The sequence below is a fragment of the Amphiura filiformis genome, chromosome 17 (assembly GCF_039555335.1).
Source record: "Amphiura filiformis chromosome 17, Afil_fr2py, whole genome shotgun sequence".
Lineage (NCBI taxonomy): Eukaryota > Metazoa > Echinodermata > Ophiuroidea > Amphilepidida > Amphiuridae > Amphiura > Amphiura filiformis.
This window is the reverse complement of record NC_092644.1, coordinates 33,913,455-34,057,633: the sequence shown is the minus strand read 5'-3', so window position 1 is coordinate 34,057,633 and position 144,179 is coordinate 33,913,455. Positions and strand designations below refer to the sequence as shown.

Sequence of the window (144,179 nt, the reverse complement as noted above, 5' to 3'; positions counted from 1 at the left end):
TTGTACATAAACATTATGTAGCCAGAGGTTTCCAGTGATATAAAAAACTCAACTTTTTTGAGAAAAGTGGGGGGGATGAGGCTGTGGATCACGAAATGCCCCTTTAATCTAGCTTTCAAAACAGCAGGAACTAGTTGGTGGACTATCTCTCGGAGTACCATGTCATGTCTCCGGCCTGGTCTAAGAGAGTACTGGCAGCAGTTAAATATGTGCAGCATTGTGCAGCAATTGTAGCCACAGAGAGTGCACTGACCTAGTGGGTGTTTGTTTCAAGTTGTCAGGTGAGGGTAGTGTGTCTTGGATTGAGTTGAGGTAAAATTTCAGCATCTCAGGTGCCCAGGAGTAGCGGAGACTATTCCATCTTGTGTCCATGTGCATGGCTATTTCCCATCCGAGGAAGCAACCTTGTTTTACCATTCCATATAAGGAGACAAGTAGGTGCTCTTCTGAGACATCTTTGGTAATGGATGATAGCGTGCTCCTATGCTCTTGCTTAGGCATCTGCTCTTGGCATTTCTGACCCTTGATAAAACTCAGGCCCTGCCGACCATGTTGCCCTCTGCATAGCTCGTTGACAAAAGATGTCTTTCTCTTTCATGCAGCTATTTCACACCATTCCACCGTTTCTTTCCTCTCTGCTCTATGTGAATATAGATTAACTGTGTATCCTCACCCACAGAGTATTTCATGATGCGGTACTTCACCAACTACATACATTTGAAATGCGTTGTTAAAGCTTTCAGTTGGAGGCCCTTGTTATCTCTCTTTCTATAGAGAATAGAGGTGTTGGCGCATTTCGGCAGGTCTGCCATCTCTTGAGGTAGCGTGTAGCCACAGCTTGAAGATTTTGGGCGAATGAAACTGGGAAGCAGTAGATGATGAATTCCCAAGATATCCTGCTCACAATGTGTTTTTCATATATCCACATCTTAGCGATGCTGTTGACTTGGTCATTGTTTACTCTCTCTCTAGGAGAGTCTTCAGTTTGGACTCAACACCATATCGGACTTCATTGTCGTTCAGATCCTTGAATATCTCTTGACCGAGAAATCGCATGGATAATTGGTGGATAAACGGGATGTCCTTCCCACTGATGTGAAGTTGTGGGTCATATGGTGCATAGGTTGTTGATGTCCTTCCATTTGTCCTGACAATGTTTGACTTCTTCATGGCCAGACTTCTCCATTTAGTCGGTTTAGCTTCCATCGTTCTGGTCCACTTCAGGAAGGTTTCGACCAGGGTGAGAAGTTCTCTACATCCATCGACACTTCCTGCTATAATTGTCAGGTCATCTGCATAATGCTTTCTGGGATTGTTTGAAGTCTGTGTTCTTCAACTGGTATCCTTGATCTTGCTTGGTCTTCATTAAGTCCCATAGGAGGTTGAATACCATCAGGAAGAGCACCACGGAGAGTAGACATCCTTGGAATAAGCCAATTTGGTACATAAACCAATCTGAGGTCCATTTCCGGGTTCTCACTCTTAATATAAACAGCTCGTCATAGTAGATGGAACGTTATACCATTCCAGTGCAAATTGGATCAGGTTATGAGCAACCGACCCATATGCATTAGCCAGGTCCAGCCATGCTCATGTCAGTCAAGTACTTCGGCAGGATAATAGGAAACCACGTGACCAAAACAAACCAAAACTAAAACTCAATATTTGAAATGACCGATTGTGTAAGAAATGATCGACGATTGTGTGCTCTCAAGTGGTGTTTATTAGCGACCTGGCTTACATTTCGCCGAATTTCATATTCTTAAATATATTGAGCATGTATACTACTCACCAAAAGTATCCGTCCTCATAAAACGAAAGCAATATCTCAAAGACACTAAACCTAAATTACCCAATAAAGTTGTTAATGTCATTTCGTTATCACGTATTCAACTTACCTAATACACATTTGTATTGAAAGACAAAGGTACAATCTTGCATACTTAACATAAGTAACAGCTAAGTCATGCGCCGAACTTAGTGAGCGGAGATACATAATAGTTGCGGAACTTGACTGTAAACGACAACTAGCATATCTAGAAAGTTCAGGTTCATCAAATTTAAAAGAACTCAACAAGCCTGAATTAACATGATTATTAACATGATTAAGGTTATTCAATCCATGGGTTTTCACGCGATTAACTCTGAATTTCAATCGGTACTGCATTTGGTTCTGATAAAGGCGACATTCTTTGATCGGTTTGTAGTACAATATAAACAAGGACTCAAGCAATCATTCGGCGTGTTTTTTTAGGGAACATATATACAATTGGGAAAAAGAGCATGGGATAGGCATATTTTGAACCGTTTTTAATATACTTAGGCTAAATTTAGAATTGATATAAAAAGGATTTTTTTATGGATCACAAAATATTTTTTCCATTGTTTAAAATTACGTCAGTCATTCATTACACTACTAAGTGAGAATATCAAATCATTCGTGCTCACTGCACTGAAGTATTCTTATAGTCCAGTAAAAGTGGGTTTTGACTCACCACTAATTGCAACAGATTTTTTTTCACTGCTATGAATGTTAGAGATGTCCCCTGAACAGCATACAAAAAGTATACTAAAATATACTTGGTGGAAATGTAGTTTTTGGCGGGAAAAGGTCATATAGGGGTCAAAATCGCTCCAATCATTTTAAAAACTATACCAAATTATTCCTCTGGTCATAAGGATTCAGAAAAAATATAGTTTGTCATATCTGTGATGTACGGTTCTTGAGTTATAATCGAAAAGGTCAAAGGTCAAATATTGGGTTCAACAGAGGTTAAAAACTAAAACTTGTCTGATTTTAACCAAAATGGTCTCAAATTGTTCGGCTTGCAAACATAATTCATTTAAAGAATATTTGCACTGTTTAGGTTGTTTAATTACATGTGTAACATCGAAAACTAGGTCGGTGTCAATAGAGTTCAATGGTCAATGACCTCTTTTACCCTGCTACCTAGCTAACGAAACATCCAACATATGACAAACTATTCTTATTTTGGAGTGTTTTTAAAGGACGAACACATTGAGACCATTTTTAAGGAGATCGGAGCATTTTTTCGAAGTTGACCCACGTGGAGCCCAAAATTTGCCCTTTGACCTTTTTGCTTATAACTTGAGAATGGTACATCACAGATATGACAAACTATACTTTTTCTGAATCCTTAAGACTAGAGGAATGCTTTGGTATAGTTTTTAAAAAGCTTAAAGCAATTTTGAAATTTGACCCCTGTATGACCTTTTCCCGCCAAAAAATATCTTTCCACCAAGTATATTTTAGTATGTTTTTGGTATGATGTTCAAGGGACATCTCTAAAATGTATAAAAGTGACACCATTTATTTGTTTAGATTGACTGGACTATTAAGTTCATACAAAACTATCATTAAAAAAAACTTTTGATAAAAGTCATTCAAGAGTGTTTCTTAGATTACGCTTTTATTTTGTGTTGGTCACGAAAGTCAAGGTATAGGCTGAATTGTGTGTTGAAAGCGGTCAAATTATAATTTTTTCTGTTAACGCTGTAAATCAAGTTGTAAATATTTAATGCAACTATTGCTTGTTTTATTAACTTATTCATGTAAGTTAATAGCGGCGGCTACAATAATAATAATAATAATAATAATAATAATAATAATAATAATAATAAAAATAATAATAATAATCCGGCCCCCTTAGCTATCAACAGAAATATATTACAACGTCCGTTTTAAAGATACGTGTCCTCCTCTGTCGCCTTACTGCTCGTACGTAGGCCTACCCTAACAAAGTATTTCCATCTGATGATCATTTTGCAAACAATTTTGTAGCCATCTCTAAAGTCTTCGTTGAAAGCATATATCAAAAAATTTACAGAGCTGTTGGAAAGACACATGTGACCACCAATGAAATGTATCCAGTATGGTACTGGTATCGCATACAGTCCATATAATACTATAAATGGTGTCCACATTATGATAAATACCACGAAAATGATACCAATGACTTTTAGAAGGCGTTTGTCTGCTGGGTTGACTGAAGCGTTTCCAGTGAAGGATTGCTGACGAACAAACCGATAAATACGCACATAGCAAATGCATATAATGGGGGATGCAAGTCCGGCAACTGCACACACTACCAAAATATATCTGATATCAGCATCTCTGTAAGAAAGGGTACATGCAAGTATTTCAGTATTAAACTTGTGTTGCGACCAACCGATAACATGGATAAAATTCACTGAATCCACTAAAAACCCTACCACCCATATAAACACTACCATCAATGGAATGGTAATTCTGTTGTACATCTTCACATGCTTAGTTTGGTGACATATAAATACGTATCGTTCTATAGCTATAAACGCGATTGAGTAAATAGAAGCTAGGCAACAGGAGACAGCCACTAATCCAAGAATTTCGCACAAGGAATCGTGTTGCTGGAGAAAGGAGCCCTTATCTAATGCCCCGACCACAGCGAATGGAATTACGACTGAAGTGACGAACAGGTCAGCTATCGCCAGGTTTACAACAAAGACGTTGTGAACACTACGTAACTTCTTATGCGTAGCAACAGCGGCGATAACGAGGGTGTTCCCCAGGGTTCCAATATGGCCACCAATGGCATGATAACAGCAACAGCTATCACCAAAGGTTCTGGTATATTATCTTGATCATGTTTAGTCGCTGGCGTGGAATTACTCCTCTGTGTATGATCCATTTCTCAGTTTGATAGTTGGGTGCTGTAAATTCATACGAGAAAGCAATACGTATAATTGTTGTTAGAATCGTAGACGAGAGTTGAGCAATAATCTGAAGTCTAGGATGTTTTAATATTTGCCCAAATTAACAAACTTTTTTGGCGTACCCTCTACAGCGGGTCGACCAATTTTAGTTTCATTTTGACCATTTATGACCTCTAGTGTTGGATAAAATTCTCGTAGTCTGAAACAACGCAAGTGATATTATATGATACATTTATCTTACTATTAATCACTGTTGATATTAATGACCCATTACACACACGCGTAGACACGGTGATCTTCTCATAGAAGCTCATAGATGTAATAATTATTGTAACTATTAGAATCACTTTGGAAATTGCAACGAAATATTATTGACAGAAGCTGCTGTAATATTTGCACAGTACCAGTTACCAGTTTGTCGTCCACATTTTGTCCCATTAAAGGTCTATTATAATGGTCCTTTGTTATTTTGTTGCGCATGAGTGGGTGCCCATAGGTAATATGCACAATTAAAACTAAGACAACAAATGAATCACTGTATACACAGTTTCAGTTCCCCAGTGTGAGACCAGGATTCTTTCTGAGAGGCGAATACAATTATGGTTTTTCAATAGCTGGAATGCTTTCGTTGTGGATGTGTGTTAACGTGCTTTATGTTGGTTTTGTTGAGATGAACTGTATTCAGAATGAGTTACATTGCCACTTATGCATTACAAACAAAACAGTGATAAAAATTGCATTGATGATATTGAATAAATTGTGACGTGGTCCCGGGACGTGGTATATCAATAAGAGACGCTTTTGGGCAGGTTATCAATTTTGAGTGTTTTACATATCTTAAATATACAGATATTTTGCTCCATAACGCCGTTTTCTGCAATGAAATCGGACTTTCTTAGGCGAAGATATTGAGTTCGTAAGTTATGATATTATAAAATTGGAAACTGAGATATCGGCCTTTAAAAATATTATTGACAATGTTGAGAGTACAGGGTGAGTCAATTTTAATGTTTGTCCAAGAGACATCTAAAATTTGAATGTCAGTCCACGCTGTGTAAGGTAGATTTGGAACAACTACCATTTTCTTAACCTCATTGACACTGAAATAAAATGGAGCACTCAAAATGTTATTGCCCTTGGTCTTGTTTAAGGAGAAGAAACATTATTTGTTATTATTTTCATTTTACCTTCAAAGATTTTTATTCTCTATCAAAAACATGCAAATTTGTAGGCGAGTTTTTCAAATGTCGAAATGAAATGCGCGCAAATTCAATTGGAGTGAATTACAAAATATCCAGTAAGTTGGACATTGGGATTCAAGTGAGGTATGAAGTACTTAAATTAATGTTAGGAAGTTTGTTTGAACAGATAAAAGAAAATAAAATAACGCAACAATCAACCTTATTTAAGTTAAAGTCAGTTTCTGAGCTGGTGCCTTTGTCGTGCATTGTGTGCTTTCATTCAAAATACATGGTACCTCGTGGACAAATAATGAAATTGGGTGTTGTAGCAAAAGGACTCATAAAAAATAAACGGTACTTGCGATTCACTTCATTTTTTCACAGAAGGTGACTATTGAGTGTGGCATTTATCGAAACTTTCAACAATGTAAAGTTCAACTTTGTTCTTACATAAATATCGATTCTTTGCTCTATTGCACTATTTTTTACTCACCCTGTAGGAATGACCTTGAAAAAAATACAAGATGCCAGTTATATTCCGGTCTGAAACTATCAGGCAATATATTAAACATTATTAACATCACAAATTTGCAAACAAACCCAAATTGTGAAAAAAACCTTTCGATATACCACGTCACAATTTACTCTTTAGCTGGTCCATCTGGCTATAATGATAATGTATAGCTCACTATGCAATTTTGTTGGGGCAAACTAACTCTTCTTAGGGATTTCTTGAGTTTATTAATTAGCTGGTCTATTTGAGATCCCCTCCACATATGTTTGTAAATTGTACCTTTTATATCCTTTTGTGTGCAGTGGTGAATGGTAAATATTTGAGTACATAGGCCCCAAGTTGCCGGGATAAGTTGTTGGGTTTATTTTATTGCTGGAACAAAATGTCAAAACAAACATATTCATATAAGTGGTATGATTTATCGTGGGCATATTGTTAAACTCCAGGGAAGTGATGAATTGAAACTATGCAATAATTGATGGGGCTCATTGAAAGTAAATATTGAAAAGCATAGCATATCCAATTAGGAGGTTCGGTTTCGTATTAAAGTTTGACCTCTTTTGTTAACTTTTATTAAACAGAAACAGGCTACATTAAAAGGTCCACTCAGTGGCCATATTTATAGACGAATCTCATTTCACGCATTCCTACAGTCCCCGTAGTCTATATCCCACCTAAAATATGAAATGATGCGTCCTTGGCGGGGATTTTAAACTGCATTTCATCACACGTGTTACACGTAGACAATAGAATGATGAAAGTTAACAACACAACACAACATAGCATCGATTTTTAAGCGGCTTTGCACCCAATTGGGCAGTCACAACACCAGTTTGGTGCACCGGGGAACCAGTCATGGCCGACTAAATTCTGACCATCACCTGGCTCGTGAGATTCTTCTATAGACGAATCCAAATACACGCATTCCTACACCTGACTAGCAGGCTTTAGTTGGGTCCCCGTCGGCTACAATGCATCCAAAATGTGAAATGATTCGGCCTTGGCGGAAATTTTAAACTGCATTCCATCACCCGTTTTACACCTTCCGCGAAAACACAGGTAGACAAAAGAATGAAGTTTACAACACAATACAGTTCCGACAGTTGTGCAAATAAAGCCGCCTTACACCTAGAGAAGGTCGAGGAGGTTAATAGAATAATACAATAGAGATAATTCCGCAGGTAATCCCGTCGCATCTATTCATTCCCGTCGCATCTGAACAAAAGGACTATGTATGAATAGATGCGACAGGATTACCTCTATTGTATATATTATTCTATTAATCCTCCTCGTATTTGCATCTTCTCTAGGTGTTAGGCGGCTTTTATTTGCACAATCGGGCGCTCAAAACACCAGGTTGGTGCTAGCGGGAAACCAAAGATGGCCGACCAAATCCTGACCATGACTTGGCTCGTTGGATTCGTTTATATGCACAACGTGTGTGGGCGTGTGTGTTGGGGGGGGGGGTACTCACTGAAAATGAATGGGTGATGGGAATGCGGGTGGTAATGTGGGGTCATATTTACCCCTATTTTTCAACTCCCTTTAACTCAGTGGCACCTTTTCTTTTTTGCTGTCACACAATGGCCCCTTTTGAAATAGTTTTGAACATATTTTATATAAGTTCTCACCAAATGATCCTATCTTTAAACAGAATTTTGTCATGTTTCCAAACATTTACTAAATTTTGACTCAGTTTGACCCACTTTTGGCATCAAATCTCTCACCGAAAGACCCATATCCGCACAGTCCACCCCCCCCCCCCCATTCTTTATTGAGACATATAATGCTCAAATATATATGAATTATGTGAAATGAATTTACATTTTGTAAAAAAATAAATACAAATGTGACAAAATAAAAGCTGACATAAAAAAAGTTTGAAAGTGTCTCTTATTATTTCTAACCCCAAACATAACTGTCATAGTTATATGGGTTGTTTAGATTACCCAAAGACTAAGCCTTGCTTTATAAAATGCAGAATTATTTTCAAAAAAATTAACTTTGCAAGATATGGTGCATATCTTCGCTACATGTGCATACTCGAATTTGGGGATTACGATCAGCCAATTTCGAAATATCAATTTTTTTAGACGGTATGGTCAACACTTTTTAAGCTTTTACACAATTCAGAGATACGGTCAACCGCGTAACATTTCTTTCAATTCTATCATACTTATTTGACGAAGTGTCAAACGAAATTCGCCCTCATAAGCCACGACAAGGCCCGGTTGCTTGTGTACTTTGCTACTCACAATCTACATCTACATCTACTAGGATACTCAGTAAAGTTGCCAAGGCAATATCTGACTGAGAAAACAATACTGACGCCGGTCATCAGACACGGATCAAAAATTGACAAATAATACAATTACACTTAAAGCTACTTAAACTTACAAAAACAACTGCACTACTTAATTAACACTTTTGTTTTTAAGACCAGATGTAAATGATTCCAGTTTGTTACAATCGAGTAATGATGAGGGTAATGAATTCCAGTCCAGTATGGTGCGCGGGAAGAAGCTGAACTTATATACGTTTGTTTTGGGAGCCATGACACGGAATTTAAGAGGATGATATTGGCGAGTATGTGATGCCCTTGGTGTTTGTATATAATCCGGTATGGGGACGGCAATGTTTTGAGTTTGAATTTTGAACATGGTGATTAAACGTGATGTTTCCCTTCGTTGTTGGAGTGATGTCCAGTTTAACTGCTCTAACAAGTTGGTAACTGTGCCCTCTGTTCTATTGTAGTTATTATTTACAAATCGCGCTGCCCTTCTTTGCACCATCTCTATTTTATTAATATCCGCTGCAGTGTGAGGATCCCAAACTACACTCGCGTACTCGAGAATTGGTCTTACTAGTGCAAAGTACATCTGCTGTTTAATTGATGGTGGGCATCTAAATAAATTGCGACGAATAAACCAGAGGGCTTTGTTAGCTTTCAGAGTTATGTTGTTAATATGTTCAGACCATTTGAGGTTGTGGGTTAATTCAATACCAAGGTATGGATGATGTCTGACGCTGTCCAGAAAGTCATTTTCCATTTTGTAGTCATGAATGATTGGGTTCCTTTTTGTTTTGACGCGGAGAATGTTGCATTTAGCCGTGTTGAAAGACATTTGCCAAGCGGCAGCCCAGTCAGTGAGAGACTTAAGATCTTTTTGCAGATGTTCTGTGTCGATGTTTGATTTTATGACTCGATAGAGTACACAGTCATCTGCGAAAAGTCTGATGTTTGTTTGGGTGCTAACATTATCGGAGATATCATTGATATAAACGAGGAACATAAGGGGTCCTAAGACTGTCCCTTGAGGAACGCCCGATTTTACATGGACAGGTTTGGATATTTCCCCATCAACAACAACACGCTGTGTCCTTGATGTTAACCACTGCGTTATCCAGTCCAAGATCTTACCACGGACACCATAGAAATGCAGTTTTTGTATTAATCGTTGATGGGGCACCTTGTCGAAGGCTTTCTGGAAGTCTAGAATAAGAACGTCAGTCTGTAAGCCATGGTCGAGATTTCTGGCGAGGTCTTCTACTGTAATTAGGAGTTGTGAATCACATGAGTGATTGGATCGAAATCCGTGCTGAAAAGAAGATAAGATTTCATATTTTTCAAGGTGGTTCATTATATGTTTGTATATTACATGCTCTAATAACTTACACGATACAGATGTCAGTGACACTGGTCTATAATTAGCTGGATCACTCTTTCTACCCTTTTTGAATATAGCAGTGATGTTGGCCGTGAGCCAATCAGTGGGAAGTTGACCTGAATTTAAGGATTGTGCAAATAATTTGGTTACGACCGGTGCCAGTTCTTCACTTAGGTCTCTTAAAATTTGAGATGGTATTCCATCTGGACCATTGGCTTTTTTAATATTGATATTTTTCAGCAACTTTTCTACACCATCTACATCAATACTAAGTTCGTCAATTGTTGGGTACTGAATTCTGAGCATTGATGGAATATTTGAAACATCTTCAATCGTAAAAACACTACAGTACTGATCGCTTAATGCTCCAGCTTTACCCTTAGCATTTGATATTTCTTTGTTATTCACCATAAGTGAACTTACACCAGAACCATTTGTTTTCATTGATTTGATGTAACTCCAGAACTTCTTTGTGACGCAAACATTGCCATCATTGACGGGCGTTGTTTTGCCGTCACATTTACCAGATTGGTCTGGTCTTGATAGGAGACTCATTAAGTAGTCATTTTGGCGCTCTGCATTTTCTTTGCACAAGTTTGCGAAGATTTTTGAATTTGGTTTGGTTTTCATTGGTGTTGTATTTCTTAGTTATATTATAAACACGGTGTTTCTTTCGAATTAACTTCTTTATACCCGGAGTCATCCATGGAACGTCCCATTTGTCTTTGATCGTTTTTGCTGGGACGTTGTCGGTTATCATTTCTGTGACATTTGTTTTAAAGGTTTCCCAATTCACGTCGATGTGATTTACGTCTACACTCTGACTAAGATATTGATCTTTGAAAGCCACTGCGTCCAATTTCATTTGGGTAACATTCATCTTTCTAAACAAGAAGACCTTACGGGGAGGTTTTTTGTTCGGTCTAGGATTAACATTAACCTCTGCCGTAACAACAGAATGGTCACTCATTCCTGAGGACACCTGCACGTTTTCTATAAGGTCTGGGTAGGTTGTAAGGAGAAGATCAAGAATGTTGTCCAAACGTGTTGGTTCGTGAACATTTTGTTGTAACCCATGCTCTTCTGCTATATCGAGAAATAACCGGTTTACTCTATGGCCATACTGGGGATTTGGTTTCACAGTATAGTTATCCCAATCTATATCAGGAAGATTTATATCTCCACCAAGAATCACATTGGGGAGTGCTCCATTATTTGGAAGTAACCTGAGAGATTGATTGAGAGCCATTAAAGCATCAGTAGATTCATTTGTTGGTCTATAGAAAGATGCTATAAACAACGGTTTTGATCCAACAATGCTAATTTTACACCAGACAATTTCGCAATCAGTATCAAGGAAATATTCAGTGCTTGCAACATGTTTGTCAGATATTGCAACGAACACACCCCCACCATTGATGTTTCTATCTTTACGGGATACATTGTATCCAGGGGGAAAAATCTCACCATTGGTAAATGAATTGTCTATATGAGATTCTTGGCCACATATAACATCGGGCTTATGTGTTTCAATAAGCTCTTGAAAATCGTGCCGCTTTCTTTCACTTTTCAGACTGCGACAGTTAACAAGCATGATCTTGATTGATTGAGGTTTCTTACCAATCTTTGGTTTGCCATGTTTACCATCTAATTTGACAGGTTTGGGACTTGATGATGTAAATTCACTGGGTATGAAGACATCATCATCTGAATCTAAGATTGAAAAACTGTTTGATACATTCAGGTCTGAGAGTGAGAAAAATGAACTGGAAACGTTTGGTAACATACACTGAGGACATTCCCAGTATACAAATTTGGCATTTGTAACTTTGTCATTGAGAGGCCCGCCATCCCCTTCACAATTTGTATGTGCCCATTTACCACATTCTTGACATTGTAAGGTTTGGTGATGATCTTGAATATAATTTTCACAGACCATACATTTGGGTATATTTGGCCCAGGGTTACAATGGATATCACCTGATAGCATTAAGAATATGATGATACAAACCCGTTTGACTGGGCTTTTTACAGAGGTTGTACACCAATTGATATAATCATCTTTAGGTATTCCAAATGGCACTGATAGAATTGAAATGTACAGTGTAGGCTGCTCTGTGGCCCACATGAGATTTGCGAATTGCCATTGATCAAATTGAATTGAGTGGTACATGTAGGATGCACACATTTCATTTGTATGGCATCCATATGTATAACATGTTTGACATGATAGGCCTATATCTTTAGAGTTAATATCTGGGTTCGTAGACAATTCAGAGACATCAGTAAAGTTATAATTCAGTTCACCAATTGTTTCGTTTAGATTAACAAAAGTGTTTAAGCATAGTGAAATCGTTGTGATGCAACAGTTCGATTCATTCTCAATCATCCATCCCATTAGAGTAAGTACGATGATCACCGAGCTGAAATAGCGGATCGATCTTCTTTTATTCTCCATCGTCAAACTAAATGGTTAATGGTTGCTATTGAGTGTACTGTATACTGGGTATGACAAAAAGATACGGCCCATATCTGATTTTCAGTTGAAAAGCTTGGTTTTCGGAGAATCTGTTCTTCATTAGAATTTCCTCTCTTGCCCATGCATCCAAAAGAAAAATTAGAACAAGCCTACCTCTATTTTCTGATGAATTTCGTGCTTTGTATTGACATCACTAGTCAATGATGGTGGTGATGCCAGTATGATGGATTGATGTATCATGCCGTAAGACTCCCGTACAAACTGCCCGCCATTAGCTGTGTAGCCCGGGTTTGAGTAGATGATTTTCAGATTTGAAAATAACTCCACAAAACGGCAAAAAACTAGATCTTGTTATGATGTATAATGATCCTTGGTAGTATAACGAGGGTTGGTTATTGCAGATAATACTATAGAAAGATTCCGATTGATGCAAATAACATTCAAATTATGAAATGATCGGAGAGTGATTTTGATACGTGTTGTCCGATCGGTGTCAGTATTGTGTCAATCAAATGACTGCAACTGGTTAAATTCCTGATTTTCCTGGCAAGAAGACACGGAGAAATTTATATTTCACGCCAGCCCATGTGTTTACGTTTCATGAGGTCATGGGTCAATCCGGCAAATCGAGATGTACACACTTGGAGAAGACTGCCACGGTTGTATATCCCGTTTGGAACATGATTGACCAACGATGTTATGAATGTTAGAAGCTGTGGTCAGAACAGGGCCCATTGGGCCAGTGTTTCATATTTCTAGTCAGAACAAACCAAGGGCAAAATTAACAATTTTAGAACAAGAATGGATATCGTCAGCCTACTACGATAATTGCCTTACTTTTTTTGTAATTTTGAGAACAAAAGTACAAAATATGGTTTAACGATGAAATTGTAAATCATATGATTCACCAATCTTTGCTCAAGAACAAAATAATAATTAGGCCTGGCGGGGGGGGGGCGCTATCATTTTTCTTCGGAAGGGGGTCCCAAATATACAGAAGGGTTCAAAAATTTTAAGGATAAAAAATATGGGGGGGGTCATAACATTTTCGATGACCAAAATGTAGGGAGTCACAAGATGACAGACAGTGTGGTTATTTCATTCAAAAGACTGATTTGAATGATTTCAATACAATTTTAGCCTGTTTATGGGGTAGGCCTAAGGGGCTGTGCAATTTACCCCGGGGGTAAAACTTCAAATGACTCGCCAAAAATCGCTCCCCCGTCGGCCCGCCAAAATTCTTTGCCCCCTCAGCGCTCCGAGCAATAAAATTTAAGCGTTTCCGTACTGTTTTCCCAAGCCATTTTAGAGTGTTTTATTAAAAAAGGCGCCCCATGAATGCGTGCCAAAAATCGCTTGGGGGGAATTGCTTGCCCCCCTTTCGGCTCGCCAATAGTATTTCTTGCCCCCCCCCCGCCAATTTTACCCTCCCCCAGGGGTCATAATTATTGCACAGCCCCTAAGGTGTAGGCCAATCAGCGGAGGGGGTCATAATTTTTTTGTTGCCGAAAAAAGGGGGTCGTAATTTCATTGCCGCCGACTTTTTTTAAATTTCTGACCACCCTCCTTCCAAAAGCAGTAAAAACCTTTGTGTTGGATCTAATACAAAATTTGTATTTTATGAATCGACATATTGTCATGGGAAGTTACAAGTTATCTTCTAGTATTTTTTTGCTTATAATGCTGTCGCCAAAAGGTGCTGGATTCACCGTATAGGCCTACTTGTCAAAGTCCCCAAATGTCAAAAAGAAATCTACACCACTGCGCGCTATCCCTTTGCCGCCTCTGCTGCCCTTCTTTTTTGCCACTGAAGCCCCTCCCCCCGTAGGCCTACGCGTATGACGGGTATGGTCGTTAGGCGTAGGCCTATATAATTATGGTTTAGGCGAAGTGACACCTAAAAACCGGCCCTAGGCATGCGGGGGGGGGACAAGTTGATATTTTTTAGACGGGGGTGGAGGCTCCAGACTTGAAACCCGTAGGCCTACCCATTGCCATTTGACCGTGGACAGGTAGGGAGGGGCCTACCCATTTCTAAGGATTTTCTCAAAAATATAGACCCATGTCTAAAGTTTTCTTTCCTATAGGCCTAGACCAATTTTCCCCGAAAAGATCGAGATTCACGGTATGGGGGTTTAACGGACCAATAAGGATTTTCAGCAAAAATAAGGACCCATGTCTGTAAGGATTGCTTGCAAAAGCGCAATCCCCGTAGGCCCCTATGCATTTGGCAGTATGGGATTACCCCCCCCCCCCTCCCCCTTGCCGGAGGCAATAGGCATGTCCATTGTCAATAGACCTTCAACAATATTTGGTTGATCATTTATAATAATAATTTTTGTGAGCCCCGGGTTTCAGTAAATCTAATATCTTCCATATAAATATGTTTTCACAGCACTTCTTGCATGCCCGGGCTGTAGTGCAAAACAAAACACTACTGCAAGTTACCGGGCGCGGGCCCTGCTGGGCGCACGGTTTCAAGCACAGCGATATCCCGATTCCCGTCCGTACATCCCGTTTTGATATTATATGCCCAATTTGACGAGCTTGCCGGACTGACGTTCTAATCGGAAACGCTTCAACTTGAGAGTTAGTCTCCTTCACAATCGGTTTATGCTGTGGTTTACGTCGTTCTAAACACACGTCGTTCGTCCTTACAATATGCAGTCTGGACTCGAAACTAAGAGAGTATTGGTGCATTCCATGGAGCTTTTAATAAATAGACCGCACGCAATACAATCGGAGTTTGTTTTCATTAGCAACGGGAGACAAAATAGGGGGAAATTACACATTGGCACTTTTTTTCAGGATTCATGTTATTTTATATGAAGGGTATGTATGTCTTCTTGTCAAAAATAAAATAAAAAAATTTCCCTATGTCAAGGTCATGACCCAAGAGCATGTACCCTTAAAGGGGCTCTAACAGATTTCGCAAAAAATCAAATAAGAGCACATTGCCTTATAGATTGAATACATAAATACCGAGCAGTAATTTATTTCCAGGGTTGAGAGCCAGACAGCCTTAACTCATAACGACCTGATCCTACAAAATGAGCATTAAGTCGCCAGGGCACTATAAAAAAAATACAGTCCGTTAAAAGGGCATTTCGTGATCCACAGCCTCATCCCCCCACTTTTTTCAAACAAAAGTTGATATTTTTAGGCCTATACCACTGGAAACTTGTGGCTACATAATGTTTATGTACCAACAATTTCTTGCAGATTAATTTGTTTAGCAAAAATATCGTCAAACTTGAATTTCGTTCTGGTATATATACCAGAACGAAATTACAACAATGTCCTATGGAGCAACGCAATACACATAATCATGCATAACTCGCAAAAACAAAATCGGAATCAACTGAAATTTTGTGAATAAGCTTTTTTCGTGGACATATACTGAAAAATGTTATAAAAAGAGGATGCTATGATCACAAAATCCTCCTTTAAACATGACAAAATTCAATAAAAAATAAAAGAAAGTCAGGAGGAAATATTGATTTTTGAAGACCAAAGTAAGGAGCCATCCTAACATTATATAAAATAAGGATTGCAAATTTGGAATATCTCTGAAAGTTGTCAACTTTATGCTCATTTTGGGAGAGCAGTACATTGTGAGTTAATGCTTTCTGGTTCTGGACCCTCGATATATTGCACGAGACCATATAAGTGGCTTCTTTATCTTATTTATACTTACGATTAAGTCAAGTTGAATAAAGCAGATATCACGTAAAGACACAATACACACCAGTTCTGGGAAGCGTATTCCAGCTGATATTTGATGATGAGTAACCTGCTGGAAATAAGTATTGGAATGCCGGATGCTAGGACCATATGTCACTTCTTCTTCTTGCGTATGTACAACATACACCAAAGTGCAGTTGTACTGAGTTACAGAATTGTACAGATAAAAAGAATCTGCCACGGATCGCTACATGGACGCTTCTGCAATAACCCATGAGGTACATGTGCATCTAACCATAGTGGGCTGGCTAATGACGTAAGGCCGTATAAAATTAATATTTTGGTTCTCGTCCCCCACCCTCCTCAATTTCTGGGATTGTCAATTTTATAGATTTTCCAATTTAAAATGATTTACGAAAACTTCATACATATAAATAAGTTTATTAGAGAACAAGGATCACTTCCAAGTCTTTTTGTGGTACTCTAGGGGGTTTATCCCTCAGAATCACACATTTGAAAAAAGGTGGCCTCATCCTTTCCTCGAGCACTGTTCCAAAAGACCGAAAACTACTGACATTTTACATTGAAAAAACCCTCCCTCTCTCATTAATTCATGGAATTTCTCTGGACGAGAACCAAAACTTTAATTTTATACGGCCTAAATATACCGGTGCTTGGTAATAAAATAGTCGTGTTTAGCATTGAAAGTTCAGGTTCATTGAGTTTGACAGAAGTTCCTGAACATTATAAACTTAATGACGACTCGTTGTCTACTATAGTAGAGAGGCCACTTTGTGACTACAATGGTCCCGTGCAACAATTTTGGACAAAGGTGACAGCCAGGTTAGAATTAATCGTTAGAGTCTCCTCTATTTGTATAACCCGGCTGAATAACTGAGATATTTTTGAAAAATGTGTTTTTTGTTTGAGAAAAGTTTACGTTTCTTAATATCTGGGGTTAAGGCGCCTTATCTGGGGTTTAGATGCCTTATCTGGGGTTTACGACCCTTATCTGATGTTTACGACCCTTTTCTAGAGTTAAGGCACCTTACGTGGGGTTTAGATGCCGTATCTGTGGTTTATGTTCCTTATTTAAGGTTAAGGCGCCTTATTTGGTATTAGGACTGCTTTATCTGGGGTCTACGTCCCTTAACCTGGGGTTACGGCACCTGGGGTTTAGATACCTTATCTGGGGTTTAGACTGCGTTATGCTAAGGTTAAAACATCTTAGCCCAAAGTCAAAACCGTAAACCCTAAATAAAACCGTCTAAACCACAGATAAGATAAGATATAAGCAAAATTCTGAATTTTAGTGGTAGTTATGTTTAAATTTTGGCGGCCATCTTGGGATTTTAAGGTCCTGTGCTTTTCTAGATTATTCCAATGGATTTCTAGACCCTGTAAATGTGGGTATAGACCCGGGTATAGACATCATACTTCCGGGACTTTCTGCACCCGAGATATAGCCAAATTAATTTTCACTGGATGCTATTTTGAAATTCTGGCAGCCATCTTGGAATGAGAGGTCCTAGGTTGTTGTAAATGACTTTTGGATTCCTTGACCCTGAAAACATGAGTATAGACATCAGAAACATGCTGCTGGCTGCTTCTCTGACCAGTTAATGGTGATTTTAAGGGATTTTGGCGGCCATTTTGAAAAACGCCCTCTAGCGAGAGTTCCCCATATTTTTCGCTGGGTCAGACCCCTCTCATTTTATTCCGCGTCCTCAAATCTATTTAAAAGATACCTTCAAAACTTCTTGTACTTAAACCGAGAACGGCGCGGGACTTCCATTCTGGACCTTACTAATATGAGCTGCCTTATGAATTGGCGTAATATCGCCCGTGTTATATGAGACGATGCACGACAGCGGCTAAAACACAATACTTTATTCTCTAACTCAAAATTGGAGATATTCAACATGATCCCATATCTTTAATTAAAGATTTGATATTTGGAATTATGTAACGATACCTCAATATTTGGCTCGTTATTTACTACACTGCTGTAAATCAGGCAGTGTCTATATCAGGGCTCCGCAAATAGCGGCGCGCGCGCCACATGTGGCGCGCCGTGGCTTCCCGAGTGGCGCGCGGCGCCGTTTAGATATAAAAAAATAAAATAAACAATGCGATTCCCATGTTATCCTTGTAAAGACAGGCTAAAATAGTACAAAATGTTGCACCAAATGACGTCATTTGCACCTCAAATTTAAAAAAAAATCGATAGCTTCAGAGGGGGGAAACCCCCCTCTGACTCCCCCCGCGAATTCGCAGCCATTGAGTGGCGCTTTGCAGTTTTTTAAATTTCATGTGGCGCTTCAACAAATCTATTTGAGGAAGCCTGGTCTATATGATCACAGAGTGGAAGACATAATATCTGCATATTTTACCAAATACACGAAGTCACAACAGGATGAAATTATTATACTCAGTTATCTGGGTAGATAGGATGAACACGTGTTATTTAATGTACTCAATGCTGGTTTTAATGCAATGGCAACCTTTCGTTTTAAACTTAAATTTCCTACGCCAGGTACACTGAACAATTTCATCTGCAGGATTGGTTTGGTTATAAAATCCAGAATTTTTCCTTTAAACTTTCACCATCGTGAGATCGTGAATGCTTGATTTCTGAAAAGTAATTTAGTTCATTCACTTCCTCATCCGCGGAAACCGGTTGTTGCCTCATTCCCAATGCATGGTAAGCAGAGAATCACAAACTATATACCAATACCGTATACGATCTAGAGAAAACCTGGCACTGTCCCCAGGCCCTGGATGTCCCGGTTCATGGTGTTAGTCACCCTTCTTTATATAGAGCCTCCCTCGACTTTTCTCGTGAACTGATTAACATGCAAGAATAATGGCACCTCCCTGAACCGCCCTCCCAGTCTATGATTAGGGTTCTCAATAAGCCTTTTTGAAGAATAGTGAGAACAATATAGGGGGACGATGTTAGGTTTTGGTGTTTCCTGCATCAAGAATTAATTTAGAGACTATATGGAATAAAGCTTATAATTCTTCAATGATGTTTTCACATAAGATTAGTTATGATGATTATTTTCTTACATGAAAGATGTACTTCCATTTAGGTTTATCGAAACTGAACATCGCCCTCCTATTCTACGATATCAATAATTTGAAAGAGGCACCACACCATAGCTAACTTGATTAACCCTGTAGTGGAGGATTCCCTGTAGTGGAGCACGGTGGCCTAGCGGAACGGGCATTGACTCATAATCGGAAGGTTGCGGATTCGAGCCCCGGCGACGCCATCGTGTTGTGCCCTTGAGTAAGGCATTTTATCTCGATTACTCCTCGCCACCCAGGTGTTTAAATGGGTACCGGCATTCTTAAATGCTGGGAAGGTAACAGACTCGCTGTAGAGGAGGTGTAGCGATCCCCCTATAGCAACATTACATGAAGGAGTCTGGCCCAATCGCCAATGAAAGAGAGATTGGCACTCCGATCACTGTTTATACAGGATCGTCTCCTTTACCTTTACCTTCCTACTGATACCTGCGCAAGAAATCCACTTCTTACATTACATTACGTATAACCCTACTAACTCAACAAACACAAAACGTTTTCGAAAAGGTTAGAAAAGGTTGTCATAAAACGTTTAAATGCGCGTTAAATAATAAATAAGCAATTCAATGCAAATATTCTAACATGACAAAATATTTTCAAAATATGTTTGCAAATATATTCTACAATAACAACATTTGACAATATTCTAAAATCTTGTATTCATGACCTTTAAATAACCCGACATTTAATGTTATTGAAATTAACTTTTTGCCAAAACCAAAACCCACTATGTAACGTTTTGTGTTTGCTAGTAAGCTACGAGCTTATGATGCCAAAAGATGGCAAAAGTTATTTAATTTCTGGATTTACCTAAATTACCAAATATTTTTATGTCTTTTAATAATATTATTTCCAGTGCTTTGCATGTTTTTATATCGTATTTGACTGCAACATTAAATTCTTTCAAATTGGACTTTATTTTATCCACTATATATTTCAAACTTCAAATAATTTTACTTTGTGTAGCAAATATGATTTTGAATTTCCAATTCATTATCCAAATAAATACAATGTTTTAGGACAGACTTGTTGCAGTCTAAAAAGTTTTTTTTATTGAATTATCAGTATTGTAACATGGTAGACTTGGAACAAATCTTAATTAATTTTTATTAAATTGAGCAGAAATTTGCATAATTTTGGCTAAATTTGGATTGGTAATGATTAGTAATATTAAATCCTACAATTGTATCACAGATGGCAGATATCAAAATTTGTTTAAATGATTTTAATTAGCATTTTTATATAGAAAAACTGGCATCATTTTCAGTGATGTGCGCCCTTATAATAATTTGCTCATGCGATATCTGGCGATTTGCACGATGGTCGAACTTGAAAATCACTGTACTGTGAAAGCCGAATAGATTTCATGATGGAATTTGAATGTCTGTGATACTAGTGATGTGAGGAATTATGATTGTGTGTGTGTGTGTGGGGGGATATAGACCTGTATGTTCCGTAAGCTTATAGATTTCATGCACGTGAAAATGCAATGCTGTTGATAATGCACTTGTCAATAGAAACCCTGACCCTGTGATACTAGTGATGTGAGTAATTATGATTGTGTGTGTGTGCTGGGGGGGGGTACATAGGCCTGTATATTCAGTATTTAAGCTTATAGATTTCATGCACGTTAAAATGCAAGGCTGTTGATAATGCACTTGTCAATTGAAACCCTGACCCTGTGATACTAGTGATGTGAGTAATTATGATTGTGGGGGGTGCATAGGCCTGTATGTTCAGTAGTTAAGCTTATAGATTTCATGTACGTGAAAATGAAGACTGTTGACAATGCACTTGTCAATTGAAACCCTGAGTCCCTGACCCACTCCAACCCCTGCCTGCAGTGCAGATCAGTACCCGGAACAAATAGCCGGGCAGTTTATTATAACAGACGGGCATTGACACAAAATTTGTCCCTGTAGGGCCGGCCATGTGTTGTTTCCCGTCGGTCCGGGACTTGGCGGGGAGTTTTAACATTTTTGAAATTTAGCCCTGGTATAAGTCCCAGCCACCCATCCCCTGGTACCCTGGCCATAAGGGGTGGGGGGGGTGGGCTGGAAATTCACTCTGCATATAGCCATATCTTTGACAACATGGACAAGTATAGTGATGATGTACATAATACAAATGATGAGATATCCTCTAAATAGGCACAATTTCACGGCTTTACCAGACGCGTAATGTTGCGAGTAAATTAAACGCCATTTTGTGCGTATGAAGTTACAATTAAAAAAGCTGCGATAATTTAAAATGACTGCAATTTGCAATGAAAAGCAAACCACCAAAAATTTCTCATTTGTAGATGTACACACATTGGTATGCATATAGCCTCTGGCATTGGCCAATTTGTCCTTGTACTATAAAAGACCATGCACATTCTTCATATGAATCACAGGCCTATATTCACATAGCCATACATGTACAGTACAGATGTACACACACCACACACAAACAACTGTATTTTATCCAAGGTAATTGCAGACCCCTCCTACATACGGTACCCTATAACCCTAAACCCTAAACATGGGCCATAACACTAACCGTAATTCTAATCCTAACCCTAATCCTAACCCTAATCCTAATCCTAACCCTAACCTAACCATAATCCCAACCTTAACCCTAACATACCCTTAACAGGCAAACCCTAATCCTATATCAACTTCCTAACCTTTGTCCAAATCCTAATCATATAGCCTTGGAAGGGGGGGTGCTCCTTTTGGAATGGATAATAAATTGGACATTCAAAATCATACTTGTTACACAAAGTGAATTTAATTTCAAGTTTAAAATATATCTGGACTTAGTAAAGTCCAAAATGAAAATCATCTCTGTTATTTGTATATGAGCCTCATAAGTCAAATATTATGAGGCCCCAAGTCCCCAAATGTTAAAAAAGGGGCGACTGTTTCTTATCAAATAAAGCAGCTTCAGGGCTCAAAGTTTTTACACAGATTGCATCTAAAAATTATATTGTTACTAAAACCCAGCCAACCCCACCGAACCCCATACACGAAGGACTAACCAGCAGATCCACAGAGAATAGCGTAATTATAATATAGATGACATCAACGTTAATGCTGTTCCAGTTAAATTACATATCCATTGGCTGTTCCATTTGATTTACATACTCCCTCTGAAATGGCCACAAAATAGGCTGTTCCATTTACTTTACATACTCCTTCCGAAATTGCTGCTGTTCCCCTAATCAAATTGCATATTGTGAATTTCAATCTATCACATTGCATAGCTTCATTGTGAATGAGACTGACAACAGTAACCTATGGAGGGTAAAGCTGAATTTATATAGCACTTGTTCAGTGCCTGTATGGGACCATGACAACCCCTCTCTGACATTACAAAATCCACCAGTCCCCCTCGTTGGCTACTTCGCGGCCATGCTCGCTTCACGCGCACCCCCCTCGAGGAACTAGAACTAGTTCTAAATTTATACTCAATTTATACTCAAGTGATTGCGATGCACCGCTTTTGGAAAGCGCGGACGAATGTCTCACGGTGATTGCAGACGACAATTATAATATTCTAAATGCCACAAAATACATATTATGGGCCCAGTTTCACTATTTCAGTGGTACGAGAGTGTAACCTACATTAAAATAAACCTTGTGAATTGGACTTTGAGTTTTCCATATTTTCGCCCAATTAGGCGACCTTTTACCAATTCTTTATTTTAAGTGCTACGAGGTGCAACCTACATTAAATTAAAGCTTGTGACTTGGGCTTTCACTTTTTACACATTATCCGACCAATTGGGCAACTTTTTAAAATTCTTTATTTTAAAAAAAAAAAAAAAAAGGACTATAAGTTTATGTACACCGATAACATGCGGGTATAGCCGTATTTGTGTATAAATATAAGGCCCTCTAGTCCTGTGGTTTCTTCTCCTTTTCCTCCTTCTCCGTCTATCAAACACATCATTCTGTCAAGGCTAGCGCTAAAACTACAAAGGCCCCAGGGCCCATGTTTGGTACACTTATGGGCCCTACCCCGTAGATTTATCCTTTGCCCATCTTGGCCCCAGAGGTCAAAGGTTACGGGCCCCAGAGGCCCAAATGTAAAAATACAAAGCATGCCGTTTCTCATCAAATGAAGCAGCCTCAGGGCCTTGAGTTGGTACACCGATAGCTAGCCCCAGGGGTACTCTATAATGTCATATATGTTTTAAAGATACAATACAAAACAATGTCTAAAATTTATTAAAAAACCGGAAACGTTGTGATAGGATTTTAGCTTAAACTCTATGTAAAAGTAAGTGTCCGATTCAAATAGTCTTTGAGTTGTGAATTATACGGTGTGAAAAAGTTTGTCATTTGTTGCAGTAGGTTTTGGTCCACACTTGGGTGTGGTCTCCCCTTGCTCCCAGCGTCCTTACTGCTTGACATGCAATGAACATCAGGTCTATCTGTCACGTTTGCACAATAGAATTCCTTAGTGGAACTGAAATAAAACTGCTCTTCCTTAAAGAAAGCTGAGAGACCAAGAAACCGTTCCACTTCTTTCAAAGCAAAATGAGGATTTTGTTTAAACTCTTCTCCGTCAATTACAAGAATTCGTTTTCTATCGAAATTGTGGAATAGCGTTTGAATGGCTTTGATGTAGATTCCATACTGGATGAACGCATGTGATGTATTTAGGTTGCCACGGTTATCGGTGATTGTTTCCTCAAATGTGCTACCAAACAGCTCATATCCTTGGAACAAAGTAATGTTTTTTGCCCTATCTTCGTCGTATCTATAGGTAGGTTTTCTTCGATTTTCTGGTAGTCTGCTTAAACTGATTATAGTGTGTACATAATCAGATATAGCTCGCTTTACTGGATCGCAAAGTATCAAAAGGAATTTTAAATCAGGAAATGCAGAATCCATTTCATGTTGCACGGTTTCGTTAAAAATAAAACCAGGAATGTCCACTATAGTCATTTGGTCTGATGTACTCAAAGGCAGTTGAGTCATCCAGTGTCCAATATCGTTAGTGTTGAACGGGAAAACAGCGATAACGTTAACAACAGTCTCTAGATGAGGATGAAGATCGAGAAAACGTTGGAGAGTCCGGTTGCACATTTCTTTACACCGATGATAAGCGCTTTTGGTTGTCGACGAGTGCAGCCCAGTTTACCAAGTGTTTGATTTGGTTTCAGTTTCTTTACACCATGCTCGCTATAACGGTAGATGTAGCAGCTAGTTTCAGGTTTGAACGATATCATGTCTTGTTGGGATACCAAGCTACTACGGAGATTCCCACCGTTGATTCCAATGGGCGTTGATTTTTGTTCCAAAGTTTGTTGTGTTTTCTTTACTATAGAAATGTGTGCTGAACCGCCTGGTCTTTGCATTATCTCATTATCTCCAACTCTACTCGTATTCATAATGTTAGTTGAGACATTCATCGTTAGCAGCACTGAGACTAGGAAGAGAATTCCGGAGAGAAGTACAACTACAGGCTTGGTACAACCACTTCGAGCTGACTTCAGAGACGTCATTTTTGATCTGCTTACACTATAATATTATACATGTAGGACGCATCTGCACGTAAAAGCCAGAGCAAGTGAAAATCATGAGAGCGTGATCATGAGATGCTATTTTCTATTCAGTACGACGGCAACTTTGTGGCCTCTTTTGTTCACAGAAAATTATTACGGGTTGGTGAGCACGGGTTACGCAACACAATGTTGAAAATTTAGCTGACAAATACAGCAAGATAATGTAATATATAATTATAGTATAATCAGGGCTACGACACTCAGCTCATTTGCATGGCAAAATTACCCGTCTCCTCCGCAGCCAATTTGGTTTCGCTCCATCGAAATCAAGCTGGCCACGGAGGAGACTACCCTCCTTTGTGTTTGTTCATTTTTGTGTATGGAGAGCCATTATTGGAGTCTATAATGACTTAGGCTACGCTCTCAGCTAGAGTCCGACGCTGCATTGTACTAGAAATACCTTTTCTGTGAAATCGCTATAGAGCCAACCGGGAACACGTATTCGTTTTGAAAATATAGCATTAAAATTAGTATCACCCTTGTGGCCCCCGTGCAGTGGAAAACCTTAATTCTTTCATCAAAAAGAAATGAAAATTAAAAACAACACGGATCTACCTGTGCACCTATAAAATGGGCACAGCAATTTGTCTCAAATATGAGTGAATTTTAAGAAACATACGGGATATGATGAACATTGACCTGACGCCATGATAGCAGGATCTATTAGTCGTTTTATATACAATGTATATACCGTATTGTCATAATACCAATATTTGTCATAATATATAATGAGCAATATTTAGCAACGTAAACGTGCAGTTCATATGCACAAACGAATACTGATGTTTATGATATTCAGATTTTTGTACATCACATATAACATGTCACATAGGAGGTCATACGTGTTGACATTCATCTATTGTATTTGTTCAACTGTGTATGGAGAGGATTAACGCCATAGCAACAAATAACGTGTAAAAGTTGAATTATATGGGAAATAACGAAGCTTGAACATGCCCAAAGTAGCAGGAAAAATGAGAAGAAATATTTTTGTATCATCAAGGAAGAAAAAGCGCGGATATCAATGTTAGATAATAACTAAAGTTAGCTTGTCTGAAAAATTCATGAAATTTGGTGGCTGTATATGCCTTGTCGTATATTCGATCCGCCGTAGAAGTGACATAGATAAGAGGATTAACTACCATAGCAATAGATGAATACAATTTTGAATAGATCGCCCTGCACTACATTCACGCGGTACCTATGCATTGAACCATAGATATCAAAGAAATGCTGATTACTCGCACCTGTAACATTAGTACTCGTATCTTTTAAAAGAGCGGTATTGTATCATATTGTATTCAATCTATAAATTCTTTCGATGCAGCCATACACTCCTGGTTCGAACCCAGGTAGGGCAGTTCTAGTTTACTTTTGATTTGATTTTAACTCGGTTTTATTTTTTTTCTTAATCCTAGGGTTTATATTTTTGTTAAAGCCTAAGGTCCGTTCATACTACCACCGCATTTGCGATGCGTTGCTTTGCGATGCGGTGCGTTGCCGCACTGCATCGTACTGCAAACTACTGCATTGCGATATCGCAATGAAGTTAAATACATTTTAACTTGGAAATGCGACGAGTTGCGTTGAGTTGCGGTAAAAAGTAATCGATATATCGGCATCGCAAAGCAACGCATCGCAAATGCGGTGGTAGTATGAACGGACCTTTAGTATACGATTTCGGTCAAATTTAAATGTAGTTATTCTTTGCCAAAAATTATGAAAATATTTATAAAACTAGAAAACAACTGCCACATGATGAAGTTTTTCTGGTCATTTGAAGCAGATATAATGAGGTAAAATGAAAGAAAAAGAAAACACCAATTATGCTGACCACTGCAGCTGTTCTACGGGGAATATTATGTCTTAAGTCTCTCAAATTTGGCTAATTCAAGAAATGACAAATTAATATGTCATAAAATCAGATTTGAAAGGAAAAATCATTCGTGCATTTGTGGCTGAATCTATCTCATGATTTGATAAACACACAGAACATTAAATTCTTTCAAATTGGACTTTATTTTATCCACTATATATTTCAAACTTCAAATAATTTTACTTTGTGTAGCAAATATGATTTTGAATTTCCAATTCATTATCCAAATAAATACAATGGTTTATTGAATTATCAGTATTGTAACATGGTAGACTTGGAACAAATCTTAATTAATTTTAAAAAAAAAAAAAAAACATAGATAGCATTAAAATGAGCAGAAATTTGCATAATTTTGGCTAAATTTGGATTAGTAATGATTAGTAATATTAAATCCTACAATTGTATCACAGATGGCAGATATCAAAATTTGTTTAAATGATTTTAATTAGCATTTTTATAGAGAAAAACTGGCATCATTTTCAGTGATGTGCGCCCTTATAATAATTTGCTCATGCGATATCTGGCGATTTGCACGATGGTCGAATTCAGCACCTTTGAAGAGCTAGCGTTTGAACTTGAAAATCACTGTACTGTGAAAGCCGAATAGATTTCATGATGGAATTTGAATGTCTGTGATACTAGTGATGTGAGTAATTATGATTGTGTGTGTGTGGGGGGGACATAGACCTGTATGTTCCGTAAGCTTATAGATTTCATGCACGTGAAAATGCAATGCTGTTGATAATGCACTTGTCAATAGAAACCCTGACCCTGTGATACTAGTGATGTGAGTAATTATGATTGTGTGTGTGTGCTGGGGGGTACATAGGCCTGTATATTCAGTATTTAAGCTTATAGATTTCATGCACGTTAAAATGCAAGGCTGTTGATAATGCACTTGTCAATTGAAACCCTGACCCTGTGATACTAGTGATGTGAGTAATTATGATTGTGGGGGTGCATAGGCCTGTATGTTCAGTAGTTAAGCTTATAGATTTCATGTACGTGAAAATGAAGACTGTTGACAATGCACTTGTCAATTGAAACCCTGAGTCCCTGACCCTCCAACCCCTGCCTGCAGTGCAGATCAGTACCCGGAACAAATAGCCGGGCAGTTTATTATAACAGACGGGCATTGACACAAAATTTGTCCCTGTAGGGCCGGCCATGTGTTGTTTCCCGTCGGTCCGGGACTTGGCGGGGAGTTTTAACATTTTTGAAATTTAGCCCTGGTATAAGTCCCAGCCACCCATCCACCTGGTACCCTGGCCATAAGGGGGGTGGTGGGCTGGAAATTCACTCTGCATATAGCCATATCTTTGACAACATGGACAAGTATAGTGATGATGTACATAATACAAATGATGAGATATCCTCTAAATAGGCACAATTTCACGGCTTTACCAGACGCGTAATGTTGCGAGTAAATTAAACGCCATTTTGTGCGTAGGAAGTTGCAATTAAAAAGCTGCGATAATTTAAAATGACTGCAATTTGCAATGAAAAGCAAACCACCAAAAATTTCTCATTTGTAGATGTACACACATTGGTATGCATATAGCCTCTGGCATTGGCCAATTTGTCCTTGTACTATAAAAAGACCATGCACATTCTTCATATGAATCACAAGCCTATATTCACATAGCCATACATGTACAGTACAGATGTACACACACCCACACAAACAACTGTATTTTATCCAAGGTAATTGCAGACCCCTCCTACATACGGTACCCTATAACCCTAAACCCTAAACATGGGCCATAACACTAACCGTAATTCTAATCCTAACCCTAATCCTAACCCTAATCCTAATCCTAACCCTAACCTAACCCTAATCCCAACCTTAACCCTAACATACCCTTAACAGGCAAACCCTAATCCTATATCAACTTCCTAACCTTAGTCCAAATCCTAATCATATAGCCTTGGAAGGGGGTGCTCCTTTTGGAATGGATAATAAATTGGACATTCAAAATCATACTTGTTACACAAAGTGAATTTAATTTCAAGTTTAAAATATATCTGGACTTAGTAAAGTCCAAAATGAAAATCATCTCTGTTATTTGTATATGAGCCTCATAAGTCAAATATTATGAGGCCCCAAGACCCCAAATGTTAAAAAAGGGCGACCGTTTCTCATCAAATAAAGCAGCTTCAGGGCTCAAAGTTTTTACACAGATTGCATCTAAAAATTATATTGTTACTAAAACCCAGCCAACCCCACCGAACCCCATACACGAAGGACTAACCAGCAGATCCACAGAGAATAGCGTAATTATAATATAGATGACATCAACGTTAATGCTGTTCCAGTTAAATTACATATCCATTGGCTGTTCCATTTGATTTACATACTCCCTCTGAAATGGCCACAAAATAGGCTGTTCCATTTACTTTACATACTCCTTCCGAAATTGCTGTTCCTTTAATTTACATACGCCCTATGGAATAGCTTTCCCCTAATCAAATTGCATATTGTGAATTTCAATCTATCACATTGCATAGCTTCATTGTGAATGAGACTGACAACAGTAACCTATGGAGGGTAAAGCTGAATTTATATAGCACTTGTTCAGTGCCTGTATGGGACCATGACAACCCCTCTCTGACATTACAAAATCCACCAGTCCCCCTCGTTGGCTACTTCGCGGCCATGCTCGCTTCACGCGCACCCCCCTCGAGGAACTAGAACTAGTTCTAAATTTATACTCAATTTATACTCAAGTGATTGCGATGCACCGCTTTTGGAAAGCGCGGACGAATGTCTCACGGTGATTGCAGACGACAATTATAATATTCTAAATGCCACAAAATACATATTATGGGCCCAGTTTCACTATTTCAGTGGTACGAGAGTGTAACCTACATTAAAATAAACCTTGTGAATTGGACTTTGAGTTTTTCCATATTTTCGCCCAATTAGGCGACCTTTTACCAATTCTTTATTTTAAGTGCTACGAGGGTGCAACCTACATTAAATTAAAGCTTGTGACTTGGGCTTTCACTTTTTACACATTATCCGACCAATTGGGCAACTTTTTAAAATTCTTTATTTTAAAGTCCTCAGCAAAAAGGACTATAAGTTTATGTACACCGATAACATGCGGGTATAGCCGTATTTGTGTATAAATATAAGGCCCTCTAGTCCTGTGGTTTCTTCTCCTTTTCCTCCTTCTCCGTCTATCAAACACATCATTCTGTCAAGGCTAGCGCTAAAACTACAAAGGCCCCAGGGCCCATGTTTGGTACACTTATGGGCCCTACCCGTAGATTTATCCTTTGCCCATCTTGGCCCCAGAGGTCAAAGGTTACGGGCCCCAGAGGCCCAAATGTAAAAATACAAAGCATGCCGTTTCTCATCAAATGAAGCAGCCTCAGGGCCTTGAGTTGGTACACCGATAGCTAGCCCCAGGAGTACTCTATAATGTCATATATGTTTTAAAGATACAATACAAAACAATGTCTAAAATTTATTAAAAAGATACAATACAAAACAATGTCTAAAATTTATTAAAAATTTAAAATTTTGTCAACCGGGAACACGTATTCGTTTTGAAAATATAGCATTAAAATTAGTATCACCCTTGTGGCCCCGTGCAGTGGAAAACCTTAATTCTTTCATCAAAAGAAATGAAAATTAAAAACAACACGGATCTACCTGTGCACCTATAAAATGGGCACAGCAATTTGTCTCAAATATGAGTGAATTTTAAGAAACATACGGGATATGATGAACATTGACCTGACGCCATGATGGCAGGATCTATTAGTCGTTTTATATACAATGTATATACCGTATTGTCATAATACCAATATTTGTCATAATATATAATGAGCAATATTTAGCAACGTAAACGTGCAGTTCATATGCACAAACGAATACTGATGTTTATGATATTCAGATTTTTGTACATCACATATAACATGTCACATAGGAGGTCATGCGTGTTGACATTCATCTATTGTATTTGTTCAACTGTGTATGGAGAGGATTAACGCCATAGCAACAAATAACGTGTAAAAGTTGAATTATATGGGAAATAACGAAGCTTGAACATGCCCAAAGTAGCAGGAAAAATGAGAAGAAATATTTTTGTATCATCAAGGAAGAAAAAGCGCGGATATCAATGTTAGATAATAACTAAAGTTAGCTTGTCTGAAAAATTCATGAAATTTGGTGGCTGTATATGCCTTGTCGTATATTCGATCCGCCGTAGAAGTGACATAGATAAGAGGATTAACTACCATAGCAATAGATGAATACAATTTTGAATAGATCGCCCTGCACTACATTCACGCGGTACCTATGCATTGAACCATAGATATCAAAGAAATGCTGATTACTCGCACCTGTAACATTAGTACTAGTATCTTTTAAAAGAGCGGTATTGTATCATATTGTATTCAATCTATAAATTCTTTCGATGCAGCCATACACTCCTGGTTCGAACCCAGGTAGGGCAGTTCTAGTTTACTTTTGATTTGATTTTAACTCGGTTTTATTTTTTCTTAATCCTAGGGTTTATATTTTTGTTAAAGCCTAAGGTCCGTTCATACTACCACCGCATTTGCGATGCGTTGCTTTGCGATGCGGTGCGTTGCCGCACTGCATCGTACTGCAAACTACTGCATTGCGATATCGCAATGAAGTTAAATACATTTAACTTGGAAATGCGACGAGTTGCGTTGAGTTGCGGTAAAAAGTAATCGATATATCGGCATCGCAAAGCAACGCATCGCAAATGCGGTGGTAGTATGAACGGACCTTTAGTATACGATTTCGGTCAAATTTAAATGTAGTTATTCTTTGCCAAAAATTATGAAAATATTTATAAAACTAGAAAACAACTGCCACATGATGAAGTTTTTCTGGTCATTTGAAGCAGATATAATGAGGTAAAATGAAAGAAAAAGAAAACACCAATTATGCTGACCACTGCAGCTGTTCTACGGGGAATATTATGTCTTAAGTCTCTCAAATTTGGCTAATTCCAAGAAATGACAAATTAATATGTCATAAAATCAGATTTGAAAGGAAAAATCATTCGTGCATTTGTGGCTGAATCTATCTCATGATTTGATAAACACACAGAACATTAAATTCTTTCAAATTGGACTTTATTTTATCCACTATATATTTCAAACTTCAAATAATTTTACTTTTGTGTAGCAAATATGATTTTGAATTTCCAATTCATTATCCAAATAAATACAATGTTTTAGGACAGACTTGTTGCAGTCTAAAAAGTTTTTTTTATTGAATTATCAGTATTGTAACATGGTAGACTTGGAACAAATCTTAATTAATTTTAAAAAAAAAAAAAAACATAGATAGCATTAAAATGAGCAGAAATTTGCATAATTTTGGCTAAATTTGGATTGGTAATGATTAGTAATATTAAATCCTACAATTGTATCACAGATGGCAGATATCAACATTTGTTTAAATGATTTTAATTAGCATTTTTATAGAGAAAAATTGGCATCATTTTCAGTGATGTGCGCCCTTATAATAATTTGCTCATGCGATATCTGGCGATTTGCACGATGGTCGAATTCAGCACCTTTGAAGAGCTAGCGTTTGAACTTGAAAATCACTGTACTGTGAAAGCCGAATAGATTTCATGATGGAATTTGAATGTCTGTGATACTAGTGATGTGAGTAATTATGATTGTGTGTGTGGGGGGACATAGACCTGTATGTTCCGTAAGCTTATAGATTTCATGCACGTGAAAATGCAATGCTGTTGATAATGCACTTGTCAATAGAAACCCTGACCCTGTGATACTAGTGATGTGAGTAATTATGATTGTGTGTGTGTGCTGGGGGGGTACATAGGCCTGTATATTCAGTATTTAAGCTTATAGATTTCATGCACGTTAAAATGCAAGGCTGTTGATAATGCACTTGTCAATTGAAACCCTGACCCTGTGATACTAGTGATGTGAGTAATTATGATTGTGGGGGGGTGCATAGGCCTGTATGTTCAGTAGTTAAGCTTATAGATTTCATGTACGTGAAAATGAAGACTGTTGACAATGCACTTGTCAATTGAAACCCTGAGTCCCTGACCCACTCCAACCCCTGCCTGCAGTGCAGATCAGTACCCGGAACAAATAGCCGGGCAGTTTATTATAACAGACGGGCATTGACACAAAATGTGTCCCTGTAGGGCCGGCCATGTGTTGTTTCCCGTCGGTCCGGGACTTGGCGGGGAGTTTTAACATTTTGAAATTTAGCCCTGGTATAAGTCCCAGCCACCCATCCCCTGGTACCCTGGCCATAAGGGGGGTGGGCTGAAATTCACTCTGCATATAGCCATATCTTTGACAACATGGACAAGTATAGTGATGATGTACATAATACAAATGATGAGATATCCTCTAAATAGGCACAATTTCACGGCTTTACCAGACGCGTAATGTTGCGAGTAAATTAAACGCCATTTTGTGCGTAGGAAGTTGCAATTAAAAAAAGCTGCGATAATTTAAAATGACTGCAATTTGCAATGAAAAGCAAACCACCAAAAATTTCTCATTTGTAGATGTACACACATTGGTATGCATATAGCCTCTGGCATTGGCCAATTTGTCCTTGTACTATAAAAAGACCATGCACATTCTTCATATGAATCACAGGCCTATATTCACATAGCCATACATGTACAGTACAGATGTACACACACCCACACAAACAACTGTATTTTATCCAAGGTAATTGCAGACCCCTCCTACATACGGTACCCTATAACCCTAAACCCTAAACATGGGCCATAACACTAACCGTAATTCTAATCCTAACCCTAATCCTAACCCTAATCCTAATCCTCACCCTAACCTAACCCTAATCCCAACCTTAACCCTAACATACCCTTAACAGGCAAACCCTAATCCTATATCAACTTCCTAACCTTAGTCCAAATCCTAATCATATAGCCTTGGAAGGGGGGTGCTCCTTTTGGAATGGATAATAAATTGGACATTCAAAATCATACTTGTTACACAAAGTGAATTTAATTTCAAGTTTAAAATATATCTGGACTTAGTAAAGTCCAAAATGAAAATCATCTCTGTTCTGCCCTGTATGATCTATTATACGATCTGTCCTGGACGTATTGTATTCCTTTATTGTTCAGTGGCTTTATATTATATGTATTTAGATAATAAAAGAGAGATTGCGATGTTCCAGAGGATGATTTAAGGAAGCCCCATCATGCACTGTAAAAGTGTTATCACGAGAGTTTCAACTGCCACTTTACTTTTCAAATCCCATTGAACTCTGTGCAAAAGATGTTGTTTTAGAATTGTCCGTGTGTCATTATTACTTGGTCGATTTCAGATCTAAAGTGATGTATGCATGAAGGATAATTCACACCTTCTGTAGATAACATAAAATGTGAAATCGACCAACTTTTTGAAGGTGTTTTTATTGTAAATATATCTGTCCAAATTCAAATTTAACCATGCACGTGTGTATGCAGTGGGCGGGCAGTGGTATCATGTTCACTCACACAGCTGTGCTAACCGCAAGACTTGCTGGGAAGTGCTTAAATCATCCTCTGGCGATGTTCCATACGCAGCAGGTGGACTGCACGTTTTAATGTACGTTTTTACGTACGTTAATACGGTGTTAAATATTGCTAGCCTCGGCTCCAAATTGGATTGTGCTCATTCGTCACGAAGGAGAACAAGGCAGCTGGAACAAAGACTATAATATCTGATCTAGGTCGATAGAGGGCATAGTGATTGAAAAGTTAATGTTGACCGCAGGCTATCGAGTCTCTGCCTAATTCGAACAGCACGCTTTTGATTTTGACTAAAATTTTGACTTAACATACTGCTTAAACTGTATTTTTGTGTTAATTCCCCAAATACTATACTTGCCCAAAAACATATATTTTGGTAGATGAAGGATATCACTACATCCATATATCATTATTTTACTTCCAAAATGAGACTTTTTCATCCTGAAAGTTAGGCTCGTTGCATGAACTTCGACATGTCGTAAAATAAGCTTATTTCTACGTAACACGTTGGTGTCCAAAATGTGAAATCGCAATGTCATATACGTACAAAGTATCACACACATTTCAATGGGCAATCTCTTCGTATGGACATCGCGTATAAATTTAGTTAATTTTTAACACATCGCTGTAAGGATTTGTTACATACAAAAAGGATCATAATAATAATTAGACTTTCCTTCGTATGTTCATTATCCTTGACTGTCTTTAACATAATGTGAAATGGACAAATTTTGTGCGTTTTCAACGATGCATACGTTGATTTCGCACGTGGAAAATCTTCAAAACTGGCTAAATACGTGACCTCGCTTCGATACAGGAGAGTGGTTTTGAATAGATCGACGTACGTCTGATACCTACGTTTGGAAATCGCAATCTCTCTAAAGTGACGCGATCTCCGTAGAAAGAAACATCTAAATAGCAAAAATCAATATAACTACTTTTTATGAACTAGTTTTAAAAGATTTTTAAGCTGATATATTGTATAACTGAACAGCCTGAACAATTAAACGTTGTCGCTGTATTTATTCAGCATATTCAGTGAATTCAGCCTTATACTGCGTTTTATATCCATCATCCCCGTCGTGCTTCAGAATAACGAGGATTCTGAAAAATATAATCAAAGAAAAACTTAATATTAATTCCACGGTAACTTCAATACCACTTCCAAAAAAGTCTTATTTTATGATTATGGCCCTGTCCAAGAATATTTTACTCTCTAAATGTACACCGAGTGGAAAGAGTGGAAAAAAGTGTGTGAGAGTGATATGGAGGACCACCCCATTTTGAGGGGAATATTTTCACTCTAAAAGGATTGAAAAAAGTAGTCTGTATACTCTTAAAAGAGTGAATATTGCCTAAAGAAAATGTACTTTCTTTCATTTTCCTTCCTTCCTTCCTCGGTGCTCAGAAGCCTGAGGAAAACGCACTGCGTGTGTACATGGGCAGGAACAATAATAACATGTAGACGTAGACAGGTGCAGAAATAATATACAGTGCTGATTAAAAAGCTGGATGTGTAGCTACACCAGGAGACGATCCCTCGGACTGTTTTTAGACTGTTTCCCCTCAAAAACGGGTTGTCCTTCATTCGACTCGTTGAAAGAGTGGAAATTCACTGTTTTACATTTAGAGAGTACCCTCATTGACTGGTATAATTTATAGAAAAAAATCACCAAAGCATCATACACCGATAAATATTTTAAATAGGGCTACGCTCTTACAATACTTGCGTGCAGGAAAGCAGTATGACACGCAAGGTATCTTGGACACCAACAGTCCCACGTGCTATGCTACTCAGGGCTTGGTTGGCTCTCAAACGCCTATTAGTTGGTTTAATCAATTAAATTTAAACATGTCTTATAGAAGTCGTGCCCGTCAGGAAGCTTAAAGCTTATTCTTTAATGACAAGTCAGAGTGGGAAGGGACCTGTAAAAACCTTCAAATGAGAACGCACACCCGAAAATTGCAGAGTAACCGAGGACACCCAGCAGCCGGGCGTATTGCAAGCAACATAATGTGGGTCCTCGGTTTGGCGCCTAGCTTCTGATGTGCAAGGTTATAGGAACATTTGTAGGGGGTGGGTGAAGATTTGTGTCAAGACCACAAATATATAATGAGCCATCAAATCAAAATGCGAGATCCTTCTGCCATCCGGACCGGGCATCCGGATTATAAAGCACGTGATGTTGTCTGCGCTCTTCTAATTTGATTTGTAAAATTTCCGCCTCAGACCAAAGTGACTTACCTAGACGCACCCATGCTGTTGTGGTCTTCGTCAAAATAATGCCCGACAGCAATGGCTTGCACGGCACCAGTTTTCAGCAGTTCAACATCTTGCGTTTCTAGCTCCACACTATGCTTCCCGGAATCAAAGACACGGTCATATGCATCTCGAATAGCTAATACATTACAAAAAATAGCCAGTAATAATATAATAATGAGGAGGAGGAGGAGGAGGAAGAGGAGGAAGAGGAGGAGGAGGAGGAGGAGGAGGAGGAGGAGGAGGAGGAGAATAAAGAGCATAAGCAGAATATCTACAAACCATTACACGGTCATAAATATAATCATGTATATAAAGAAGGTGTGTAATGATGTTGGTCGATTATTATTTCTTACTTAGTTTTATTTGGTTGGTTTCTTGCTTGCTTGCTTTAATTGCTTGCTTGCTTGCTAGCTAACATCTGCATATTTCGTTGAGTTGATTAACATCAGTTCAAGCGCATAGTATAGTCATATTAAACAGTAATGTTGATTTTCTATTGACTCTGAACCTTCCGCCCGTTATTTTAGAGTACAAAAGAAAACTGATGAACTTTTCAGATTCGTTTCTAAATTGGATATCTTGGTATGTTATTTTTACTCCTTTTTTACTCAGACTTTGACGAGTACGTACTGGGCAACATAAACAACACCATTTGAAACTTACCCTCTCTACCTCGTAGGACCCCCAAGTCTTGATGCATATACACACAATCTTCTATGTATTTCTCTGCTATCATTGAAGCATTGTGAAAGTCAAAGAGCTCTTCATATTCTTGTTTCCCTTCTTCAACATACAACTTTGTATCGTCCTTGTCATTAGGCACCTTTCCGCTTTCAAACCAGTGATTACCTATAATATTCATACCAATGAGTTAGACATAGTGAAGTTACGTCCACGGCAAATTCACCGTGACCTTTTCAGCCATAAACCCGCTTATTGAAGATTAAACCGATATATGCAGTACTAAACCATTATATAGTAATCTATTGTCCAATGCAAATTTATTACCACATGATAATATTAATCCAATGAGCGACCGAATTGTCCGCTACGGACAACTAATCGGGGTATTTTTCACTGGTTTGCTGTCATTTACTCATCAAGGCGGACCACCGTTATTATAAGGACTATGCTAAATTATTTAAAGATTGACATGTAGAAAATAAGCCATACTTGATTGACAGAAAGTACTAAATTTGTACCTATTACGGTTTTATGACACCAAACTTCCAAATACGACCAAACCAGGGCTGCCCGGTGAAGCAAAATGTGCATTGGAATAACACGGCGAGTTTGGATAGATGGTAGGATTTCTTTTTCATAAAAATGTATGTTCTCCCTCAGATATTTGGAAAAGAATAAGTAATTGAAACATAGAGTAAGTACTAAAATCATAGCTTTTATACTTTTTGATATATGACGCTAACTAGTTCATCCCCTATAGCTACAACACAGCGCTACCAGTAGGGTTCAATTGCCTATATATTGTGAGTGCCCCTGTGTTGTATGCATACATGTAGTTAACAATAACTGCATGATGAATCAAAGAGTAGGCCTACTGACTCCGCCAAGTTTGCGTGTCGCTCATGGAGGCCAATTAACATGATTAATGTAAGAAGCGGCTTCAAAATTCGACCGCAGGGATGGCGGTTGAACCACATTCCATTGTTTAGAATAATAGAAAACGGCTCCAACCGGACGGAACCCGGTGGGCATCCGGCGGTTGAGTTTTCGAGCCACCCCTATGTACCTCCAATTTATTTCGGTATTCGCCCAGAAAAATTGGATTCAAATCGCGTGTTTTTTGCGTTCTGTATGTAACGCGTTGTGCCAAAACGTCCAAACCTTTGAAACGCTCAAACTTAAAGCGCCTGCTTGAAAATAACACATACTACACTACTATAGGGGCGTCTTCAACACAAATCGAACTATGACCTCTTCCTACCCCTCCCCTACCCCTCCCCCTAAAATGGTTTAAGGCGCGAAGCGTCATGGACAAGGTCGCTGAACATGTTATAACGTGTTTGTTAATATAATTCTTTTGTTTTAAGTAAAGGTGTCCCCCAAAACACCTGGGATCGTGTCAAAGAAGAGTGAATTGAAGAAAAGTCAGGGTTTTCCCGCAAGTTTGGCATATGATAATATAATTCTTTTGTTTTAAGTAGAGATGTCCTCCAAAACACCTGGGATTATGTCAAAGAAGTTGAAATTAAGATAAATTGAATATAATTCTTTTATTTAAGAAAACTTTTTAAAATATTAGTAGAGATGTCCTCCAAAACACCTGTGCTTATGTCAAAGAAGTTGGAATTAAAATAAAGGAAGAATTGAACAAAGAGGAATGGTAAGATCTAAAGCTCGAACACACCTGGGTTTATGGCATTGTCTTAAAGAAGTTTTGAATTAAAGAAAAGTCAAGGTTTGCAATTAATCGTTTGTTAATATAATTGTTAGATGAACTTGACCGCTCACTATTTGATACCCTTTTAGAGTGAATGATTTTGAATTGGTAAGTCAATAATGACTTTTACAGCTTATATAGGTCAATATAAGCGTGATCTTGCTCTACAAGAATATTACTTGCATTCCGTCAAATAGCTTGATTGAATCAACTAGAAAACTTGTAATCCTCATGGAAAAATGGCAGCCGTATTTGCTTAAAAGGGTAAGTATTTTGAATGAATATATTTTACAATTATGCTTAAGAAACCTTTATAAGAAACTTTACATCTCAAATCATTATTCACCTCAAATTGTTGACACCTGGGATCGTGTCAAATAAGAGCGAAGTTGAAGAAAAGTCAAGGTTTCCAATTACCTGTTTGGTATTGTGATTCTTTTTAAAGAAAGTTAACTGTTTAAACAAATATTATATTAGAAATATCCTCGAAGACATGGGTTTATGGGATTGTGTCATAGACGTTTTGAATTGAAATAAAGGGAAGAATGGAACAAAGAGTTTTTTAAATGATGCAATATCTAAAATTAGATTTAAAATGCCCTACCAGCAGTATGTGATCTTTGGTCGTGGGAAAAATGGAGCCCTCATTGGTGACGTTTGGCCAATAGAAGCAGCGCCAATAAAGATTTTATGATGGTAAACAATGAATTCCTTTATAAGAAAAGAAAATAGTGTCTGACATCAATGTCATTTTGAATATAGATCTGATTCAACATGGTACGTATTTCAGGAAATGGAAATGTTGTACTTATTATCAATCGTGAAAGCACTGTTAGTTTTTCTGATAAAGATGATGGAATGGAAAGAATAATTGTTACTGATAATGTTACAGAACTTCATACAGTGGATGATAAAATGGATGAAACAAAATCAAAGCGGAAAACAATAACTACGGGTCGCATAGATGGAGTCCGCTCCAAGCAGAAAAACAGAAGTAATGGAAGGGACAATAGTGAAAGAAAAATCGAAATGGAAAACAGTATCTAGCGGTTGCATAGCAGGAGTGTCAAAACAGAAAAACAACAACACTGAATTGCAAATTACTAAGGATATGAAGGCTCGTATAGTGGAATTATTGAACCAAATAGCCAACAATGGAAAGTGGAAAGAAATGCAAACACAAATAACACCTTCTAGTAGATTGTGATATATAGCGGGATTTTTAATCAGATACTTTCACTTGCAATTTTCGTCTTGAAGCAGTAAAGAGAAGAGAGATCTTGAATAACTTTAATATGACCATGGTATAGTACTTCCATGTAAGGGGTTGAACGCAACTTTCGACCATTGCACTCCAAGATTTGCAACAGCTGATAGCATAGGCATCTACTCCCGCTTCTACTTAATATCATGCTTATATACTGAAAATATCAACCAGGCCTTCAGTACACTTGTGAAGGAACGTTCAGTGTGTTGGATGTCAGACTGATCACCCATCTCAGCAGCATATATAGCTCCTGAAGAGAATATATTAGCTCCCATTCTGTTTGAACTTGCAAAAGAACGTGTTGATGAATTTGATCTTCGACTACTACTTATTAAATCAGCAAATAACCTATTCATGGACTGTCGTGTCATCCACTTTCAACAATTTTTGTAAGAATTAGACCGGGGAATTAGAAACATAATCAAGAATGAAGCAATTTGGAAGAAAGCAGCAAGGTTTCTGTACATGTTGTGATGGTATTATTGACAGCTCGGCTGAAACTTCTTGTCTTGGAGGAGAGGATCAATTCTTGAAAGACTATCGTGACTATGGAGAAGAAAATGTACATATCAGCCGAGAGGATTATGTAAACAGTGTACAAAGCAGAGTCATTTTTGACTATATCGAACTTTATCTTGCTGAAGAGAGACTTGAGAGCAAACTGTTGAACTGTGATGAAATGATGCATATAGCAAATATGATTCGCCTCATCCGAAAACATGATGACTATAGAATATTGCTAGATTGGCGACTTGGACAGGATAAAATAGCAGACAAATTTAAAACTTTGTGTGAAAATGCATTGTTTGCGAATGGAAATCTTCAAAATCTATGTTTTAGAGCACTCACACTGTATATCTTTACCATGGACCTGTGCCGAAATAGGCTCAAAGACAATGATTTGAAACAGGCACTCTTAACAATTACAAAAGATGCTATTTAACAATATGACATTGATTGGACAGTTATATTGAGAGACGCTTGATGAAATGGGACATTGTAAAATTCATATGCACAAGCGTCATTATGTTTGGATTTGCTCTTTTCATAAAATATCTGGTAAATTAACCCTAATTCGAAAACAATTAATTTTTAATGAATTGAAAATATGAATACATGTATTTGGATTTTCTTATTAAATAAAGAGAGAAACTACATCATTGACTGACTCAACAATGTGTTACTACTTTGCGTTCTTTGTTGCGTAAAATGCGTTACGCCGCCGAAATAGTGCGTCAAAATGCGTTACGCTGCGTTGATATTGCGTCAAAATGCGTTACGCCGCGTCGATAGTGCGTCAAATGCGTTACGCCGCGATGATATTGCGTCAAATTGCGTTACGCCGCGTCAAAATGCGTTACGCCGCGTCGATAGTGCGTCAAATGTGTTACGCCGCGTCGAAAAACGCTGGTTCTATAAGGGCCATAAAAAAAGACCATAGATATGTCCTCGAAGACACATGGGATCGTATCAATTAAGTTTGAATTGAAGAAAGTCAAGGTTTTTTATTATGGATAAAGTTGAGCGCTCACTAATTACTACTGTGTGAATGATTATGAATTGAAGTCAATTGAACCCACCCTTGAGACTCGACACGCACGAAACAAAGTACTATACGACTCGCAAGTTTGTTTTTCGATTATATTTTATTTTGTCTAACCAGGCACCATACTCGTATATGCGTAATTAATGAACAGAGTATCTCCTTAGTTTATTCTACTTTATTCAGTACATACACGTTTATAAGTTTATACGATTACCGAGAAACATAATCAAATCATGATCAAATGAACTGGTTTATTATTACCTTATTACCTACAACAACAACAAAATATCTAATACCTGTTGGACAGATATAACATAATTTATACAGTATTGTTAGTGTAAATTCGTGTATTTAGTACACTATCATTGGGTAAAATTATGCACAGGTCAATATTTAATTGTAATAATAAAGAGATAATTAATTATTTTATTATTTTTGACGATAATAAAGTATACCTGGTAGATGTGTGTATTTGAAAAAGTTATGCGAGTATGAAAGTTTAAGAAGTCTAAAAGTATAAAGTCTCTATGTATTTGAACTATTCGTCGCTGTCGGCGCTCGAGTCTTCCATGTTTTCCTCCTCATCTTCGTCGTACAGGAATAGACCATCGAATTTGACTTGATATTTAGCCACCACTCTTTTTATAGCTTTGTTAATATCCACGCCTTTGTCCATTTTGTCTTCAAGCTCTTCCGTGATTTCCTGATACAGGTCATCGTCCTTCAAATGCTGAAAACTCCATAAAAATGTTAGAAAGTGGTCAAAAAAAAGACACGTTTAACAGCCCACACGGTCTTCGTGTATGCTCTCTCTTTAGCTTGCTCTTGGTTCAATCCCTCGGCAATGTACTTTGCATATTTTTCAGCTCTCATCTCTTCAGTGCCTTCCATAGCTTGTGTATACCATTCTTGATATGTAGCGTTGTCTTCCAGTTCATCGCTTGTCTCTTCATCCGATGACTCCTCCTCAGATTCAGAAGCTTCTACCACTGAATCGTCGGATTCTGTGTTGTCATTTACTTGCGTACCATCCGAGTCCATATCATCTACTTCTGAATCACATTCCTCTCTTTCATGTACAGTTTTCTCATGTCGTCTAAGATCATATTTGCGAGTGAACCCTCTATCACACAAGGAACACCGGTAAGGTTTAGCATCAAGAACATCCATGTTGCCCCTTTGAAGGATTGTGTACAAATGGCAAGAAGATAGACTGTTCCCATAAAGTAACTCATGATTAAAGTCCATTTGACGCACTATCGACGCGGCGTAACGCATTTTGACGCGGCGTAACGCAATTTGACGCAATATCAACGCGGCGTAACGCATTTGATGCACTATCGACGCGGCGTAACGCATTTTGACGCAATATCAACGCAGCGTAACGCATTTTGACGCACTATTTCGGCGGCGTAACGCATTTTACGCAACAAAGAACGCAAAGTAGTAACACATTGTTGAGTCAGTCAATGATGTAGTTTCTCTCTTTATTTAATAAGAAAATCCAAATGCATGTATTCATATTTTCAATTCATTAAAAATTAATTGTTTTCGAATTAGGGTTAATTTACCAGATATTTTATGAAAAGAGCAAATCCAAACATAATGACGCTTGTGCATATGAATTTTACAATGTCCCATTTCATCAAGCGTCTCTCCAATATAACTGTCCAATCAATGTCATATTGTTAAATAGCATCTTTTGTAATTGTTAAGAGTGCCTGTTTCAAATCATTGTCTTTGAGCCTATTTCGGCACAGGTCCATGGTAAAGATATACAGTGTGAGTGCTCTAAAACATAGATTTTGAAGATTTCCATTCGCAAACAATGCATTTTCACACAAAGTTTTAAATTTGTCTGCTATTTTATCCTGTCCAAGTCGCCAATCTAGCAATATTCTATAGTCATCATGTTTTCGGATGAGGCGAATCATATTTGCTATATGCATCATTTCATCACAGTTCAACAGTTTGCTCTCAAGTCTCTCTTCAGCAAGATAAAGTTCGATATAGTCAAAAATGACTCTGCTTTGTACACTGTTTACATAATCCTCTCGGCTGATATGTACATTTTCTTCTCCATAGTCACGATAGTCTTTCAAGAATTGATCCTCTCCTCCAAGACAAGAAGTTTCAGCCGAGCTGTCAATAATACCATCACAACATGTACAGAAACCTTGCTGCTTTCTTCCAAATTGCTTCATTCTTGATTATGTTTCTAATTCCCCGGTCTAATTCTTACAAAAAATTGTTGAAAGTGGATGACACGACAGTCCATGAATAGGTTATTTGCTGATTTAATAAGTAGTAGTCGAAGATCAAATTCATCAACACGTTCTTTTGCAAGTTCAAACAGAATGGGAGCTAATATATTCTCTTCAGGAGCTATATATGCTGCTGAGATGGGTGATCAGTCTGACATCCAACACACTGAACGTTCCTTCACAAGTGTACTGAAGGCCTGGTTGATATTTTCAGTATATAAGCATGATATTAAGTAGAAGCGGGAGTAGATGCCTATGCTATCAGCTGTTGCAAATCTTGGAGTGCAATGGTCGAAAGTTGCGTTCAACCCCTTACATGGAAGTACTATACCATGGTCATATTAAAGTTATTCAAGATCTCTCTTCTCTTTACTGCTTCAAGACGAAAATTGCAAGTGAAAGTATCTGATTAAAAATCCCGCTATATATCACAATCTACTAGAAGGTGTTATTTGTGTTTGCATTTCTTTCCACTTTCCATTGTTGGCTATTTGGTTCAATAATTCCACTATACGAGCCTTCATATCCTTAGTAATTTGCAATTCAGTGTTGTTGTTTTTCTGTTTTGACACTCCTGCTATGCAACCGCTAGATACTGTTTTCCATTTCGATTTTTCTTTCACTATTGTCCCTTCCATTACTTCTGTTTTTCTGCTTGGAGCGGACTCCATCTATGCGACCCGTAGTTATTGTTTTCCGCTTTGATTTTGTTTCATCCATTTTATCATCCACTGTATGAAGTTCTGTAACATTATCAGTAACAATTATTCTTTCCATTCCATCATCTTTATCAGAAAAACTAACAGTGCTTTCACGATTGATAATAAGTACAACATTTCCATTTCCTGAAATACGTACCATGTTGAATCAGATCTATATTCAAAATGACATTGATGTCAGACACTATTTTCTTTTCTTATAAAGGAATTCATTGTTTACCATCATAAAATCTTTATTGGCGCTGCTTCTATTGGCCAAACGTCACCAATGAGGGCTCCATTTTTCCCACGACCAAAGATCACATACTGCTGGTAGGGCATTTTAAATCTAATTTTAGATATTGCATCATTTAAAAACTCTTTGTTCCATTCTTCCCTTTATTTCAATTCAAAACGTCTATGACACAATCCCATAAACCCATGTCTTCGAGGATATTTCTAATATAATATTTGTTTAAACAGTTAACTTTCTTTAAAAAGAATCACAATACCAAACAGGTAATTGGAAACCTTGACTTTTCTTCAACTTCGCTCTTATTTGACACGATCCCAGGTGTCAACAATTTGAGGTGAATAATGATTTGAGATGTAAAGTTTCTTATAAAGGTTTCTTAAGCATAATTGTAAAATATATTCATTCAAAATACTTACCCTTTTAAGCAAATACGGCTGCCATTTTTCCATGAGGATTACAAGTTTTCTAGTTGATTCAATCAAGCTATTTGACGGAATGCAAGTAATATTCTTGTAGAGCAAGATCACGCTTATATTGACCTATATAAGCTGTAAAAGTCATTATTGACTTACCAATTCAAAATCATTCACTCTAAAAGGGTATCAAATAGTGAGCGGTCAAGTTCATCTAACAATTATATTAACAAACGATTAATTGCAAACCTTGACTTTTCTTTAATTCAAAACTTCTTTAAGACAATGCCATAAACCCAGGTGTGTTCGAGCTTTAGATCTTACCATTCCTCTTTGTTCAATTCTTCCTTTATTTTAATTCCAACTTCTTTGACATAAGCACAGGTGTTTTGGAGGACATCTCTACTAATATTTTAAAAAGTTTTCTTAAATAAAAGAATTATATTCAATTTATCTTAATTTCAACTTCTTTGACATAATCCCAGGTGTTTTGGAGGACATCTCTACTTAAAACAAAAGAATTATATTATCATATGCCAAACTTGCGGGAAAACCCTGACTTTTCTTCAATTCACTCTTCTTTGACACGATCCCAGGTGTTTTGGGGACACCTTTACTTAAAACAAAAGAATTATATTAACAAACACGTTATAACATGTTCAGCGACCTTGTCCATGACGCTTCGCGCCTTAAACCATTTCAGGGGGAGGGGTAGGGGAGGGGTAGGAAGAGGTCATAGTTCGATTTGTGTTGAAGACGCCCCTATAGTAGTTACTACTATAGACCACTTGGCATGTGACGTCATTGCCCGGCAGTATGCGCGCGCATTATGACAATTTCCATTGTTCTTTGCCCTGCAGTGTGCGTACGTATCGTAGTCTGCTAAGGGCATGTGCATTTTAAATCGCCCGCCACATTTCATACAATACAAGAAAGCCATTGAACAGTGTAGCGGCTCGTTCGAGCATATCGATAGACTAGTCCCTCGCCTTTGTTGATAAACAGTGATGTCTAGTGGTCTATAGCACACCACTCTTCGCCATACATACATTCTCCCAGCCACATTTCCCTAACATAATATGAAATTTAAAAAAATAAATGAAATTTATTTTGTCAGAGGCACCGGCGGGGTTCGAACCCACTCTGCACTCAGCCGCTATAATGTACTCCTATACGATATTGACATAACACCAGGGCCTTAGACCGTTCGGCTATCAGGCTTGATGGGTGTCATGATGAAAATTTTAAAATATAATCGCAACTTCATTACTTCAACATACCAAGTGACAAGCAAAGACAGAAAACGTACCATATTTTGGAATTTTATTTGTTTAAAAACATTAATGTGTATTAATAGCGCTCAATTGTTGATAACTACGTGTTATAAATGAGGCTATACACGCACAATAGTCGGGACAATAGTATATCGATTTTGATTCACACGTGCGCTACGAACTCGCCGTATACATAGATTATCAATGTGGCGTGGCCTACCATTTTTCTTGTAGCTTCTTTTATACACGTCGATGTTTTCATCAATTATACAATTAACCCACATTAGACCCATAATTTTATTTCAGGAAATAAAAGATTAGATTACCATAAAAACGAAACAGTAATCATTTGTTGGGTCTAATGTCATTTATACATGGAATTTTCAACGTTTTTTCTATCGCCGTTCTCGCTCAATTAGAAAAATATTTTGGCGTATATAAAATTGAAATAAAATTCTCTGCCTCTCAAACGACATCAAATGTGCCACAATTGGGTATCACGAATCGTTATATATGATGTGCAGTTAATATTCATATTTTCTTTTATACAGAGGATGCTTCAGTTTTGACAGGAAAAATATTTTCTTGAAAACCCTCTCACTCGGTTATTTTAAAAAGGTAACCACGCTTCCCTAGAATGTGCAATAAATTAGCATTAAAATTTTTCTTATTCTAACAGCAAGCGTTTCTAGAATGCAGTATGGCGAAATGTGGTGTAGGTCTATAGGTACGGTAATTCAAAATATCGGAAATATTTTAACATGTACTCGTAAGCTGTGATTATGTGTGATATTATCAAACAAATTTACCAGATATTATGGTTATACTATAATACTGTATTCATGACTATGCTGAAATTTGGGCATATGGTTCCCGAAAATAATAGCTTTAATTTGTACTAAAAACAATAAAATACAAGAGCAATATTGTACCATTCTTTTCATCAAATCTCATTATTATTTTTATGGAATATGATACTATGAATGAATTCGGTTTACCTTGACAGTCACGGGTTAGTTTAGAACGTTCCAATGATTCCAATAGGGCCCAAACTTACGCTAGATTGAACACGGTATTACAAAGCAGTGACATAGTCACGGCTAGCTGTTACTTTTTTCTTAAAGGTTTTTTTTCTGTCAATTTGTCGAAATTTACTTTTGTAGTATTTTAATTCAAGAAATGCACAAGTGTTTGTAAATCACTTTGGTAATAAATAAATAAACAAATAAATAAGTAAGTTGTATTTTAATCTGTGGTTCAGAGGATGGTATTAGGTTTTCCCGTCCAATTTCAAACTTCGGTGGTTCAGTTTAGTATAAGTGTCATTCCTTTTCGCGCAAAATTGAATGACCGCTTACATTCTCGATCTCAATTAGGCAAATGTGCAATCTACGGTATTTCATTTGATACGCAGTCAAAATTCTAAATAATTCACCCAATTTCGCACTTAGTGCACCCAATTTCGCACTTTGTGCACCCAATTTCGCACGTTGTGCAGCAAATTTCGCACGTTGTGCAGCAAATTTCGCAAATTGTGCAGCCAAATTTCACTTAGCCCTGAATTCAGAACCTATTCGGAAATACAAATTCATATATGCGAAAACAAAATGGAAAAATGTTCAATCGAATTCGCGAAGAGCAGAATCAAATCCAGAAGTTGAAAATATGAAAATGCTATTTATCGTGTTTTATTAAGGGCTGGGGTATGAACGTTTGGACGGTATTTATTTTGGGACATTAGAGCACATCAGACATATCGAATTGCATTCTGAATACGAAGAATGTCATTCTGATATCAAATAATTTTGATTTTTCTGAAATTCGCAATTTAATACACATTTTATGGCAAATCATTAAAAATTGATATTTTTGATATTTAACAGTACTTGAAGTGAACTTTATAAATCTGATGATTTATACTTAAAGTGTATGTAGGTGGGATGAAAAGCCGACGATCAATTGAACATTTTGACCTTTCGTATTGAAGATATGGATTTTTTCCCCAAAACACCAAAAAAAATTAGGTCTTTTTGGGAAAAAAATCCATATCTTCAATACGAAAGGTCAACATTTTCAATTGACCGTCGGCTTTTCCTCCCTGCTACATACACTTTAAGAATATATCATTAGATTTATATAATTCACTTCGAGGACTGTTATATATCAAAAATTTGAAAAATATCAAATTTTTATAATTTGTCATAAAATTTGTATTATATTGTGATTTTCAAAAAAATGAAAATTATTTGATATCAGAAAGACATGGTTCGTATTCAGAATGCAATTCGATAGGTCTGAGGTGCTCTCATGTCGCACAAAAAATACTGTCGAAACGCAATAACCGCTCATTTTAGATCCCTTAAGCATTATATACATGTATCGTCAACAATATGATTGTTCAAACAAGCACGTTGCTATATTAAATGTGAAGGGAAAACATAGTTTTAAGTAGTGTTAAAAATTGCCTAATGCATAGGTTTAGTAAAAATGAAATGAATTAAAATGAATTGTATATTTAAAAGCATTTTTCCCGGCTTAGTTCAGAAACCATAAAGTGATGTATGTCCCATAGTTCAATCAAGCTCAGTGTAGTTAATCATATATCTGCTTCTTCTTACGATAGGTCTTTTTAAATCTTCGTATTTTTAATTATGTAATATGTACCAGAATAAAAACAGAATGAACACAGTCAAAACAACATTCAGAAATTAAATAGCTTAGCATATTTTGCAGCCAACATATCCTTCACATCACAACTTGTTTAATTAATTAATATAGACCCATTTCGTGTCCATTTCATTGTGTGAAAATCTGGATAATATATAGCCTATAGTATAACATTTTATTAATTTTTATTCGGTGTATGCAAAAACATTTGAACATGTTAATAACTTATGCAGTGAAGGTCCTTGGTACTATGCCTTTGACATACAAGAGAAGGTGAATAGTGAGTGTTCAATTATAAACACATGAAATCCTGGAAACGTGAAATTTAACATGTTAAGGTTATTGTTAACACCCGAACGTGTTAAGCGATGTTTTAAACATAATTTTAATACGTTCGTGTGTTTAAAACAAGTAAAGAGAACATAAAATTCAAGGCCATTAAAAATTTCTATCATATGGACCCATATTGGTAATTCAACGATAATGGATTTAATAGCATTTTTATTCCATGGTGCAGACTCGTGATACCTCTAACATAGAGCGTTAGGTGCGGGATTGTAGTATTTTGTTGTAGATAATTTTGATATGTTTGTGTGTTCTATAATATAATAGTGAATATATCTGATAATTAACTATTTTGTTGTTGAAGTATTTAAAATATATCTGATAATATTCAGACATTGTCTAAAATATCCGTCCGAGAAGCCTATAGCAGATATTTGTGGTATTTGGATATTAGGGATTAGATCTTTTTACCTGGTAAGTGATGGATAATAAGATGTAATAAGATATTTAACTATTAATATCTAAATTATCCAAAATATGAGATAATTTAGATATTATCCAAAGTATCAGATAATTTCGATAATCTAAAATATACGGTATCGCAAATATGTATAATATTTAGATCATTGACTATTGTCTGAATTATAAAATAAAAAAGAAGATTAAAAATTATTATGACTTTTCAAAAGTTATAGTCGATATTCATATGTAATTAAGAAATTGAACTGAGTCAGATATGTTGTTATCATTCAACGTTTCTAGATCAGCAAACATGCGCAGAAAAGGATCAGCTGCGGTAACAAATTCAAAAAGTGTCCCAACAGATCAACGAGGACCAATCTCAAAAATCTTTTCCATTGAGAGAATTGGTAGTTTTAGATACCTTGGTGACAATTACCGTGTTCTTTGATAATTGATTTAAGGTATTAGACCTGGAATTGGGTGATAAAAATGTCATTTTTGTAATCAAATTCCCCAAACTCTCAGCTTTCTTTTACTTTTTATTTGATCAAAATTGAACATTCCGTTCAAATTTTACAAATGAAAAACTGTCAACAGAAAATGCGAAAATAATCCATAATTAGCGTTATCCCATATTAATTATATTTCTTATGTATTGTATTGTTTTCAAGCAGTGAAATTCTAGAAATCATTGAATACAAATTAATTACGGATCCAAAATGCACCAGTTAACCAAACATATTGTTGTATTGTATATCAAAATGTAATTACAACAGTAAAAATAATCATTCTAATTATCAAAATTATGTTAATTAGCAAATTAATATTTATTATCGATTTTGTAAACTTTAAAGTCAATTTTCTCGTAGGCCTATTTCATATTTTCACCAATATTGGAATTGCAAAAAAATGTGGAAGCAAAACTGAAATTTGGAATGAATATGCTTTAATCCCTGATCTGTGCATTGAGCCTACTTTTGAAAATGTTAACTGCATACTTCAATGTGAAATGTCTGCCATACGAAAGTTGCCCATGACGAAAATTTCACATGACATGATTGGACACAGTTGATAGCCTTACCCCCCCCCCCCCCTAAGTCTGTACAAATAGGCTCAATGCGCATATCTTGTTGAGAGCTTTAATTTGATGCCTTAATGAGCTTCATACAATGTTTAGTTCTTGCTCTACATTTTTTGGCGTTTCTCGGTTTTCCACCTAATTATTTATGCAAATTAATATTCATAAAACTGTGCACAAATGTATTTCTCCATATGGTCATCATATATGTATAACCTAACAATGATGTGATGTTTAGTTACCAAAATAAGTCAATCCCAGGTCTAATACCTTAATCAACAAACAAACACGGCGTCTTTTAGGTTCTTTGTACAGGAGAGTTAGGGTACCCGTCTGCAGTGGCATAACTAGGGTTGGTAGTGCATGAGGCAAGAAACAAAATTGGTTGCCCCTACCCCCACCCGAAGACGCGGACTTGATCTTGACAATGCTGTCATTTTAGATTCTAATTGCATCATTACCCACAACAAAAAAAAAATGTATTCAAAAACTCGAAAATGTCCCAAAATGGGCGATTGCTTCTGACAATACGTTATATGTTGATTTTGATACTTTTCTCTTATTACTCTTCGTACTTATTTTATTCTGACATTTTGCTACAAATGTATCTATTATTAGCCCACTCTCTAGTTGATGTGCTTGCATTCAAGCATAGGCTTAACGTAAAGGGCATTTCGTGATCCACAGCCTCATTCCCCACTTTTCTTCAAAAAATTGAGATTTTTATACCACAGGAAACGTGTGGCTACATAATGTTTATTTCTTGCAGATTCATTCGTTTAGCACAGATATCGTCAAATTTTATTTAGATTCTGGTATACCAGAACGTAATTCAACACAGTAACCTATAGAGCAGAGTAATACACATAATCATGCATAACTCTCAAATGCAAAATCGGAATCAACTGAAAGTTTGGGAATAAGCTCTTTTTGTGGATATCTACTGAAAGTATCATAAAACGAGGATGCTAGGATCACGAAATACTCCTTTAAGAATAGACTATCACTCAATAGTGGGCTAAATTTTATAGTACAGGACGCAGCGTGATACACTGGTTATTGTCTTTGCCTTTAATGTGAGAGGCTCATAAGGACATTATTCGTAAAATTCGTCCTTTTCTTCCTCGGGAATCCTTATTTACACTTTACAACACCTTTGTAGTCCTCCCCCCCCCCCCTTCACCAGGTCACTTGTGCCTGGCCGAAGTTTCGTCAACGTCATCTCCTAGATTTCAGTTGTTAATGCCGAGAAATGCTTGACATGAGAAAAAACGATTAAAAAAACATCGATTAAAAATTGAAAAGAAAGAAGACATATTCTTACCTTGTTTTCTGTACTTCGCATTGACATTGCAAGATGTTAAGATTCCAGCCGAAATTATTAGGGCAAATAGTGTGATCTTCATCATTAACAAGTATTGTTCTTGACTGATTGGGAAGAGTATACAATGTGATGATTATACAGGTGCTTGCCGACTCATTGAAATGTTCATTTACAAATGTGTGCAATTGACAGATGGTGAACATTGCCAACACCAAGTCAATAATTATATTTGTACAGAGGAAAAAGAACCAATAGAACTAGAAATAATAAACGCACTATCGACATGATCGGCCGCTGGTTTATAACATCAAGGTTAAATACCACTAATTATGTATTACACGTGTTTCAATGGGAAAATGCCTAATTTCGGGTGGAATTTTCTCATATTCAGAACTCTCACAGTTCAATGTTACCAATATCAGGTGAAACTATATGATTTAGATGCCAAATGATCAAAAATTCAACATAGGTTGACCTGAGACTTTTCTTGTTTTAACGCACTGAACCGCAAACACCTTAAAATGACAGTGCGCCCTCGAAGCTGAAAGTTACAATATGATAGGGCGACTATTTACTAAAAACCGAAGCCGTGCGTATGAATTTTGGTACTATTACATCAAAATGTCATATAATGAGAGAAAATGTACCATTTTGAAGCATCAAACTCTAAAAAGTACTTTTTGGCTATATAACTTGATCAATTTCAGCGATTTTAATGCAGTCTTTTCGAATGCCATGAAAACAAATAGTTCCTCGTCGTATTTCAATGTATCGCCCAGGCCTATTGGTGGTCTTTAACCTCAAGCGTCAGATTACAAATAAACTGAATTAATAAAACTCCATCTCACCAATCTTTGATTTTTGTTCTTCATCCTGTGGATGAATGTGAGTGGATTATGATCTGTGAAGACAAGCACAGGGCACACTGTGATACATCAAAATGTTGCAATGCTAAAAGCAATACAACTGACACTCCTTTTAATTGTGGAGTAATTTCTATGGTGCTTGTTAAACTTCTTTGAGTAGTAACATTATAGGGTGATCAATTTGATCTTCACCTTTTGCATGAGAACACCCCCACAGCATATCTACATGACATCACTATCATCAACTGTCAGTTTTAACTGCTTCTGAAAATCAGGTACTGATAGCGCAGGTGAACTCATCAGAATTGACTTGATCTTGTCATTCTCACATTGCTCTGTCCATATGAATCTGTCATTCGTTTTCAACAAATCAGTCAGAGGTGATGCTATGTCCGAAAAGTTTGGATAGAACTTTCTGTAATATCCAGTCATACCCAGTAATCTCATGAGTTATATTTTGGTTTTAGGCGCGGGAAATAATTACTCAACAGCCTCAATTTTGGTTTGATGTGTTTAACCTGGGCTTGACCAACTTCGTGCCACAGGTATGTGGCTGTGACATGGCAAAACTCACTTTTTGCCAAATTCACTGTCAAAATTATTTGCTTCAGACAGTTTCTGAAGCAATTGATAGCTAGAGTTGTACCATGTGTTGTTCCCCTGTTTGACTTTAAACAATCAAATCGTCAGTATACGTCTCGCAACCATCTATGTCAGCTACGATTTGGTTTACATTCTTTGAAAGTTTGCTAGCACATTTTTCAAACCGAATGTCATAACCTTGTACTGGTAAAGACCAAATGGTGCATGGTGTACAGAATACGGAAATCTCTTTGGCACGGTCTGTGAGTGGCACCTGCTAGTACCCTTTCAAAAGATCATACTTGCTCAAAAATTTTGCATTCCTGATTTTGTCAATGCAATCATCATCATTTCTAAGAATATGATGTGAATCTGTTTTGAATGCAAATTTGCAGATCTCATGTCTGCCATGAGCCTGTATGAACCATCTGGCTTGGGAACAAGGAAACATTGTGAACTCCATTCACTGTCACTTGGTTCAATGATATCATTGACCAACATAATTATATTGAATCTCTTTCTTGAGATACTCCATTTTTAATGGATTCACTCTATATGGATGCTTCTTAATTGACTTTGTGTCACCAATATCTATATCATGGAACGCAACATTCGTTCTGCTTGGAGTATCAGGAAAGATACTTTCAAAATCTTTGACCAATTTTCCGTTTTGAATTTGTTGATCCTCCGAAAGATTACCTAACTTTTCATCTAATTTTCCAAGCACATCAGAGTTTTGTAACTTGACATTAACTCTTTATGGATGGCGGAAAGCTTCAAAATACGCCTAAGAATACGCCTAAGAATACGCCTAACCTTAGACGTCTAAGATGCATTCTTAGGCGTCTAAGATGCAATCTTAGGCGTCTAAGAAATTCGCGGTAGACTTAAATCAACGAATCACAGGACTAGAAATCCCAAACAACCAATCATCTTAGGCGTATTCAATTATTGACCAATGAAATCTTAGACGTCTAAGTATGTTAAGGGCTGGGGTATGAACATTTGGACAGTATTTATTTTGGGACATCAGAGCACCTCAGACATATCGAATTGCATTCTGAATACGAAGAATGTCATTCTGATATCAAATAATTTTGATTTTTTGAAATTTGCAATTTAATACACGTTTTATGGCAAATCATTAAAATTGATATTTTTGATATTTAACAGTACTTGAAGTAAACTTTATAAATCTGATGATTTATACTTAAAGTGTATGTAGGTGGGATGAAAAGCCGACGATCAATTGAAAATTTTGATCTTTCGTATTGAAGATATGGATTTTTTTTCCCAAAACACCAAAAAAAATTAGGTCTTTTTGGGAAAAAAATCCATATCTTCAATATGAAAGTTCAAAATTTTCAATTGATCGTCGGCTTTTCCTCCCTGCTACATACACTTTAAGAATATATCATTAGATTTATATAATTTACTTCGAGGACTGTTATATATCAAAAATTTGAAAAATATCAAATTTTTATAATTGTATATTTGTCATAAAAATTGTATTATATTGTGATTTTCAAAAAATAAAAATTATTTGTTATCAGAAAGACATGCTTCGTATTCAGAATGCAATTCGATAGCTCGAGGTGCTCTCATGTCCCACAAAAAATACTGTCGAAACGCAATAAACGCTCATTTTAGATCCCTTAAGTGTAACTAAAATACCGGCCAAAAAATTCAAACTTTTACACAAGTGTTCGAACGACTTATGGCCGGGATTGTAGATATTCTGGCCCATTAATAGTAAAGACAAAGGTGGGTGAACTACATTATATCATTACGACTCCAGGTAGACGCAAAAGTAGACAGTAAAAAATATAAATATGCTCAAAGAGTATATTGAAAGAATGTCACTGATACTAGTTCAGAGCCAATCTGTTCAGTTACACATGTTGATGTAAACATGAGTGAAGTTGCAAACTCTGACATCATGGATGAACAGAGTGATGACGTAAAACACAAAGAGTTATGGATGGCGGAAACCTTCAAAATACGCCTAAGAATACGCCTAAGAATACGCCTAAGAATACGCCTAACCTTAGACGTCTAAGATGCAATCTTAGACGTCTAAGATGCATTCTTAGGCGTCTAAGATGCAATCTCAGGCGTCTAAGAAATTCGCGGTAGACTTAAATCAACGAATCACAGGACCAGAAATCCCAAACAACCAATCATCTTAGGCGTATTCAATTATTGACCAATGAAATCTTAGACGCCTAAGATTTTACACGCCTAAGAATTCTTACACGTCTAAGATTGATATTTTAGTGATGGACGGTATCACCAATGTGATTTTCTCTGAGGACTTGCAGCAAAATTGATTAATTGGTTTGATTTTATTTTCGTTGGTTTGGTGTGCTGTTTTGGTGTTGGCTAGTAGTAGTCAGGTATTAATGTTGATGAGCATGATGACGGCGACGACGACGACGACGATGATGATATGATGATGATGATGATGATGATGATGATGATGATGATGATGATGATGATGATGATGATGATGAAAATTAATACACAAACAACAAAGAGGAACAAACATGCCTAGCATATATTTATATACCTCCATGATTCTATTTTTAACATAGAAAATTTGACCTCTTGTCTTCTTGCACTTTGCAGACTGAAATTATGCATATCTGATCTCTTCAATTATAAAAAACGATTTGGCCTTGGCCTGGGGGCCCGAAGTTGGCGAAAATATGTCACACGCTGTTCGAATTATAAAGACGTAGTTGGTTGACCTTATAATGTGTGTGCAGTAATAACTTGACCTCTGAACGTATTGGATATAAACGCATCATACCCTACACCGTCAGGTTAACTTTCTTGTTGAATGGAGGTATCGAGGTCTCTTAACTGTGTATTTTGGCTCAGTCATAGCATACGTGTTAAGAAAAAACATACATGAAAAGTGAGCAGGTTGACACCATAGACACGTGCTCTTTGTTTAAACATTACAAGTAACATGAGTGGCAAACATTAATGTTTCATATTGCTTGCAACCCCCTCCCCCCCAATCAATGTTGGAGCCAATACTAGTCCGTTCCTATCTCAGTATCAAAACAACATTGACTGGGTGGGTGCGGGGGGGGGGGTGAAAATTTCATGCTAAATTTAATCCCTCATCACTGCCATCATCATCACCACCACGACTCTAATATTCATCTGACATCATTTGTATTATCCATCATCATCATCATCATCATCATCATCATCATCAACAACAACAACAACAACAACAACAACACCATCACCATCATCATTATTATCATCATCATTTACACTATAGCCACACAAATAAAAATCTTACATTAACTGCAAGTCATCAGAAAAACAAAATATTTAAAACAAATTAAAGTTTTATCAGTTTGCAACAACAACATCAACTGCTAGATTATGTTCAAATGAAAAAAGGCCTATTATGTAAAATACATTGTTCCGCCTGAATTGTCAAAAAGGGGCTGAAAAGAACAAAACAATGGGCCATTGTGCCGAAAGGTGGGAGAACATGTACCCTATCCCCTCCCACCCCATCACCCCTTTCTCTTTGGGATTGACGCGGGTGGCTAAGGAGAGAAAATGAGTTTATTAAAAACACACCACCCAGCCATTGTTCGAAATATTCTCTAACGCACAGCGTCCGTTGTACGTTTTGATCGAATTTGCGATACCGTCCATCACTAGTCACGGTCAAATGGTCAATCTTAGAAGTGTAAGAATTCTTAGGCGTGTAAAATCTTAGGCGTCTAAGATTTCATTGGTCAATAATTGAATACGCCTAAGATGATTGGTTGTTTGGGATTTCTAGTCCTGTGATTCGTTGATTTAAGTCTACCGCGAATTTCTTAGACGCCTAAGATTGCATCTTAGACGCCTAAGAATGCATCTTAGACGTCTAAGGTTAGGCGTATTCTTAGGCGTATTCTTAGGCGTATTTTGAAGCTTTCCGCCATCCATAAAGAGTTAATGTCAAGTTACAAAACTCTGATGTGCTTGGAAAATTAGATGAAAAGTTAGGTAATCTTTCGGAGGATCAACAAATTCAAAACGGAAAATTGGTCAAAGATTTTGAAAGTATCTTTCCTGATACTCCAAGCAGAACGAATGTTGCGTTCCATGATATAGATATTGGTGACACAAAGTCAATTAAGAAGCATCCATATAGAGTGAATCCATTAAAAACGGAGTATCTCAAGAAAGAGATTCAATATAATTATGTTGGTCAATGATATCATTGAACCAAGTGACAGTGAATGGAGTTCACAATGTTTCCTTGTTCCCAAGCCAGATGGTTCATACAGGCTCATGGCAGACATGAGATCTGCAAATTTGCATTCAAAACAGATTCACATCATATTCTTAGAAATGATGATGATTGCATTGACAAAATCGGGAATGCAAAATTTTTGAGCAAGTATGATCTTTTGAAAGGGTACTAGCAGGTGCCACTCACAGACCGTGCCAAAGAGATTTCCGTATTCTGTACACCATGCACCATTTGGTCTTTACCAGTACAAGGTTATGACATTCGGTTTGAAAAATGTGCTAGCAAACTTTCAAAGAATGTAAACCAAATCGTAGCTGACATAGATGGTTGCGAGACGTATACTGACGATTTGATTGTTTAAAGTCAAACAGGGGAACAACACATGGTACAACTCTAGCTATCAATTGCTTCAGAAACTGTCTGAAGCAAATAATTTTGACAGTGAATTTGGCAAAAAGTGAGTTTTGCCATGTCACAGCCACATACCTGTGGCACGAAGTTGGTCAAGCCCAGGTTAAACACATCAAACCAAAATTGAGGCTGTTGAGTAATTATTTCCCGCGCCTAAAACCAAAATATAACTCATGAGATTACTGGGTATGACTGGATATTACAGAAAGTTCTATCCAAACTTTTCGGACATAGCATCACCTCTGACTGATTTGTTGAAAAACGAATGACAGATTCATATGGACAGAGCAATGTGAGAATGACAAGATCAAGTCAATTCTGATGAGTTCACCTGCGCTATCAGTACCTGATTTTCAGAAGCAGTTAAAACTGACAGTTGATGATAGTGATGTCATGTAGATATGCTGTGGGGGTGTTCTCATGCAAAAGGGTGAAGATCAAATTGATCACCCTATAATGTTACTACTCAAAGAAGTTTAACAAGCACCATAGAAATTACTCCACAATTAAAAGGAGTGTCAGTTGTATTGCTTTTAGCATTGCAACATTTTGATGTATCACAGTGTGCCCTGTGCTTGTCTTCACAGATCATAATCCACTCACATTCATCCACAGGATGAAGAACAAAAATCAAAGATTGGTGAAATGGAGTTTTATTAATTCAGTTTATTTGTAATCTGACGCTTGAGGTTAAAGACCACCAATAGGCCTGGGCGATACATTGAAATACGACGAGGAACTATTTGTTTTCATGGCATTCGAAAAGACTGCATTAAAATCGCTGAAATTGATCAAGTTATATAGCCAAAAAGTACTTTTTAGAGTTTGATGCTTCAAAATGGTACATTTTCTCTCATTATATGACATTTTTGATGTAATAGTACCAAAATTCATACGCACGGCTTCGGTTTTTAGTAAATAGTCGCCCTATCATATTGTAACTTTCAGCTTCGAGGGCGCACTGTCATTTTAAGGTGTTTGCGGTTCAGTGCGTTAAAACAAGAAAAGTCTCAGGTCAACCTATGTTGAATTTTTGATCATTTGGCATCTAAATCATATAGTTTCACCTGATATTGGTAACATTGAACTGTGAGAGTTCTGAATATGAGAAAATTCCACCCGAAATTAGGCATTTTCCCATTGAAACACGTGTAATACATAATTAGTGGTATTTAACCTTGATGTTATAAACCAGCGGCCGATCATGTCGATAGTGCGTTTATTATTTCTAGTTCTATTGGTTCTTTTTCCTCTGTACAAATATAATTATTGACTTGGTGTTGGCAATGTTCACCATCTGTCAATTGCACACATTTGTAAATGAACATTTCAATGAGTCGGCAAGCACCTGTATAATCATCACATTGTATACTCTTCCCAATCAGTCAAGAACAATACTTGTTAATGATGAAGATCACACTATTTGCCCTAATAATTTCGGCTGGAATCTTAACATCTTGCAATGTCAATGCGAAGTACAGAAAACAAGGTAAGAATATGTCTTCTTTCTTTTCAATTTTTAATCGATGTTTTTTTAATCGTTTTTTCTCATGTCAAGCATTTCTCGGCATTAACAACTGAAATCTAGGAGATGACGTTGACGAAACTTCGGCCAGGCACAAGTGACCTGGTGAAGGGGAGGGGGGGAGGACTACAAAGGTGTTGTAAAGTGTAAATAAGGATTCCCGAGGAAGAAAAGGACGAATTTTACGAATAATGTCCTTATGAGCCTCTCACATTAAAGGCAAAGACAATAACCAGTGTATCACGCTGCGTCCTGTACTATAAAATTTAGCCCACTATTGAGTGATAGTCTATTCTTAAAGGAGTATTTCGTGATCCTAGCATCCTCGTTTTATGATACTTTCAGTAGATATCCACAAAAAGAGCTTATTCCCAAACTTTCAGTTGATTCCGATTTTGCATTTGAGAGTTATGCATGATTATGTGTATTACTCTGCTCTATAGGTTACTGTGTTGAATTACGTTCTGGTATACCAGAATCTAAATAAAATTTGACGATATCTGTGCTAAACGAATGAATCTGCAAGAAATAAACATTATGTAGCCACACGTTTCCTGTGGTATAAAAATCTCAATTTTTTTGAAGAAAAGTGGGGAATGAGGCTGTGGATCACGAAATGCCCCTTTACGTTAAGCCTATGCTTGAATGCAAGCACATCAACTAGAGAGTGGGCTAATAATAGATACATTTGTAGCAAAATGTCAGAATAAAATAAGTACGAAGAGTAATAAGAGAGAAAGTATCAAAATCAACATATAACGTATTGTCAGAAGCAATCGCCCATTTTGGGACATTTTCGAGTTTTTGAATACATTTTTTTTCTGTTGTGGGTAATGATGCAATTAGAATCTAAAATGACAGCATTGTCAAGATCAAGTCCGCGTCTTCGGGTGGGGGTAGGGGCAACCAATTTTGTTTCTTGCCTCATGCACTACCAACCCTAGTTATGCCACTGCAGACGGGTACCCTAACTCTCCTGTACAAAGAACCTAAAAGACGCCGTGTTTGTTTGTTGATTAAGGTATTAGACCTGGGATTGACTTATTTTGGTAACTAAACATCACATCATTGTTAGGTTATACATATATGATGACCATATGGAGAAATACATTTGTGCACAGTTTTATGAATATTAATTTGCATAAATAATTAGGTGGAAAACCGAGAAACGCCAAAAAATGTAGAGCAAGAACTAAACACTGTATGAAGCTCATTAAGGCATCAAATTAAAGCTCTCAACAAGATATGCGCATTGAGCCTATTTGTACAGACTTAGGGGGGTAAGGCTATCAACTGTGTCCAATCATGTCATGTGAAATTTTCGTCATGGGCAACTTTCGTATAGCAGACATTTCACATTGAAGTATGCAGTTAACATTTTCAAAAGTAGGCTCAATGCACAGATCAGGGATTAAAGCATATTCATTCCAAATTTCAGTTTTGCTTCCACATTTTTTTGCAATTCCAATATTGGTGAAAATATGAAATAGGCCTACGAGAAAATTGACTTTAAAGTTTACAAAATCGATAATAAATATTAATTTGCTAATTAACATAATTTTGATAATATGGAAAATGGACTAAGTCCACAATGACATGGATTAACTAATTAATTCATGAACGTTGCAAAATTTGTCAAAGTCCAAACATACATTTGATTCCCAAAATTCAAATCCCAAATATTACAAAGTACAAATGAGATATTGGTTGAATAATCAACTATAAAATATTACAAGTCCAAACATGACTTTTGATGAAAAATTGTAAACACCAAGATTTTTAAAGTACTTTTCACTTCCTGTAATAGCGTACTACATTTTTAACAATGTTGATATCAAAAACCAAACTTTTACTTGTCATTTGGAATTGGGTTTGGAAGATACCTTCTCCAAATTCGAACCACCAGCATCCATGGTTCGATGTAGAGAGTCTTTCCTATTCAGAGGAAATATTGCAATTACACACCTTATTGTCTTTTAACAATAACCAATGACACTAGCACATATGTGACCATCCATTTCAAACCGCTCGTAAAGTCGGCAAATTGTATTTCGAGTTACAGTGCAAAATATGCATAGAGGTTGTATTCATATGTCCCTAATATTTGTCCGACATGTTTCTCATTTTAGTCCAGTCAAACACCAACCTTTAATCCTATTGTTGAAGAGGATAATAAGCTTATACTTATGTATAGCATTAGTAAAAAGCTTAAGTGGCATATTTTCTAAGCACCATGTGGCCTGTACACAAAGCTGAAAGATGAAGGTCAGCCAAATCCAATGGTATTTGGTACTTAGTCTAGTTAGGTCAGATGGTTCACAACTATGATAGTAAAAAATCAGGTGACCCCCTGGGGAAATTCCATGACCCCCTAAAATTGGCCCTCTTTTGACCTGCCTCAGAATTGATATAGCTTAAAAATGCCCAACATTTGACATCATGAAAATGTACTTTGAAATAACCTGGGTCTGACAGAAAGTTGAACATATTGGAATTGAACCATGCTTTATAAGATGATCTATTCAGATAAAATTAATTCTTTTGATATAATTACGTAAAATCATGGTGGAATTTGGGCAAAAACAGGATTTTTCATAATTTTGAAAGTAGCGAAAAAGAACATTTTCAAATCACATTTTCTGCTATATTCAGGCTAACATTGGATCAAACCTTTTGGATAATATAACCAACATGTTGTACTTCTGAAATATGTTTAAATTATCGTGGTACTTTTTTCCTATACTGCAGGGGAGTTTGTTGATTTTGGTGGATTTTCCGTTTTTTGCTTGTTTTTTTGTAGACTTAATTAACGTTTTCCAATGTATAAACATACTAATTATTTTACATTCACAATACGGCTTCAATTCTCAACCAAGGTTATTATTGATTTGAGTTTGATAACTATTTTCATATGGATTTTGCTCTTTTATCATAGTGGAATTTGTTAATTTTCATGGAATTTGCATATGAATCTCCCTGCAAACTAATGATATGAAACTTGGGTTTCCTAGATTGATATGATAATTATTTTGATTGCTGATTTTAGAAATATGTTTCCAATAACAGAATGTGTTTGTTTTGTGTTAATGGAATGTTTTTTCCAAGGAATTTGTGTCTTTTAACATATTTTCAAAGGTGGAATTTGCAACAAACATTACACTGTTTAGGTAATAAATGATATTTTAAATAAAATAGACTAATCTTTAGTTAAGAAGAAGACATGCGGCCTGCATGCATTGAAAGTGACATTTTGCCGGGCTATTTGTTCTTCTTTTCCGGTCTTTACAAGGTATATAAATAATATAACCGACACTAGGCTCATCATGCATCACCGGGGGTGCCACAGGCATGAGACATGGGCCAGTATGAGTTACCGGCAACTCCAAACATTAAAACGAAATAGGTTTGCCTGTTTACGTCATTTGCATAGAGTTGGAATACTACATGTATTATAGGCCTGTTTATATAATCCCTGTTTATGAAACAAGCAAAGGTATCCTGCTTTTTTATACGACCACGGTAACCCCGGTCTATGACCTCATCATGTGCAGGCCCGTACGCAGGATTTCATTTGGGGGGGGTGCTGATTTTGAAAAAGTGGACCTTTTTCCAGGGGTGGGGCGATTTTGTGAAAAGTGGACCAAATTTGGACCTTTTTGTCCAAAAAAGCGTACAAAACCCCATTTTTTTGTGAAAAGTGGACCAAATTTGGACCTTTTTGTCCAAAAAAGCGTACAAAACCCCATTCTGAAATTTTTGGACTTTTTGTACACTTTTCCAGATTTGGGGGGTGCTCCGCACCCCCCTGTGTACGGGCCTGATCATGTGTAGTAGCATCATTGCGCCTACATAGCCTCACACGTGCTATTAGACCAATCGGTTAGTAGACCAATTAATTAGTAGACTAAATGCTTGTTAGACCAAATGGTTTGTATACCAAAAGGGTAATATTAGACCAAATGGCTATTAGACTTAATGGTTATAGACCAGATGGGTATTAGACCAAATGGTTCATTGGAATAAATGGTTTTAGACTTTTTGGTTATTAGGGACCGTTCACAAACACTTGTTGGGAGGGTGGGCTGATCCTCCTGGGGGGGCCTTAAAAAATGACCACAAATTTTCCCGGAAAAATTGAATTTATATGCTTTTCTATGGGGTTGACCCATAATTTTCATGTCAAAAAAGGGGGGGGGCCTGAAACTTTTGAGGTCTGTAAAGGCGGGCCCCGAAAAATTTTCGCGATGAAATTTTTTGGCATCAGGCCCCCCTAACAAGTGTTTGTGAACGGTCCCTTAGACTAGTGGGTTTTGGTCGAAATGGTAAATAGGACCAAATGGTTATTGTACCAAATGATAATGGGACCAAGTGGATGTAGTAAAATCTAACAAATTCTCACACATCAAATTTAATTTATTAGGGATTCATTCATGAAAACCACGCTTATACCAGAACATACCATTATTTCTCCAACTGAAATCCTCACGCAAATCAGCCGGTCCTAAACGCTGGGCCCAGCGCTGGGCCATATCGCCGTTGTTTAGTCTCAAACAATCAAGCGCGCCGTTAGGTAGCGCGTATGTATGTAGGTATATATGAATGTAAATTATTGACCAAATACAGCCAAAAATGGGATATTTGGACATTAAAAAGTCACTTCTAGGTAAAAACTTGTACTCAGTTGTTATTAATAATCTACATACTGATGTTATATAATATTTTCTTTCTGAATAATACAGATTGTAAATAGTATTAGACAATATTAATATGCTCATTTTGATTTTGTTGATTTACGAACTAATGCAAAATGCAATATTTTAAAGACCCCTCAAAAAAAATTGGAAAAAGATACCACAATAGAGAAAGCATTTTTCTTTAGGCAAAGGATGGGAAATGTTTATCTAAAAAGGTCATATCAAACTCAGCCTGAATAAAGGCAATAATTAAGTTAGAAATTAGGTAAAATTTGCATTTTTTCTCATTTTCGACATTTTGAAAATATGGCTATATCGAGTTTATGAAAAATTCACCTTAATGAAATTGCTGGCTTCTGCAAATTTGTGAGGAGATTTACCAATATATGTATTTTCAATACCAATTTGTTTGGGACCTGTTGAATTATGGAGTTTCCTACAATATTTCCCGGAAATTCGATGAAAAACTGCTTTTTAAAACATATTTTAGGTGATTTTGGAGCGATTTTTAGGGGGGTGGTCATATTTTTTAACGGGGGGCTCCAGAGAATTTTTTAGTGTTGTGATTGAAAAGTGTTATCAAAACCTATCAATGTCCCAAAATATTATTAATGGCGGCCGACCTTCATCTTTCACGTCTGCAGGAAATTAGAAAATATGCCACTTAAGTCTTTGTTTGCTTTGGCTAAATCCTGTTCAAGTGGTGGGTTAACCAACAATTAACAATGAGAGGACATTTCTGAACCTCGTTCAGTTGTGGATGATTTGAAGTGACCGCCAATTATGACCATTTGATATTGAATACCATGTGGAAAAAAAGAAATGATGTAGTGCCAAAATAATGTACCCTTTTACGGCGTGACCTCTTTTGTTCGACAGAAAATTTATACGAGTAGGTGAACACGGGTTACGTAACACAATGTTGAAATTTTAGCCGGCAAACGCGTTTTATCAAAATAGCTCCAGAAATGGAAGACACGGGTCGTATATTTTTCCATTTATGTACCCTGACTACAGATAAGATATCAAACATTTGTGTAAAGCAACAAATAACGTGTAAAAGTTGAATTAAATGGAAAATAAAGAAGCTGGAGTATGTCCAAAGTAGCTCGGAAAATGAGAAAAATTGTATGTCACGAACCACACCACTCTTCGCCATACATACATTCTCCCAGCCACATTTCCCTCACATAATATGAAATTTAAAACAAAATTATTTCGGCAGAGGCGCCGGCGGGGCTCGAACCCACGCTGCACTGAGCCGCTATCGTGTAGTCCTATACAGTATCGACATAGCGCCTTAGACCGCTCGGCCACAAGGACTTGTTGGTATCATCGTGTAAATTTAAACATATAATCGCAACTTCATTACTTCAACATACCACGTGACAAGCAAAGACAGAAAACGTACCATATTTTGAAATTTTATTTGTTTAAAAACATTAATGTGTATTAATAGCGCTCAATTGTTGATAACTGCGTGTTCTTTAAATACAGAAATCCGACAATAAATGAGCCTATACATGCACAATAGTTTTTTCATACATTATATCGATTTTGACTCGCACGTGGCTACTCGCCGTATATGTCGGTCAGTATGTGGCCTACCATGTTTCTTGTAGCTTCTTGTATACATGTCGATGTTTTTATCATTTATACAAGAAATCCACATTAGACCCCTAATTTTATTTCAGGAAATAAAAGATTAGATTACCATAAAAACGAAACAGTAATCTTTGGCGGGGTCTAATGTTATTTTTACATGGAATTTTCAACGGTTTTTCTATAGCCATTCTCGCTCAATTAAAAAATATTTTGGCGTATATAAACGACATCAAATGTGCCACAATTGGGTATCACGAATCGTTATATATGATGTGCAGTTAATATTCATATTTTCTTTACATATGACAGGCCTATGTATAGCAACTATTTCCCATGCTTAACTCAATTTAGCCAACGTATGGACTTGGGTGGGTTTTGTATTCATATATTGAATTGTCCATTGTCGGTTATTTACCTTGAAAATAATACTCCCAACGTTCAAACAATTTTAAAGTCAGCATAAAGGTTTGCGTTACATTATTTGGACGGTGTTAATTCATTCCAGAAATAGAATACACGAGTGAGCCACTGAGGGAATAACATTGCTATTATTACCGAATCTATCAAATCACTGGTATGGCTTAGTGGTAAATATTTAGAAGTTCGATCTTGGTTCGAACCCCGCTAGCACCTCTCTTTGATTTTTGATTTTATTTTAACTCATTTTTTAAATCCTAGTTTTCATATTTTATTAAAGCCATAATATACGATTTCGGGCAAATTTGAAGTTTTGTTATTCCAAAAATTATATCAATATTTATAATATTAGTAAATCACACGGGGAGTTTGTATTATATTGTGGCGCGAGCTATAAACAGCCCATTCAACAATATGATCATGGCGGTAAACATGTAGCTTCTGTTTTGATAACTATTGGGGTGAGAATCGTTCCGAATGTCCTGCGCGCATTCTACGCATCATGAAGAAGCTCCTGCTTTCGGTAATACCGCACATAATTTATACTGATGTGTTTATAGTGCAAATATCTCACGACAATATCCTTCGGTTGAGAAGGATATCGATATACCGTACATACATATATTGCTAGTGTTTATAGTGGGCAAGTATCCGGATAATTTCTGACCGAATAGAAATTATACCGCAATGTACCGCACATCTACTCACACTATAAACACGCTGTGTATAAGTTTACAGCAAGGGTGTCGGCCCGGGGGTGTCGGTATATACAAGGATTATCGTATACGGTATACTCAAAATGCGGTATATTTACTATAAACACGCTGTAGGCCTATGTAGTTGAATACAGCGTATGAAAATGCATTCAAGCGACTGACTTGAATAATCGTTATAATTACGGTTCATAAAATTCGACACCCTTAATTTGTATCTAATTTGAATTATATATTTATAATTTTCATGCTACACTTGTATTTTTAGGTGACAAAGCGGTCTGAAAACATAATAACATTTCTCATAAAATTAAATTTTACTTACATTGGATCCAAACAAAAAATATGTTGAAAAACGTTTTAAATAAGTTATATTTTGGCTTTTGGTTTAGGTAAAAACGTTTTAATAACATTAAAATGTCGGGTTATATAAAGGTCACGATAACGTTTTAAAACGTTTTGTATGAAAACACACTACAACAATATTTTTTAATGTTTTCAAAAAATGTTATTGTAAACTATTTTTGAAAACATTTTTGCCAAATATTTTGTCAATATTTAAATAACATTATGTTAAAATATTTTAACCCATCAAACACAGAAATGTTCTTAAAATGTTTTTTTTTCAAAACCTTTTAATAACATTTAAATGTCGGGTTATATAAAGGTCATGAAAACGTTTTTAAAACGTTATTGCAAATATTTTGGGCAAACATTTTTCAACCCCAAAATAACATTCTGTTTCGAATGTTTTGTTTCAAGTTTTCAAGAATGTTTTTGGAATGTTATTAAAACGTTTTTATACCCTTAATATAACCCGACATTTAAACGTTTTCTGTAAAACATTTTTGTTTGCTGAGCAGTAGATTATCAAAAATTTTTTTAAGGTTATGAAAACGTTTTATACTCTTAATATACCCTTTATATAACCCGACATTTAAACGTTTTCTGACAACCTTTTATAACCTTTTGCGAATGATGTCGAAAACGTTTTGTGTTTGCTGGGTCTAGACTGGTACAGCACCCCTTGAGCACGAAACCACTTTATTACATTTGCACCAATACCTTTATTGGAACCATTTATTTATACATATTCTCGTAAAATTAACCCCGATTATTCGGGAGGTGGTAGATGGAAACCACGTCTTTCCTCGTTGGACGTTAATAATCAAGTGACCCATCCAGTCATCGACGCGCTATCATTTAGCGGGATTCGAAACCTCGGCCTTTCCCGTGCAAAACTAAACAATTGGTATTCACATCCGAACATCTACTTTTTTTATTGTTCTGAGGTGAAAACTGAAAATCTTGCGAAGAGAGTGAAAGACTCAACAAAAGGTAGGTATAAACCAACGTAGTGACTGCAGCCTTTTATAAAGACGAGGCTGACAGACTTGGAGAACCCAAAAGTTGGAAGTAGCTAAAATGCAACATCAAATATTCAAGCCTATTTACATAATTTTCTAAGCCCCTACCCAAGTGATCATGCTAAAATATGAAACTGCTGAGTTTGGCCATTGATATGCACCACCAAATTTGAATCTGTGATCAATATTTCTATCCAAAAATTCACAGCAAACATGGCAGATTCCTCTCATTTCTGGGCAAAATAAAATAAAATTCCATCACCCCTTAATGCCCAAACCAAACATAACTAAATAACTGACATAATAATATAATGATAATAATTATTCGGCCCCTTAAGCTATCAACAGAGATGTATTACAATGTCTGTTTTAAAGATACGTGTCCTCCTCTGTCGCCCTACTACATGTAGTACGTACCCTAACAAAGTATTTCCATCTGATGATCATTTTGCAAACAATTTTGTAGCCATCTCTAAAGTCTTCGTTGAAAGCATATATCAAAAAATTTACAGAGCTGTTGGAAAGACACATGTTACCACCAATGAAATGTATCCAGTATGGTACTGGTATCCAATACAACCCATATAATACTATATATGGTGTCCACATTATAAGAAATACCACGAAAATGGTGCCAATGACTTTTAGAAGGCGTTTGTCTGCTGGGTTGACTGAAGCGTTTCCAGTAAAGGATTGCTGACGAACAAACCGATAAATACGCACATAGCAAATGCATATAATGGAGGGTGCAAGTCCGGCGACTGCACACACTATTAAAATATATTTGATATCAGCTTCTCTGTAAGAAAGGGTACATGCAAGTATTTCAGGATTAAATTTGTGGTGCGACCAACCGATAAAATGGACAAAATTCACTGAATCCAATAAAACCCCTACCACCCATATAAACACCAGCATCAATGGAATGGTAATTTTGTTGTACATCTTGACATGTTTCGTTTGGTGACATAAAAATACGTATCGTTCTATTGCTATAAAAGCGATTGAGTAAATAGAGGCGCAGCAAGAGGATACAGATACGAATGCAAGAATTTCGCATAAGGAATCGTGTTTCTGGAGAAAGGATCCCTTGTCTAATGCCCCGACCACAGCGAACGGAATCACCAATGAAGTGACGAACAGGTCAGCTATCGCCAGGTTCACAACAAAGATATTGTGTACACTACGTAACTTCTTATGCACAGCAACAGCAGCGATAACAAGGATGTTCCCCAGGGTTCCAATTATGGCCACCAATGGCATGATAACAGCAACAGCTATCACCAAAGGTTCTGGTATATTATCTTGATCATACATAGTCGCTGACGTGGAATTACTCCTCTGTGTAGAATCCATTTTTTCAGTTTGATAGTTGGATGCTGTAAATATATGAGAAGGCAATACGTATATTGTTAGAATCGAAAACGAGAATCGAGCAATAATAATCATAATAATAATAATTATTATTATTATTATTATTATTATTATTCACGTTTTTGTAGTCTGAAACAACGCAAGTGATATCATACGATGTATTTTGCTAATATTAATGACCCATTACATACAAGCGTAGACACGGTGATTTTCTGAAAGCTCATACCGGAAACGTTCGCCTAATGGCGCACCTGGGCTCCTTTGCCTTGGGGGGTAAATTTCATGATCAAATAGAGGGCTCCCACCTCTAAAAATCCCAACAATAATTAAGGGTATGTGCCCATATTGCCTGGTGGGATTTTTATGGGAGGGCACTATTAGTTTGTGCCTAAAATTCCACTTATGTCAAGGGAGCCCATAGCGCCATTAGGCGGACGTTTACGGTAGATATAATGATTATTGTAACTAATAGAATCACTTAATGAAAGTTCCAGCGAAATATTATTGACTGAAGCTGCTATAATATTTGCACAGTACACTACCAGTTGCCAGTTTGCCGTCCCATTGAAGGTCTATCATAATGGTCGCTTGTAATTTTGTTGCGCATGAGTAGGTGCCCATTGGTAACATGTACACTTAAAATATAGAAAAAAACTGAATCCCTGTATAGTTTCAGTTTTCCAGTGTGAGACCAGAATATTTTCTGGGAAGCGAATACAATGGGGTTTTTTAATAGCTGGAAGGCTTCTTTTAAGTACATATTCAGCATGAGCATCATAAGTAAATTATTTGCTACTCATGCATTTCAAATAAAACAGTGATACAAATTGCATTGATGAGGTTGAATAAATGTACTCTTTATATTAGCTGGTCAATTCGCCGTCGAAGTGACGTAATAATTGGATTTATTACCATAACAATAGATGAATACAATTTTTGAATATACCGCCCTGCACTACAAGCAGGTTGTACTCATCACCAGTGTATGTCTGCAATGATAGATTGAATACAATACCGCTCTTTTCAAAGATACTTATCTTCAGCATTTCTTTGACATCTATGGTTCAAAGCATAACAAACTACAGCTCTATTAGCTTGTTATCACATGTGTATAAAATTTTCACAATGACAATACAGAACAGAATAAAAGGAGTGTTTGACAAAAACCAACCAACAGAACAGGCAGGCCGAGAGGGGAGGCAAGCAATTTTTGGCACACAATTTGGAAATTCTATCCCCCCCCCCCCTCATAATTATTGCACATCCCTTAAGGGATCTCTTGTGTTTATTAATTAAAAATAATTAAGGTACCAGTTGTGTTTACTCCTGTATATCCTAATTAAAGACAAATATATCAAAATTAAAACAAGCAGCCGGTGCCTGTACTCTTAAGATCTGATTTAAGACCTTATTTGTTGAAATTGGTTGAGAATTAAAGAAACGGTGATCCAAAACCTAATGAAGATACAAAATAAAAAGTTGCACTTTTGTGTTCTAATCAATGGAAGCACGACGCTAGTTTTTCGTGCTAATCAATGAAAGCACGGCGCTGATTCTCTTGTTAGCGAACGCTTTGTATACAAACCAATAGGGCATGCAATGTGGCAAACTGCAACTTTTAAATTTGCATCTTCCTTGGGTTTTTTTGGATCGTCGTGCCTTTATTTCTTGAACAATTTCAACGAGTGATGTCTTAAATTCGAGCTAAAGGGTGCAGCTACTGGCTGCTGGTTCCAATTATGACATATCTGCTTTTGTTCAGGATATACAGGGGGTGAACGTAACTGGTACCTTAATTTTTTGGCTTACTGTATTTTGTAACCTGTACGTTTTACCCTTTTGTGTGATGAATGGTAATAACTTTTTTTAAGGTTTTAAGTTGTTTTTTTATTGCTGGGCATATTGTTAAACTACAGGGAAGTGATGAATTGAAACTATAATTGATGAGGCTCATTGAAAGTAATTATTGAATAGCATAGCATAATCAACTAGGAGGTTCTGTTTCGTATTAAAGTTGGACCTTTTTGTTAATTTTTATTAACAAAAACTGGCTACTTTTTTTAATTAAAAGGTCCAGTCAGTGGCCATATTTATATGCACAGTGTGTGGGGGGGTACTCACTGAAAATGAATGGGTGATGGGAATGCAGGTGGTAACGTGGGGTCACATTTACCCCTATTTTTCAAATCCCTCAGTGGGACCTTTTTTTTTTTTTTTTTGCTGTCACACAATGGCCCTTTTTAAAACGTTTTGAACATATTTTAGATAAGTTCTCACCAAATGACCCTATCTTTAACGAGAATTTTGTCATGTTTCCAAACATTTACTCAATTTTGACTCAAGTTTATGGCATCGAATCTCTCACCAAAAGACCACTATGTTTAATCTATCCGCACAGTACCAACCTCCCCCCCATCCATTCTTTATTGAGACATATAATGCTCTAATATTAAAATCAAAAATCAAAGTCTCGACATTGACAACCAGCTAATTTTCTGAAATGAATGTACATTTTGTAAAAAAAAAAAGAAGTAAGAATGTGATAAAATAAAAGCTAATATAAACTAAGTTTTATCTTCTTTATTTAATTTATACTTACTTTTATTAATTCAAGTTGAGTAAAGCGGATATCAAGTAAAGACACGATACACGACAGTTCTGGGGAGCGTATTCCAAACAAATACTGGTATTTGATAATGAGTAACCTGCTGGAAAAATGTTGGAATTCCGGATGCTAAGAACTATTCACTTCTTCTTCTTCTTCTTGGCTCTTCTACTTGCGTGTGCACCACTTACACCAAAGTGCAGTTGTACTGGGTTGCAGAATTGTACTGATAAAACAATCTTCCATGGATCGCTAATTGGACGTTACTGCAAATGACCGCTGAGGTTTGTGCATCTAACCATAGTCATGATAGTGGGATGGCCAGCACGTAAGACCGTATAAAATTAATGTTTTGGGTCTCGTCCCCTCCCAATTCAATTTCTGGGATTTTTTTAGGTGTTTCAAAAAATATTTAGACTTTGGAATGATCTATAAAAACTTCATACATATAAATAAGTTTATTAGAGAACAAGGATCATCTCAGAATCTCGTCATTTGAAAAAAGGGCCTCATCCTTTCCTCGAGCACTGTTAGACCGAAACTACTGACAATGCTCATTTTTCATTGAAAAAAAATCTTTCCCTCATTAATTCATGACAATCCTCTGGACGAGAACCAAAACATTAATTTTATACGGCCTAAATATAACGGTGACTGGTAATAAATATTGTTTTTCATTAAAAGTTCAGGTTCATTGAGTTTGACAGAAAAGTTCCTGAACATAATTTATAAATTTGATGACGACATGCAGATCTCGTCGTCTACTATTATAATAGTGGAGAGGTCACTTTGTGGCAACAAGGGTCCCGTGCAACAGTTTTGGACAAAGGTGGCAGCCGAGTTAGAATAATCGTTAAAATATCCTCTATTTGTTTAACCCGGCTGAATAACTAAGATATTTGTCTTGAAAAAATGTGTTTTCTGTGACTTTTTCCAATTTTTACCCAAAAATGTCAAATACTAAAGTAGCCATAACTTCAACAGAAAATTGACATGTTTCATCCTACCATATTGCAGCAAACGATTTGTTAAAACGTGCTTTTTTCATGATTTTTATCATGTTTTACCAAAAATTCCCATTTTTATGCTATTTTTTGAAGTGAAAATTTTATTTATTTGACATGTTTTATGTTCTTGATGTATATCCTGGTTCACTTGTCCTGTGAAGATCACTGTTCAGTCTATGCGTAAAATATTTTGCGTATAAAAATCCAAGCTCAGAAATGGTGCTGCTTTCTCCACACTTAACTCCATGCGCAATTCTCCAAACATGTAACTCCTTGCGCCGTTCTCCAAACTGGTGCTATTTTCACCTTTCACACAATTTCTTCAGGAAACAGTCCGTTTCCACTTACTTTGACAGATGTGTTGTTTCATAAACCAGACTTCAGCAAGTCGACAGAAGAATATAATTTCCTTTCTTGGAAGAGGTACGCCCTTTGACGTAAACTAGATCTTCTCCGACAACACTGGCAGGCAGTAGTACATTGACTACATAAAATATTTCTTGTTTGCAATTTCCTTTCTTTGAAGGATATGGACTGTAAGCACATTAGCTAGCCCAAAACAACACTATACTGTGAAGAATTATGTTTACATTTTCTTATATACTAAGCACGGGAAAATCCCATTATTTTAATAGCCAATTGCTATCATTTTTAAATGCTTAAAAGGAACTGAAGTCCATCATACTTATCTTCTCAATTTAACTTTGTACATGATATCCATACCCACCTAACTAGAAATCATAGTACAAGTACTTTGATTGTGCCGAAATTTAAATCAAATTCAGGGCTACGTACATTTAATGCAGCCAATGCATGGAATAATTTATCTCCGGTAGTTAGAGCAGAGTTGGAGAATATTTCAATAGGCCAATTCAAATCAGAAGTTTACATCCTTGTGTACATTGTATTTTTCAATTAATTTCATTATTATCACATAACTTTTTTTGTTGTATTTCTAGTTACATTTGTTTTGTTTTTAATGTGTACATCTTGTGTAAATAATTATGATGTTTGTATATAATGTACTTTGTATGAGGGCCTGCTTGGAGAGCAGTGCTTGTCACTGAAGCTGTTTTACCCTCAATAAAGAAAGATTTCTATCTATCTATTATTGCACAGCCTTTAGTCTTATTGTGTGTGAAAGTTTAAGGGCGTACTACACCCATATATTGGTTTGATTGGTCTAAAAAAATATTTTTTCATTTATAGCTAGGCGATATATGCACGGATCATGTGAAATAAAATAAAAAATAAAAAAAATAAATAAAAAAGGTGCTTTTAAACCATTGTATAGTTAAGTCATTTTAGCCCTATATATTTTTTGTTTACATGTATCCTAGTAACTCAGATGCGTGTTTCATAACAAACCATAATTTATTCTTTTCAACATGTTCAAGTAGGGTACATGAATAGAATACATTAAATCCTTTGTTATACCATCTATAGAAATGTACTCACTGATTATAACACTGAATAAATTAAATAGGCCTAATCTCTTCCACATAGACAATTTAATACTACACCATGTATTTATCTTCTATAATGTGTTGTTAGGAAAAGAGATTAAAAAGGCTATAAGGTCATCAAAGGTCAGGTTATAGGTCAATTGGTTCAGGTCAAATTCAGGCATCAATTTTGATACATGTGATAGTCTGTGATATCATACATGTCATAATGAGGCATCAATTTTGATATTTTGTCTCTTACTGGATACATAATGGAAATGTGTGAGGTGGATATACTAAAATACCTTGGGATGTAAATGATGAGTACAATTTAGATTGCCTAGTTGAGATGGATTGGGCAAATAAATATAAAATAGTTACCAAAATCACAAAAATGAAGCTTACGGGAAAACTACCTAATATGGTGGTATAGGTGACAAAAAATACAATCTTTTTCAACATTGCTGTAGTGTGGTTGTGGTAACCTGTTACCTATGGCTTAATTAAGTTTCAGTGAAATAGTGTCGCAAGTTCAAAATACAAAATATAGCTCAACATTGAAAATAGAAGCATTTTAACCGGTTCGTTTTTTGATAGTTGTGGAGCACCAAGTTCATGAAGTCATAAAAGAAATCAGGGACCACTTATTCCCATTTTACATATCAACATTATTTCCCTAATGTGTTAGCAACACATATCCAAAATTTTAACGAAATCCGTTGATAGTAAGCTTTCCAAAATGAAGTAAATTTAAAACATCAGTGATGTACCACCTTTTGGCTTATATCATTAGAAGCATGTACGCTTCATTGATACTGATGTCACCAATTGAACGAGAAGATTTGCCCCTTCATTTTGCATACCACTTTGTCCAATTTCTTTTTCTCATTTCTTCACAAAATGCAAAAAAATGCAAAAAAAATGCAATGGGTGTAGTACCCCCTTAAAACAAGTCTCCAACATTCACCTTTTTGATCCGTATGTTTCGGACTTTCGGTGAAACCCTTCTCCGTCATCAGCAGGCGGTAGCTAAATATATAAACTAATTGAATCATAAAGTCTTGAGAGTTCAGTTTGTCTGTTCATTCCTGACCTTTATTATTATTTTGGTAAATTCACACAAAATAAAGTAACAATACGGGAAATCCCGCAGGTTTGTTGTGCTTGTTTTTTTAAGCTTGACTTCCTCTTCTTTACTATACAATTAATAATGTTGGCATAAGTGCACGAGAGTAATGAAAGTTGACTTGTGGCCACATATTGATAATTTTTATCATCAGTGGCATTTTTCTATGATCACATAAACTCTGTACCTTTGTCTTTCAAACAACACATGCACTCAGTACGCAAGTGTCCAACGCACTGAAGGGTCTATTGTGTCCGATTTGAGCGCTGACATATTGGAAAATGTTGCCAATCAATATTCATGAGAGTGTACATTCAACGTCCAGTTATCGAAATTGGGTGACTTGTGTTTGGCAGGAATGGGCGTTTTAATAACGTAACGTATTATGGGTAGACGAGGTATTGTTGGTCGAAGCAACCTAAAAATCGATTTTCATTATCTAGATCCACATATTATTGAAAATTAACGCCTTGGTGTTTTGCAACAAAAGTTCATTCTACAAATCGTATACTTTGCAAACTTGCTTAATTTATTGTTGTTATTGAGTTATGTACGTTTTACAAAAGTGTTGTTGTTTCAGCCCTCTTTACAACATAACTCAAGAACCGCAACACCTATCAAAGTATATCTGTGATATTTTAATTCTTCTACACACTCTCTATGAATTGAGCAGTGCAGTTTTTTGTCAAAGCTCACTACCATTCGTAAGATGCTGTGAACTACCAAATCACAACAGTTTAAAATAATTAATAACCTTAAGGTTTTGGCATCATTAAATGGCTGCCTAGTGCTGTTATATGATTTCTTTGATGACTTCATCAACTTGGTGCTCCACAACTATAAAAAAAACCGAACTTGTAACAATGCTTCAATTTTCAATGTTGAGCTATATTTTGTATTTTTAACTAGCGACATTATTTCACTGAAATTTATTAAGCCATAGGTAACAGGTTACCACAACCAAACTACAGCAATGTTGAAAAAAAAATTGTATTTCTTGTCACTTATACCATGGTTTTTCGTAAGCTTCACTTTTGTGATTTTGGTAACTATTTTACCTTTCTAAATTGTAAAAGGGTTCACAAAAAATAACTCCCCCCTAAAAATTACAAAACATATCTTTGCATAACTTGACATATATTTCGTTGATTTGAAACATTAAAAACCTGTGAATAAATGAATAATTTTTCTACCCTCCCAAAGTTCCTTTTTTTTTATTTTTTTTTTTGGCAAAAAATAAACACTTTTTCAATAATGATGCTTTTAAAAAAAGTTGCACTTTTCCACATCTTATACATGTAATGTACAAAAACATTCTCGATATCAATGTTTTGATTGATTTAATGGTGTTTTTGTTTTCTTTAATTTTTATGTATGCGATAACCAGGGACAGGCGATTTGCGCGGAAAAAAATAGCAAATTGCGCGGAGATTGCGCGGAACTTTTTTTCAGTATCCCTGCCCATAGGAAAAAAATAGCCAATTGCGCGGAGATTGCGCGGAAAAAAAGTTCCGCGCAAATCGCCTGTCCCTGGCGATAACCCAGTCACCCATGCAATCATCTTGCAGTATAAAACAATGAGCCATTGACATGTACGGGGTATTTCTAGAAAGTTTTATTGAGCCGGTGTTTCAAAAATGGTAAAATCAATTGAGGAGTTACAAAACATTTCTTTGCCTAAGTTAACATTCATTTTGTTGATTTGAAAAATTAAAAACCTTTTTAGTAGGCATATTTTTGCTATCCTACCAAAGTTATCCCTTCTCAAAATTCTTTTGTTTTGGAAAAAAATAATCACATTTTTCTAAAATAATGCATTAAAAGAATTACACTTTTCAACATCCCATACATGTAATGTACAAAACTTTCTAGATATCAATGTTATTGATTTAATTGTTTTGTTTTTCTTAACCTTTCTGTCTCTGATCCCTTAGTCACCCATGCAACCGTCATGTAGTGCAAAATAATGATTCGTTGAAACTAATTTAAATATTGACATAAATAAGGATGCGGAAAAGTGCAACTTTTTCTAATTTTGACAAATGTGATTATTTTTTGCCAAAACAAAAAGTGGGTTTTTTTTTTAAAGAACTTTGGGCGGGTAGAAAAACGAGTCCTTTATTCACAGGTTTTTAAATTTTTCAAACCAACGAAATGTATGTCAAGTTATGCAAATCTATGTTTTGTAATTTTAAGGGGGGTTATTTTTGTGAACCCTTTATATCCACCACACAGTGGCGTAGCCAGGATTTTGGAACCGAGGGGGCACAACTTGTAAATGTACCGACGGAAATAATTTTTGCCGACGGAAGTTGTAATTTGTTCATCCAATTTATTTTTACATGGTTGGAAAAAGTGAAGAGCAAACAAACAAAAAATTATTATTATTTTTAGGTAAAATTCAATTTCATTCACAATTTTTCATTATTTTTTTATAATTCTCACCGTTTTTCTGTCACCCTGGGTAAAAAACAGTCTATTGTTAACCCTATTATTTTTTCACCAACGCCTTCCGTCTACCGACGGCCTTACATGAACCGACGGACATGACGAGCGGGGGGGGGGGGGGCACCGGCACCCTCCCCCACTGGCTACGCCACTGCCACCACATGCCTTTTCAATATATATCCAGTAAAAGACAAACTAGAGAAAATATCAAAATTGATGCCTCATTATGATATCACAGACTATCACATGTATTTCAAAATGGATGCTTAAATTTGACCCGAACCAAGTGACCTGCCCTATGATGACCTATAGCCTTTTGAAATCTCTTTTCCTAACAACACATGATAGAAGCTACATAGTATTAAATTGGCTATGTATCCACTGTGGAAGAGCTTGTTTAATTTATTCAGTGTTATTTAGCATGCATGGCTGAATACATTTTCTATAGATAGTATAACAAAAGATTTATTGTATTCTATTCAAGTACTCTACTTGAATAGAATAAATTATGTTTTGTTATGAAACACACATCGGAGTTACTAGGATACAGTAAACAAAAAATATATAGTGCCAAAATGATTTACTATAATGGTTTAAAAACACTTTGTATGTAGAGATATTTTATAAGTTCAGGACATGAGGTGATGAACATATTTATGTACTTCATAAATTTGCAAGAAAAAAGAAGAGGCCCCTTCAGCTATCAACAGAAATATATTACAATGTCCGTTTAAAAGATATGTGTCATCCTCTGTCGCCCTATTACTAGTACGTACTCTAACAAAGTATTTCCATCTGATGATCATTTTGCACACAACTTTGTAGCCATCTCTGAAGTCTTCGTTAAAAGCATATATCAAAAAATTTACAGAGCTGTTGGAAAGACACATGTGACCAGCAATGAAATGTATCCAGAATGGTACTGGTATATAGAAATACAGCCCAAATGATACTGTAAATGGTGTCCACATTATAACAAATACCACGAAAATGGTGCCAATGACTTTTAGAAGGCGTTTGTCTGCTGGGTTGACTGAAGCGTTTCCAGTGAAGGATTGCTGACGAACAAACCGATAAATAAGCACATAGCAAATGCCTATAATGGGGAATGCAAGTCCAGGGACTGCACACACTACCAAAATGTATCTGATATCAGCATCTCTGTAAGAAAAACAACATGCAAGTATTTCAGGATTAAATTCGTGGCGCGACCAACCGATAACATGGATAAAATTCACTAAATCCACTAAAAACCCTACCACCCATATGAGCACCACCATCAATGGCATTGTTATTCTGTTGTACATCTTGACATGGTTCGTTTGGTGACATATAAATATGTATCTTTCTAAAGCTATAAAAGCGATTGAGTAAAGAGAGGCGCCGCAACAGGAGACAACCAAGAATCCAATAATTTCGCACAATGAATCGTGTTGCTGGAGGAAGGATCCCTTATCTAATGCCCCGACCACAGCGAACGGAATCACCAAGGAAATAACGAACAGGTCCGCTATAGCAAGGTTTACAACAAAGACATTGTGAACACTACGTAACTTCTTATGGGCAGAAACAGCAGCGATAACGAGGGTGTTCCCCAAAGTTCCAATTATGGCCACCAATGGCATGATAACAGCAACAGCTATCACCAAAGGTTCTGGTATATTATCTTGATAATGTATAGTCGCTGGCGTGGAATTACTGCTCTGTGTTGGATCCATTTCTCAGCTAGATAGTTGCTGTAAATTCATATGAGAAAGCAATACGTATATTGTTAGAATCGTAGCCGAGAGTTGAGCATGTCATGAAATAGTGTGTTAAAAGAAACCAATGGTGTTGTAACATTTGCCAACTGACTTGAACACACTTTTTCTTAAAGGGGCTCTAACAGATTTTGCCAAAATAACAAAATAAACTAAAATAAATGAGAAAACATTGTCTTATTTTGATAGATTAAATACTCAAAGAGCCTACCGAGCAGTATTTTATATTATATAGAGACAAAACTATTGCACGAGACCCTATAACCACAAAGTGGCTTCTCTACTAATATCTAATTTATACTTACGATTAAGGGATCTAAAATGAGCGTTTATTGCGTTTCGACAGTATTTTTTGTGGAACATGAGAGCACCTCAGACCTATCGAATTGCATTCTGAATACGAAGCATGTCTTTCTGATATCAAATAATTTTCATTTTTTGAAAATCACAATATAATACAAATTTTATGACAAATTATAAAAATTTGATATTTTTCAAATTTTTGATATATAACAGTACTCGAAGTAAATTATATAAATCTAATGACATATTCTTAAAGTGTATGTAGCAGAGAGGAAAAGCCGACGGTCAATTGAAAATTTTGACCTTTCATATTGAAGATATGGATTTTTTCCCCAAAAAGACCTAATATTTTTTGGTGTTTTGGAAAAAAAAATCCATATCTTCAATACGAAAGGTCAAAATTTTCAATTGATCGTCGGCTTTTCATCCACCTACATACACTTTAAGTATAAGTCATCAGATTTATAAAGTTTACTTCAAGTACTGTTAAATATCAAAAATATCAATTTTAATGATTTGCCATAAAATGTGTATTAAATTGCGAATTTCAAAAATCAAAATTATTTGATATCAGAATGACATTCTTCGTATTCAGAATGCAATTCGATATGTCTGATGTGCTCTAATGTCCCACAATAAATACTGTCCAAACGTTCATACCCCAGCCCTTAATTCAAGTTGAATAAAGTGGATATCAAGTAAAGACACAACAGTTCTGAAGACAGCGTATTACAGACCAATACTAATATTTGAAAATGAGTAAAAGTATTGGAATGCCGGATGCCAAGAACCAACTGTCACGGTGCCTGGTAATAAATAGTGTTTTGAATTAAATCAGGTTCATTGAGTTTAAAAGAAAAGTTCGTGAACATTGTAAACAAATTGATGACATGTGGATCTCGTAGTTAACTAGTATTGGCATTGATTGTGACGATCGCTTGACGTTTGTGTAAGATATTTATATCACAACCGCCTCACAGTGTCATCGCCCCGATATCTTCATGGCAGAAATCGCCATGGTAGGTTGAATCCACAGCCACGCATGGCCATTTTGTTCCGACCTTTGAGACGCATAATGAGCCGAGGGACATCCGACTAAGGCTACTGACAATAGCCTGGTAATTGACCTCTGTGTGTGTGAGTGAGCATGTATACGCCATTGATGAGGTCAATGGTCATATGCTTTTAGACTGCTTGCACGAGTGAGTGCAGCTAGCCTACGCTGCGCTATAGTTCGCCACATATAAAATCAGAATATTTTTGTCAGTTTTCATATCCGTTGAACACGTATATTCAAGTGCAAGGAACAAACTATGGCTTCTTTAGACTAAATCAATTACGGGAGATATTCATCATTTTCTACCCCGGTATCCAAAGATTTATCGTCTGAATATCAAATCGTGCATAGCACATTCACGTGTATCGAACCCGGGTATTCATTTCAGTGTCTCTGCTGTATAATGTAATTATTAACCGGGCGATGTCGGTGTGCGCCTGATATATTGTGGTCCTATTGTTGTTTGCTCTTCTTTCTTTCTTTCTTCCTTTCATTCTTTCTTTCTTTCTTTCTTTTGTTATTATCCAAAAGAAGCACCAACACAGGCTAATTGTTAACAGTGTGGTGGATGAATTTAGAAGGAATCACAAATTGCTTCTAAGTTGGCAAATTGTATTCTGTAAGGGACTGTGGAAGATCATGGCAAAATTTAGGTGCCCTGACAAAATCCTCACTATATTGTCCGCCGAATAGAGGTTATTCGTGTTCTAAAAGCTGCATATCCTATCAATGACTGCTATACCTTGTTTAGGACTTTCAAAAGAAGTACCTGCATATGCAACCATGACTGTTTTAAAATAGCCCGCCAAGAGTCATGCAGGTAACTCCGAGGTCGTGCATTGAATTGGTTTGAATGAGGAATACTACGGGAATCAGCGCCTTTTGTTAGAAGTCACACTTGAGCACACTGCAGTTACTGTCCGTTTCCTATACACAATACACATAGCTCTCACAACTGACGCGTGACCTCTACAATTAGTGTATGTTAGAAGTATAGGCAATTGCCTAGTTATCGTCACTGTGTGAAAAATAACCGGCCAATATTTAAAGTATTCTCTGAAATTCTAGAAAATATAGTTTTGTAACATGTCCTAAATTTTTAGCTAATTTAGGTGTTTGGAAATATTCGCACTTTGGTCTTTTAGTGTATGTTATAAGTAATAGGACATTGCCTAGTTAACGTCACTTTGTGAAAAATAACCGGCCAATATTTAAAGTATTCTTCTGAAATTCTAGAAAATATATTTTTGTAACATGTCCTAAATTTTTTGCTAATTTAGGTGTTTGGAAATATTCGCACTTTTGTGTTTTAGGAAGGATATGTAAACGACAGATATAGTGATTAGTTGATCAAAAACTTCCTTCACCCAATGAAATTTGGGGAGATGCACAGACAATTGGTGGATGTGCCACAGCGTCCACAGCAGGTAAATCATTCTTTTTCCTCAGCATGAATCACGTGGAATTGTAATAACACCATCAAGTGCCACTTTACAAAATAAACTGTACTATATGCTTATACTCCGTTGGTGAGCAACGGGTGATTGGTATTTCACTAATAAGGTAGCTCACTTTTCTGGACGCAAGAAAAGCCTAGGAGTCCTATCTGGTTGGCTAGAAACTGATAGCTTATATGGAAAGGTTTCTATACAAAAACGATTCTCCCATCTACGCAGTTTCCACCTCGATACACCTGAGCACACATTTTCGTCCAAGAGCTTCCAAGCAGAGAACAGCAAGCAGTGTGAATTGTCTCCACACAGTCTTTGATAACACTACACGGTTGAGTGCATAACGCAATTCAATGTTATAGCAAGTCGAATGTGGTAAATCTGTTGAAAACTACCTATCCAAGCACATTTTTTGTCCAAAATGTAGGTTTTAAAACTCAAAACCTCAAGTGTTCCTTACAATATTTTTCAAATTTTATGTTATTAAATGAAAAAGCACACTTACATTGTCCATAATACTAGCGTCATTAGAATTAGCAATGGCCAATTCTCTTTAAATTGCAACTCTTGTACTATACTTCGCCTGTTTTGTCAAACGGTTGTATATTCAATGAAGCTGTTTTCGAGAAAATGATGCAGGCCGTAAGTAGGCTTTGAGCGAGTGCTTTTGACATCAGATGATGCGTGATGTCGCAAAGGGCCTATAATGATTTGCAAATCACACCGTAAATTCTACCTTGAGTAGATAACGAGCAAACAAGCAAACAAACAACAACAAAATAGTATAATTTTTGTAGTATATTTTATAAGTAACTACTATCTTGAGTAGATAGCGGAAAAAACAAACAAACAAATGAACAAAAAACATCAAAAACAAACATTCCTAACAGATGTTTTCTAAATGTGTAAAATATTTTCTGTAGTTTTATTAGGCCCGAAATGCTATCTTCAGAAGATAGCTGTTTGCGCGTTCCGAGAATATGATGCAGGCCGTAAGTGGGCAATGCTCGCGCGTGTTCACAGAAAATAATACATGTCGCAACGGGTGATTTGCAAATCGCACCTTAAATGGTATCTTAAGTAGATACAAACAAACAAACAAACAAACAAACAAACAGACAAACAAACATGAAATATAAAAAATATACCAAATGATCTTTCTGACTCGTCTCATGCTAAATCTATGATTTCCTTCATTTTTTGTGTGTATTATTTCATTAGGTTTAAAATGCTATCATCAGTAGATAGGCCGAACAAAATATATTCAACCTTTCTCAATTTCTTTGTAATTTATAAATAAATACTATCTTGAGTAGATAGCGTAAGGCTAACAAGCAAACAAATAAACAAACAAACAAAAAACATCAAAACAAACTTTCCTAACAGACGTTTTCTAAATTTGTGAAATATTTTCTGTGTTGTTTATAAGCCCGCAAAGCTGTTTGCGAATTCCGAGAAAATGATGCAGGCCGTAAGTAGGCTTTGAGCGCGTGTTTTTGACAGCAGATGATGCGTGACGTCGCAATCCCTGTACACATGGGCATTCTCACATTGTCCAAGAAATACCCGCTATTAAAGTTTGACTGGTCATGTGATTAGAACCCGGATTAGAAGATCTTTCTAAGAAGATCTTCAGAGAACTGAAGTATGGGAAGCGATCACATTTCGCCAGAAGAAGGGCTTCAAAGTTGCAGAGCTTCAATGTGAATGTGGAAAACTGGGGAATCCTGGCTTGAGAATAAGATCCCTGGTGGAGTATCATTGTGGATTGTGCTATCACCTCAGAGGCAAATCCCCGGGAAACAAATAGAATTAAAGAGACTGAGGAATAAGTGGCTACACAAATCCAGTCAACAGGAAAGTATCTGGGAGCACACTGGCAACCTTTCTTGTAACGTTTATCACAGACTGTTCTGCGCACGAATTGGTCTCATTAGCCATATACACACTCAGCTATCTCGAACTTCTTTTCCACTGTTTTCATGGTCATCCTCATTTTGATGGACGAACAGTATCGTAAAAACGCGATAGTTAGCATATGTGTTTACTATCGAGCGCTAAAACATGCAAACATGAAGAGCCCCATCCACTAAAGTGTAAAGCGTTTTGAGCAAATCATTGATAGCATAGTTATATAAGAATAAGTGTGCGAGTAATGGTTTGAAGTCACACAAGTATACCTGTGCGAGTAATGGTTTGAAGTCACACAAGTATACCTGTGTGAGTAATGGTTTGATGTCACACAAGTATACCTGTGCGAGTAATGGTTTGTGAAGTCACACAAGTATACCCGAGTAATGGTTTGAAGTCACACAAGTATACCTGTGCGAGTAATGGTTTGAAGTCACACCAGCATACCTGTGCGAGTAATGGTTTGAAGTCACACAAGTATACCTGTGTGAGTAATGGTTTGAAGTCACACAAGTATACCGAGTAATGGTTTGAAGTCACACAAGTATACCTGTGCGAGTAATGGTTTGAAGTCACACAAGTATACCTGTGCGGGTACAACTTTTCTTGTGACGCTACTTGACACACAATGTTCTTTTGACACACTAGTCTGAAGTCACACAAGTGCACTGACACACAAGTGGGGGTGTGTGAGTAGGGGTGAACCTGCAAATGTGTGTCTCAACCCCGGTCTCAACCCCATTAGCTCAGTTGGTAAAGCGCCGAACTTCAGTACAATTTCATGTTTTCAAAAGCATTCGATAGTAAGCACATATGATAATTATTGAGTTTTTACGGTATAGTATAGAGTGAAACATGTTTATATATAGGTCAATCTGAATACAAAATGTTGTACCTTATATGGATTTGGTAGTTTCATTATTAGTGATATGATAGTGATAGTTTACGGCCTTACAAAAATAAGAAGCATTAAAACACACTACAGCAATAAACCAGGAACAATAATACAGGAAAAAAAGATATTAGAAAAACTGTATCCACCAGAAGCTGCATCCTGAAGTAGCTGGACATACCATTCCTCTTGTGTGTCAGCTACATTTGTGTCAATATTTGTCACGCAGTCATGCAGTTGAGTGACACCACCTAACTTTCATAAACAAACTCTTATAGACGAATCCAATTTCACGCATTCCTACTCCTCAATGGCAGCCATAGCCGCGACGGGGACCCAGCTATCTCACCTAAAACGTAAAATGATGCGGCCTTGAAGGGTATTTTAAACTGCATTCTATCACCCGTGTTACACGTAGACAAAAGAATGATGACAGTTTACAACACAAAAGAATCTAACATCGAATTTTAAGCGGGTTTAATCCACCCAATTGGGCACTCACAACACCTGTTTGGTGCATGCGGGGAACCAAATATGGCCGACCAAATCCTGACTATGACTTGGCTTGTTGGATTCGTCTATAGACTAGTAAATTATGCAATAAATTCAAGAAATACGAATTCATTTATTTTCAGTGTTATTTATTCCACATCATTTATTACAAGGCTTTTCTCACAACGGGGCTGTCCACACCATGCTTTACAACTGAATCTATCAGGACTATATGGGCCTTATTTGGCAGTGGAAGTGTACATTGAGCTGCTATTAACCCACTGGCTTTAATACTTGAAAGTATATGCAGGTAAAACGTGGAAATAAAATGTCGCATTTTCAAACTGCAATAAAAGTCACATGTTAAAACAAGTTCGCCTGGCTAATGCTCTCTCTACATCTTTCGATTGCACTAACTGATTTTTGGTATGTTCCATGTATATATAGGGAAAATACTGATACTGTAGTTTAAAACAGAAAACAATTAACTTAAAGTACCTATTTGTGTCCGTTGAAAAACACAACTGTAACAAAATCAAACTAAAAAAACGATTATTTGTACCAGTCTTATTATTTTGTATAATTCTTGCAGCAACCCAGCAACCACAAAAATGTTTTAAAACATAATAAAACATTCTATAAACATGTTTTGTTTAAAATGTTTTAGTAACATTTATATGTTGGGTTTATATTAAGGTCACAAAAACATTATATATGAAAAAACAATACATTTTCAAAATAATGTTAAAATGTTCTTGTTAAATATTTAACGGCAAACATTTGTGCAAAAATATTTTGTCAACACTTAAATAACATTATGTTATAATGTTTTGCAGCAAGTTTTCAAATACAGTTTTGAATGTTAATATGGGAACATTTTATACCCTTTATAAACGCAACATTTAAACATGTGTAAAACGTTTCGTGTTTGCTGGGAAAAGCACACAGATAATTGAACATAAGGTGGTATATATAAATTCAGAATACCACAAAACCAAATCGAGGTGGTATGCATATAATTATACCACATGTGATGATGCATATAAATATACCAAATAAGTTGGGACTTGATTGTGTAGCACCAAATGAACACTGAATGATTTATTATGATCTGCAAAAATTGGAATATGGACATAATTATTATACAACCACTTTATTATAATGTGATTCTCATCAGCAAAGTATACACAAACAAGATTCTATATTGCACTAATTACTATGATACAAAAGGCTGTTCCATTTAAAAATCACACTCCCGCCCCCTTGAGAAAGATTTTGGATATCAAACCAAATTCAACAGTCTATATTCAGATCCAACCATGTTCATCCATATGAAGTGGAAAAAGTGTGAAAGATTTTGTAATTCCATCCAAAATTGTCTAATTTTAGGCCAAATTGTACCAAATTCAACTGGATTTGATCAACCATTTCAAACAGAATTTAACACAAAACTAGCAAATATTTCCAGCTGGATTTAACATAAGGTGCAACTGGAATTGAGATGGCAGCAACATCTCCTACAGGGGGTGTATGAATTTCAAATGGAACAGCCCAATTTGAAAGTCCTAGATTATCAAATAAAAGTGAATGGGCACTACAATGTTTGCCAGGCAACTGCAAGAAATTTGTTCATTAAAAACATTTTTTAATTTTAATCGGGGAGGAGGTGAGACACTATTGACACCATTTCATTTCAACAGTAACTTATTTTAACCCATTGCTATAACAATACAATGTCAAGCACACATTTAACATTTTTTGATGCATTCCATTAAGGGATCTAGAATGAGCGTTTATTGTGTTTCGACAGTATTTTTTGTGGGACATGAGAGCACCTCAGACCTATCGAATTGCATTCTGAATCTGAAGCATGTCTTTCTGATATCAAATAATTTTCATTTTTGAAAATCACAATATAATACATAAATTTTATGACAAATTATAAAATTTGATATTTTTCAAATTTTGATATATAACAGTCCTCGAAGTAAATTATATAAATCTAATGATATATTCTTAAAGTGTATGTAGCTGGGAGGAAAAGCCGACGGTCAATTGAAAATTTTGACATTTCATATTGAAGATATGGATTTTTTCCCAAAAAGACCTAATTTTTTTGGTGTTTTGGAAAAAAATCCATATCTTCAATACTTTAAAGGTCAAAATTTTCAATTGATCGTCGGCTTTTCATCCCACCTACATACTCTTTAAGTATAAATCATCAGATTTATAAAGTTTACTTCGAGTACTGTTAAATATCAAAAATATCAATTTTTAATGATTTGCCAAAATTATTTGATATCAGAAAGACAGTCTCCGTATTCAGAATGCAATTCGATATGTCTGATGTGCTCTAATGTCCCAAAATAAATACTGTCCAAACATTCATACCCCAGCCCTTAAGGTATATTGCTGATAGCAATTGAAAAGTGATGCATGCTGGGAATGAAAAGGTCATCGCGGGTGATGAATTCGATAACTTTGGAGCCCTTTTCATTTCCAGCATGCCTCATGTTTGCCTAATCATTGCTATCAGCAATATACCTTATTTACGGATGAGAATATGGTTTTACCGAATACGATGACTATTTACCTACTAAATGTATGAATGACAGGTGTCTCACCTCCACACCCCCTCCGATGTCCCCCTAACCCGGCAGTTTATAAAGGTCTCTGTATGAACCATCTTGATTTCACCCAGTGACATGGTCCCCCTACAGCCACCAACGCAACCTTAATTGCAAATGACCAAGTCCAATATTTTGCAGTTGCACCTCTGCTCTCAAAAGGTTACATTTTAAAACTTTTGCAACAAAATCCCTTGCAATGCCGGACAAAAATAATATGAAACAGCAAACCTTTTTTTTTTCTAAATTCTAAGCTACATTATTTGGTTTCAAGACATCTTACATAATATAAAAACATAATTTAAATAAAAATGAGTTGTCTCATTGTTGATTTCAATGCTTCAGTTTTCAGATAAAATAAATGTTGCGAAGTGCTGCATGCTAACCAATGAGCAATGACTTATGCTATAGCCTGGATACCTAGAGAAGCTCTATATTAGCAAAATGAATACAAGTTCATGCATAATACCCTCAAAATTACGTAACCCTTATGTATTTGGTCAATAGCATGACAACAATAACCACTCAATTCCAGGGCTCGGTGCAACATCTCCATTTTTGGTAAAAATGAGATTTTGATAACAAAAATGAGATTTTGATAGCAAAAATATTCTCCATTTTCAACGCCAATAACGCCATTGACCAGTGAAACATATCCTTATATATACAAAGGCCTACGAGGCCAGAATTCTTAAGGTATATTGCTGATCGAGATCGATGGGCAAACATGATGCATACAGGGAATGAAAAGGGCTCAAAGGCTATCAAATTTGTCACCCGAGATCGTGAATTTGAGCCCTTTCCCTTCCCAGCATACATCACTTTTGCCTTTCGATTGCTATCAGCAATATACCTTATTAAACGTAATTTTCTCAAAATGGCTAGAATGGAGTTGAAGCTTGTTGCACCAAGCCCTCAAAATGTTGCTTACAAAAACTGCCCTCGTCCAGACCTTACAATGAATGCTTGTTTTTGTTTAACAGTGATCATTCTCACCGTAAGTAAACAATTTCTCACTATTGTTTGCTTGATTGACACAGCAATCATTTGCACAAAGGTTTACATACATTTACGAGTTGTATTTTGTACAATGTTGTGAAATCAAGCACTTTTTTTTATGAATACATAATATTTATAAATATGATCAGCAAATTTTACAGTGCACCCTGATATATATTAGCACAATGCATAGTATGAGGCTACAAACAACCAATGTTACACATGGAGGGATACACCAAATGATCCCCAGAATACAACTAGGATTCTCCAATGTTCACTCGCTCATAGACCTCAGAATTACACATAATGATCCCCCAAATACACACAGGATTCTTAAGTATGCACTCACAGATCTCAAAATTAATACAAATTACACACTTAAGAATCCTAGAAATACACCCAATATTATCAAGAATGCATGCACTCAGACATCTTAGAATTACACCTAATAATATCAAGAATACACACAGGATTCTCCAGATCTCCAAATTACACCTAAAAATCCCAGGAACACACCCAAGAGCTTTCAGAATGCACTTGTGGTTTGATAATTACACCCAATGATCGTATTGTAGTTCAGACTAGGTGAGCCTGTATACCACATAGCTCGGCCAAATCTTTAACATTGTATGAAATTCCCCATTGTATTGTCACTTATGGGGATCAAATAGTGCACCTCCAAGTCGTTTCAGCATTGGCGTCTTAAAGAATTTGTGGTACAAAGGTTTGTGTATGTAGCAGTAAAATTGGCACAACGCATTACACAAATATCCCAAACAAGAACGCACTGGTGAATGTTGCAAGCATGGTGGAAAAAACTGGAAATACACTATTTTCCCTGCCATTAGCAAAACCAAGTTCTCCTGATCTAGCCTCTTTGACAACAGTCCAACCTCTCTTATCCGGACCTCTTTTATACAGATCTCTCTGTTATCCGGCTGTGAAATCTTCACAGCAAAACATGTTTCTGATGATTTGACACCTTAATTCTATGCTCTGAATGCTTAGAATGACATATCTATGTTACATAAATCACTCAGTCAAATGCCATCTTTTAGTGTTATGACCCCATGTTGAAACAATATTTTGTTATCCCAATTTCAGTATTTGGGACAGTCAATGCAGATTTACATGTAATTCCCTTATCCAGATTTTTCACTTATCTGAACAATGCTTGGTCCCATTATGGCCGGATAAAAGAGGTTGGACTGTATAACAGTCCATTTGGCTTCCTGGAGGCAGTGACATCAATACTTTGTCTTAGTTATTTCACACGTGTACAGATGCACCGCATTTGATCACACGGTCACAGTGCAAGTTTGAGTCAACACACTTGATTCAATACTGCTCCAACTTGAGCAAGCACTGATGTCAAATTGACTATAAATTGCATCCAAACATATCCAGAATACCATAAAGATTCGCCTAATAACGCTATGTGTTCCCTTGACGTAAGTGGCCTTTTAAGCACAACCTAAATGTGCCCTCCCATAAAATTCCCACCAGCAAATAAGAACACAGAACCTTATTTCTTGTTTGGAATACAGAGGAGCGACCTTTATGAAATTTTGACCCAAGGCAAAGGAGCCCAAGTGCGCCATTCGGCGAACCTTTATGGTATTCCCAATCTCAATGTATAAAATACATTTTAATCTTCCCCTTGAATACATACAGATTCCATCTCCATGATTTACTTCAGGCAGTGCATAAAAAATCCCTTATATACACTCATAGATCCTCAAAATACACCCAAGAATCTTATCACAATCAAGTGTGATTCTCAAAGATACACCCAAAGCTTTGTGAATACACCCAAATTAAATGGGATTCTCAAGGATACACCCAAAGCTCTTGTGAATAGACCCAATCAAGTATGATTCTAAAGGATATATCCAATGCTCTTGTAAATACACCAAAAAAATTGGGTGTGATTCTCAAGGATACATCCAATGCTCTTGTGAATACACCCAAATCAAGTGTGATTCTCAAGGATACATCCAATGCTCTTGTAAATACACAAAAAAAAAATGGGTGTGATTCTCAAGGATACATCCAATGCTCTTGCGAATACACCCAAATCAAGTATGATTCTCAAGGAAACATCCAATGCTCTTGTAAGTAAATACACCCAAATCAAGTGTGATTCTCAAGGATACACCCAAAGCTCTTGTGAATACACCCAGAACTTCAGGAATACACCTTAAAATCTTGGAAATTCACCACATACATTATTTTCTTCACGTGCCAAAATATATCGACAGTATTTCTTTCACTCACGCGCCTATGTACAACAGCTAGCTAGCTACAATTACAATTTCCACACAAATACACATCAAAATCTGTTTGACTTTATGATGATTTACATGCAGTATGATCAATTATGTACAGTGCATGTTTACAATGTTTACAGTCATGAATAAATTAAGGCACATTTTCATGTCGCTGAATGGTTAATACAGGGCTACAAATTATTAGGAGATTTTTTAGGCTATCCACTATCTACATGGGGGAAACACTTGCTGCCTTCTCTTAGTCAGCTGAATGCAAGATGGATGTAAGTGCATAGTAATAACATAAGCACTTATGACCTTCTTGTATTCAACTGATACACTGTACATTGAATGCAAGGTCATAAGTACATAGTAATAACAAAGCACTTATAATCTTCTTGTATCCAAGTGTCATAATGTCAATATACATACAACTCTTTCCTTTTTATTTTTTTGGATCCAACTCTCTCAGAAGAGATTCTTCAAGTCCTGAAAATATTTCAGCCATTTTATTGGGCCACATTATGTACTTAATCAAGTTTTAAGTACATTTTATTGAGTTACATTATGTACTTAATCAAGCGTTAAGTAAAGTTTTTGTATCAATTAAAAATTATGTTATCTTTGCAAATACTATATAGCAAGCATGTTTTACAACTTATAGATATCAGACAGAAAGAGACTGATGTTGAAGAGAGAAGAGGGCACATACTTGCTGAGTCACATATGTGATCCACTTTTGAAGACTGAGGAGTCTAACTGCAACCAAATCCTGTTTCCAGGGAAAGTGGTGCAGCTTATATAATATCTGATGATAATATCCATGTCGTGGAGAAATCTCAAGCTGTGTCCCCAAATGCGCACTGTCACTGACCTCACTAGAGCAAAAAACGCTAGAGAAAATTATATGCCAAGCAGGTAAATATTAAGGTTACCTGCTTAAGGTGCCAAGAACAGGTCAAAGGTCAACCCTTAATTTTATGCTTCTTACTAATTCAGCCAGACTGGACAAATCTATACTTGAGGCACTCAAGGTATCTTCTTGAGCTGCTTTGTAAATTGTGTTATTTCAGTTTAAATCCATACACCCCCTATGAAAGACATGACCTTAATCTCCTCTCCTACACAGGGGGTGTAATATTCAAATGAAGTCTCCCATTCAGATAACCTTCAATTGAAATTCACATTCCCTTGTGGAAGATTCAGATAACGTCTTCCATAGGGTATGGACTTCAACTGGAATAGCCCATTTTCATGTATTTCACATTACTTGACCTGAATTTCTGAAGTTTTAATACATACATCTCAAGATAACTTTTATGTAAAACATTGGGCAATAATTGTTGGAATCATATAGGCACACCATCAAAATCAAATATAGTGGTTTTTAGATTATAATCGCAAATTTGATTAGATTATTTAGCAACTGCAGTATATCAATTATTACAAAACTTATTTTGATGTTGGTCCCAATGTGTAGGTTACTTAAATATTATAATAGCGAAACACTGTGCCAGGACCTTCTTAAAGATTAAAAGCTGTGTGGTTCTTATTTTGTCTTTAGAATTACAAATCACAAGACTTCAACAACCGAACAAGTCTTGGTGCTTCATTATGCGCAGATGCACATTTACGTGTACACGCAAGTCACGCATCCCAACATGTTTTATAACCAGCGGCAAACAAGGACATGATACACAAAATAGAGTTCTTGCTATCAGACACACACTGAGTTTTCAAGTGTTTTATATCTAGAAACACCATATCTAGGAATGATTCCTGTGCATCCACTAATGTACAGAGATTTCTTGTGTGTGTCCCTGTTTGCCGGTTACCAACCCCCCCCCCCCCCCCTACATACATACACATACCCCCTTGCACCCCCACACAAACACCCCATCATAAGACAAATACACACCGATTATATTCTTCTTTGGCAAGATGAAAATGGAAAATACAAAGGTGAAACTAACAGAGGTATTTTAGAGTCTGCTTTGGTGAAAATATAAATCAATAACTAACTTTCTATAGGCTCTATTTAAGTTATAGTTGTCTCACATTTCCCAGCAACATTTCAGTTTGTTTTGTGATTCCATAACATGTACATATAGTCTGATATATGGCCTCAAAGAGCCCTGCAGCATTGTGTTACCAGTGGAGTTCCGCATGGTTCAATTCTTGGTCCACTTTTTTTTTACTTTGAATTTCTCAGTTTATGTGTAACAGTTGATAAAACACAATATAAGATACACAGTTTGAACTTATCATGCACCACACTGCCTCCAAAGTTTGAACAAGCTATACAATTAAAAGAGCCTTATTCTCAGTACTGAATGATTTTCTACATCTAATATACATAAATTACTACAGAATAGCTTGTCACAAGGTGAATAAACAAAACTGTTAACTATACACTATATCCATAATACTATTTCTCATCCCATCCAGGTTATCTGAACATACCAGTGAATCCAGATTGAATCAGCTTAGGGAAAATGCACAATTTTGAGAGCAAAATGTGCGCACCTGTTTTTGAAAATTCACGATTTGCGCAATTTGCACATTTTTTACCAAAATGCACGATTTTCCCAAAAAAAAGTTCAAATTATGCAATATTAACAAATTTTTACACTTTCTTCTTCTCTATTTTCTTGCAAACAGCCTATTTTCTATACTTTTCTTTAACATGGATGTGTTGCAGATCATTATGGATTCTTTGATTTTAGTGAAAACGTCATGTTTTTGGAAAATGGGTACTTGAAAATGGTTATTTTGGTAAAATCTTAAAATTTGCGGTCGGACCTAAAATGCGCAATTATACCCAAAATGCACACATTTCGGCATTTTTTTACGCATCGCTCATTTTCCCTTCCTTAGCTTAATGCATTAATTACAATGTGTCTACACTGGCAGGGGTACAAACTATTGCTAATCTGCTTAGGCATATCTTGCAGTCCAGATAGAACTGGGTCCAAAAGTGTTGTGCATATAATACAGCCTCAAGTACCAATGTCATTCCCCGGGGTCCAATTCTTGGTCCACTTTCTTTCTCTTTTTTTAGAAGCATCAAATTAGTAAACATGATCTTACTGAAACACTCACAAGAACGAAACAGAAATCAATAGCTTTATTTGTTTGATTGATCGAAAAAGATACACTGCAACATTATGATATTACACATGGGTTTGAAGTATCTGGATCTGGACTTCATCTTATTATTGAGATACTGATTAATTGAGAATTTAGGGTCCAGACCCGTTTCTCTTCATATACACTTATACAGTATATACATTACTGCATATCTTAATCAAAATAGGTATGTTCAAGTAAAATCTACATGCCTTGTTTGTGCTATACATGTACATACAGTTTCATTTGTACAATTAAATCTCATGAGTTGTTTCTATAATATGAGGACATATTATTTATATTCTTTTCAAAACCAATCACATTAAAGACCAGTTATAAAAAAAACAGAACACTGGCTTTTGTTCGAATCAGTGACAAGTTAAAACGGGCTATTCCAGTTTAAATCCATGTCCTCTGTGGATGACATGGCCTTAACCCTTTGAACCCGACGAGCCGCCATAACGGCTCACGGTAACCTGTACCGTAGTCCCGACGAGCCGCTATAGAGGCTTCTACCATGGTGTGTCAAAAACCTGAAGAGTCGCTAAAGCGGCTCACGTAACATCAATTGCGATATGTTTTGTTTACATCGGAATACTTTGGCTATCTGGGAGACCGGGGTTCATGGGTCGGATACCTTTTCTTTTGGCGTGATGGGCAAAATGCTGAGGCGATTTTCGAGTGCATTAGGAAGCTCAGGGTTGGATGTACGGGACTACGTGGTAGGCCAGGGTTCAAAGGGTTAAATCTTCCACACAGGTGGTATGGATTTCAAAGGGAGTTACCTGAATGGACAACTCCATTTGAAATTCACACCCCTGTGTAGATGATAATGGTCACATCTTCAATAGGGATGTATGAATTTCAACTGAAATAGCTGTATCTTAAATGATTAATTACTTTTGTATCATACATACAATTTTGCTTTTGGATAGCTTAGGAACAGGGGAGAGGTAAAATTTTGTCTTGCGGAACTATCAACTATGCCAACATATTATCGGCATACCATATTCAACCTAATTAGCTCCCAGGTCATTCATTTTGGAGGGGGTGCGCTTATTGAAACAGTGACATAAAAATGGGGAATTTACACCAGAATATCAGTCATAAATCTACATCACAAGGTGTAAAAAGTAAATTATTTGACCAATTTGATAAGTTCAGGCACATCAAGTGATATTTGTCACCTGAAAAAAGTGGGTGCTTATTATGGGAGGTGCACTTATCAAGTCAAATATGGTATGTTTGGCATCACTACCCATGATGCATTTTATTTCTTACAAAAAGTTTGATATGGCATACTGTACATAGAAAAAAATGTTTGAGCTTGATTGCTGAGCATCCCAGACCCCTGTACATACAATTTGGAGATGTCTTAATGTCAGTGAAGTTCTTTATTCACATGTATCCGAGGTGTTCAACAATTGCCCAGCAACTGGCTTGGAAAATTTAAAAGTATATATACCGGACCAATATTAAAGTATCCGATTGCAGAAGGCCAATTTCTCAAAAGTTCTTTGTAAACCTTAGGTGGACTTGAATCTGGCATGCAAGTTAGCAGTGGGCAGATCAACCCATCCTTTCATGTCAAGCCAAGCTTTGTATAATTGTAGCGTAACAAGGAAGCTCCCAAGTATGGTTGTGTTTTATGATTAAGGCACAAACTTAACAAATATGTTGCATATAGACAATACCAATTCAAGTTTCTCTCTTATTATAGTACAAATTGTCCTGTTTGAAGATAACAGAGAATGGTTTTCTTGTTCAAGTCTCATTGACATAGTCCAGGTGCTCAACAGATGGCACATGGGCCAAACTGGCTCGCCACCCACTGATAATTGTAAAGGAAAATTTGAAACGTGGTGTCCCTTGTGCCCCCAACAAATAAAGTTGAGAACCTCTACCATAGACCAAAAACAGTTCTATTCCACACTCCCCAAAATGTATTTCATGCAAATAGACTAGAGTTCACAACCCTTTTGGGTAAAATGAAATCTTGGGTGACCATCACTGTCATTTTCACACAGGACATATTTTACACTCAAATTGTAATGTCAATAATGTATGTACGTAAATAAACGGGTTGAAACTCTACAACTACAAATGGGTATACAGAATGTGCACAGCACACACATATTAATTATAAAAGAACTGAAGCACATATGATTGTCTGAATGAATGATTGATTTACTTGTTGATTGAATGACTGATTGACTGATTGATTAAAACAATATTATCATCTCCATGGAGAATGTCAATTAATTTGACATTAGACCATGTCTATCTCTTATTTAATACCAGATTGTATTAATTTGTAATGACAAATGACATTGATCGAAATATTTCAATATCCTCTGCCCTTGATAAAAACAATTTATATGACGACAACAGAAAACGCCCTTGATTTCCTGTTATAAGAATCATCTTTGCGGAAAATGTCAGTAACTCTGATATTAGGCGACATACATCTCTGGTTTAATACCGCTTTCATTATTGGTGCGTCGTTAGCTCAGCAAGCATGATTATATGAGTCCCTATCAATATCATTAACATTGTGCAGTAGTGGAGTACAGTCAACAACTTCTGAATGATTTTCAAAAACATACATGACATCTTGAACCTTTCTTAGGGAATAAATCAAAATATCGATGAAGCCCTTTAGAAGTAAACTAGTTTTGAAAGAAAGCCAATACCCTACATTCTTCCCAAGAAGCTATTGAGTTAAAAATAACATGTGGCACCTGGCAATTTTTCAGGACATTTCATCAGGCCTTTTCATTCCCATCAATTTCTGACTGGTACCTTAGTTTAATATTGCTGTCACAAAACTTCAGGAATCATGGCCCAAAGTACTATCAAGGTTAAGTTGTCCCTGCGTAACACTACAAGTAGAGTGCTGTGTATCAGATGGTTCTAAAGTTTGTTCGGCTTATAATTGGCAAAAAAAATTAAGACACATAACATTGTGTATTGATATAGAATGGCGCACACAGAGTTGGGCGCATCTCTTGCACTAGCTGCATGTTGCGTAATGCGTTACTGGCACACGCATATATGTGAATTTATGTGAGCTTTATTGACAAGCGCAGTAACAAAAACTGAATAATTTTTGCCTATTTATAAGCTGAACAAACTTTCGATGATGAAGTTACAGCACCAAGACAAGGTTTATCGTCTCTAGCATGCAATCTTACTTGAATACATGGAGAACCACCTGAATAGCTCTCTGCAAAGCATAGCCAAGCACACAGGGAAACTTAATCTCAGTTCAATTCAGTTCAGTTCAGTTCGATTCAGTTCAAACTTCATAGTATATAATTATTTGGAAGTACATTGCAGTTGAATTGTTGCCTGTTTTGTACCCTTATGAAATAAAACTGAACTGTGCTGAACTGAACTGAACTTATGAAAGCATCAAATAGAAGCATGGTACACTGTAAGCTTTAATGTAGTGGCCAATATATAGGTCATGACCTGATTCTATCAGCCAATTATTAGTGCCTCACTTCTGTGTTTATGCAACTCCATTTGAAATCTACAACCCCTGTGTGGTAGATTAAAGCCATGTCTTCCATAGGGGGTGTATGGATTTCAACTGGAATAGCCCATGTATTGTTAAGCATTGGTTATTGTATGGAGTCGATCAGTCTCCTAGCCTTACCTAGTATAGCCCAGACCCAAAATACAAAATAACATTTCTGAAACCAATATATACCCCAATCCAATGTGCAGATGAAATGATGATATGCACTCATTGCACATGAAAATCACTCATTAAGCAGCTTTAGTTACATTGGTCTTGAAAAATTCTTTAACTGACCACCTCACCTCCGACAAGATTTATTATTACAGCATTTCGGCATTGAATTCTACGAGGTCAAAGGTCAAACTAAGTAAAAAGATTATATCTAGCATTTTCAATCACAACCGTTGGAAATATTACAAATTTACAAATTCAAACAAATTTGTACAATTGACCTTTGACCCTTAGAAATCCCAAACTCAGTTTCACCTGCACATGTTTAAAAGAGGGGGGTTGTGGAAGTGCTAAAAAAATCTTCTTGTATCTTAATATTTACATCAAGGTCAACACAATTCCTCTATAAATAACAAGAGTACAGACAAAACATAAAATTTTCCCTACAAATGATGGTCTTCTCATAAAACTGAGCACGGCCTTCTTTTCCTTTTCGGCATCTTTGGAGGGTAAAGAACGACTCTTATAGCTTCTTCAAAGATCATTTTCAGTCCTTTTTGCGTTAGAGCCGAGCACTCCAGGTATTTGACTGCACCTATGTCTTTGAGCATCTGTAAGCCCTGGAAAATGATATATAAAATTCAAAATTGTTAAACTATGATGACAATTTAGTATATACGGTAATTTCAGAGGCAAAATTGATATGGGAAATGATAAATATAGTCAATATCGATAATGGAACTGATGGAACTGATGGATAAATTGATACTGGCAATCAAGGGTCGCGCTAGGCTGCGTTTTTGCGTCCCGGACCCACCAAAACCCGAATCTCACGCATGAATATTGCAAAAGCAGTGAGTTATTGCGTCCCGTCAGACGCATAACAAAAATTCCCACATGTTGTTTTCTATATCCAGGTTTCATAAAACTAGGCTCAAAAGTTTCCTCAACTTGCATTATGCACATCATTTTCAAGCAACTGAACACCTGAAATACCAAATTATGGCCTAATTTACTTCAATAATTAATTTTATGCACAGTAATACTGCCTTGTGAGTGAAAATTTTGACAGCAAAACAGCTGTGATATCGCGAAAATACTGGCGAGATCTCTGGCTATGGCTGCCATTGTTTACTGGCAAATACCGACAATAGAGGGCAGTATTAAAAGTATTATTGGGCAGGCAGTGGCGGGACGGAAATATTAGGTAATTATACTAATTTGATTGAAATAAAAAAGAAAATTAAAAGAAAAAAAAAGAAAGAAAAAAAAGAAAGAAAGAAAAAAAAAAAAAAAAAAAAGAAAAAAAGAAAAAAAAAAGAAAAAGAAAAAAAGAAAAGAAGAAAAGAAAAGAAAGAAAAAAGAAAAGAAAGAAAAAAAAAAGAAAAAAAGAAAGAAAAGAAAAGAAAGAAAAAAAAGAAAAGAAAGTAAAGAAAGAAAAAAGAATGAAAGAACAAACAAAAAATACAATAATATTTAATAAACCCCCTGCTCCCCCCCAAAATAGTATGGTATCACACAAATAGATTGAATTGGCTAGACAATAGTTGGGACCCCCGATATTTCTTTAGGGACCCCCCATTTTTGCATTTTCTGTTAGCTCGGGGGTCCCAAGGGACCCCCGAACTTTTTGACTTAGCGCTACCCTTGCTGGCAATTGCAATTCCGAGATTGTATAAATGTCAATGCCTGTTTTGGCTGCAGTATTGTAGGGAAAATACTTTGAAACCAAATGTAGAAAATCCTACCAAATGGGCTATTCTATTTGAAATCCATACACCCTCTATGGAAGACATAACCTCAATCTCCCACCCAGTACGTGTAGATTTCTAATGGAGTCACCCATTCATGTAACACCATTTGAAATTCAGGTGATGTCTTCCACAGGGGGTATATGGATTTCAAATGGAATAGCCCAATTTATACATGTGGGGAGTGTCCTTTCAATTTCTTAGATATATCTGTATGACTGGGCGGTTTTGAAAATAAAGCAGTCTCTGGAAATCCCTGTAGTTTACAATGGGAAATATACAGGCAGATGATGAGGCCGATCATCTGGTAATTTTCTTGGCAAACCCAAAGTGGTGTTGTTTAACCAGTCTGTCTGGGTGGACACACACTTGGGTCCTAATGGGACCAGGCCAAACAAAATGCTCAAGCCAAGTTGTCAGCCTCATAGATTTTATAGTTATTGGCAGTATCTATTTAGAAATAATGTCATAACTATAGTCCATTTGGCTTCCTCGAGAGAGTGACATCAGTACTTTGTCCGAGTTACTTTTCATGTGTACACATATGTACTGATCGTGAATGTAAACATGCCAGTTCTGTCAATGCATACTGTTTAAGAGCCAGTCTCCCTTATTATGTACGGATTTGCGATACAAAAAAAAATAGAATTGTCTCTAAAAAATAATTTTGGTACATATTAGCACCAACAACTCACATGTAAAATATGGCGTGCACAGCGCCCTCGTTCAGCTTGAAAAATTCTTGAAATTTCAGCCTCTCTGAGCCTTACTTGCAAATGGTAAACTTTGGAGGTGCATAACATCGTGCGCCATCATCATCCCAACCTGCATTTTGCATTTTTTTAAAGTACCAAATGGTTCCATTACAAAAACCAAGAAAAAAAATTGGGATCTTGATGGCGCACAAAATCGGAAAATCCAATGATTTGATGAAAAGCGCCCTCGTGCAAACTTCAAAGCATCATAACGGGCTGCGCCATCAAGATCCCAAGTCCGAACAAGTTTGAAATTAAAGACCTCAATGGCAAGTTTCATTTTCAGCAAAAATTTTTGGGATTTCGTTGGCGCACAGAGTTAACAGAGGTCAAAGGTCAAAATTTCCTATTTTTGCACGCCTGTATTACCGCGCGCCAACGTCACCTGACTCTCCGAATAGCATTTCATCAAAGAAGAGGTAATTCTCTGCAAGAACTGAAAAAATTAGCTTGGGATCTCTTGATCTTCATATTTTTCAGATTTTTTGAAAATGGACTTAGCCTCATTTTGGAGGTCAATTTGACCTCTTTTTCCCACTCGCTGCACAATGTGGACTTTTTACTGCATCACAAAAAGATGCGCCAACAAGATCCCAATTTTATTTTTCATCGTCTAGCTTCTTTGGCGACCAGTAGACAAAAAACAAGCAACAGCTAATTGGGATCATGTGGGCGCACTAATATAAAAGAGGTCAAAGGTCAAGCTTTGTGCCAAAGTGATGCATATTTGCCTATGTGCAGCACAAAAGTAGAACTTTGACCCGCAATAAAAATGTGCGCCAACAAGAACCCATCTTACTTTTTGGATGATTGGATAAAGGGGCTTATGTATAACTGATAACAAAAAAAAAAAAAAAGTGGGATCATGTGGGCGCACTAATTCAATAGAGGTCAAAGTTCATACTTCATACAAAATTAACCCATTTTTAGCCTAAGGGAGGACAGTTTTTATGGTCTACTGAGCTCAGCAATGCTTTGCTGTCTTCGATAGCGCATTGTATCGGAGAGGTACCTGGCTTTTATCAAAGCCCAAACCCATTAAAACCTATAGCAAACTCTTTTAGGCTCCGCTCAATTGACAACTCTGCTCCGATACAACGCATTGACCAAAATATCGATCGATTCAATTTTACGACCATGCTTGAATTAGCAACCCCTTGAAACCTAATTACACCACTTCATATAAACATAAACTTACACACATTATTTACTTTCTATTGACCACAGACACGACCTGAGACATGCCTATTTAATGACCACTTGAGTAGGTGATGAGTGGGTCGTTATGTACTTACTGAACACAAAAGAAATTGATTTTGGTTTTACCATTGACCGTGTTTATAATCCTGCTGCTCTGCTGAACGCTCCGATAGATATCAGCAAACTCGTATACTGTTCGCTTGTTCCTATCGAGCGCTCTAGCGTACATGAACCATTATCGAAGACAGCAAAGCAATGCTGAGCTAAGTAGACCATAAAAACTGTCCTCCCTAAAGTTGCCGAATTCAGCAACCTTTCATTCAAATTTTGCAAAATATGACTATTAAAGTATTTTGACAAAATTTTTTTTTACTCTCACCAACTACCATGATGGAATCAGCATCATCTGAAATGCACTCACACAAGTGTCTATGAGACAATGTCTGGTGATCCCCATTGAAAAAAAAATTTTGCACAAAGTATGAACTTTGACCTCTATTGAATTAGTGCGCCCACATGATCCCACTTTTTTAAACTTGTTATTAGTTATACATAAGCCCCTTTATCCAATCATCCAAAAAGTAAGATGGGATCTTGTTGGCGCACATTTTATTATGGTCAAAGTTCCACTTTTAATGCTGCACATAGGCAAAATAATGCCAATTCGGCACAAAGTATGAACTTTGACCTCTATTGAATTAGTGCGCCCACATGATCCACTTTTTTTTTACTTGTTATCAGTTATACATAAGCCCCTTTGTCCAATCATCCAAAAAGTAAGATGGGATCTTGTTGGCGCACATTTTTATTGCGGGTCAAAGTTCCACTTTCGTGCTGCACATAGGCAAATATGCATCACTAGTCTTTGGCACAAAGCTTGACCTTTGACCTCTTTTATATTAGTTTGCACGAGGGCGCTTTTCATCAAATCATTGGATTTGCTGATTTTGTGCGCCATCAAGATCCCAATTTTTTTTCTTGGTTTTTGTAATGTAACCATTTGGTACTTTAAAAAAATACAAAATGCAGGTTGGGATGATGATGGCGCACAATGTTATGCACCTCCAAAGTTTACTATTTGCAAGCAAGGCTCAGAGAGGCTGAAATTTCAAGAATTTTTAAAGCTGAGCGAGGCGCTGTGCACGCTCATATTTTACATGTGAGTTGTTGGTGCTAATATGTACCAAAATTATTTTTTAGAGACAATTCTATTTTTTTTTGTATCACAACCCCCCTTATTCATGTACATAATAAGGGAGATTGGCTCTTAATACTACGCGCACTGGCATCAGTACCTCAAGGAAGCCAAATGAACTATATCATATCTTGCAATCGTAACAAAAAGTAACATGCCAGCTCTATGTCTGGGTATGCCATGATTGACTGGGAATTCAAAACTTACCATCTGGTATCTTATTGGGTAAAGATTTCTTTCTCGTAGTCTCTCATTGGTGTCTGGGTCATCTCTAAGGTCAAGCTTTGTGCCTACTAGGATTATAGGAGCCATTGGACAATGGTGTCTTACTTCTGGAGCCCACTGTATGGAGGAGGAAAGAGAAAAAAGAAACAAAGCTGGAATAAGTAAGGTTAATTATATCACTCATACATAAATTCTAGACAGTTCATTGGTTGATTACCATTTATCATTTTTACTATCACCCTCTCCGTGTGATAGTCTTTACCATCATAGTGCTCTGCCGTCAGAGTGCGCCTCGTCAAGCCGTCGCTGACTCTTGACTCGCCGATTTAGTTATGGGGTGGACACCAAAATGTGAAGTATATCACGGCAAAACATGGTGTTATGTTGATGACAAAATATATTTCCTACCTTAAATAGTATTTTAGTAATAGAATTTATGCATGAGTGATATAAAACAAATATTAACTGTCTTAAATTAGGTGGTAATGGTGAAATATAATCACTCGGTGAAAGATGTATTGTTCCATTCCACTCGCCGTTCCGGCTCGTGGAATGGAAGAATCCATCTTTCACCTCGTGATTATATTTCGACCATCACACTCATAGACAGTTAATATTTGTATACTATTCATAATCTGTTGAAGGCGGATCATAAGGCATTTTCTGGAAATGATCTGAGCATGTTTTTTAAAACAGATTAAAAGAGTAGGGAAAAGTACACCGATCAAAATATCTTTTGCTTGAATTTAATCAGACATGCGGATTAACATAACATCAATTTATATTTGCATAATGAGCTAATTTGCAGAAATGCTAATCATGCCAATTAGGGCAGCTAGCTGACAAATTATGCATAAATTATCTGGAAGTCATTAGGAACACTTTGACCGAGTTTTAAACCAATATTATGTGAAATAAAATGTTAGAAACATTTCTATGCATTGTTTTTAGAAAAGTATTGGCATATTTATTATCTATAGTGGATCCTGGATTTGTCTTCCAGTTCTGAGCCAATTTGACAGAAATTCCTTCCCACAATATAATATGCATGTATATTGTAATAACAAAGGAAATGGATCAACCTCTGAGCCGTATAGCTATTGTTATGCAATATGCTTATTAACTTGTGGGAAGGAATTTCAGTAAAAACTGACTTCTGGTAGGATCCACATACATGTACATATAAATGTGAAATGCATTAGATGGTATCTCCACTTGTTTGTGTGTGTGGGGGCGTTTATACGGCCCTCCGAACGAGGACACACACAGGAAGCGTACAGAACAAATGTGGACACACAACAATCAAGGAGGTTATTGAGAAAATTGCAAATAACATTAAGGGGAGCTGCAGGTCCATGCTTGAGGGGTATATAATGTCTCCCCAGGTAGGTTTGCAGTTGGATAGGACAGATTGTTTGTTTTGGGTTAGGTCCACGGTATGGCGATTAGAATTGGATGTGTGTACATGTCTTCGGTTAGAAAAAAGTTATGGCCTCATTGAGGTTCTTGTTTTCCTGTCTGTGCAAGTAGGGGTGAGTGTGTTTGTGCATATGTGACACAATCTGGTCCATGGGGGCCAAAGGCGGCAAATTTGAATTGAAAAAATACATAAGAAAACACACATCACAAGTGTTTTAGTATATGTGACACGATCTGGTCCATGGGCATTTTTGAAAATTGAGTTACTGTAATTATTACATTATACATACAATAGGCTATCATTTACTGAAAACACCAAAGGTCTAGCATACATGGTTCTAAAGTTATGAAGTTTTTTGATGTCTATTTTCTTATGTATTTTATTGTTTTTTCCTCCATATTTTTACCTTTATCTCAGTTTCAAATTTGCCGCCTTTGGCCACCATGGACCAGATCGTGTCACATATGATAACCTAATGTTTGTATAATGTAATAATTATAGTAACTCAATTTTCAAAAATGCCTCCTTTGGCCCCCATGGAACAGATCATGTCACATATGGGTTTTGTTTGCTTTTTTTCCATTCAAGAATCAACACCAATTGGAAATCATATAGCTGTACATTACATGTGTATGCACAGTAAAACCTGCTAGTGATACATACAGATACATTGTAGAGCACTGCAAGGATAAACGGTGCACCGTCAACACGTTTTACTCAAAATATATAATTATAATGCCGCTTCGGCTACCACAAAATCTGTCAGTTTGTTTAAAAGTGATTTGACTTTTTCATTTAAAAACTACTACAACATTTTTGATCATGTCTTTAATTTCATGCCACATATTCAATTAATCATGTATGACATCAGTTCCATCATAGCTGAATCCTAATCAAGGTGCAATTTTCCAAATTGTTTTTTCTGTCTATTATGAGTAAGAGTCAATACAGGGAAAGCTGTAACCTAACAGAGAGAAAAAAAAATCACAAGTGTCGTCATCATTGCCCAGGACCAAAATACTTTACATTTTAAACAAATTAGTCATAAAATAAATTATGCCATCAATTTTGCTTCATTTATATCTTAACCAGATTACATTTTTCCAAATTAATAATGCCACATATGTTTCCAATGCATCACTAAGGGGTGATTGTTTTTTCAGTAATAAATTATGCGCTGATAATTATCTTTAGTTGTGATCTCATTTAGAGTCAATTTAATCTACGCGATCTTATTGGGGGTAAATGCAAGAGATTAAAATTTCACTTGAGGGTTCAGACCACCAAATAGCTTTCCATAGATACGTATATAAAATAGTTACCTTGTGTTTTGAAATATACATGTACATGTACATGTACATGTATATATACTGCGCCAATAAAGTATCCTTACACTTGGAAACATAATCACAATTTCAAAACTGGACAGTATTGGGTTAAATTTGTTTTTTAATAGATGCACTATCTAATCCTGCACATTATGACACCACATTGAATCCAATGAGACCTCAAGAAGTAAAGTTACAAGCAATTGAATAGAGCGAAGGTCCAGTTTTAAAAGTGACAAACTGGCCGTCTAAAAGCGCAAAAAGATTCCAACAAAGCGAAACAAAGAGACAACACAGTTTCTTCAATGAAGCGTTATTTAAAGCAGTTTTTTTTTCAGTTTTTATTTCTCTGTACTTTTCATAACTTTCATTTTATTTGTCAGTTCTTTTGTTTCAGTTTTCTTTTGTTCCTTTTGTTTTAAATTAAAGCCAAACGCATAAATTAGCCATTCACTACTCTCAAACCAGATGTCTAGTCTGTGGAGTTTTGAATAGGCCAGTTTGTTACTTTCAAAACTGGACCTTCGTCAAATCAAATGCTTGTAACTTTGCTTAGAACTTGTCACATTGGAAAAGTCACATTTAGAAAAGTCACATTTAGAAAAGTCACATTGGATTCAATGTGGTGTCATAATGTGCAGGATTAGCTAGTGCATCTATTAAAAAAACAAATTTACCCCAATATTGTTCAGTTTGGGAATTGTGATTATTTTTCCAAGTGTAAGGATACTTTATTGGCGCAGTATTTATATATATGTACAATTGTAATATGTTATCTTCAGAACAGAATCCTGCATAAACTATATCTGCAAATGACTCCCCATTTTACATATCTACATGTACTTTTTGAAAAAATTAGCAATATTAAAAAGCCAGAGTTTTGTCTGTTTGGGACCCCCAACTGCTAGCACCATTTTGACCTTGTCAAAAGCATCACTCAAATTTTCATGTTTTGTGCAGATTACATTCACAAGTGCTAGTAAAACACAATTTTCAACATTAATTTACTAGTACAACTTGGCAATTTTTATGCGAAGTTGGCGCTGTAGGATTGATGAACTTCGACCAGAAGTTGCTTCACATGCAGATTTAGTGGTATGCACCCTTGAATAAGAAAACAACATGCACCACCAGAGCACCACTCAAGCCTTGAAATAAGCAGACTGGAACCAGGAGCAATTTGTTTTGAACATTGCTCCTGGTTCACTAGGATTTTACAAGAACCAGGAGCAATTTCTGAAGAAACAGGAGCAATTTTCAATATTAAATCCTTTTCTGCATATATACAATACAGCATACCAGCACGACTGCATCAAGTGCAAAACTGTAACCAGGAGCAATTTATTTTAGACAATTGCTCCTGGTTCATGTGAATTTTACAAGGACCAGGAGCAATTGGTGGCTTTACGAGGGTAAATTTGCTCCCCGCGCCCGCTTATTTCAAGGCTTGGCACCACTACATGTAGCCCTGAAGAAACAACACAGACTTGATAGTGGCCCAACAATCTCTTGGGTACAAAATACTGCTCCATACAATTTCTCCATTATTTTACCCTGTTATTTTACAACATGTACAAGTGCAACAGTTCTTTATCTTTTCCTTATTGCTTTGAAAATTATTATTAAATGAGAGAGTCTTTCCTGGAGCAAAAAATACCCTAAACTTCATCAAAATTCAATTCTTTATTTTTTATAACAAGCAAAAGTGCTTGCAAATGTTAAAAGACAAAATCCGACATTAAACATGAAGTGTGCACTTTTATACTTATGCTGCAAATGTTGTCATCAAATTTGAGAAATCATGATTTTAAAACATAATGATCGCCAGAATGCTTTTATGAAATTTGACTATTTTGCTATTAAACTGAGTGGGGTATACATAGTTAGGCATGTACTATTTTGTACAGAAAAGCTTAATGGAACATTTTACTGTAACAAATGATTGATGATGTCTTTGTGAACTTCAGAACATTTTTGCATTACTAGGTACTGAACTCCTGACACTTTGAATGAAATTTATATTTGTCCTACATGTACATGTATGTTACAGCTGGGATGTGAGTAGTCACATCCCTGGTTACATCATCAGTATATCATACCCTGAACAAGGATGAAAATAAGAGCTTTAATTACTCCCAGGACTCAATTTGTGAAAATAGTAAGCCACCTGAATGAAGTCAGGACAATCAGGACTCACTTTTCTTTTTTGGTGACAGTCAGAATTTAAGCCAAGATGGTCTAATATCTAATGGCACATAATTAAATCACCTTTCAACAATTATATAGGCTTTTTAGCCTGGCTTGAGCATTTTGTTTGAGCCTGGTCCCATCAGGACCCAAGCGTGTCTCCACGAGGAGCGACCGTTTAAACAAACAAACAAACAATAATAGCTCAAATTATTTGCAGATAACCCCTTTTTGGTTCACCATTTACTATTTCTTGAGTATCTTAACATGTATAGACTGTATAATGACGGGCTAGGGTTCAGGACAAAAAGTGTAGCCTGGTGTTGTGATTTTTAATCTCTATGGGCTATAGTCATGATAGTGGACAACTCTTGGGCCTGAAACAAGTCCCGTAACCTGCTTATTTGAGTTATTTCCACCCTTGACTTTGAATCACATCATTTGAATGAAGTCTCACATTTTACAAGTAAAATTGCAGTCATAAATCAAGTACATCACAACAGCCGTAGCAGACGACACTAAATGTGCACAACATTTATGGAGGCTAAACATGTGAATAATTTAGTGTGGAAAATTGACAGCACCCACTGTGTCATCATTTCTAGCCTTAGGAAGGCTGTCTACATGACTCCTACATGTATAGATCCCTTTAGTGTGCTCAGGTTGATTTTGATAGTACTGTAAAAATTGGACATTTTCCCGGATACCAGTTTTTTGTTTTTGTGCATTCAACACAACTACTGTAAAAATAAAAATGCGAAAATATGTTCTTATTTTTAAGGTCTATGTAAGAAAATTTCAAGAATTTAAAAACAAGCCAACTAATTTAAAATTGTGAAAAAAATATTACTTGTGCCAATCACCACTTAAGCTGTACAGTATTCAGATGATATCACACACAAGTTGACACAACTAGATGCTAAATTTAATCTTTAATCTTTTTTTAATTTGCTGCAAAAAATCATTAATTTTATAAGATGATATTGCATACTCTATCCCATGATTCATCTAAAATTCATGACCAAAAAGATTGACCAGTATCATTTACTGAAATAACAAATTTGCTGATATTTTTAAGGCACTTTTAATATTATTTTAAATAATTCTATGTTTTCTATGACACAGATCATGTATCTTGTCTCAACTCAGAAGTGTGCAAGGTCATATCGTTGAAATTTTTTTTCTACTGTAATATGCATTTTTCACCCATGCATAACATAGAATTCTTACTACTAAACTGAAAATCATAACATTTTATAAATTAATATTATTTTTATAGAGCATACGTGTATGCATAATATTTTTTGGTCACCCTGTACAAAATGTACATGCCTTGCATTATACCACGCTGATCCGATCAAGCAGACGACTTCTTGCATGCATGCATCTAATACAACATGCAATTCTCTAGATCTACCATAATAAAAAGAGATTTGGTCATTCCACCGTATATTTATTTTTTGCCTGAAGCAAAATTCCTTGCTATTTATTATTAACCAAGCATGGTATCCCATTGATTTAAATGCCCAATGACAGAGCAATGTCAAAAGTATATAATCTCAATGTATGTATAAATAAAATGTGCGTTTCTGAAAATAAAACCTTTTTTTTTTTTTAATATCTTATTTTATAAAAAAAACAAGTATTTTATTTCCTTTTAAAAAGACAGCATTTTGAATACTGTGAACATTTTTTGTGTGATTTAAATTTGTTACCAATTTCTAACGTTTCACTTCTTTTTAAATATTCAATATAATTCTAGCTTCCAATATAACTTACACAAACGGAATATTTGTACAGGGTTTTTTTTCACGATAGCTACTTGGGATGCGAAAATAGTGCCGCACAAAAATGTCCATCTTTACAGTAGTATATTATGTATTTGCCCTAGTTCCAGAGTTGACAGTTTTTCCAACTGAAAAAAGACTGATAAGTAGGGCAATTTTTTTACTGCAACAATCCCCCAATTGCACATTTCTGCTTCTTTCTGTCATTTTTTTTTCTTCTTCTTTTTCTTCTTTCCTTTCAGGGGACAGGTGGATTTAATACGGAATCCTCAGGTCCATAAACTGCTACAGTATAATGTTCCACAGGGACGTAGGTGTGCTCTTTATTATGAAGATCATAATTATGTATATCATTATTGTACAGATGACAGTTGTGGCAGGTAGGAGAAACAAGCCCTACTACTAGAATAGACCTTTACTGGATGTGGCCTCCGAAAACTGCCATTATGTGAGAACAGCGTGACCCTAGGACCATTAATACACATAACTATGTGATATTACTGAGTAGTGTATTTCTAGACTGATAATAGGGTGTAAAGGGTCTATCTACATGTACATTGTAGGACTAAGGCGAGCAGATTCTAGACCCAATTAAAAGAGTGACAGAAAAGAAGTAATGACTTGGGAGGGTGGGAGGGATTGAGGGAGGGATTGAGGGAGGGATTGAGGGAAGGAGGGAGGGATTGAGGGAGGGATTGAGGGAGGGAGGGATTGAGGGAGGTAGGGAGGAGGGAGGGAGGAGGGAGGAGAGGAGGGAGGGAGGAGGAGGAGGGAAGGAGGTGGGGATAATGAACCAACAATTTCACAAGCTGCTGAAGACCCCCCCTCCCTCCCCCACAGACATTGCTGATGTTTTGCCTTCAAACGTACGTGACAAAACAGAACTGCATTATCTTGTATAAATATTAATATATCTCAACAAATACCTGACTCTACAATAATATTGGTTAAGTGTTGCCCATGAGAAGACAATATATGAAGGAATAATATCGGGTTGTAACTTTGCGCTGACAAAACACGGTGGAAATTGAATATCCAGGCAACAAAGAATCATAAACATGTGATAAATCTGTGTAAGGTTGGTCCTTTCTAAAATATGGGATTTACAATAATTGTCCAATGTAAGTGATGTTGTTGACCACAATGACCAGGGTTCTCCTGAACCACATAATATTCGCAAAAGCCAACCAAAGTTGCAATGCCTAAGAGTTGGAAATTCCAATCACAAAATAAAAATCAAACAAATGATCACTCAAATGTAAAATCTGGAATACATCAAGTGAAAATTAGAGATAAATCAAGGCAATTTCCACTGAAAAAAAAAAACGAGCTAGAAAAGGACCTAAACTTTAAAAACTTTAAACTCATAAAAAGATAACTCACCAAAATAGGCTAATGCAGATGATTATTTACTCAAAACAACATTGTATTTGTCCATATATTAATTAAATTCAAAACAGCATTTGAATTTTGAAAGAGATGTTACATTTACATGCCCTGTCCAAAACAGGAAGACAAAGTTTTTGAGGTGTGTACATTTGGGCTTTTTTACATACTAATTCAAATGCACATTCACACACATAACAACACAATCAGTTATACTCAAGCTCTACAAATTGTAACTATACTGCGCCAATAAAGTATCCTTACAGTTGGAAAAATAATCACAATTTCAAAACTAAACAATATTGAGGTAAATTTGTTTTTTTAATAGATGCCCTATCTAATCCTGCACATTATAAAAACACGTTGAATACAATCTTACCTCAAAAAGTAAAGTTACAAGCAATTGAATAGAGCGAAGGTCCAGTTTTAAAAGTGACAAACTGGCCTATACAAAGGCATAAAAAGATTCCAACAAGCCGCAACCAAGAGACAACACAGTTTCTTCAATGAAGCATTATTTAAAGCAGTTTTTATTTCAGTTTTACTTCTCTGTACTTTTCATAACTTTCATTTTATTTGTCAGTTCTTTTGTTTCAGTTTTCTTTTTTTCCTTTTGTTTTAAATTAAAGCCAAACGCATAAATCAGCCATTCACCACTCTCAAACCAGATTGTGGAGTTTTGAATAGGCCAGCTTGTCACTTTTAAAACTGGACCTTCATCTAATCAAATGCTTGTAACTTTGCTTCTGGAAGTCACATTGGATTCAATGTGGTGTCATAATGTGCAGGATTAGATAGTGCATCTATTAAAAAAACAAATTTACCCTAATATTGTCCAGTTTGGAAATTGTGATTATTTTTCCAAATGTAAGGATACTTTATTGGCGCAGTATAGTATTTCAATCAAATGAATTAAATCTCAGGATTAAAAATCAGACACTTTGTCACAAATGCAGCACTAAAGACCTTGTTTTCACAGGATATTTTAAATATGTAAAAATCAGAATCAACAAAATGTTAATATTGCTTGCAGTACTGTCAGCCCCTTTAACTTAAAATTTAAGTGCATCTGTATGTAAAATATGTGATTGGATCAAAATTGTAAATTAAATCAAGTGGAAACAATGTGGACAACAAGATGCAGTGGATCAAAAAAGTCAATTAAATCACAGGAAATTGAGGCATTGACTTGGAATGGCTCTGACATGTCATCCATTCTACCCAGTTCATATTTCAATAACGCAAATTGCAACATTATTTTGCATTGAAAATACCCACGTTGACATTCACAGTGTTCACATTAATGTCTGTGCTTTATCCATGTGTGCGCATGAGAATGGGGTGGGTGCTGTTTGTTTTTTGGGTCAGTATGCACAATGTGTGTAGAGGTGATTTAAGGGTACTTTGTCTTTTGCAAATCTACTGCATTATATAATAATTAAAGCTGTGTTTTGTGATTTCAGTATCGTCTATGCACAATGTGTGCAGAGGTGTTTTAAGGGCACTTTGCCTTTTGCAAAACTACTGCATTATATAATAATTAAAGCGGTATTTTGTGATTTCAGTATCGTCTATGCACAATGTGTGCAGAGGTGTTTTAAGGGCACTTTGCCTTTTGCAAAACTACTGCATTATATAATAATTAAAGCTGTGTTTTGTGATTTCAGTATCGTCTATGCACAATGTGTGCAGAGGTGTTTTAAGGGCACTTTGCCTTTTGCAAAACTACTGCATTATATAATAATTAAAGCGGTATTTTGTGATTTCAGTATCGTCTATGCACAATGTGTGCAGAGGTGTTTTAAGGGCACTTTTCCTTTTGCAAATCTACTGCATTATAATAATTGAAGCGGTGTTTTGTGATTTCAGTATCGTCTTTTAGCCAATAGATTATGTGACCGTCAATTTGAAGCTTGAACCTACCCACCTCAAGCCTTGACATACTATCGACGTCTATTCGATGCCGATGGTTGAGGTCATACTTTTGTTGACCTCAATCAACGGCATCGAATCGATGTCGATAATATGCCGAGGCTTGAGGTAGGTATAGGTTCAAGCTTCAAATTGACGCTTTCATTGATAGTTTATCCATGAAAACAGATTATTTCACACATTTCAAATGATTTGGATATTTAATTTGCGAGTTATGCATAATTGTGTGTATAACCACAGGGATTAATCCAATTGGGATTTGTAGAGGCTTCAGCAGTAGTATTACAGATCACGCAAGCCACCATTACCATCATCGCGTATCCTTGAAAAACCTGTAACGCATGTCGCACATGTACACACAATTTTATGTTACGCTCTACTGATTGCGTATGTGGGGTACTAACGAACGCACTATTATGGCACCCCGACACATTGTTAGCACCCCAGCACTGCCCCGATGGCAACGCCCACACATGATTTTTGATGAAAATGAAATGTAATAAACATGTGCCCCCTGGAAATGACCTTTGTAAGTGCATAGACTACAAATTAGGTCAAATACAGTGTGTTTACTTTCATCAGACAATCTTTCCTCATCACCCAATGGGTCTTACTAACAGTGTAATATTGCAACTGGTACAGTGGTACCCGAGATTGCAATTGAGCATATTATGTGCAACCAGATGAACACACTAAGCATGGTAAGTAAAGTAGTTTAAGGGTATGCTTTACATTGCTGGAGTGGTTAAGCAAATCAAGCACAATAAAAAGAGCTTGTGTGCCAATTGTGATACAAGCAGGGAACATCTGGTGCTGCCTTATGATATTTGTATGCCTCCACCAAAGGTATAAGGCCGTATAAAATTAATATTTTGGTTCTCGTCCAGAGGATTTTCATGAATTAATTGATGAGGGAGGGAGGTGTTGTTTTTTTTTTTTTTTTCAATGTAAAATCAGCATTGTCAGTAGTTTTCGGTCTTTTTCCAACAGTGCTTGAGGAAACGATGAGGCACTTTTTTTTTTTCAAATGTGAGATTCTGAGGATAAACCCCTAGAGTACCACAAAAAGACTTGCAAGTGATCCTTGTTCTCTAATAAACTTATTTATATGTATGAAAAATTCATAAATCATTCCAAAGTCTAAAATAAATGAAAAATCTAAAAATAAAAAAAATTCAGACAAATCCCAGAAATTGGGGAGGGAGGGGACGAGAACCAAAACATTAATTTTATACGGCCTAATTAGAAATATTGTATTCAATGTATTTTTAAAACCCCACCAAATTACCCATTACAAACTAGAAATTTCTCTGCACAAAGTGTCTTCCATAATACCTCCCACCATGACGCATGTTGTTGTAAAAAAATTTTGAAAAAAAAATATCTGAAAAAAATGGAATTTTTTTAAATAAAACATTTGAAAAAAAAATGATATCATAATAAAGAAAACAAAGAAAAAAAGTAGCCATTTATAACCGTGGCCTACTTATCTTAGGCTATCTGAAGCCCATTGGCCTATATCCATTCAAAAGATGCAGCGTTTGGACGGATGAGGGGCTAATTTTGGTGCCAACTATTGAAATTAGCTCATTATCATAATATTTACACAAATTATACTCAAAAAAAGGTAGCTATAGTTTCTGACCTGGGCCTACCTATTCTAGAATATCCAAAGCCAATCCGCCTATCCATTCAACAGCTACAGCATCCACACAAGACAGAGGTACTACAGACGGATATTGCAAAAACAGTATGCCTCGTGGCGGAGGCATAAAAAACCAACATACAGTATGGCAGCTTTTGGATATACCGGTACATGTACCACATTTTGCATCTGAACACTGCATCCACATCAGCTGTTAATCTGGCTTCATTTCCTAATGTTTGTGAAATGGTTCTTATTATAGCAGCTTATGGCAACTACTAAATTGGTAAATGCAACCAAATAGGCCTATATAGTGGAATTAACAGCTCTAAATATATCACCAATACCCCCATAGCCACCAGCCTATTCATAAGGAGGATATCACTCTAAAATGGACGTCTGGTAGAGGATACCACATCCAGGATTTTAGTACCCATTTCTGATTTTAGTTATTCATTGAATGTCCTCCAGAGTAGCAATTGGGTCTGAATATATATTTATGCACATGGTCAAATCAGATAGAATCTTCCCCCACTGCACGCAAAGCTATATCTTAGGACAAATTGCTGACAATTTTACTATGTATATATCTTAAGTATTTAGAATAAAGCTTTTTGAAGTGATTTTATGTTTTTGAAAGAAAATTTCACAGCATTAAAAATGTTTACACTTTGGAGACAACCTGTGTTTCTGCATCACTAAATTATCACAAATTTGTACATTTCCTTAAGGGCTGGGGTATGAACGTTTGGACAGTATTTATTTTGGGACATTAGAGCACATCAGACATATCGAATTGCATTCTGAATACGAAGAATGTCATTCTGATATCAAATAATTTTGAATTTTGAAATTCGCAATTTATTACACATTTTATGGCAAATCATTAAAAATTGATATTTTTGATATTTAACAGTACTTGAAGTAAACTTTATAAATCTGATGATTTATACTTAAAGTGTATGTAGGTGGGTTGAAAAGCCGACGATCAATTGAAAATTTTGACATTTTGTATTGAAGATACGGATTTTTTTCCAAAAACACCAAAAAAAATAAGTCTTTTTGGGAAAAAAATCCATATCTTCAATATGAAAGGTCAAAATTTTCAATTGACCGTCGGCTTTTCCTCCCTGCTACATACACTTTAAGAATATATCATTAGATTTATATAATTTACTTCGAGGACTGTTATATATCACAAATTCGAAAAATATCAAATTTTTATAATTTGTCATAAAATTTGTATTATATTGAAATAAAAAAAAAATGAAAATTATTTGATATCAGAAAGACATGCTTCGTATTCAGAATACAATTCGATAGGTCTGAGGTGCTCTCATGTGCCACAAAAAATACTATCGAAACGCAATAAACGCTCATTTTAGATCCCTTAAGGGCTGGGGTATGAACGTTTGGACAGTATTTATTTTGGGACATTTGAGCACATCAGACATATCGAATTGCATTCTGAATACGAAGAATGTCATTCTGATATCAAATAATTTTGATTTTTTGAAATTCGCAATTTAATACACATTTTATGGCAAATCATTAAAAATTGATATTTTTGATATTTAACAGTACTTGAAGTAAACTTTATAAATCTGATGATTTATACTTAAAGTGTATGTAGGTGGGATGAAAAACCGACGATCAATTGAAAATTTTGACCTTTCAGATTGAAGATATGGATTTTTTCCCCAAAACACCAACCAAAATTAGGTCTTTTGGGGAAAAATCCATATCTTCAATATGAAAGGTCAAAATTTTCAATTGACCGTCGGCTTTTCCTCCTTCTACATACACTTTAAGAATATATCATTAGATTTATATAATTTACTTCGAGGACTGTTATAAATCAAAAATTTGAAAAATATCAAATTTTTATAATCTGTCATAAAATTTGTATTATATTGTGATTTTCAAAAAATGAAAATTATTTGATATCAGAAAGACATGCTTCGTATTCAGAATGCAATTCGATAGGTCTGAGGTGCTCTCATGTCCCACAAAAAATACTGTCGAAACACAATAAACGCTCATTTTAGATCCCTTAAAGGGAAGGAAAAACATTTGCCTGCATTAAAAATTCACGGTTTGGGTGCACTCGCGAAATTCACACAAAATTTTCATGCACCCAATAAATAGCATAATTTACAGTATTTCTGTCTTAATTTGACAGCAACTTAGTCGAAATTGAAATTGAATTTTTGCTTTAAATAGTTACAACAGGATCCTTGACTCTGTACCAGACTTACACCTGACATGTACACGTAATGTAGAACTTAGCTCACCGATGCTTTTATAATACGAAATAGATAATCAATTATCTGTGTCATTCTTCCGACACATTCTGTGAATGGTTTCTCAATGGTACTCCCATTTGTGTGTAATTTCATGTGACAGTTCATGGTGCACCTGTGGAGAACAACTCCAGAGTCCAGACTGCTTACTCACTCATCTATCAGGGCACAGTTCTTTAACTCCTATACATTTGTACACTCATTGAATGACCTTTGAAAATGTGGGTACAAAAACTCATACTCTGCAACTTGAGGTCAAATTTTGCACTATGATTGTTTGATTGAGGTTATTGAACTATGCCACTGGGGTGAGGCTATTATGGTCCATAGTGAGAGTCCAGCCTGCTTATTAAATAGCCTCTATCACTAGGATCCATAACATGCTCATCTATCAGGGCACAGTTCTTTAACTCCTGTACATTTGTACACTCATTGAATGACCTTTGAAAATGTGGGTACAAAAACTCATACTCTGCAACTTGAGGTCAAATTCTGCACTATGATTGTTTTGATGTTATTGAACTATGCCACTGGGATGAGGCCATTGTGGTCCATAGTGTATGCATGCCTAACATGTTGACATGATTTGTCATACAGCCTGCAAATTTAATTTTATACTTGTAAAATATGAATGAGTTGTAGATCGAGCTTGTCATTTTTGCAGTCAGTAACTTCCTACATGTAGAGTTTACAGCCTGACTGGCTGCAAAAACATGTTTGCATGTTAATAATTGAGTAAGGAGTACTGTCGGGTTAGGAGGGGGAGGGGAGGGGTGGGGGTAGGGGTCACGGGTCATGATTGACTTACCTTTGCTCTAACATTTTCAAATGAGACTGGACTAACTATTGAAAAGCATATCAAGAAGACATCCTGTGAATAAAGACAAACGAAAACATGTCAGAATATTTCTCTTTGCACCAAGGCCCAACCCTAGCTAAGTTTGATTTTACATAAAAAATTGATATTAAGCATTATGTGCCTATTTAAAATGAGTTGCTCTGACAAAAACAAATTTTTAGGGTAGTTTGTTAAACTTGATCATTTTTTTCTTTTAACCCTAACCGCCTAAGGGCTTTTTGGCAACGGGAAGGGAAAGAAGGAAAGAATAAAGAGAGAAAAGAAGCACTCGGTCGGCGACACTTTGCCACGGTCTTGGGCTTCGCTGGCCAGCGAAACCGTGCCTATATATCTCTTATGGCTATTGCGTCATCACACCACGTGGGATGCATGCACGAACAGCGCATATATCAAGTAGTATTTTGTAGTATTCAGGAGCGTTAGGGTTAAGGAAGCCTATACTGAGTTTCGATAGTGGTAACCTAACCCTAACCGCCTAAGGGCTTTTTGGCGACGGGAAGGGAAAGAAGGAAAGAATAAAGAGAGAAAAGAAGGAAAGAAGTTGTTTGCTCTGGGTGGGATTCGAACCCGAGACCCCTAGCATGTCAAGCACTCGGTCGGCGACACTTTGCCACAGGTCTTGGGCTTCGCTGGCCAGCGAAACCGTGCCTATACATCACTTAGGGCGATTGCGTCATCACACCACGTGGGATGCATGCACGAACAGCGCATATATCAAGTAGTATTTTGTAGTATTCAGGAGCGGAGGGTTAATTTAGAAATATGTGTATCACAAATATTCACAAATTAAAAGATAAAAGTTTAACAAACTACTCTAAAAATTTGTTCTTGTCAGAGCAATTTGTTAATAGGCACATACGCTTATTATCAAATTTTTACGGTATATATGCTGAATTCAACAGTTTTAATAACCATTTTTTTTAGCCATAGGGAATATTGCAACCACACTTCAATTCCAAGACAATTATAGTATATCAAAGTCAAATTACCAAGTCTAAAGCTTGTCTTGCCATATCAACTAATCCCAAGTTGATGAGTTTGTTGTATATTACCACAGCTACTGCGTACACGCAAAGAGACAGAGAGGCAAACAAGCAACTAGGATGTGTGTATAACTATGTATGCTTTTTCTTAGTTTTGGTTATCTCCAATATCCCAATAAAAATAAAATTTAAAAAAAATTTGGATTTATATAGCACCTTTTTCCAGATCTTAGAGGATTTAAAGCACTGTAATTTCACTGCCATGGCGAATCATCACAATCAGATCGCATTAACTAGGCCAGTTGCAGCCAAAACTGGCGCAGACCTATCCGCATTTAGATTGTAACATCCACCAATTATCTGTTCAGCTCACAAAATTCCATTGGGTAAAGGAAGTTTTTGATAACCAAACAACTAATCACCGATTTTTAAAAGCAGGAGGAAACCGGAGATCCCAGAGAAAACCTGCGAGAGCGAGCATGGAATCGGGATAAACCAAGTGCACATACAGTCCTTGGGCACGGCCGGGGCTTGAAGCCGGGACCTCAGTGGTGCAAGGCGAGGGAACTACCGCTGCACCAACTCGCTCTCCCAATATCCAAGTCTGACAGATCCCGGTTTAAGCCTGACAAACAAACAAATATACAGACATTGCAGATTTACATTTATATAAGACACAGAACTCACTGTTTGTGGATATGAGAGTGGTCTAAGTCTGTCGTAATCTTCTTGTCCCGCCGTATCCCATAATCCTAAGTTAACCGGTTTGCTGTCGACCATTACATTGGCGGAGTAGTTGTCGAAGCTGTCAAGAAAATAAAATTTAATCATTTAAGCCTTTATAAACACAATTATATTTCTTATTATATCACTCTTACATCAATTCAAGACAGTTCATTGGTTGATTAACATTTGATATTTTTACCATTAATAACTGACGTTTTTACCATCGCATTGATGCTTATACCCTGCAATACATACCAAGCCTCCGGGCTTTGTTCAGAAACATTATAGTGTGTGACTATGAGCATACTATAGGGTCCACAACTTATAAGTTCCCCCCCTAAATACTTTTTAAAATAAATCAAAAAATATTTGACGAAATGCAAACGTGTAAAAGGGTATGGGTAGCCTTATTTGTTTTACACATATGGTCCAAATTATAGGGTCACACGTCATTGCGTTTGGTCAAAATGGTTCATTGTGTAAACAAAAGAGACCGTTTTTAACAGTGTTAAAAGTTTTAAAAAAAAAAAAAATTGAATTTTGCACATTGTTTTGTAATTTTAATATAAAAATTGATACATAGTTTTCATGTCATACTCATATCATATTAATATCATACTCATATCATTTTCATATCATATTAATGATATCAAAATGCATTGAATTTGAATGCATTTTGATATCATTAATAGAGTATGACATGAAAACTATGTATCAATTTTCATATTAAAATTACAAAACAATGTGCAAAATTCAATTTTTTTTTAGGTCAACCATGATCCAGAATTGATCCTAGCATTTAGGTCTAGGTCCAGAGACACTATAAAACCGAAAAAAAATTTGAATTTTTTTTTTTTTTTTTTTTAATTTTGGGTACCCGGGCAGGGAATTTCCTGCCCGGGTAATAGGATTATCGGGCGGGACTCGAATTCCCGGGACTCACTCACACCCTTAGCCAGGAATATTCATGTGTTTGTTAAAGAAAACTTAATCTTTGTTTTTCTTCTTTTTCAAAAGCAAAGCAAGTGTTTAATTATTCTTTTCTCTTAATCGATAAATGGCTGAGTTGCACAGGATATGTACTGCGGTGAGAATAGACCATACATCGCCAGTAGTTCATCACATGTGAAATGTTATTTTAAAAATGCCACGTTTGCTCAATTTCTTTCGCGGTCGACCAATAGGTTTGCTGGATGAAAATGTACCAGTGAAAGAAATTGCTTGTCGTGTGGGAGTGGCGCCCAATGCGATTCGGAAATTGAGAACACAATTTCAGGTGAAAGGAGAAGTGAAAAATCAGCCGAGAGCACCTCGTGGATGTGTCACGTCTGTTCGTCAGGACATGTCAATAATGAATTTGGCTGAAACCAGCAACGGATCCGGACTTTAATAAACAGCATGCGCCAACGTTGTAATGCACTTGTTAACAGTGTAGGAGGACACATTACCTACTGAACATCTAGACTAAGTTTTATTTCCATTACAAACACATGAACAGACCTGACATACTGTATTGTTTGAACATTGACTCCTATGGACCAAGGTGCAACTTTTCAAACTGCCTCTTTTTTACATAATGAATCATTGTGACCGAACGCAATGATGTGTGACACTACAAATTGGTCCAGATTTGTAAAACAAATAAGGTTACTCATAACTTTTTACAATTTTACATTTTGTTAAATAGTTTTCGATTTCTGTCAAAAAGCATTAGGGGGAACTTATAAGTTGTGCACCCTATATTACTATGTGACTGTACACGACGACGAATGAGCCGTAAATTCCTCCCCCGCTCAATTTTGTTTTATTTTGTGTTTAGAAAATATACATCATAAGCTTTAAAATGGTGTATCATTTGAGTTCAAATGATATCCAGAAGCGGGGTTATGGTTTGTTGAACTTTGCTCCTTCAACAAGATGGTAGGTTTTTCTGTTTCTACATGTGTCTCTTTTTCCACATTGCTGGCAATAAATATCAAATAGTCATGATTGGCAGTCATTTCAAATCATCCCCAAGTCAACAAGGTTCATGAAAGTTCTCTCAACCACCACTTGAACAGGATTTAGCCAAAGCAAACAAAGACCAGAGCTATTACAAATTCTATAGCCATCTAAGGTAGAAGCTTATTATCCTCTTCAACAATAGGATTATTGATTGGTGTTTGACTATCAAAATGAGACAGATGTTGCCGATTGTCGCCCCAACTTGAGGTACCGATGAATATGACCTTCATGCACATTTTACACTACTCAGAATAAAATTTAGGACATTGACGGCTCATTCGTGCTGTACAGTCACATGTCCTTAGCGTGAATTGCACATGCGTTATTTTATGGGCACTCCAATGAAGTAACAGGTAATATAAATTCAGGTAAATTAATTAAACCACTGCAGAACTTGGTTTGTACTGTGTTGTAAAATATGAAATATTCCTGAAATGTTATTGAATGTATGAGTAACAAATATCAACCATCTTAAATCTGTGTAATGATCGAAATATAATCACTCATTCCACTCGCTGTTCTGCCTCATGGAATGGAAGATGGAACAATTTATCTTTCACCTTGTGATTTCAATCATCACAATCATAGAAAATTAATAAATAGGTATAAATAACAAATAACTTTATGGGGCATTATCATTCTTTGGGGATAAGGAAGTGCCAGTTCTGCTTTGGCAGAAAACCTGTACTTCACCAATTCTGATTATACATAAAGCTGCATGTCAATGTACATGCTATTTGCCTTTACATTGTACCGCAACTCCAAAGTTTTTCGAAGATGTTCAGCAGTCTTGACTAAGAGACCGGTCGAGTGCAGATCCGTCGGAACATGCTTTTCAATACGGAATAAATGCTAGCCTCATTGTGACATCATCCAAGCAGCAAAGTTCATTTCCCATTGAAAAAGCGTTATCCGACGGATCTGCAGTCGACCATTCTGGCATGATGGCGTTGCAAGCTATGTCGCTGCTAAACCAAGTTCCTGAAAAAGGTAATTTTTTAAGCAAATATCCACATTACCGACTGAAAAACAACCCCAGTCCCCCACCACCTAAAAACCCAACAAGAAAGTGCAGGAGACATTTCCTTCTGATTTTCACTCTCCAGTAATTTACAAACTTACACTGTAGGAATGTATTCACCAGGGAAGGCATTGGTGGTATAGCTGATCAACAGACAGGTTTTACCTACAGCTCTGAAAACAAACAAAAAATGAAAGAAATTAAATATTTAAAAGATCATAATTTAATTACAACATGAAATAAATGCACCATCAGTGATCCCATCAAAAGTGTAAAACAAAATTTAAATAGAGGCCGTCAGCGTGACGTCATATATGCCGCCATCTTGTGGGTACACGCTGTGATGGTCGTTCGATCTCCATGCGTGAGCAGCAAAATCACCGCGTTGGCAAGCTGCGCCCTGCGCGTAGTGTCCGACGCATACACACAGATCATTTGTACCCACAAGATGGCGAAAGGCTGACGGCCTCTATTGGTAGGAACAAAGAGCTTTTAAATAGAAATAGAGTCGCAATAGATTATATAATCTTTTGTTCGCTTGATGCCGATTAGAAGTTGCGACAGGCTATTCATAAAAGTGGTACCATTGTTTTGAATAAAGGGGTTCCGCCATTAAATTGGTCACTGATCCGGCATCATATTAACGCTCTACACAACAGGCGAGTATCAATAAGTGACCACACTACAGTCATGTGTAAGGGCAGTCATGTGTAAAGTGGTACCATTGTACTCACGTATCCCAAATGTGTGCTTGTGTGGGTCTGAACTCTATAAAGGAGGCTTTAGCTGTCGATGCAATCATCTTTACCACCCACCTGACGTTAGGCGTTTCATTTAAATAAATTGAATGCTCTTGCGGATCGATTACACATTAGAATGTATGAAGGCTGCCATGTCCAGTCCATATATCTATATTACACTATAATGGTAATCGCTATACGTATACATGTAAGTATAAGTATATGCCTATAAAGGTTGTTTTTAAGAAATTTCCATTTAATTTTATTTTAAGAAGGAGATTGGTATAGAAATAGTGGCATACCCAATAAGGGGAGGGGGGTTAGGAAGGGGCAGATTCACCCCTGTGAGAAGTCTTGGGAGGGGAGGAGGGAGGAAGAGGGAGGAGGGGATATGGAGATTGAGAGAGGGCTGGAGGAAGAGAGAAATGAAAAGATATAATAAAGACAAGTAGATAAATAGAAATATAAGAAAAATGATGGGAATGAGAGAGGGAGGGTGAGGGGGGAAATGAGAGGGAGGGAGTGATAAAGTGTAGGCCTAGGAAAGAATAAGTACAGAGAAGGGAAAAGAAAGGAATGATGAATACATTTAATAATAATTATTAGGCCTATATAATAACTAAACACATAACAGCACTGGGCAGCCATTCGATGATGTCAATGCCTTTATTCTTTATGTAATTAAAACGCCCAGTCAGATGTATTTCACACCTACCAAACACAAGTCACCCAATTTCGAAAACTGGACGTTGAATGTACACTCTCATGAATATTGATTGGCAACATTTTCCAATATGTCAGCGCTCTAATCGGATACAATAGAAAAATAGACCCTGCAGAGCGTTGGGTAGGAATATCTTGGTTAAAAGTCAAAATTTTTATTTTTTAGATATTTTTTCATTATAAAATTTTTGAAAAAAATGAATAAAACCAGTGTCGATATTTTATATGAAGCTCCTTTCAAGAGATAGGTGTAGGTATTGACCCCCCCCCCAACATTGACCAAAATGTATAATTTTACCCCTAATAGGTCATTTTCAGGCATCACCCATTAAAGGAGTATTTCGTGATCCAATCATTCTCTTTTTATGACATTTTTCAGTAGATAAACAAAAAAAGCTTATTCCCAAAATTTCAGTAAATTCTGATTTTGCCTTTGCGAGTTACGCATGATTATGTGAATTACACGTAATTCAAATTTGACAATATTTTTGCTTTTAGAAGCAAATTAATCTACAAGAAAATTTTTGCCATAAACATTATGTAGTTAGAGGTTTCCAATAGTATAAAAATCTCAACTTTTTCGGAGAAAAGTGGGGGATGAGGCTGTGGATCACGAAATGCCCTTTTAATTCTTGTTACAAAAATCTTGATTTTTGATCATTTTGTACATTTTCCAATTTAGCAAATCAGTGATAGTGCCTTTAAAAACAAAGCTATCTTTAGAATCATTTCTCCTACCTCTGTCTCTCTCCCCAGCTCTTACATCGCCCTTTCCTGCCCCCCCCCCATTTCACCCCCTCTCTCTCCTCCAGTTCACTGTGCTTTCAAACAAACCTCTCTTCAATTTCCTGCTCATTCAAATGAATGTTTGAAGCAATGGAATTATTCAGCAAAACTAACACACAAATACTACAAACCCACATGTATTTTGCTACAACAATAACAACATTTCTTTTTGTTTATGTCTACAAGCAAATGTGAATTTATACTACTTCATTATTACAATAGTAAGTCACACATGATGCACTTAATCACACTGGAGTTAACATCTCAAAACAAAGAAATTGATACATGTATATCTTGGCACTATTGACTTGTGCATAGCGATTGGGGTATTCACATGAACACTGTGTCCTTTGGAATATGGTGTTCATGGTTATCCAATATTAAAGTTCTGTTAAGGCCAGGGCCAGAATGCTTTCTAGTTTTCACAGGCCTGGCTAGCCCCCGGGGGGGGGCACTCCAACTTTGGAGGTGACGCGTATGTAGGGCTGTTAGGACCCCCTTTTTCAGCATCGCTGTCACCCAAAGACCCCATATTTTTTTACGAACACATGCTCTGTCACCCGAAGACCCCTTATTGCGAGGCAATTGGGAATGGGGCTAGTTCTAGGAAATATAAACAAATAACAAATTTCCAATTTTTCCTTGTTATCAAACCAAGTATGCTGCCCTCTAGCAGACTTGGATGACTATGTTCAGGGCAACTTGTATGCTCTACTAACCATGCTAAACGGGACTGATTGTACCCGATTTTGGCAGCTGATCAGTTCCCAAGACCCCCTTTTTTGGCCAGTCGATCGGTTCCCTAGACCACAAGTTCAAAACTGGTGGCATACCACTACCAAAAAAACTCAAGCTAGGGACAGGCAGCTCCAAGTGAAATCGCCTTGGCCACGCCACGGCAGAGGCATTATTGTGACCAACTGCAAATTTCAAGTTTTGTCAATTTCCACCCAATGATCCTTGTTTCTTTAAGGGGGTACTACACCCCTGACCAATTTTGTGCCTATTTTTGCATTTTTCTCCAAAATTATAGCACATTGGTGACAAAGTAAGATATGTAAATATTATACATTGTAGGGGCAAGGACTACAACTACTGTACTGAAAATTCAGCAACTCAAAGCAAGTAGTTATTGATTTAGTGATCAAATATTGGTTTTCCCTCATTTTTGACTGTAACTCCACAACTGCTGTCTGTGCTGAAATAAAATTTCCAGTGCAGTAGTTGTAGTCCTTGCCCCTATCATATCTTACTTGTCCCCAATCCGCTATAATTTTTGAGAAAAATGCAAAAATAGGCACAAAATTGGGCAGGGGTGTACTGTAGTACCCCCTTAATATGAGATATGCATATTCATCCCACATTTGTAATATCTAACACTCAATATAATATAGTCCTAACCAATTTCTTTTAAAACAAGTTTGGCTTTCTTTCCCTAAAAATCACAAATTGTCACATAATTTTTGACAAAATTAACAACTTGCTGCCAATTAGTCTAAGTAATTTGTGATGGATAGCGCAGACTGGTCATTACTTGATGTATGGTGCAATGTTTTATTATGTACCAGTATCTAAAGTGTTCTACTCATTATTCAATCTTAAGATATCCAAACTCTAAATGTATTTGCCATCATCTGAACACCACCACAGCTAATTACATTATGCATAACACTGATTAGTTTTCAATTTCAAATGTTTAGATCAGGTTCAGGCTGTTTGTGTTACTCAAGCCTGCAATGGGAGTGTGCAGTGTGAATAATCTATACAGGCTAGTAACATACATGTACATGTAGATACTAAATAAGCTTATTTTAACTTCATTTCAACTGACCGAAATGTTTTTCGATACCAATTTTTTTTAACGATAGAATTTGGTCATGAATGCATATTCGTATATGCCCTGCAGGCAAGATTTTTTCCACCCCAATCCTCAACCCCCGAATAATACCAACCCGGTCCAACCTGATCCCTAACAATTTTGAACGAGTACACCCGATCCCGACCTATTTCATTTTTTGGCACACCAGACCAGCCGATCCGAACTTGCACTTTAGCCTTTTCCAGATCCGATCCAATCAAATGTTAATTGAAAACCAAGTGTGTTTACGCCAGGCCCTTGCAACTCCTATATCAGCACAATACAAAAATGTCCCATTATCACGTGACTGAAGAAAAATGCTGCTGCCACCACAGAGACAGAGAACCGGGACTCGACCGCCATCTTGGTACATACATAATGAATATATGAATATATAATTACAGAAAAATGCTGCTGCCACCAACGATAGCCAGCGATATAGGCTATGTAAACAGCGTATTTATATCAAGACTTAGTTTTTGTCACTGTCCTCACATCGATGAACGGAGTCTCAAGTCCATCGCACTACATGTACGTGCTCTATTCTTTGGCCATGTTTACACTCTGCACCTCGCATTACCGCCGTCAACAGGTACTTTCTACTGCACTACATGTATATTAATGCAGATTAACAATTCACTACTAACTTATTAAGTTAAATTTTTTTTAAATCATTACCGCGGGTACAGTACCCGAACTGTTTCTACTGCGAACGCTACCGGGTATTCACATACCACCTCAAAATGTGGTTGGCAGACTGCCGTGAGGTTCACTAGCATCACCATGCATTCACCTTCACCCGATCTGTTTCTACTGGGGCTGTTACGCGTATTCCTTGCAACACCCGAATTAATGTAAATTCACCTCCAACCGTTTGCTCAGTAGAAACACGCTGTAAGAATGATATTACAGATTCATGATATTTACCACATGCACTTGAAGTGAAGTTAATAAACACCACATGTAGTGCGTAATTATATTGAAAATCAGTGTTCTTACTATGTTCTCACATCGCAAATTCAAAACGTCTGTAATTTTGTATTATTTAAAATATAATGTTGATATATCTTTGTTACTTATCCTAACCACCCCCAACCCATCTACGTACATATTCCCCGATCCGCCCAACCAATCCGATTTGGCAGCAAAAATTACAGCGCTTTGAATTCTGTGGAAAATGCGCATGGATATAAATCCAAAATTTATTTTATTTGTTTATTTTCGGTATGAGCCAGTCCGGGGTACTTCAGATTTTTGGGTCATTATGTGCGTGTGTACGTATGTGTTTTGTATGGGATTTGCTGAAGTGTCTTTGAGTAAGATTATACAAATATACATGTGTTGATGACTTGGCCAACACTACTCCCAATTTCATGTTACAAATTCCCTGGCCTGCCACATAAACCATAAATGTATGTGTGCACCATTTATCTATGCATTTGAATTTTTACTCAAACTTGTCATTGAATTTTACATCAATATTGTGTACATGTAGCCTACATTGCAAACAGTACTGTTAGTTTATGCATGGAAATGGTTTAAGAGTGTCCAAAAATGCAAATGTGGCTCTAATCAAAGAATAAACAAACAAATTATTGGAAAAATATTCTTTACAAGATTTCACTTGCACTATATACTTAAACACTATCACTCATCCTCACTGAGTGAACACTTGGTCAGTGCACTTTGATCCACAATACAGTGAGTCATCTCATCATAATACACACCCAGAGCGTTCTATCAATCCAGGCTTTGAGAAAGAGAGGGGTAAAATTGAATTCTGTGAATGATGATTACAATCTGGAGGTGCTATCATCAGAAATGTCCGAAATGGGATATATTATTAATCAAAATATTCTACTGATTGTATACTGTGCATAGTATTCTTCTGCAAATTGCTGCATGTGTGCCTTGGGTATTTAAACCGAGCATGTTAAAACTGTATAAAATAGTTGCTGTAAAATTTCAATTTTTGCACTGTTAATTTTTTGTGCCTTGCCAGACGCCAGTATTGAACTGCTTCACTTGTTTTTAAATTTGCGATTCTTAAACTTCGTTACATTGACCTATCCTGTTGTTACTTTTGTAGTAGCTGCTCGGAATGCTAAAATAATATTGTAGCGCAACAATTTCAAATTTTACATGCAGTGTGTGGAAAAGAAATGTGTTGCTATTTTTGCGGTACTTGCAAACTGTGACGTAGCCAGGGGCAAAGGGGGAATCTTGCCTCCTGTCTTCTTGCCCCCTCCCCCCTGTGGGATGCTGCAACCCTGATATCTATATGTGACACGATCAAGGGAAATGAGTCGGATGTCGCTAATATTGATTTTGAGATATTGGCAAAGAAAGTGTTAAAATTCTTTTGTTTTATATTGTTTTCAGCGATTGATAAATTGACGTAACTTCACAAAGAAAAGTCGTATCAACATGGGGTTTTTTGTTTTTGAAAGCTCTAAATATCCTCTTTAGAAACATGTGTAAAATCCATTTTCGACCAGGGCCGACATGCGACTCATTCCCCTTGATCATGTCACATATGATATTTAGGGTTTTTGTACTTTTTAGCCCATTTTCGTCAAAGTTTTCCCCCTTGAAACTTGAAAGTTGCCTTGCCCCGGGAGTTTCAAAATGTGGATGGCCAAAAATTGACTTACATACAAAAGTGAATTTTAGGCCCTCTAGAGTCAACTACATGCAATGGGTTCTTTTTTTTAATCATTTTTAATGCCAAAAACATTTGCCCATGCCCCCTATTCACCTTGTCATAATAAAAATAAAGAAAATTTCACTATTTCATGCAAATTTTAGTAAATTGTCATATTTTTGCCCCATCAATGCCTCCAATGCAAACAAATCATTTTATACCATTACCAAATAATTCAATGAGTTCATTTCATATATTTTAGGACTTCACCATTGTTTTTATACTCAACAAAATGTGGTGGCACAGCTGTTTACACTTGCGCATATTGAATGCAACATGCGTGTGATTACCATAATTCATGATAAATGATGCGTGCTACATTTGTACATTGTACATGTGCGCTACATGGTACGGCACACTAAAAAGAATGCTACAATTTACTTCATTGTACCATACATGTAATTGGTACATTGCTAATCACCGTCACAAAGCTGGAGCTATCATCATGGTTACTGATTGAGGACGAAAAAAATTATGTCAAAGTTGTTGGATTATAGACTGATTTTACACTCCTTCCTTTTTCATTTTGTATGAACTTGAAAAACACTCATGATCTGGGAAGGGAATGTATTGCCCTGCACCAAAAGCAGGATGCCCTCATCACCTGTGTATGTGTCAAGGCATTAGCCAAAGGGGTGTCTTTAGGGTGCCCAAAATGGTCAAAAAATAAAATAATTTATTCTACAAAATCAGGGTGTCCACTTCCTATACACTTCATTATAAAAATCAGAATTTTAGGGTGTCCAAATTGAAAAGGGTGTCCAAATGACACCTGGACACCCCTCTGCTATGTGTGCACAGTGCACTACATACCACAATTTTAAAAACACCAAATCTTACAGTGCAAGTGATCAGCATGATGGGAAAATTCTATAGAATTAAGACCCAGGTGCAATGCCACAATGTCTAGTGCAGGGCAATACATTCAAAAATAGTGTAAACACATTGCTATGGTAATTAATCCTGATCACTGCTTCGAGGGCACATTTTGGTCAAACTGGATGCAAAATGAGGTCCATGTCCTGGGTCCAGGCCTCCAAAATCAGTGCATGATCAGTGGGATCTGGAGCTGCCGCCATTGCTTTTCAATTTCATATTAGCCCGGATAGAAACATGGAAAATCAAATAGGCCTACATAACTACATTAAAAATATTTCAAAAAGTTTCATTTTCAGGAGTAAAAAAAAAAATGCAAAAAAGAAAAGAAAAGAAGAACAAAGTAATTTTGTGGAACTTTTTTGAGAGACTTTTAATTATTTTGTTACAATTAAAGGCATCTGACCAGTGACCACACCCTGCTGATATTTTGCATGGGACCACAGACCTTCAGGAAAACCCCAGACTACATGTAGAGCTCAACTCTACAATTTCCCCCAACTTTTCATGCCAATATATTTAAAAGGCCACATAAAATGTAAAAATTGTTTCATGTCCACATGTTTTTGGGAAAGTGTGGGAGGGGGAGTGATGTGGTTTTTGGAGGGGGCAATATTGACATAGCAGTTTCTACGTAAAATTAACATCGCTTGCAGTATTCCGCAAATTTGAGGAAAACAATTAGGCCCTATTTTATTAGATAAATGAGGGATAGACCCAGAGTGCCACAAAAACATGAGAAAGTGTTTAATGCTGACTGACAAACGTCTTAAATTTGTCAATGTTTAAAACATATTAAAAACTTAAATTTAACATGAAAATTGACAAATCAAAAAATTTCAACTGATCCCAGAAAGTGTGGAGAGAGGCAAACATGAAACTAATAATTTTTTTATGTGGCCTATTAAAGCTATAACAATATTGTTATGATTTTGACTGGAATAAAGTTGAGTGGCAACCCTTCCAATGACCTTTACATTTGTCCAAACATTTGTTCCAGAGTAAACCACTTCCCTATTTTATAATACCACTGAGTGGCCTGAGATGACCTCCAGCTTTCATTGATCCAAATCACAATGCTTGGCTGAATTCAACGCTTTGAACTCCTTTTTTGTTTGGATTTTTAAGGGTGAATTTTACACCTGGTGAACCTCTAGAGTCACTAGGAACCAAAATACTCTCATCCCCACTGGCACAGTTCCTTAATCTTCATTTGATATTAATCATTTCAAAATCTGACCTCAATTTGTAGAGAATGAGTTTTTGTACCCATAACATATTTTAAAGGTTTTATCTGTGTCCACAGACTCCATACACACATTGGGGTTAACATGATTATAGAACTTTGCCCTGTGAATGAGCATGTTTGAGATCCTAGTGAGTTGTGCGCTAGTTTCTCAAAACTCGTACCGTACTTTGTACAACAGTAGTAGAAGCACAGCTTCTAATTTATAGGCCACTAGGTTTGCCCAACAAATGGCAGACTTGTTTCTTTATTTACTTTTATTTACCTAGCCGGGACACCGGCTAGGTCTTGAAATGCTACCGGATCTTTCTTTACCTAGCCGGGACACCGGCTAGGTCTTGTGATGCTATCGGATCTTTCTTACCTAGCCGGGACACCGGCTAGGTCTTGGGATGCTATCGGATCTTTCTTCTTCTGGCAACACGTGACATTTTGCGTGACTTGCCACGTTTCGCCCCAGCTCTGTTATGCTTTAACTGATTTTGACCATACTTGGTCACAAACACCACTGACCATGTCCCCACATGTGACATGACATTGGACTCCATTTGACCTTTGACCTGCTCACAATGGCAAAATGCAATTTTACTCTAAAATGCTTCTTCTGCCACAAATTAAATAGTACGATGATGTCACTTACACATATGCATCGGCTATATCCAGTGCCTATAAATTATTCACAGAATTTGGGTCAAAGGTCATTAAGGGGGTCATTTCCGGTCTGAAAGCTAAAAATATTTAAAAATCACTGTTTTTACAAATTACATATCAGAGTGTTGTCATTAGCACACATGCATTGCTACCAACCAGGGTCTTTGGGGTGTCTACAGTTTCGGGGTCAAAGGTCATTAAGGGGTCGCCCGTCAAAAACCAAAAATCATCAAATATGTTCATTTTTTAAATCTCAAAACGTAACCAAACCAGAGTGACATAAACTTCATATATGCATTAGTGTTACCCGATGTATGCACGGTATTTTTATTTTTTGGTCAAAGGTCATTTAGACGTCATTTCGGTTTTAAGCTAAATAACTTTAAGAATTTTTATCTCCATAACTAAGCACAGTTGATTTTTTAAATTTAAACTGTAACAATGCATTTTCTCGGTGTATATAAGGTTTTTTTTATATTGGGGTCAAAGGTCATTAAGGAGGTCAAAACGTCAAATTTGCAAAAAAAGTTTAAAATTACGGAAAAGTAGCTGTATATCAGCCTATGGAAGACGGATAAAGCCCTACATGCTACAGTGAAGCTCCATTAACGGTGTTAGATGTCCACAATAGCAGGTCAAAGGTCAAACTTAAAGTTAAGACTGGCATTTCCGGCCCGGCTAGGTCCAGATCTGTAACCAGATCTAGTTACCTAGCCGGGACACCGGCTAGGTCTTGTGATGCTATCGGATCTTTCTTCTTTCTTCTTCTTTCTTCTTCTTCTGGCAACAAATTTCAAAATGCTTCTTCTCTTACATGTTACATCCTACAATGACGTCACTTGCCCATATGCATCGGCTATATCCAGTGTCTATATGGTGTTCACAGATTTGGGGTCAAAAGGTCATTAAGGGGTCATTTCGTATAAAACCAAATATGTTCAAAATGCTTCTTCTTCCACAAATTACATGTGATGGTAACATGCTTAGGACATGTGATTTGACTTTGAACGATGTCTATAGGGTGTTCACAGATAAGGGGTCAAAGGTCATTAAAGGGTCATTTCGGTCTGAAAGCTAAAAATATTCAAAAAATCACCGTTTTTACAAAATACATAGCAGAGTGTTGTCATTAGCACACATGCATTGCTACTAACCAGGGTCTTTGGGGTGTCTACAGTTTTGGGGTCAAAGGTCATTAAGGGGTCACTTCGGTCAAAAACCAAAAATCGTCAAATATGTTCATTTTTTAAATCTCAAAACGTAACCAGACCAGAGTGACATAAACTTCATATATGCATTAGTGTTACTCGATGTATGCACGGTATTTTTGTTATTTTGGTCAAAGGTCATTTAGACGTCATTGCCGGTTTGAAGCTAAATAACTTCAAGAATTTTTATCTCCCTAACTAAGCAGAGTAGATTTTTTTTATTTAAACTGTAACAATGCATTTTCTCGGTGTATATGAGGTTTTTTTTATATTGGGGTCAAAGGTCATTAAGAAGGTCAAAACATCAAATTTGCAAACAAATGTTTAAAATTACGGAAAAGTAGCTGTATCTCAGCCTATGGAAGACGGATAAAGCCCCTACATGCTAAAGTGATGCACCATTAATGGTCTGAGATGTCCATAATAGCCGGTCAAACGTCAAACTTTAAGACTGGCATTTCCGCCCCTGACTAGGTCCAGATCTGTAGCCAGATCTAGTTCTTTCTTCTTCTTTCTTCTTCTTCTGGCAACAAATTTCAAAATGCTTCTTCTCTTACATGTTACATCCTACAATGACGTCACTTGCACATATGCATCGGCTATATCCAGTGTATATAGGGTGTTCACAGATTTGGGGTCAAAGGTCATTAAGGGGTCATTTCCGGTATAAAACCAAATATCTTCAAAATGCTTCTGCTTCCACAAATTACATGTGATGGTAACATGCTTAGGACATGTGACTTGACTTTGGTCGGTGTCTATAGGGTGTTCACAGATAAGGGGTCAAAGGTCATTAAAGGGGTCATTTCCGGTCTGAAAGCTAAAAATATTCAAAAAATCACCGTTTTTACAAAATACATAGCAGAGTGTTGTCATTAGCACACATGCATTGCTACTAACCAGGGTCTTTGGGGTGTCCACAGTTTTGGGGTCAAAGGTCATTAAGGGGTCACTTCCGATAAAAAAACAAAAATCGTCAAATATGTTCATTTTTTTTTATCTCAAAACGTAACCAGACCAGAGTGACATAAACTTCATATATGCATTAGTGTTATTCGATGTATGCACGCTTTTTTTTTATTATTTTGTTCAAAGGTCATTTAGGCGTCATTTCGGTTTGAAGCTAAATAACTTCAAGAATTTTTATCTCCATAACTAAGCATAGTAGATTTTTTTTATTTAAACTGTAACAATGCATTTTCTAAGTGTATATGAGGTTTTTTTTATATTGGGGTCAAAGGTCATTAAGGAGGTCAAAACGTCAAATTTGCAAAAAAAAAATTTTAAAATTACGGAAAAGTAGCTGTATCTCAGCCTATGGATGACGGATAAAGCCCCTACATGCTACAGTGATGTACCATTAATGGTGTGAGATGTCCATAATAGCCGGTAAACAAACTTTAATTTAAGACTGGCATTTCCGGCCCCGACTAGGTCCAGATCTGTAGCCAGATCTAGTTCTTACAAGCCGACGACGGATGTCGGCTTGTTCTGTCTCTTCTCAATTCTTTCTTTCTTCTTTCTTCTTCTGGCAACCGCAATCAACTGCATGTAGCTCCATAGCGGATTGACAGATTTCAACCAAAGTTGACCCAAATGACCATTGGGCTAGGCCAAACCTTCCATTTGACTTTGACCTCGCCGTGACCTTTGACCTAGCTATAATGGTCAAAAATGAAATTTCACAAAAAATGCTACTCCTTCCACAAATTTTATGCGATGAGGACATGGTTATATCATGTGACTCGACTTTAGTCGGTGTCTATAGGGTGTGCTCAGATAAGGGGTCAAAGGTCATTAAGGGGTCATTTCTGGTCAAAGTCTAAAAAATATTCAAAAATTCACTGTCTTTACAAATTACATAGCAGAGAGTCGCCATTAGCACACATGCATTGCTACTAGCCAGGGTCTTTAGGATGCCTACAGTTTCGGGGTCAAAGGTCATTAAGGGGTTACTTCCGGTCAAAAACCAAAATTATCAAAAATGTTCAAAACATTTTTATCTCAAAATGTAAACAGACCAGAATAATATAACCAACATACATGAATTAGTGTTCCCTGATGTATGCATGGTATTTTTATTTTGGGTCAAAGGTCATTAAGGGGTCACTTCCTGTTTTTAGCTGAATAACTTCAAGAATTTTTATCTCAAGAACTGAACATGTTAGAATTTTTAATTAAAATTGGAACAATGCATTTTGTCGGTGTACATAAGGGTTTTTTTTTTTTTTTTCAAAGGTCATTAAGGGGGTCAAAAGGTCAATCAAACATTTTCAAAAAATCAAAATCCATGTATAAGTTCGATTAAGCTGAAATTCACCAGGAATATTTCTTATGACATCCTAAGCACAATGCAAGAGCAGTTGACCCCATCCGTAACCCAGGGGTCAAGTTATAGGGTCAAATTGCGGCTTGTATTCAGCGTCTGTTGACTCTAGTTCTTTCTTTCTTCTTTCTGGCAACAAATTTCAAAATGCTTCTTTTCTTACATGTTACATCGTACAATGACGTCACTTGCACATATGCATTGTCTATATCCAGTGTCTATAGGGTGTTCACAGATTTGGGGTCAAAGGTCATTAGGGGTCATTTCGGTATAAAACCAAATATCTTCAAAATGCTTCTTCTTCCACAAATTACATGTGATGGTGACATGCTTAGGTCATGTGACTTGACTTTGGTTGGTGTCTATAGGGTGTTCACATATAAGGGGTCAAAGGTCATTAAGGGGTCATTTCCGGTCAGAATGCTAAAATATTCAAAAAATCACTGTCTTTACAAATTACATAGCAGAGTGTTGTCATTAGCACACATGCATTGCTACTAACCAGGGTCTTAAGGGTGTCTACAGTTTTGGGGTCAAAGGTCATTAAGGGTCGCCGGTCAAAAACCAAAAATCATCAAATATGTTCATTTTTTTATATCTCAAAAGCGTGACCAGACCAGAGTGATATAAACTTCATATATGCATTAGTGTTACCCGATGTATGCACGATATTTATATTTTTTTGGTCAAAGGTCATTTAGACGTCATTTCCAGTTTTAAGCTAAATAACTTCAAGAATTTTTATCTCCATAACTAAGCATAGTAGATTTTTTTAATTTAAACTGTAACAATGCATTTTCTCGGTGTATATAAGGTTTTTTTTATTGGGGTCAAAGGTCATTAAGGAGGTCAAAACGTCAAATTTGCAAAAAAAAATGTTTAAAATTACGGAAAAGTAGCTGTATCTCAGCCTGTGGAAGACGGATAAAGCCCCTACATGCTACAGTGATGCACCATTATGTGAGATGTCCATAATAGCCGGTCAAAGGTCAAACTTTAAGTTAAGACTGGCATTTCCGGCCCCGGCTAGGTCCAGATCTGTAACCAGATCTAGTTCTTTCTTCTTCTGGCAACATTTTTCAAAATGCTTCTTCACCTACATGTTACATCCTACAATGACGTCACTTGCACATATGCATCGCCTATATTCAGTGTCTATATGGTGTTCACAGATTTGGGGTCAAAGGTCATTAAGGGGTCATTTCCGGTATAAAACCAAATATCTTCAAAATGCTTCTTCTTCCACAAATTACATGTGATGGTGACATGCTTAGGTCATGTGACTTGACTTTAGACGGTGTCTATAGGGTGTTCACAGATAAGGGGTCAAAGGTCATTAAAGGGGTCATTTCCGGTCTGAAAGCTAAAAATATTCAAAAAATCACTGTTTTTACAAATTACATAGCAGAGTATTGTCATTAGCACACATGCATTGCTACTAACCAGGGTCTTTGGGGTGTCAACAGTTTTGGGGTCAAAGGTCATTAAGGGGTCGCTTCCGGTCAAAAACCAAAAATCATCAAATATGTTCATTTATTTTTATCTCAAAACGTAACCAGACCAGAGTGACATTAACTTCATATATGCATAGGTGTTACTCGATGTATGCACGGTATTTTTATTATTTAGGTCAAAGGTCATTTAGACGTCATTTCCGGTTTGAAGCTAAATAACTTCAAGAATTTTTATCTCCATAACTAAGCATAGTAATTTTTTTAATTTTAAACTGTAACAATGCATTTTCTCGGTCTATATCAGGTTCTTTTTTATATTGGGATCAAAGGTCATTAAGGAGGTCAAAACGTCAAATTTGCAAAAAATGTTTAAAATTACGGAAAAGTAGCTGTATCTCAGCATATGGAAGACGGGTAAAGCCCCTACATGCTACAGTGATGCACCATTAATGGTGTGAGATGTCCATAATAGCCGGTCAAAGGTCAAACTTTAAGTTAAGACTGGCATTTCCGGCCCCGGCTAGGTCCAGATCTGTAACCAGATCTAGTTACACTTGAAAGGTTGTACCGTATTTCAAAAAGGTGAAACATGGAAGTTAGTTTGAGGCAATGAAAAAAAATGTTTTACGGGCCCGACCGACCCAGATGTAGCCATTTAAAGTGAATTGATTTTGACTTAAATTTTATGGGAAAAAAAGTTCTCAGAAAGTTTTCAAAATATGTAATGTTGTAATCTGATTTTTCAACTTTTCACTGTGAGTCATTTTGTCTCTTCCAGAAAAAAAACACCTAACATAAAAAAAAACCCAGACCAATCGACTCTACTTGATAAGGCTGTCTTGGGGGGGATTTTTGCCTAAGCCCAATGGTACACATGTATGTAAGTAGCCCTCCTGAGCTATCCAAGCTTTGAGAAACCGGGTTATTTAACCCAACCTGCCCCATCACAATACAGGATGTTTGCAGCTAGGGCGTGTCTCATAAAAAATATTCACAGTAATGTGGTAAAAACCAGCTCTAAAATTGCAAGGGAAGAAGGGTCAATCCATGCCAAATCAAGGAGGGCTCCCACCTAGATATTTTTTACTCAAATGTTGTACAGTGTAGAAATATTAAAAACCTTATTGATTTTCTGTGGCGTGGCGCCCATTTCAAGTTGGGAGTACTGGGGTCTAAATTTAGACCCAAAAACTGCCCTTGAAGTAAATTTCATCTTTGGGAGCCTGTACATGTACCTTCCTTATAAAGAGAGAGAGAGGTCTGAAACCTTGTATACGCACTTATTACATACCGTACCTAATTTGTCAAAAAGTAAAAAAAAAACAATGTTTGTAATTGGTTGTACGTCATGTCACGGGGCCATTAAATATGCGAAAAAGTTTTGAATGTTTTATAAACTGGCATGACATGGATGACTGAGATGAGTTGAAAGAATGATGATCACTTTCCATACTTGAAGAGTACTTGAGTAGATTGGGAACAATCTCATGAGTAGATCCAGTCAATAAGTTGAGAGGTACTTGAAACCCGTGGTCAGTGCACAGGAGATGTGTAGGCCAGTGTTCAGTGCTATTAGGTCTACTATACCCACAGTTACAGTCTTGTCCAAGTAGTAGGATAAGAAAATACAAAATCCAAGCAAAACATGGAAAATTGGGTCTCGATCTGCTAATTCCATACATAATGGTGATCCATGTATGTAACCAAGACACCAGAAAAAATGTTAAATTCAAAAATACATCAAAACAGGAAAATTTAACATGAAAAGTAGAGAGCCTGTGAAAAGCTGCCACTAGGCGCTGCAACTGGCAACTCTACTCTGTCTGTTGGCATCATGGGGCCCAAAGTCAATGTGGCCCACCTTCAAAATTGATAAAACATCACTTTAAAGGGGTACTACACCCCTCGATAAATTTGTGTCTATTTTTCATTTTTCTCAAAAACTAATAACACAGTGGTAACAAAACTTATGTATATTATAGGGGCAAGGAATACAATTACTACACTGGAATTTCAGTGACCCAAGACAAGCGGTTTGTTATTTATGATAAGAAATAAGGTACCGCTAGCATGTACCTCGTTTCCTATCATATATACTGAACCGCTTGTCTTGAGTCACTGAAATGTCAGTGTAGTAATTGGATTCCTTGCCCCAAAAATATGTATAACTTTTGTTACCAGTGTGTTATTATTTTTTGAGAAAAATGCAAAAATAGTCACAAATTAGGGGTGTAGTACCCCCTTAATAACACTAGGTCCAGTCTTATTACAACATTGCCAAGCCCCAGTAATTTTATACATGTACATGTAGGTTGCCTTCATATAAATCGACATGCCCAAAATTGACTACATTTTATTGTGATCATCACATGTACCGGTACTGCAAAGATGCCGAATTCGGAAGGCTTGAAAGCCCAAATAGGCACCAATATTAAAAATTAAAAATAGGGACAATCCTATTAAATAGGGACAGCTGTACACTCACAATGTAGCTCTGGAACAGGTTTAAGGCTGGGATATTCGGGCGGGCTCTCAGATGCCCGAGCGCTACTCCCAAAGGCTAGAATTTCTGATGCATGTTACCCGAAGGTCTCTCTGGTACTTTCTACTAACTTAAGAATATCAATATTCTATTGCACTATTCTTTAAAATTATAAAATTTCGACATAATACGTATAAATTATTGAATAAGATACAACTTTTGGTCTACATGTAGGAACAAATCTGAGCTACAAGTGTAAACCAGACACTTACAAATTGTAAATTTATAGGTTTACGGTACAAAATGTAGTTCCCAAAAATATTAAAACTTGTTTTTCTAAATTTCCTACACCCCCCCCCTTAAAATGCCCATTTTGGACTTAAAATGCCTTATCACCAAAAAGTGGGTCTTTTGTCAATTATCTCCCACTCTTGGAACTGTACAATGTTGTTACCACTCTTTGTAGATTGTAGGTGACATTCAGTATTCAATATGCACGATTTGATAGATGCTGATCATTTTCATAAAATTTGTGATCAGATCGTGTTTGCTGCAGTTTATACATGTATACGCACTATAACAACGCATTTGATTGGTCGAGAGCCGGCATAACAAGGACTAAGGTAGGATTTGGTATTCAAAAACCTGGGTGTGTAAATTAAAGATTTGTGTACAAAGTGTATCATGTAATGTACGTATAAAAGTACATGTAGGCCATGTGGGCAAAAGCTGGATGTGTTACAATACAAGTCGTATAAAACCAGTACGGACTGATTGGTGAATTCACAGATACCGCATCTCTGAATATTCCATTTTCATCCCAGGGCAAGAAAAGCAACAGGCGGGCAAAGTTGGTATATTTTTTTTCCAGCCTTAGATTGTACAAGTAAGAAAATTTCTACAGTTGGAAAAAAAAATCGCTGTTGCGATTTTTTTTAATTATTTTTTTTTTAACGCAATGGTGATTTTTTTTCCAACGGTAGAAAGTTTCTATACACTCTAAGGCAAAACACAAAATATCATACCAACTTTGCCCACCTTTTGTTTTTCTTGCCCTGGAATGAATTCTTCAAGTTTATCTGTTTATTCGCAAATGCAGTCATCTGTGCACCAATCAGTCCCTACACTTCCTACATGTACACAGCTGGCTGCGAGTCACAACTTATTCTCACAACACATGATCTCGCCAAGAACTTTGATGAGAAGAAAACAACAGATATGGCCATCCTTGATTTTTCTAAGGCTTTTGATGTTATCCTGCACCAACGGCTGCTTCTAAAGTTAGATTATTAGGGACGCACCATTAGACTTCAAGGGGGGGTGGTGGAAGTTGGGGTCGGGGTAAGATTTTTTTTTTCGCCGCCTTTGGCAAAGGAATTTTGCAAAAGATAATAAATCATTCCCCTTTGTTTTGGGCACTTCAGTTCAGGCTCAGATATGGGGAGATGATTTAGCTTTAGGGGTTCATTCATATATTTTCGTGTCTAAACGATTGTTTATGCCCGTTCATACATAATGCGTGCTGTCATTTTCCTCCACAACTAAAAAATCCCGTCATTTTAGACTAAAAAGGACCAATTCCCTATCTTTTTTTTAAAGATTTCCATCGCTTATTGTTTCAAGAAAACATTTACTTGCTCAGTCCACTCCACTGGCACCGTGTTTGGACGCGCGCGAACATCGTCATCGCGTACATCATTCGCGCTTTGTGTAAATAGCTCGCGAGCATACGCGAGTATATCTTACTCGCGAGCGTCTATCGGTTCTAGCGCGGCTTGTTTACGACCGGAAAGTTATGCCCGCCTATCGACCAATCACGCATGCTGTTATTATAGCGCGTGCCGTATGTATGAACAGGCTATGCAGTAAACCTTTGACGATGCGTATTGTAAGGATCGTCAGATATTTACTGCGTTACGCACTTGTCTCTGAATGATTGGCTGCAGAGGCGATCTGTTGTTGCCGAGTGGAAATTTATGAATGAACTGTGCGCCGTACGCGTTGTTAGCGCCGAAATTTGCAACATCACGGTAGTCGCGCTCGTCAAGGTTTGCTGTCGAGCTGTCCTTGGTGACCTTGATCAATTGCACTTCATTTAATTTAAAGAGTTATCCTACATTGAAATTTACAGGCACTTACCCATCTCCTACTACCACACATTTGATGGACTGCATCATGTGTCCTCCTAAATGAGACTTTCGTCTTTATCTTGTTTAGATGTACGTGAGTAATGTCAAATTTATGGCTTGGTTGAACACGTACAATGTGATACACAGTAAATTAACACACTGAATCACACATGCATCCACATCCGAGAAATTGATGATGGATTTTAAATGTCCCGTCTTAATTTTCCTGAGTGATGATATGGCTGTTAAAGTACATCATAATATCCGTAGAAGACGTACTTAATTTCCCCAAGTTTTTTCTTTGGTTCATTTCAACGAGGTGAGATAAAATAAATTATTTATGATTGTCAACAAACGCCAGGAATTCGGAGCACAAGCATCATCATTGGTGAAAAAGATGAACAAGAGTGAGGCATATCGACAGAGGGCGGTATTTACATCACTGTATAGACTTGTACGCAGTCTCGACTTGTCGGAATGATTTGTTTAGGAGTCGGTCACATAAAAACGTGATTTTTTTAAAATTATATTTCAATGTTTATCATTTTTATTCATTTCAACAAACAAATTAACATTAAGATAATGATAATCAACCAAAATAATTTTATCGCTATTGATTAAAAAATTAGCGTCACAGTGAGCTCCATATGGTCGCATGTCATGAACTGGTCATCTTTTGTGTAACATAAATGTAAAATGAGAAAAAAATCACCAATTTTGATTCACTTAAAAACAACTTTTACTG

At 36.6% G+C, this 144,179-nt stretch overlaps 5 protein-coding genes across 5 annotated transcripts; all 5 read right to left on the bottom strand.

The window, feature by feature from the left end:
* Positions 1–10,641: 10,641 nt before the first annotated feature.
* On the bottom strand, positions 10,642–12,069 carry LOC140137162 (uncharacterized). The gene has a single exon (XM_072158815.1). It carries the CDS (start codon positions 12,067–12,069, stop codon positions 10,642–10,644), a length of 1,428 nt encoding a protein of 475 aa, XP_072014916.1.
* An 11,103-nt stretch (positions 12,070–23,172) lies between these two features.
* LOC140138406 (heparan sulfate glucosamine 3-O-sulfotransferase 1-like) lies at positions 23,173–24,965 on the bottom strand. Its single transcript, XM_072160304.1, is given in 2 exon segments — positions 23,173–24,400; positions 24,403–24,965. Coding segments are annotated over 2 exon segments (1,239 nt in total). The 5' UTR covers positions 24,833–24,965; the 3' UTR covers positions 23,173–23,591.
* An 8,703-nt stretch (positions 24,966–33,668) lies between these two features.
* Positions 33,669–52,671, bottom strand: LOC140138405 (uncharacterized). Its single transcript, XM_072160303.1, has 4 exons — positions 52,496–52,671; positions 37,224–37,409; positions 36,543–36,696; positions 33,669–35,401 (listed from the first exon to the last, which is right to left on the bottom strand). The coding sequence occupies exons 1-4, from the start codon at positions 52,578–52,580 to the stop codon at positions 35,320–35,322; spliced, it is 507 nt and encodes a 168-aa protein (XP_072016404.1). The 5' UTR covers positions 52,581–52,671; the 3' UTR covers positions 33,669–35,319.
* A 26,914-nt stretch (positions 52,672–79,585) lies between these two features.
* LOC140137160 (melatonin receptor type 1B-A-like) lies at positions 79,586–80,674 on the bottom strand. The gene has a single exon (XM_072158814.1). It carries the CDS (start codon positions 80,672–80,674, stop codon positions 79,586–79,588), a length of 1,089 nt encoding a protein of 362 aa, XP_072014915.1.
* Positions 80,675–97,715: 17,041 nt separating this feature from the next.
* On the bottom strand, positions 97,716–143,825 carry LOC140137672 (ras-related C3 botulinum toxin substrate 1-like). Its single transcript, XM_072159424.1, has 6 exons — positions 143,445–143,825; positions 124,353–124,424; positions 121,188–121,305; positions 119,467–119,529; positions 104,653–104,787; positions 97,716–100,164 (listed from the first exon to the last, which is right to left on the bottom strand). The coding sequence occupies exons 1-6, from the start codon at positions 143,480–143,482 to the stop codon at positions 100,006–100,008; spliced, it is 585 nt and encodes a 194-aa protein (XP_072015525.1). The 5' UTR covers positions 143,483–143,825; the 3' UTR covers positions 97,716–100,005.
* Positions 143,826–144,179: the final 354 nt, after the last annotated feature.

Bases quoted from the DNA above. Each gene is read 5' to 3' on its own strand.
- LOC140137162 (XM_072158815.1), bottom strand. From the start codon at position 12,069: ATGCTATCAGGTGATATCCATTGTAACCCTGGGCCAAATATACCCAAA.
- LOC140138405 (XM_072160303.1), bottom strand. From the start codon at position 52,580: ATGATGAAGATCACACTATTTGCCCTAATAATTTCGGCTGGAATCTTA. The intron at 37,410-52,495 runs GTAAGAATATGT...TGAATATTATAG, and splicing joins TGCGAAGTACAGAAAACAAG to GTAATCACTGGTTTGAAAGC. The intron at 36,697-37,223 runs GTAAGTTTCAAA...GTAATGTATTAG, and splicing joins GGTCCTACGAGGTAGAGAGG to CTATTCGAGATGCATATGAC.
- LOC140137160 (XM_072158814.1), bottom strand. From the start codon at position 80,674: ATGGATCCAACACAGAGCAGTAATTCCACGCCAGCGACTATACATTAT.
- LOC140137672 (XM_072159424.1), bottom strand. From the start codon at position 143,482: ATGATGCAGTCCATCAAATGTGTGGTAGTAGGAGATGG. The intron at 104,788-119,466 runs GTAAGTCAATCA...TCCTCCATACAG, and splicing joins TTGAAAATGTTAGAGCAAAG to TGGGCTCCAGAAGTAAGACA. The intron at 100,165-104,652 runs GTAAGTTTTGAA...ATCATTTTCCAG, and splicing joins ACCCAATAAGATACCAGATG to GGCTTACAGATGCTCAAAGA.